The following is a 144,179-nucleotide window of genomic DNA, read 5'->3' as shown; positions in this document are numbered from 1 at the left end:
AAGGTGGGTGATGGGGAAGGGGACAGTGAGAGTGAAAGGAGGGGGAGGGTGGGGGGAGGAGAGAGGTAGTGTGGGGTGAAGGGGGGTGGTGGGGGGGAAGAGAGTGGGGGGTAGGGGGGACAGTGGGGGTGGGGGGGAGGGGGACGGTGAGAATGCAGGTGGGACGAGTGGGTGGAGGGGAGGGTGGGGTGGGAGGGGGTGAGGAGAGAGTGGGGGAGGCGGGGGAGGGTGAGGAGGGGTGGATGAGAGAGTGGGGCTGGGGAGGAGAGAGTGGTGGAATGGGGGGTGGAGGAGAGTGCGAGTGGGGGTGGGGGGGAGAGTGCTACTGGGGAGGAGGGTGGGGTGGGCAGGAGGGAAGAGTGCAGGTGGGGAGGAGGGGTGGGGGTAAAGGGACAGCAGGGGTGGGGGGAGGAGGGGGTGTTGGTGGGGGATGAGAGAGTGGGGGTGGGGGAGAAAGGGGACAGTGGGGGTCAGGGAAGATGGGAGAGTGGGGGGTAGGGAGAGGAGAGATAAGGGGGATTGAGTAGGGGGTTGAGGCTGCTACACCAATACAGGAGAGGCTTTGGGTCCAAGGCTCCTCGGTCACACCCTCTCCCCTTCCCTGTACCGCCTTTAATTGCGCTTCCCCTCCCCTGGGGGAGCACGGCACCACAGTGAAGGAGAAAGAAGATGGCCGCTGGCAGGACGGTGTCAGAGGTTCCCTCTCCCCTTTCCCTTCCTCACCCACCCTTCCCCTCTCCACCTCCCCTCCTCTCCCCCCCCCCCCCTCCCCCCCCCACCCCCATTGAGATTCTTTTTTTTTTAAGAGACAATGTAGGGACATACGGATTAGCGGGGGGGTCTCGAACCCTCGGTTGGGCTAACGAGTCACGAGATGCGGGAGCGCGAGGTATAGTTGTGTCTGGCGACCAGCTGGAGAGATGAGATTAGATTGTATTGGCTAGTTAAGTAGTGTGTGTCCAAAGTAAGCAGTTGCAGTTTGTTACGGTTACCTACGAATAAAGACCTTTGAACAATAACGCTCGTTTTGGACTCACTACATTGGTGACCCGAAAGCGAAGAACACGCAGAATGTCGCTAGTGGGAGCGAGCGCGGGCGAGGTTCACCTACCGCCGTTCTGGGCCCATCAGCCGAACCTGTGGTTTGTACAGGTGGAGTCGCAGTTCCATATTAAAAAGGTGGATAGCGAACTGGAGAAGCTCCACCACCTCGTGAGCTGTCTGCAGGCGGAGGTGGCGGCCAGGGTCAGTCAATATCTGACCAGTCCACCCCAAACGGAGCAGTACGTGGGGCTCAAGAGGCTCCTAATGAAGAAATTCGGCTGGAGCCAGAACCAGCGGGCTCTGAGGCTGCTCCATCTACCAGCGCTGGGGCAGCGGCTGCCGTCCGAGTTGATGACGGAAATGCTGACCTTGGTGGGCGACCATCAGCCGTGCATGATGTTCGAGGCGGCATTTCGGGAGAGGCTACCCCAGGACGTCAGGCTGGTGTTGGCCGACGTCTCGTTTGACGACCTGGAAACGTTCGCCGAGAAAGCCGACGTGCTCGTCAGGGAGCGGCACACCCGGGACGACTCGGTCAATCGTGTCTCGAGGCCCAGCGGCAGTCAGGGGAGCGGCCGGGAGAGCGACGGCTCGGCCGCTATTTCACAGTCTGCCAGGCAAGAGGGGGCTGCAGAACATGTTTATTGGTCGCAGGCACAACCAGCACGGCAGAATAAAAGCGGCTGGTGTTTCTTCCATTGGCGGTGGGGCAGTGACGCCCGAAGTTGCAGAGCCCAGTGTACGTTTCCGGGAAATGCCTGGGCCGGTCGAACGTAGAGGCAGTTTTGATTGGCCGTAATTGCCGCCTCTACGTGACGGACCAAGAGACCGGGATCGTGTTTCTGGTGGATACGGGAACGGTTGTGAGTATTGTGCCTCCCTACGGCTGTGAAGTTCAAGCGGGGGGGAAAGGGGCCGCCCCTTATTGCAGTGAATGGTAGCGCCATCCGCACTTACGGTAAGAGGACTATGTCCCTGTCCTTTGGGTCTAGGACCTACCGTTGGAATTTCATCGTGGCGGATGTGGGCCAGGCCATTTTGGGTGCAGACTTCCTATGGGCGTTTTCGTTGGTCGTAGACGTCCACGGTAGCGGCCTGCAGCCCTCGGCCTGTGTACGGCCCCGAAGTACGGGGCCTGCGGCCCCTCCAAGCGCCGCAACACCCAGTTCAGCGATCCAGGCCATCACGGCCCCCGGTCAGTTCGATGCGGTCCTAGCGGAGTTTCCGCAGCTCCTCGTTCAGCGGTTCGATGCACCTTCCGAGAAGCATGGGGTGGTGCATTTCATTCCGACCGAGGGCCCGCCGGTTTTTGCCCGGGCACGGCGCCTCCCACCCGACAAGCTGGCCATGGCTCGAGAGGAGTTCTTGAGCTTGGAGAGGCTGGGAATTGTGCGGCCTTCAAGTAGTCCGTGGGCCTCACCCTTGCACATGGTTTCCAAAGCATCTGGGGGGTGGAGACCATGTGGGGATTTCCGACGACTTAACGCGGCAACACGGCCGGACCGCTACCCGATTCCGCACATACAGGACTTCTCAGCTAGCCTGGAGGGGGCTACAATTTTTTCGAAGATCGATCTGGTGCGGGGGTATCATCAGATCCCGGTCCATCCGCCGGACATCCCAAAGATGGCTACCATTACTCCGTTCGGATTGTTTGAGTGGTTGCGCATGCCTTTCGGCCTTAAAAACGCAGCTCAGGCATTTCAGCGTCTCATGGACCGTGTGGGTCGAGGGTTGCCGTTCGTGTTCATTTACCTCGATGACATTTTGATTGCCAGCCGTTCGGTCCAGGAGCACTTAGTCCACCTCCGCACTATATTCCAGAGGCTGCAGGACCACGGCCTGATTCTGCACCCGGACAAATGCCAATTCGGCCTGTCGGTGGTAGATTTGTTGGGTCACCGGGTTACATCGGCCGGAGCCACCCCTTTGCCAGCTAAGGTGGAGGCGGTCCTCTCTTTTCCACGTCCTACTACCATCAAGGGATTGCAGGAATTCGTAGGCATGGTGAACTTTTATCACCGGTTCGTGCCTGCAGCAGCTCGGGTCATGCGCCCCCTCTTTCTATGCCTCGCGGGTAACCCCGCAGAGTTGGTATGGTCCGCATCTGCAGAGACGGCTTTTGTCGCGGTGCACCTGCGCTCCTCCGCCCCCACGGCGCTGACGGTGGACGCCTCAGACGTGGCGGTGGGGGGTTTTGGAGCAGCAGGTCGAAGGTCAATGGCAGCCCCTGCCGTTTTTCAGCCGGCAGCTCTCGCGAGCCGAGCTCAAATATAGTGCGTTTGATAGGGAGCTCCTGGCCCTCTATTTAGCAGTCCGCCACTTCCGCTATTTTTTGGAAGGCCGTTCTTTCGTGGCCTACATGGATCACAAACCTCTGACATTCGCTTTTGCTAAGGTTTCTGATCCGTGGTCGGCTCGCCAGCAGCGGCACCTCACCCTAATTTCGGAGTTTACCACCGATGTCCGTCATATTGCGGGTAGGCTTAATACTGTTGCTGATGCTCTGTCCCGGCCGGCCATTCCCTCCGTTGCCGTGGTAGGCGGACAGGTGGATTTCCAGGAGCTAGCGGAGGCTCAGCGCCTGGAAAAAACGGCCGAGGTGTACGCCTCCACAGCCTCGGGACTGCGTTTGGAGCAGGTGGCGTATGGCCCCACAGGTATCAAGTTGTGGTGTGACATTTCCCTTTCACGCCCTCGCCCGGTGGTGCCTGCCGCCCTGCGGCGTAAGGTTTCTGAGGCCATTCACGGCCTGGCACATCCGTCCATCCGGGCGACTTCGGCCATGGTGGCCGCCCGGTTTGTCTGGCACGGCCTGCGGAAGCAGGTGGTGGCCTGGGCACGGGCCTGTATTCCGTGCCAGACCTCCAAAGTTCATCGCCTTGTCCAGCCCCCATACCAGAGTTTCGAGGTTCCCCCAGTCCGTTTTTTCCACATCCACGTGGATTTGGTGGGTCCATTGCCTTATTCCCGGGGTTATACTCATCTGCTGACGGTGGTTGATCGGTTTACACGTTGGCCGGAGGCGCTCCTATTGTCGGACACCTCGGCGGCCTCCTGTGCACGGGCCCTGGCGTTGCATTGGGTGGCCCGTTTCGGCGTCCCGGCTATCATCACCACAGATCGGGGAGCCCAGTTCACCTCGTCCCTCTGGGCCGCGCTGGCACAGTTGTATGGGTCTCGTTTACAGCAGACCACCGCCTACCATCCCCAATCCAACGGGATGGTTGAGCGCTTCCATCGGCAGCTGAAGGCGTCCCTCTGTGCCCGACTGACCGGCCACGATTGGGCTGACCAGCTGCCTTGGGTCCTCCTCGGCATTCGTACGGCCACAAAGGCCGAGCTAGGCACATCCTCGGCCGAGCTCGTCTACGGTTCGCCCCTGCGGGTGCTGGGTGACATTCTCCCTTCCGCCCCCACTTTGCCACCACCCGTTACGTCGGTGTTGGGTTCCCTCCGGGCACGGGTAGGTTCTCTGGCTCCTGGCACGGAAGCACAGCGGTCCATGTCCCGTCGGACTTGCGGGACTGTGATTTTGTGTTCCTGCGGAAAGATTCCCACCGCCCCCCTCTTCAGCCGGATTATCAGGGCCCTTTTCAGGTACTGAAGAGAGGGGCTGTCACTTTTACCTTACAGGTGGGTAATCGCCAGGAACTCGTTTCCGTATCCCGGCTCAAGCCGGCCCATTTGGACAAGGACCTCCCTGTGTCGGTGGCCCAGCCGCCGCGCAGGGGCCGGCCTATGGCCGCCCCCTTGGGGCCGCCAGCGGCGCCTTGTTTGCCACCCCTCAGCCCCCTGCCGCCTATGGTTGGGCCCGGGCCCCTGTTCCCGGTCGAGCGCTCTCCGTCTCCTACGCCCTCCGCTTCCGGGGCCCCTCCATCGCCTCCGGCGGCGGCGACCTCCCCGTATCGGTTTCCCCCCTCCGTACGCGTTCTGGGAGGGAGGTCTGGGCACCCGTGAGGTACGGTTTTGAGGGTTCTGGGGGGGGTCATGTAGGGACATACGGATTAGCGGGGGGGTCTCGAACCCTCGGTTGGGCTAACGAGTCACGAGATGTGGGAGCGCGAGGTATAGTTGTGTCTGGCGACCAGCTGGAGAGATGAGATTAGATTGTATTGGCTAGTTAAGTAGTGTGTGTCCAAAGTAAGCAATTGCAGTTTGTTACGGTTACCTACGAATAAAGACCTTTGAACAATAACGCTCATTTTGGACTCACTACAACAATTTATTTTAAAGAAAAAACGCGATTGCCCCAGGTCGCAATGGGAACCGTACGAGGAACTTGTCAATGTGCTTACATATATTTTTACATCTATGTTAATGCATGTACAATATTTGTTCATTTCAATAAATAATAATCAAATGCAGACAGTTATTTAACAATATGTTAAAGATTAGTTACATTTATACAGTCTTACAGTTACAACCGGCCGTTTGAGGGCAACCATAATGCTGATGTGGCCTGAGGTGAAAATGAGTTTGACACCCCTGCCCTAGTGTGAAACACCTCATCCCGGGCGCAGATGCGGCATAGACTGAGGAATTGGGAATAGGGGATAGACTTTTTGCAGGAGACCGGGTGGGAAGAAGTGTAGTCCAGATAGCTGTGCGAGTCAGTGGGTTTATAGTAGATGTCAGTCACTAGTCTGTCTCCTGTGATGGAGATGGTGAGGTCCAGAAATGGGAGGGAGATGTGGGAGGAAACCGGAGCACCCGGAGAAAACCCACGCCGGTCACGGGGAGAACGTACAAACACTGTATAGACTGCAGCCATAGTCAGAATCGAACCCGGGTCTCTGGCGCTGTAAGGCGGCAACTCTACCTGCTGTGCCACTGTGCCGCCGAACCATCAAGGCAGGACATTCAGACAACTTGCTGGTAAAGTGGATTAATCTATTTGGCTTGGGGGTCTAGATTAGCTGGGGTATCTTGGTGACCATGGACATGCTGGACCTGTTTCTGTGCTCAATCGCTCAAATGGCGCATAGAGTGATAGAGTAACACAGCGTGGAAACAGGCCCTTTGGCACAACGTATCCAACATGCCCCATCTACACTGGTCCCATGCACCTGTCTAAATGTTTCTTAAATGTTGCGATAGTCCCAGCCTCAACTACCTCCTCTGGCAGCTCGTTCCATACACCCACCACCCTTTGTGTGAGAAAAATTACACCTCAGGTTCCCATTAAATCTTTCCCCCCTCCCTTGAAACCTATGTCCTCTGGTTATCGATTCCCCTACTCTGGGCAAAAGACTCCTTCCTGAACAGTGCCTCTTATTTCGCTTGGGCAACTTACAACTCAACGGTATGAATATTGACTTCTCTAACTTCAAGTAACCCTTACTTTCCCTCTCTCTACATCCCTCCACTATCCACTGATTGTGTGCCTCATTATCACCTTCCCCTCAGCTAACAATGAACCATTCTACATTTCCCTTCAGCTTTACCCCTTGGATCTCTCGTTTTCACTCCTTATCCTGCCTAGTCTCCCTCTCCCCTAACTCAGTCTGAAGAAGGGTCTCAACCCGAAACATCACCTATTAATTCTCTCCAGAGATGCTGCCTGCCCCGCTGAGTTACTCCAGCATTTAATGTTTTATCTTCAGATTTTGTTTAGTTTATAAGTTAGAGATGTAGTGCGGCCACATGCCCTTCGGCCTACCGAGTCTATGTCGACCAGCGATCCCCGCACATAACCCTATCCTACACTACCCTGGGGAGAAGTTACAATCTTACAAAGCCAAGTAACCTACAAACCTGCACGTCTTTGGAGTGTGGGAGGAAACCGGAGCACCCGGAGAAAAGGGAAGAACGTACAAACTCCGTACGGACAGCACCCGTAATCAGGATCGAACCCGGGTCTCTGGCGCTGTGAGGCAGTAACTCGACCACTACGCCACCATGTTGCCTTCTCAGATATACCAAACATAGATACAATCAGTGTAGACACAAGTGCAAGAGTTAGAGAACACAGGTACACACAGAGATGATGCTGATCGCTGTAAACTGGCAATCATTTGCTGGATTTGCAGTCACATGCACATCTCGGAATGTTGTCACTGACAAAACATTCCACCAGCTCCCATTGCCAGCTAAACCGGTTTGATATGGATCGTTATTTGAATATTTATGAAAGAATGGGTCGACTGGGCTTGTCTTCACTGGAATTTAGAAGGATGAGAGGGGATCTTATAGAAACACATTAAATTCTTAAAGGATTGGACAGGTTAGATGCAGGAAAAATATTCCTGATGTTGGGGGAGTCCAGAACCAGGGGTCACAGTTTAAGAATAAGGGGTCGGCCATTTAGGACTGAGATGAGAAAAATCTTTTCCACCCAGAGACTTGTGAATCTGTGGAATTCTCTGCCACAGATGTCAGTGGAGGCCAATTCAAGTCAACTTTATTTGTCACATACATATACAAGATGTGCAGTGAAATGAAAGTGGCCACGCCTGCGGATTGTGCAAAACAGAATAGAATTTTTTTTTTAACACAAAAAATAAATTAATACAGCAAATTAAATGAGTCCCTGGTGATATGAGAGTTAACAGTCCTGATGGCCTTAGGGAAGAAACTCCGTCTCATCCTCTCCGTTTTCACAGCGTGACAGCGGAGGCGTTTGCCTGACCGTAGCAGCTGGAACAGTCCGTTGCTGGGGTGGCAGGGGTCCCCCATAATGTTGCTGGCTCTGGATCTGCACCTCCTGATGTATAGGTCCTGCAGGGGGGCGAGTGTAGTTCCCATGGTGCGTTCAGCCGAATGCACTACTCTCCGCAGAGCCTTCCTGTCCTGGGCAGAGCTGTTCCCAAACCAGATTGTGATGTTTCCGGACAAGATGCTCTCTACAGCCCCAGAGTAGAAGCACTGAAGGATCCTCAGAGAGACTCTGAATTTCCTCAGCTGGCTAAGTTGGTAAAGGCGCTGCTTTGCCTTACTCACCAGTGTGGCAATGTGTGTTGTCCATGTCAGATCCTCTGTGATGTGGACTCCCAGGTATTTAAAGCTGCTCACCCTATCCACAGTAATCCCATTTATCTCCAGTGGCGTGTACGTCCTCGGACGTTGAGCCCTTCTAAAGTCCACAATCAGCTCCTTAGTTTTTGTGACATTCAAGAGGAGGCTGTTGTCCTGACACCAGAGTGCCAGATCAGCCACCTCCTCCCAGTAGGGTAGGCCTTCTCATCGTTGTCGGAGATCCGGCCCACCACCACAGTGTCATCAGCAAACTTGATGATGGAGTTGGAGCTGAACCTGGCCACACAGTCATGTGTGTACAGGGAGTACAGTAGGGGGCTAAGGACGCAACCCTGGGGGGATCCTGTGTTCAGGGTGAGGGGGTTAGATGTGTGTTCCCCCATCCTGACCACTTGGGGCCTGGCGATAAGAAAGTCCAGGACCCAGGCACACAGGGGAGTGTTAAGCCCCAGTTCCAGCAGCTACTTAGCAAGTCTGGTGGGGACTATTGTATTGAAAGCTGAACTAAAGTCAATGAACAGCATCCTCACATTAGCCCTCCTTCTGGCTGTCAAGATGTGAGAGAGCGGTGTGTAGAACCTGGGAGACCCCATCATCCGTGGACCTGTTCGGACGGTATGTGAACTGTAGTGGGTCCATATTGCGAGGGAGGAAGGCACAGATGTGGTTCTTGACTAGCCTCTCGAAGCATTTCATGACCACCGAGGTGAGGGCCACCAGTCGGTAGTCATTCAAACAAGCTGGAGAGGCATTCTTTGGCACCGGTACAATGATGTTTTCACTGGATGTTTTCAAGAGAGAGTTAGATTTAGCTCTTTGATCATATTGAATGGCGGTGCTGGCTCGAAGGGCTGAATGACCTACTCCTGCACCAAAGGGGGTGTCTGCTCCACTGTATTCCCCACTGCCACAGCATCCTCCCTGCCCCACCCTTCCCCGTCTGTGCAGCGTACCTAGAGAGATGTTGCAACTTGCAAGAAACATCAAACTTGCACAACATTATGTGACAGGTCGATCATTGTGGAACCCGTTCCAGGACTGCAATGTTGCTTTTATGTAACCAAGAGAAACTTTGGTTTAGAGTAAAAAAATATTTTCAAAACAGGTACTGTGCAAAGATTCTTCTGCCATTCTCAGAGGCTACACCTACATTCAATGTAACGTAACATGGTGTTTACACAATATTACCCCCCATCCTTGCCACTCTTGTGGCTGGCTCCCTAGGGTGAAATCCCTTCCCTTCTTTGAGGGGTCTTTGAGGGGGGGGGACACCACACCCTGCCCCCCCAACATTCTTTTAGGAAGGAGATGAGGAGAAATTTCTTTAGTCAGAGGGTGGTGAATCTGTGGAAGTCCATGTCACAGAAGGCTGTGGAGGCCAAGTCAGTGATAGATGTATTGTTAAGGCAGTGATAGATGTATTTTAGATTAGTACAGGTGTCAGAGGTTATATGTGTAGGAAATAAACTGCAGATGATGGTTCAAATCGAAGGTAGACACAAAATGCTGGAGTACCTCAGCGGGTCAGGCAGCATCTGTGGAGAACATGGATAGGTGATGTTTCACAAAATGCTGGAGTAACTCAGCGGGTCAGGCAGCATGTCGGGAGAGAAGGAATGTGTGACGTTTCGGATCGGGACCCTTAACGTCACCCATTCCTTCTCTCCTGAGATGCTGCCTGACCCGCTGAGTTACTCCAGCATTTTGTATCAGAGGTTATGGGGATAATGGGGTTAGGAGGGAGAGATAGACCACCCATGATTGAATGGCGGAGTGGACTTGATGGGCCGAATGGCCTAATTCTAGACCTATCACTTTTGCCCTCATGACCTTATAATGTCCAGCAGCGGAAGGGCTCTAGACTGTGGTCCTCCCCCACAGAGCCTTGGCGTTGGCTGCACTGAGCTTCAGTGCGCCCCTCAGCACGTCCAGTACTCCCGCAGTCTGCAGCGGGCCAGTCGGCAACATTCCCCCACCGACATCTCGCTCCGCTGGGAGGTCTACGAGGTTCAGGGTGCAGTGTTGTTACTGACAGAGTGCTTTCTGCATTCCTGTCGCGGGCAGAGAAAGCTGCCAAACCACTCGGCCCCATTGTGTGAAACACTCCCCACCTGCACCAGCGTTAGGAGCTCATTGTCTCATTCTGACCAGGCAGCAATCCCCCAGTGGCAGCCTCTGTTGCAATGGCTCAATGCTGCTTTCATTGCCACGTGCACACACAGTGAAATTACTTCCAGGCCTGAACACAAATGAGCAAAGCGTACAGAAATCATCCACTCAGCCCACAGACACTAGGTACCAGGGTTTGGCGCCATTTTCAAATTCCAGTCCACGCTCCAGGTCCCATCTCCGATCCAACGGAGTCCCAGGCTGCTGTGTGCCTCGCCTTTGCCTTCCTCCCCCCCACAGAGCAGCACTCCCTCACCCCCCCCCCACAATGCTGCCCCCCCCACAATGCTGCCCCCCCACAATGCTGCCCCCCCACAATGCTGCCCCCCCACAATGCTGCCCCTCCCACAGAGTGGCGCTCCCTCACCCCCCCACAATGCTGCCCCCCCACAATGCTGCCCCCCCACAATGCTGCCGCTCCCAGAGTGGCGCTCCCTCACCCCCCCACAATGCTGCCCCCCCCACAATGCTGCCCCCCCACAATGCTGCCCCCCCACAATGCTGCCCCTCCCACAGAGTGGCGCTCCCTCACCCCCCCACAATGCTGCCCCCCCACAATGCTGCCCCCCCCACAATGCTGCCCCCCCCACAATGCTGCCCCTCCCAGAGTGGCGCTCCCTCACCCCCCCACAATGTTGCCCCCCCACAATGCTGCCCTTCCCACAGAGTGGCCCCCTCGCCCCGCTTCTAGATTAGTGTGGGTGTCAGCGGTTATGGGGAGGCGGCAGGAGAATTATGTCATCGGGAATAGGAGTAGAATTAAGCCACTTGGCCCATGAAGTCCACTCCGCCATTCACCCTTGGCTGATCTATCTCTCCCTCCTAACCCCATTCTCCTGCCTTCTCTCCACATTGGGGTGGTCATGGAGTGCGGCTACTGATAGTATGATCCCTGTGGTCCCTGCCCACCCTCCAGTCAGTGGCCTTGGGTCAGGCTGGGCAGCATTACAGAGTTCCAGCGATCGGGAACACCAACCAGGCAGCTGGAATCAGAGACGCACCTCAAGGGAAGGTTTTGATTTGTTTAATTTCGAGATACAGCGCAGGAACAAGCCCTTCGGCCCACCGAGTCCGCACCGACCAGCGATCCCCGCACACTAACACCACCTACGCACACTAGGGACAATTTTACATTTATGCCAAGCCAATTAACCTACAAATCTGCATGTCTTTGGAGTGTTGGAAGAAACCGAAGATCTCGGTGAAAACACATGTGGTCACGGGGAGAACGTGCAAACTCCGTAAGGACGTAAACCATAATTGGGATCGAAGCGGGTGTCTGGGGCTGTGAGGCAGCAGCTTTACCGCTGCGCACCGTGCCACGGTGAAGCTAAACCTTCTGACAATCTCAGCTCATGGAAGAGTGGAAGCCCAGCCCACTGCATACAGGAGACCGCTTGGCCCATTGACCCTTCTACCCCATGTGACCAGTGGCTTGTCTCTAGGGGTTGCCAACTTCCTCACTCCTAAATACGGGACAAGGTGACGTCACCGCCCCACGCCCCACATGACCTCACCCAGCCAGCGGCCACGTGCTCCCGCTCCACCAATGGCGGCAGCCCGGACCGGGAGGTGGGTTGTGTAGGAAAAAAACTGCAGATGCTGGTTAAATCAAAGGTAGAAAGTGCCGGAGTAACTCAGTGGGTCAGGCAGCATCTCTGGAGAATATGGATAGGTGGCGTTTCACAGAGTGCTGGAGTAACTCAGCGGGTCAGGCAGCATCTGTGGAGAACATGGATAGGTGACGTTTCACAGAGTGCTGGAGTAACTCAGCGGGTCAGGCAGCATCTGTGGAGAACATGGATAGGTGACGTTTCACAGAGTGCTGGAGTAACTCAGCGGGTCAGGCAGCATCTCCGGAGAGAAGGAATGGGTGATGTTTCGGATGTTGCCCGACCCGCTGAGTTACTCCAGCTTTTTGTGTCTACCTGGGAGGCGGGTTGCTAGGCAACCTCCGTTAGGCGGTGCCGGGGCCTCCAGACCTACACTGTCCGCACCTACACTGTCCGCACTGCACTACACTGTCCGCACTGCACTACACTGTCCGCACTGCACTACACTGTCCGCACCTACACTGTCCGCACCGCACTACACTGTCCGCACTGCACTACACTGTCCGCACCTACACTGTCCGCACCTACACTGTCCGCACCTACACTGTCCGCACCGCACTACACTGTCCGCACTGCACTACACTGTCCACACTGCACTACACTGTCCGCACTGCACTACACTGTCCGCACCGCACCTACACTGTCCGCACCGCACCTACACTGTCCGCACCTACACTGTCCGCACCGCACCCACACTGTCCGCACTGCACCTACACTGTCCGCACTGCACCTACACTGTCCGCACCTACACTGTCCACACCGCACTAGACTGTCCACACCGCACTACACTGTCCACACCGCACTACACTGTCCGCACCTACACTGTCCACACTGCACTACACTGTCCGCACCTACACTGTCCGCACTGCACCTACACTGTCCGCACCGCACTACACTGTCCGCACTGCGCCTACACTGTCCACACTGCACCTACACTGTCCGCACCGCACTACACTGTCCGCACTGCGCCTACACTGTCCACACCGCACTACACTCTCTGCACCTACACTGTCCGCACAGCACTACACTGTCCGCACCGCACTACACTGTCCACACCGCACTACACTGTCCACACTGCACCTACACTGTCCACACTGCACCTACACTGTCCACACTGCACCTACACTGTCCACACTGCACCTACACTGTCCACACTGCACCTACACTGTCCACACTGCACCTACACTGTCCACACCGCACTACACTGTCCGCACTGCACCTACACTGTCCACACTGCACCTACACTGTCCACACCGCACTACACTGTCCACACTGCACCTACACTGTCCACACCGCACTACACTGTCCGCACTGCACCTACACTGTCCACACCGCACTAAACTGTCCACACTGCATCTACACTGTCCACACCGCACTACACTGTCCGCACCTACACTGTCCGCACCGCACTACACTGTCCACACCTACACTGTCCACACCCACACTGTCCACACCGCACTACACTGTCCGCACTGCACCTACACTGTCCACACTGCACTACACTGACCACACCCACACTGTCCACACCGCACTACACTGTCCACACCTACACTGTCCGCACCTACACTGTCCACACTGCACCTACACTGTCCACACCGCACTACACTGTCCGCACCTACACTGTCCACACCGCACCTACACTGTCCGCACCGCACCTACACTGTCCGCCCCTACACTGTCCGCACCGCACTACACTGTCCACACTGCACCTACACTGTCCACACCGCACTACACTGTCCGCACCTACACTGTCCACACCGCACCTACACTGTCCGCACCTACACTGTCCACACTGCACCTACACTGTCCACACCGCACCTACACTGCCCGCACCGCACTACATTGTCCACACCGCACTACATTGTCCACACCGCACTACACTGTCCACACCGCACCTACACTGTCCGCACTGCACTACACTGTCCACACCGCACTACACTGTCCACACCTACACTGTCCACACCGCACTACACTGTCCACACCGCACTACACTGTCCACACCGCACTACACTGTCCACACCTACACTGTCCACACCGCACTACACTGTCCACACCGCACTACACTATCCACACCGCACTACACTGTCCACACCGCACTACACTGTCCTCACCTACACTGTCCACACCGCACTACACTGGCCTCACCTACACTGTCCACACCGCACTACACTGTCCACACCTACACTGTCCACACCACACTACACTGTCCACACCGCACTACACTGTCCACACCGCACTACACTGTCCACACCGCACTACACTGTCCACACCGCACTACACTGTCCACACCGCACTACACTGTCCACACCGCACTACACTGTCCACACCGCACTACACTGTCCACACCGCACTACACTGTCCACACCTACACTGTCCGCACCTACACTGTCCACACCGCACTACACTGTCCACACCGCACTACACCGGTAGGCACAGATTTTAACCAGCATCTGCAGTTGTTTTCCAACCACACTGTCCAGGCCTGCAACTCCCCCCGGGCCCATTGAGGGACAAGGGCGATCCTGTACGGGACAAACCAATTTAGCTCAAAATATGTCCTGGCTAATACGGGACAGTTGGCAGCCCTACTGGTCTCTCCCTGGAGCCTGTTACACTGGAGGCCATTCTGCCCACAATTGGGTTCTAGTTTTTTGATATGTAGACTTGTCCACATCAGGTTGACAGTCGCCACCTTAGGCTCCCCCCATCGATCCCCACCTGCCCCACCCTCCTCATTCATTGAGCCTCTCTGCCCCCATCCACATCATCTGCCTCTCCCGCATGTGCTGTTCATGCTGATGAGAAGGCCCAGTTTGGGGCACCATGATTCAGGGAGAATGGGGGGGCCTTCGAGGGCAGAGAGGAGATGCTGGCGTTATGGCGCGGAGAAGGGGACTTGGGTCTGAGCGGAGAACATGAAGGGGAGTGAACATTTACCGATGATCATTGACAAAATGGCCAGGGTTACAGTTGAGTTTATTGTCACGTGTACCGAGGTACAGTGGAAAGCTTTTGTTGCGTGCTAACCAGTCAGCGGAAAGACAATACATGATTACAAACGAGGCATTTACAGTGCATAGGTACATAATAAGCGAATAACATTTCACGCAAGTTAAAACCAACAAAGTCTAATAAAAGATAGTCCGAGGGTCACCAATGAGGTCAGTAGCAAAACTAAAGAGATGACCGTGGACCACAGGAGACAGCAGGGGAGTGGACACCTCCCCATCCACATCGGTGATGCTGAGGTTGAAAGGGTCAGCAGCTTTAAGTTCCTCGGTGTGCACATCACTGAGGACCTTTCCTGGACACTGCACACGGACACAATAACAAAGAAGGCCCGTCAGCGGCTCTTTTTCCTGAGAAGACTGAGGAAGTTTGGCATGAACGCCAGCATCCTCACAAACTTCTACAGATGCACCATCGAGAGCCTGTTGACGGACTGCATTACAGTCTGGTACGGGAACTGTTCGCCCACAGCCACAAATCACTACAGAGAGTGGTGAAGACGGCACAGCACATCACTGGCAACTGTCTCCCGGCCATTCAGGACATTCTCTACCGGCGGTGCCTGTGGAAGGCACGCAGCATCATCAAGGACCACAGCCACCCAGCACACAGGCTGTTCTCCTTGTTACCATCAGGCAGACGATACAGGAGTATGGCTGCGTGTACCACCAGACTTGAGAACAGTTTCTACCATCAGGCCATCAGGCTTCTGAACGCATAAACACATTTCACATCATATATGTTGATTATTTTTAATATTGTCTTTTTACCTATTTTTAATATTGTCTTTTTACCTTACTAATGTCATTTTTTATCTTGTTTATCCTTGGAATATTACTGCTGAGGTGACCCGTTGTCTTGTCAAATACATTTCATTGTACCATTAACCCTGTGCAAACCTACATATGACAAATAACATTTATTATTATTATTATAGTTGTTCAGCACTGCTCTCTGGCTGTGGTAGGATGGTCCAGTTGCCTGATAACAGCTGGAAAGAAACTGTCCCTATATCTGGAGGTGTGCGTTTTCACAATTCTGTACCTTTTGCCCGATGGGAGAGGGGAGAAAAGGGAGTGGCCGGGGTACGACTCGTCCTTGATGATGCTTCTGGCCTTGCCGAGGCAGCGTGAGGTGCAGATGGAGGTGCTGGCCTTGTCGAGGCAGCGTGAGGTGTGGATGGAGGTGATGGGAGGCCTTTACACATGGAGGTGATGGGAGGCATTTACACATGGAGGTGATGGGAGGCCTATACACATGGAGGTGACATCATGTTTTGAAAGGACAGAGCTGGCAGATTTAACAAAAGGAGAGGTCTGAGAAGGAAGCATTACGTAAAGTAGAGAACGGGTGGGGGGGGGGAGTGGAACAAATTGGAGATTTCAATGAGCTGGCACAGATACCATGGGCCAAATGGCCTGCACCTGTCTCAGCCTCTAAACGTCATTGTTGGATGAACGAGGAGATTGGAGCCCAGATTCCGTGCTGGGAGAAGGGTTTGTGTGGGGAGAAGTTCACACCAACAATGTTATGCCGGGAGCCCTTCATGTGTTAACCAGGAAATATTATTGTTTCACCAGACATTTCAGGGCGGCACGGTGGCGCAGTGGGTAGAGCTGCTGCCTCACAGCGCCAGAGACCCGGGTTCGATCCTGACTACGGGTGCTGTCTGTACCGAGTTTGTACGTTCTCCCCGTGACCGCGTGAGTTTTCTCCGGGTGCTCCGGTTTCCTCCCACACTCCAAAGACAGGCAGGATTGTAGGTTAATTGACTTTGTCCATGGTGTGTAGGATCGTGCTAGTGTGTGGGGTGATTGCTGGTTGTCATGGGCTCGGCGGGCAGAAGGACCTGTTTCTGCACTGCTCACCCTCAGGCACTGGGTGCAGCTGGTAGACACAGAACGAGCGGTGGCTGGCCACAGGTTATTCCCCAGATTACTGGACTGGAAAAACAAGATTCCAGCCCTCACCTGCATGGAGTCACAAGATAACTATGCGGGTGCAATTTCACGCACGCGATGCAGTGAGATTGCAATGTGAGACTGGGGAGGGGACAGGTTCAGTAACCTCCTTGACAAAGATAATAATAATAATAATAATAATAATAATAATAATACATTTAATTTATATAGCGCTTTTCAGGAAACTCAGACGCTTTACAGAGCAAACAAGACATAAAAACAAACAAACAAAAGATTTGTCCAGACGGAAAAGCGGCGAACAAACAGCGCCAGCGTCCTCTCACGTCAGGGTCCGACAGTAAACAAACAGCGCCAGCGTCCTCTCACGTCAGGGTCCGACAGTAAACAAACAGCGCCAGCGTCCTCTCACGTCAGGGTCCGACAGTAAACAAACAGCGCCAGCGTCCTCTCACGTCAGGGTCCGACAGTAAACAAACAGCGCCAGCGTCCTCTCACGTCAGGGTCCGACAGTAAACAAACAGCGCCAGCGTCCTCTCACGTCAGGGTCCGACAGTAAACAAACAGCGCCAGCGTCCTCTCACGTCAGGGTCCGACAGTAAACAATAAAGAACACAAGACACACAATTACAATTGAACACAAACAACCATCACAGTGATTGCTCCAGGCACACCCTCACTGTGATGGAAGGCAAAGAAAAGTCTTATCTGCTCCTCATTCACAGGATAGAAGATGGGAATAAAATCAAAAAGTGCTGTACGGTAGATACTGATGGGTTACATCACGGCTTACTACAGTAAGTCAAGTGCCCAAGAATGAAGGACACTGAGAAGGTAGTGGACTCTGCCCGGTCCATCACAGGTAAGGACTCTCCAACCATCAAAGGGATCTACAAGAGGTACAGCCTCAAAAACACAGCTCTTGCCATCGTCCAGATCCAAGCAGCCCAGCTGACAAGCCGGCGGTCCAACATCCCAAACATGCACTCCTTCCACAATGATGCACTTTGGCTCTCAGGTGTAGCACTGTAGGCTGGTCCACAATCTCCCCTTCATCACCTCACACTGTCATTTTGTCATCTATTCTCACACAGCCACACTATTCCTTTTATTCTCCCATCCCCTTCCACTAGGGTTGCCAGCTATCTCACTCCCAAATACGAGGTGACGTCACCGCCCCGCGCCCCGCGCCCCACGTGACCTCACACAGCCAGCGGCCACGTGCTCCCTCTCCACCAATGGTGGCCGCCCGGGCCGGGAGGCGAACACGCTTCATTAGCCTTCACTGTCCCGGCCGACAGCGGCCCACGGGCCTAATACGGGACAAGGGCGGTCCCGTATGGGACAATCCAATTTATCCCAAAATACGGGATGTCCCGGCTAATACGGGACAGTTGCCGACCCCACCTTCCACCCATCTTTGCATCTGAAAGAATTCTCTTTGACAAGATTCGATGAAAGGCCATTGTCATAGATTCAGTCCTAGAGTCACAATCATAGAGTTATAAAGCGTGGAAACAGAGCCTTTGCCCAACTTGCCCGGCCCACCAACATGTCCCATCTGCACTAGTCCCACCTGCCCGCACTTGCCCATATCTCACTAAACCTGTCCGATCCACGTACTTTGCAAATGTCTCTTACCAATCATTGTACAGAAATATGAGCTCTGTTTCTCTCTCCACAGAAGCAGCCTGACCCACTGAGTATTTCCAGCATTTCCTGACTTATTATCTCTAGAACTGTTTCATTTTGTCTGTACCAGGATGACAGACCTAAATGTAATTGCCATCTGCTACGATGACCATTGCATGTTGCCTTGGAAAAGCTGCCAGTATAATCAAAGACGTCCTCTTTACATCACCGTCTACATCTCTTGTTTCCCTTTCCCCTTACTCTCAGTCTGAAGAAGGGTCTTGACCAGAAGCTACACCTATTCCTTTTCTCCACAGATGCTGTCTGACATGCTGAGCTACTCCAGCTTTTTGTGTCTATCTCCCCAAGTCATTCCTGCTTCTCCCCGCTCCCGTCAGGCAAAAGGTAGAAAGGTTTGAAAGAGCACACCACCAGACTCAGGATCTGCTTCCCCTCTGCTATCAGGCTTCTGAAATAGCTTGTGGAATTTCAAATCAAGGCTAGGGTTCCACCATAAGCCAGGGCACTGTCCGATTCACCTCAACCCCATTGCGGACATTGGACTTTGTCCCTGGAACTGGTGTGCTACAATGCTGAGAACTATATTCTGCACTCTGTATCTTCCCCTTTGCTCTACCTATTTTACGAGTTTGACTCGATTGTACTTATGTGTAGTATTATCCAATCTAATTTGTTAGCATGTAAAACTGAACTTTTCACTGTACCTCGGTACATGTGACAATAATGAACCCTAAACCTAAAGCCATGATGTTGAAGCTCAGGACATGAGAACTATCCCCCCTCAACAGAGAAGCTGAAACCGCCCTGGACTGACACCTGCTCCAACCCAGTTAACCTGTCCTGTTGAGTTGTTGACGGCAGTAAATGTTCCAATGAAGAATGCAGAACCTGCACAACCACTCCTGGTATCCATGTCACCTGTCACCTGGGTGTGGTCACATTATTTTGTGGCTTTGTGGTTTTTAGTGAAAATCAAATTCCAAGAATGCGGGCTGGCCTAATTGAGGAGCAGGAAAGGCAACATTTTTGGAGAGGGCAGCTCCTGCTGTTCACTGCAAGGGTGCAGCAATCAGCAGGTCAGACGCAAACTTAATGCAACGACAGTGAGAACACATTAAGCATCCGAGGAGCTTCGCAGGACACCAGTCCTGGGCAGCATGTTGGAGGAAAGATGGTGTCGGGCAGGAAAAGGTGCAGAGAAGATTCACGAGGATGTTTAGCTTACAGATACTGCGTGGAAACAGGCCCTTTGGCACTCCGAGTCCACGGCGACCAGCGATCCCCGCACACTAACACTATTCCCGCACACTTACACAATCCCCACATGCACTAACACTATCCCCACTCGCACTAACACTATCCCCACACACTAACACAATCCCCGCACACTAACACTATCCTACACACACTAACACAATCCCCGCACACTAACACAATCCCCGCACACTAACACAATCCCTGCACACTAACACAATCCCTGCACACACTAACACTATCCTACACACACTAACACAATCCCCACACACTAACACTATCCCCACACACTAACACTATCCTACACACACTAACACTATCCCCACTCGCACTAACACTATCCCCACACACTAACACTATCCCCACACACACTAACACAATCCCTGCACACACTAACACAATCCCTGCACACACTAACACAATCCCCGCACACTAACACTATCCCCACACACTAACACTATCCCTACACACACTAACACAATCCCTGCACACACTAACACAATCCCTGCACACACTAACACTATCCCCACACACACTAACACAATCCCTGCTCACACTAACACAATCCCTGCACACACTAACACTATCCCCACACACTAACACTATCCCCACACACTAACACTATCCCCACACACTAACACTATCCCCACACACTAACACTATCCCTACACACACTAACACTATCCCGACACACTAACACTATCCCTACACACACTAACACTATCCCCACACACTAACACTATCCCCACACACTAACACAATCCCTGCACACACTAACACTATCCCCACACACTAACACTATCCCCACACACTAACACTATCCTACACACACTAACACATTCCCTGCACACTAACACTATCCCCACACACTAACACTATCCTACACACACTAACACAATCCCCGCACACTAACACAATCCCTGCACACTAACACTATCCCCACACACACTAACACTATTCCCACACACTAACACTATCCCGCACTAACACTATCCCGCACTAACACTATCCCCACACACTAACACTATCCCCACACACTAACACTATCCCCACACTAACACAATCCCTGCACACTAACACTATCCCCACACACTAACACTATCCCACACACTAACACTATCCCGCACTAACATTATCCCGCACTAACACTATCCCCACACACTAACACTATCCCTACACACACTAACACTATCCCCCACACTAACACTATCCCCACACACTAACACTATCCCTACACACACTAACACTATCCCCACACATTAACACTATCCCTACACACACTAACACTATCCTACACACACTAACACATTCCCTGCACACTAATACTATCCCCTCACACTAACACTATCCTACACACACTAACACATTCCCTGCACATTAACACTATCCCCACACACTAACACGATCCCCACACTAACACTATCCCCACACACTAACACTATCCCCACACACTAACACTATCCCCACACACTAACACAATCCTACACAAACTAACACTATCCCCACACACTAACACTATCCTAGCCTCACCGATATCTTATACAACTACAACATGACCTCTCAACTTCTATACTCAATACTCTGACTGCTGAGGGCCAATGTGCCAAAAGCCTTTTTGACCACCTTATCTACCTGCGGCTTGACCTTCAAGGAACCATGCAACAGCACTCCTAGATCCCTCTGCTCGACAACACTACCCAGAGCCCTACCATTCTCTGTGTAGGTCTCAGTGTTAGACTTCCCTTAATGCAACACCTCACACTTCTCTGTATTAAATTCCGTCAACCATTCCTCTGCCCACCTGGCCAATCGATCCAGATCCTGCTGTAATCTTTCACAACCATCTTCACTATCTGCAAAACCACCCACTTTTGTATCATCAGCAAACTTGCTAATCTTGCCCTGTATGTTCTCATCCAAATCATTGATGTAGATGACAAACAGTGACGGGCCCAGCACCGAACCCTGTGGCACACCACTAGTCACAGGCCTCCAGTCCGAGAAGCAACCTTCCACCATCACCCTCTTCCCTAATCTCTGCCTTAAAAATATCCACTGACTTGGCCTCCACATCATTCTGTAGAATTCATTCCACAGATTCACCACCCTCTGACAAAAGAAAATCCTCCTCGTCTCCTTCCTAAAGGAACATCCTTTTATTCTGAGGCTGTGACCTCTGGTCCTAGACTCTCCCACTAGTGGAAACATCCTCCCCACATCCACCTTGTATAGGCCTTTCACTATTTGGTAAGTTTCAATGAGGTCCCCCCTCATCCTTCTAAACTCCAGCGAGTACAGGCCCAGTGCCGTCAAACAATCTTCATATGTGAACCTACTCACTGCTGGGATCATTCTTGTAAACCTCCTCTGGACCCTATCCAGAGCCAGCACAACCTTCCTCAGATCTGGGGCCCATTGTTCCCCCATTTAGTGATACAGGAAAATGGTTTGAGCCTAGGATAGCAACAGAGAAAGTGGGCTGAAGGGCCTGTATTCATGATGTACATCACCATGGCTGCATAGAGCTGAGATTTCTTTAGCCAAATGTTGGCAGGGTTGTGGTAGAGCATGTTATTTTAGTTGGCACATGTACACAGGTAGAGTGAAATTATTTCCAGCATATTGTGTCTATCTTCGGTTTAAACCATCATTTGCAGTTCCTTGATTAGTGCGGGTGTCAGAGGTTATGGGGAGAAGGCAGGAGAATGGGGTTAGGAGGAAGAGATAGATCAGCCATGATTGAATGGCGGAATAGACTTGATGGGCCAAATGGCCTCATTCAACTCCTGTCCCTTATGACTTTATGACCTTCCTACAGTTAAATTATTTTTATCAGTACAAATATCACTACACGTGTACATATTAGAAAAACATTTCAGATGCAAGACAAATGTACAGCAGTAGGAAAGAACTGCAGATATTGGTTTAAATCGAAGGTAGACACAAAATGCTGGAGTCACTCAGCGGGTCAGGCAGCAACTCTGGAGAGAAGGAATGGGTGACGTTTCGGGTCGAGTCTGAAGAAGGGTCTCGACCCGAAACGTTACCCATTTCTTCTCTCCAGAGATGCTGCCTGACCCGCTGAGTGACTCCAGCATTCTGTGTGTTCCTTCGAGTATACCGAGCGGCCACTTTGGTGCCATTTTCAAGACCCAGGGTCTGGGGCAGCGGGCGGGGGGTCTGGGGTGTGGGGAGGGGGGAGCGGGCGGTGGGGGGTCTGGGGGCGGGTGGAGGTGGAGAGCGCCGGACTCTGCGCTGACCGCACAGCTCGCTGCGCTGCGCTGCGCTGCGGACCATTATATCCGTGGCCTGGGCTGCGGGTTGTTTGCAGACCGGGGGGGCCGTGCACGGTTGTGGGATCGGACTGTGCGCTGGCAGGGGACAAGGGAAGGCATGTGGTTCCACGGGATGCAACAATGCCGGGGGTGTGAGCCAAGACGTCCTGGTTGCTGCTGATCATAAACCTGACCGGCTGCATTCTGCGGGCGCTACCGGGCCGCTCCCTGGGCGACGCTGTACTTATAGCCGGGATGTTGTGGTCCAGACACACTTCTTCTCTCTGAGGTTGAGTCGCGACGCTCCATCTCCATCTCTATCTCCAGACCGACCATGCAGTCCTACAGATCCACGTCCGATATCTCGGGGTCGCAGCGCAGGGGGGGCTCGGTGGTGCTCAGCTCCTCCCGTTCGAAGCGGATCAGCGTGGGGGGCGGCGGGGGGACGGGGGGCGGCAGCCTCAGCGGGGGGTCGAAGAGCCGCCGGGCCGCCAGCGTCTCCCAGACACGGGGCAGCCGCATCGCCTCCACCTATGGCCCCCACAAGGGCAGCACCATCGGGAACTTCTACTCGGCCACCCACTCCTCGGGGGGAACGTCGGCCTTCGCCATCAACGAGAAGCAGACCATGCAGAATCTCAACGAGCGCCTCGCCAACTACCTGCAAAAGGTGCACTCTCTGGAGAAGTCCAACAACCACCTGGAGCTGCAGATCAGGGAGTTCTACGACAAGAAGTCGCCCACCGAAGGCCGAGACTTGGGAGACTACTGGAAGACCATCAACAACCTCCGAGCCCAGGTGAGTGAATCCTCAGGTCAGGTGAGTGTATCTCTGTCCAGGTGAGTGTATCTCTGTCCAGGTGAGTGTATCTCTGTCCAGGTGAGTGTATCTCTGAGTCCATTTGAGTGGATCTCTGAGTCCAGGTGAGTGGATCTCTGTCCAGGTGAGTGGATCTCTGTCCAGGTGAGTGGATCTCTGTATCCAGGTGTGGGGAAAATGCTAGAGTCAGTTATTAAAGATGTGATAGCATCACATTTGGAAAGGGGTGAAATCATCGGACAAAGTCAGCATCGATTTATGAAAGGCAAATCATGCCTGACGAATCTTATAGAATTTTTCAAGGATGTAACTAGTAGAGTGGATAAGGGAGAACCAGTAGATGTGTTATATCTAGACTTTCAGAAGGCCTTCGACAAGGTCCCACATAGGAGATTGGGGTACAAACTTAAAGCACACGGTATTGGGGGTTCAGTGTTGAGGTGGATAGAGAATTGGTTGGCGGACAGGAAGCAAAGAGTAGGAATAAACGGGTCCTTTTCAGAATGGCCGGCAGTGACTAGTGGGGTATCGCAAGGCTCAGTGCTGGGACCCCAGTTATTTACAATATATATTATTGATTTGGACGAGGGAATTGAATGCAACATCTCTAAGTTTGCGGATGACACGAAGTGGGGTGGCAGTGTTAGCTGTGAGGAGGATGCTAGGAGGCTGCAGAGTGACTTGGATAGGTTAGGTGAGTGGGCAAATACATGGCAGACGTAATACAATGTGGATAAATGTGAGGTTATCCACTTTGGCGGCAAGAACAGGAAAGCAGAGTATTACCTGAATGGTGGCCAATTAGGAAAAGGGGAGATGCAACGTGACCTGGGTGTCATGGTGCACCAGTCATTGAAAGCAAGCGTGCAGGTGCAGCAGGCAGTGAAGAAAGCGAATGGTATGTTAGCATTCATAGCAAGAGGATTTGAGTATAGGAGCAGGGAGGTTCTACTGCAGTTGTAAAAGGCCTTGGTGAGACCGCACCTGGAGTATTGTGTACAGTTTTGGTCTCCTAATCTGAGGAAAGACATTCTAGCCTTAGGGGGAGTACAGAGAAGGTTCACCAGATTGATCCCTGGGATGGCAGGACTTTCATATGAAGAAAGACTGGATAGACTAGGCTTATACTCACTGGAATTTAGAAGACTGAGGGGGGATCTTATTGAAACATATAAAATTCTTAAGGGGTCGGAGAGGCTAGATGCGGGAAGATTGTTCCTGATGTTGGGGAAGTCCAGAACCAGGGGTCACAGCTTAAGGATAAGGGGAAATCTTTTAGGACCGAGATGAGAAAACATTTCTTCACACAGAGAGTGGTGAGTCTGTGGAATTCTCTGCCACAGAAGGTAGTTGAGGCCAGTTTATTGGCTATATTTAAGAGGGAGTTAGATGTGGCCCTTGTGGCTAATGGGATCAGGGGGTATGGAGAGAAGGCAGGTACAGGTTACTGAGCTGGATGATCAGCCATGATCATATTGAATGGCGGTGCAGGCTCGAAGGGCTGAATGGTCTACTCCTGCACCTATTTTCTATGTTTCTATGGATCTCTGTCCAGGTGAGTGGATCTCTGCCCAGCTGAGTGGATCTCTGTCCAGGTGAGTGGTTCTCTGCCCAGGTGAGTGGATCTCTGCCCAGGTGAGTGGGGATCTGTCCAGGTGAGTGGATCTCTGAGTCCAGGTGAGTGGATCTCTGAGTCCAGGTGAGTGGATCTCTGAGTCCCGGTGAGTGGATCACTGAGTCCAGGTGAGTGGATCTCTGTCCAGATGAGTGGCTCGCTGAGTCCAGGCGAGTGGATCTCTGTCCAGGTGAGTGAACCTCTGAGGATTTAGACCAACTCGTCACCTTTGCAACCATGGTATCATCAACCAAGGGACAGATAGGGTAGACAGTCAAAACTTTTCCTCGGGATGGAAATGTTAAAGCTCGAGGGCAGAGCTTGAAAGTGAAAGGGGCAAAATACATCAGGCAGGAAAAAAGAAAAAAAGCAACTCAAATGAGAATCATAGTGCAGATGAGGGTGGGATTGGGTGGGGGTGGGGGAGGCAGGTCTCTGTGATGGAACCTGGATACACAACTCTACAATTTCTTGTGGTCTCGGACAGAGCTGTTGCCAACCCAAGCTGTGATGCACCTGGACAGAGAGGTGTCTGCAGCATATCCAGTGTGGATGATCACTGATTTGTATCATTGATTATTTATCAGTGTGTGTTGTGGTAAATGTGACTGTAAAGCTCCAGCAAGCAAGAATTTCATTGTTCTGTTGCCATATGACAATTAAACACTTTTAACTCTCGATCACCTGTGCTCCCAATCACTAATCAAATGCTGCAACTCAGTCATGTAAGAACATGTGGTGTTTCCCACCCACACCCCTCCTCCCACCTCCGTCTCCCCCAGCCTCTTCTCCCCACATGTTCATAAGTGATAGGAGCAGAATTAGGCCATTGGGCCCATCAAGTCCACTTCCCCATTCAATCATGGCCGATCTATCTTTCCCTCTTAACCCCATTCTCCTGCTTTCTCCCCATAACCCCTGACACATGGGGTCTCCTCTCATGTCTTTACACAGCTTCCCTTTCACCCCCTCTTTGCCACCCCTTGACCCCTTCCTGCGGTGCCCTTCCCTCTGGGCACGTTCTCCTGAATTCTGAAGAAAGGTCTGAAGAAGGATGCAGGATGGAAGTGCAGACGCTGGTTTAAATCGAAGATAGACACAAAGTGCTGGAGTAACTCAGCGGCTCAGGCAGCATCTCTGGAGAGAAGGAATGGGTGACGTTTCGGGTCGAGACATTTCTTCAGTCTGAAGAAGGGTCCCACCTGAAACGTCACCTATCCCTGTTCCCCAGAGATGCTGCCTGAGCCGCTGAGTTACTCCAGCACTCTGTGAAACGTCACCTATCCATGTTCTCCACAGATGCTGCCTGACCCGCTGAGTTACTCCAGCACTCTGTGTTCTGCTGAATTTTCTGCTGCTTTATATTAAAGACACTTTGTTCAGTAATAAATGCCATTTCTTATTTTCCAGATCAATGCTGCTTCTCTGGCCAACGCCAAGGTCCTGCTGCAGATTGACAATGCAAAGCTGGCTGCGGATGACTTCAAAACCAAGTGAGCCACTCATATCAAGGCCCAACACCCTGTGCTCTGTCTCACCATCACAGCAAGGCCCAACATCATGTGCTCTGTCTCACTGTCACAGCAAGGCCCACACAAACACCCTGTGCTCTGTCTCACCATCACAGCAAGGCCCACACAAACACCCTGTGCTCTGTCTCACTGTCACAGCAAGGCCCACACAAACACCCTGTGCTCTGTCTCACTGTCACAGCAAGGCCCAACATCATGTGCTCTGTCTCACTGTCACAGCAAGGCCCACACAAACACCCTGTGCTCTGTCTCACCATCACAGCAAGGCCCAACATCATGTGCTCTGTCTCACTGTCACAGCAAGGCCCAACATCATGTGCTCTGTCTCACCATCACAGCAAGGCCCACACAAACACCGTGCGCTCTGTCTCACTGTCACAGCAAGGCCCAACATCATGTGCTCTGTCTCACTGTCACAGCAAGGCCCACACAAACACCCTGTGCTCTGTCTCACTGTCACAGCAAGGCCCACACAAACACCATGTGCTCTGTCTCACTGTCACAGCAAGGCCCACACAAACACCGTGCGCTCTGTCTCACCAACTCCTTTGCGGAAGGCTAACTATACAGGGGCTTGGGTTCTCACGTCTCAGTTTCAGTTCAGTTTATTGTCACCTGTACCGAGGTACAGTGAAAAGCTTTCTCGTTGCGTGTTATCCAGTCAGCGGAAAGACAATACATGAATACAATCGAGCCATTCACAGTGTACAGATACATGATAAGGGAAGAGCGTTTAATGCAAGGTAAAGCCAGCAAAGTCCAATCAAGGATAGTCCGAGGGTCACCAATGAGGTAGGTAGTAGTTCAGGGCTGCTCTCTGGTTGAGTAGGCTTAATTCTGCTCTAGAACTTATCAACTTACGAACATGAAAGGAGATTCATCAGGCTGCTGCCAGGACTGGAGGGCTTCAGAAGGATTTGATAGGCAAGGTTTATTCTCCCTGTAGGCCACCCTTCATCCTCCGCTCCGACCTCCCAGTGAGACTAAACCTTGCCTATCCAATCTTTCTCGAGGATTTTATGGGTTTTGGGAGTGTAGACAGGTGAGACAGAGTCTCAAGTGTAGACAGGTGAGACAGAGTCTCAAGTGTAGACAGGTGAGACAGAGTCTCAAGTGTAGACAGGTGAGACAGAGTCTCAAGTGTGCTGGATCACCGTCCACACCTTTGGTCGCCACATCACAGGAGAGGAGGTCGTGCAAAAGAAGGTGCCCTAGGAATTTATAAGGATTTTGCCAGGACTTGAGAATTGTATCTCTGGAGAAATATTGGATTGGCTTGGGTTGTTTCATTGAGATGCAAGTGAGGCTGAGGGGAGAATTGAGATGTAAAAAATTATTAGGGGCTTGGACAAAGAAAACAAAAAAGGAATATTTTCCTCAGAAACCCAGGAGCAGGGTGGTTGGTAGGTTTGGAGGGGAGATAAGAATCTCTGTCCACCTCATGCTTGTCGGCAGAACTAGGCCGGCTATTCTCCTTCAGCAAGTATGGGCATGTTGAGTTGAACGACCGACTGCTGAGTCTCCCTGATTCCATGATTTCAGTCGCACCGCCAAAGAATAAGATCTCGAACAAATGTGACCAGGTAGAATTTCAGTTCCTTTTCCCATTCAGATCACCTGCTCCCACCTACCAAACCATCACAGCTTGCGACCTGCGTCTCTCAGATGTCTACTCTTCTCATGTTGTTGATACACTTGGGTAAAAGCACAGCCAACACACTCGGAAACCCTGCTTGTCACATTCATTTCACCAGTGTACATTTCCATTATCCTACGCTCCGTGTCCAATTTTCCACCCAGTTATAATCCATTGCCAACTTAAGTCACAGGTTCAGTGCATTGTCCTTCAGTGCATTGTCCTTCAGTGCATTGTCCTTCAGTGCATTGTCCTTTACCTTGAACAACTGCTTCTTGCATCCCACCATCTTAATTCCGAAGGTCCACATTGGCACACAGACATGTCCTGGTTTGCCCATTCATGGCATCCTGTAAAAGCTCATCCCCACTCAATTAATCTGATAGATACGGTGGCCCAGAGTCATGTGGCCCAGAGTCATGTGGCCCAGAGTCATGTGGCCCAGAGTCATGTGGCCCAGAGTCATGTGGCCAGCATGTGGCCCAGAGTCATGTGGCCAGCATGTGGCCCAGAGTCATGTGGCCAGCATGTGGCCCAGAGTCATGTGGCCCAGAGTCATGTGGCCAGCATGTGGCCCAGAGTCATGTGGCCCAGAGTCATGTGGCCAGCATGTGGTGGAGAAGGGGAAGAATTACCAGTTGACCCTTGGATGTCAATTGGAATTGGCAGTTGCCACGTGGGGACCTTTAGTGCGGGTGTCAGGGGTTACGGGGAGAAGGCAGAATGGGGTTTGGAGGGAGAGAGAGATCAGCCACAATTGAGTGGCGGAGTAGACTTGATGGGCCAAATGGCCTGATTCTGCTCCTGTCACTTATGAACTTTGACAAGGCCCTGTGTGTCCCCACCTGCAGGTATGAGTCCGAGCTGGCCATCAGACGTGGCGTGGAGATGGACATCGCCGGCTTGCGCAAAGTCCTGGATGAACTGACCTTTGCCCGAAGTGATCTGAAATCACAGATCGAAGCATTGAAGGAAGAACTGATTTACATCAGGAAGAGCCATGAGGATGTGAGTAGCACACGATGGAAACGCTGAAGCTATTGGCAATGAAACGTCACGTCGTTGGCTTGTGGCGTCACGGAGCCGACTTGATTGTGTGACAAGGGCATCCTCACAGGGAGAAAGTGCAAACTCCACACAGACAGCACCCAAGGTCAGGGTGAAGTGCAGCTCCCTGGTGCTGTGAGGCAGCAGCTCCACCCACTGTGCCACTGTGCCTCAAACCAACCAATGGTTTTCTCCTTTGGAAAGTGCTGGAGTCGCTGTGCGAGTGGGTTTAATTGTAATTTCATGATGTCCAGATTCTCTCTCCTTGCTCCCACATCTCAACTACATTTCCAGTTGGCACGATCCATACCTTCCTCATGCCCTCACCTGGCAGTGTATTAACTCCACTGCCTTTCTGCCACTGAGCAAACTCCTTTGAGATGACATTCCCCATTCACCACTCCTTCCAATCTGTAAAAACTGGGCCAGATTTAATACCAATAGACAATAGGTGCAGGAGTTGGCCATTCGGTCCTTCGAGCAAACACCGCCATTCAATGTGATCATGGCTGATCATTCACAATCAGTACCCCATTCCTTCCTTCTCCCCATACCCCCTGACTCCGCTATCTTTAAGAGCTCTTCCCTTCCCTTGTAGAAAGGAGGATGAATATTCAAGGTCTGAATCTCGTTTTTCTCTCTTTGTCAGGAAATGAAGTCTCTCCGTAACCAGCTTCGTGGCACGGTCACTGTGGATGTGGACGCTGGTCCAACCAAGGACTTGACCAAAACCCTGGCCGATCTGAGAAGCAATTATGAACTAATGGCAGAGACTAACCAGCAGGAAGCTGAGACATGGTTCAAGGAACAGGTAATTGGAACAATGGCAGGGAGAAGACTGGCCGCTGATTGCAACGTGGAAATATGTTAAAAAATCCTTCTTGGTAAAGTTAGGAATAAAAATGGAGAGCTCAGCAGTCTATTGACATTTTACAACTCATAATTGGAGAGGTAGTGGTTTCACTAAAACCCAAACATAATGGGTTAGTTTATATTAAATCGTTCCACTCTCATCTTAAACCGATGTCCTCTGGTGCTTGATTTCCCTACCTTGGGTAAAGGACTCTGTGCATCTATCCTATCTATTCCCCTCATGATCTTAAACACCTCCATTGGATCACCTCATTCTCTTGTGCTCCAAAGAATAAAATTCATTGTGTTTTATTCCAGTCGACTCCTCTCAAACAGTCGATGAGCATCAACACCCATCAGGTCAACAAAGAGAAAGAAATGTTCAATGAACAGAAGCGCAAAATGCAGTCGGTGGAGATTGATATCAACACGCTCTTCAGTGTGGTGAGTGCTGTGCCAGCCATGTCCCTCAGCAGTTTATTCCGTCATACACCTGTCAATGTTACTCATTGTCAATGTTTGAATGCAGAAATCATCGCTGGAAGCCAACCTGGAGGACACGGAGGAGCAGTATGCTGACCAACTGCTGAACCTCCAGGACATCCTCAGCCAGCGGGAGGCAGAGCTGGCCCAGATCCAGATGGGCATCCAGAGGCAGAGCCAAGACTACACACAGCTCCTGGATGTCAAAACCAGGCTGGAGATGGAGATCGCCCAGTATCGCCGCCTCCTTGACGGAGAGGATGTCAGGTCAGACCATCATCCAAGCTCCAAACTACTTCTTCACCCAGAGACTTGTGAATCTGCGGAATTCTCTGCCACAGAAGGCAGTGGAGGCCAATCCACTGGGTGTATTCAAGAGAGAGTTAGATTTAGCTCTTGGGGCTAACAGAATCAAGAGATAAGGGGAGAAAGCAGGGACAGGGTACTGATTCTGGATGATCAGCCATGATCATATTGAATGGCGGTGTTGGCTCGAAGGCCGAATGGTCTGCTCCTGCACTTACCTTCTTACATTGGCCGATGCACAATTCCTCTCTTCTCCTCCCCTCGTGCTTCAATAACCTGGGCTCTGTAAATGTTAAAAATAATTTTGGTAAAAGGCAAAAAACCAGGCACCAAGTGAGCCTTTGCTACCCAGATTCATTGCTTGACCTACAGACCGGAGCAGTAGGCCACTCTGCCCCTCAATCCTGTACTGCATTCTGAAGAAGGGTCCCGACCCGAAACATCACCCATTCCTTTTCTCCAGAGATGCTGCCTGGCTCGCTGAGATACTCCAGCATTTTGTGTCTACCCTCCATTAATGGCCTGAGTTTAGACTTTTAGACCTTAGAGATACAGCATGGAAACAGGTCCTTCGGCCCACCTTGTCTGGGCTGACCAGTGACCACCCTGTCCATCAGCACTATCCTACACACTAGGGACAATTTACAGAAGCCAATTCACCTACAAACCTACACGTCTTCAGAATGTGGGAGGAAACCGGAGCACCTGGTGAAAACCCACGCAGTCACTGGGAAGATGTACAAACTCTATACAGACAGCATCCGTAGTTGGGATTGAACCCGGATCTCTGGCGTATGAGGCGGCAGCTCTATCACTGCGCCACCGTGCTGCCCAAATGATTGAATACAAACTGATTGGAACCTGAACACCTGGTCTCTGCTGTTACATCTCACTCCCTTAGAACAGACTTTACACCAGTACAGCACAGGGACACGTCCTAGCCCCAAGATGCCTGTGCCAAACATGATGTCAATTTACATGGCACCTCTGCCGGCACAGAATCACTTTCACTTGATGCTGTCTACAAAAAGTCCCATGACCAACTTCACACTGAGTCTCATGGCACTCCATTCCATCAGGAGCATCTCTGGAGAGGGTCCAGAGGAGGTTCACCAGAACGATCCTAGGAATGAGTGGGTTAACCTATGATGAGCGTTTGACGGCACTGGGCCTGTACTCGCTGGAGTTTAAAAGGATGAGGGGGGGCATCTTTCAAACTTACCGAATAGTGAATGGCCTGGATAGAATGGATGTAGAGATGGTTTCCACTAGTGGGAGAGTCTAGGACCAGAGGGCACAGCATCAGAATTAAAGGATGTCACTTTAGGAAGGAGATGAGGAGGAATTTCTTTAGCCTGAGGGTGGTAAATCTATGGAATTCATTGCCACAGACGGCTGTGGAGGATAAGAAAATGGGTATTTTTAAGGCAGAGATAGATAGATTCTTGATTGGTATGGGCGTCAGGTGTAATGGGGAGAAGTCAGGAGAATGGGGTTAGGAGTTATATCAGCTATGATTGAATGGCGGAGTGGACATGATGGGCCGAATGGCCTAATTCTGCTCCTATCACTTATGAACTTTTACCTCCATCTCTGTCCACCCAAGCTGCGTTTGAAGGACCAATCACTGAACTTCATACTTCACCGAATTTTATTTGATCATTGCTTTTTGTTTGTTGCCTAATTATTATTCTATATGTCTCCAACAGCTACTCAATGGAAATCAAAACTCAAGAAACAAAGCCAGGTATGCACTGAGTGACTGTCACGAATTGATGCGCTTGTTATAAACAGCAGGACCGCTGGACTGGGAATAGTTGCTCACGGGTGGCGTGGATGGATGGGTGGATTGGTGAATGGGTGGATGGGTGGATGGGTGGATGGGTGGATGGGTGAATGGGTGAATGGGTGGATGGGTGAATGGGTGGATGGGTAGATGGGTGGATGGTGGATGAGTGGATGGGTGAATGGGTGGATGGGTGGATGGGTGAATGGGTGGATGGGTGGATGGGTGAATGGGTGGATGGGTGAATGGGTGGATGGGTGGATGTGTGGATGGGTGGGGAGAAAAAACCCTCTGCAGTCTGGGGTAGACACAAAATGCTGGAGTAACTCAACGGGTCAGGCAGCATCTCGGAAGAGAAGGAATGGGTGATGTTTCGGGACTTTGTCTCGCCCCCTCCCCTGACATCAGTCTGAAGAAGGGTCTCGACCCGAAACGTCACCCGTTCCTTCTCTCCCAAGATGCTGCCTGACCCGCTGAGTTACTCCAGCATTTTGTGTCTACCTTTGATTTTAACCAGCAACTGCAGTTTTTTTCCTACACACCTCTCCAGTCTGGACTCGCTCTGTCCCCCACCTGCTGTGTATGTGTCCTTAGACCTCCCTCTGTTAAACAAAGAGAGCCACATGCTCCAACCCAGTTTGGCACTGAGGTGCAACTAGGGAGCAGCGATGTGCACACAAGTGCGGTGTTGGTTAATGATGGGTCAACGTTTAACTGGGTTCTCTGGGGTCTGATCCTACAACCAGTCCATCGGCAGTCCCTCCACCATCAGCAGACCCCCCACCATCAGCAGACCCCCCACCATCAGCAGACCCCCCACCATCAGCAGACCCCCCACCATCAGCAGACCCTCCACCATCAGCAGACCCCCCACCATCAGCAGACCCCCCACCATCAGCAGACCCCCCCACCAACAGCAGACCCCCCACCATCAACAGTCCCTCCACCATCAGCAGTCCCTCCACCAACAGCAGACCCCCCACCATCAGCAGACCCCCCACCATCAGCAGACCCCCCACCATCAACAGTCCCTCCACCATCAGCAGACCCTCCACCATCAGCTCCATCTCCAGCTCACTCAGGAAAGTTGCCAACATAATCACAGACTTGTTCTACCTACTCATTCCCTTTGCTTCCCACCCCCATCGGGCAGAAGATGGAGAGGCTTCAAAGTGTGCACTACCAGACTCAGGCACAGTTTCTTCACCACTGTTATTAAACTTATGAATTCCCTTTCCATAAGCCAGAGTTCTGTCCGATTGACATCTACCTCATTGTGGACATTGTCTCTGGAACTGATGCACAACAATAGACACAAAATGTTGTAGGAAGGAACTGCAGATGCTGGTTTAAACCAAAGATAGACCAAACCAAACAGCTGGAGTAACTCAGCGGGACAGGCAGCATCTCTGGAGAGAAGGAATGGGTGACATTTTGGGTCAAGACCCTTCTTCAGACTGAATCAGGGGAGAGGGAGATACAGAGATAAGGAAGAGTAGGGTGGAAGACACAAAATGTTGGAGTAATTGTTGAGAACTATATCTGATTTGATTGAATAGCATGCAAAACAAATCTTTTCACTGATCTCCCGGTTGCCGGACACTTTAATTCTCCTTCCCATTCCTGCACAGACCTTTCTGTCCTAGGTCTCCTCCATTGTCAGAGTGAGGCTAAACGCAAATTGGAGGAACAGCATCTGCCTGTCCCACAGATTCGATCCAGCTCCTTGTGTCTCTTTCCATTGTACCTCGATAAACGTGGCGGTAATAATGTTAATGACTGAGGGAGTAGGGGACACGTTCTATATTAATCATCACTGCGACTGTCTTGGGCTGTGCCCATTGGTCCCAAATTCAGATTCTGACCAAATTTCTTTATCAGAGAGTGGTGAGTCTGTGGAATTCTCTGTCACAGAAGGTAGTTGAGGCCAGTTCATTGGCTATATTTAAGAGGGAGTTAGATGTGGCCCTTATGGCTAAAGGGATCAGGGGGTATGGAGGAAGGCAGGTACAGGTTACTGAGCTGGATGATCAGCCATGATCATATTGAATGGCGGTGCAGGGTCGAAGGGCCGAATAGCCTACTCCTGCACCTATTTTCTATGTTTCTATGTTTCTAAACCAATTTAGCAGACGAGAGTTCTCAGATATCTGACACTCTATCTTCAGATTACATACTGTTCTTCATGGAGGCTCCTTAGTGTATTTAGTTTTGTTTAGTTTATTGTCACATGTACCAAGGTACTGTGAAAAGCTTTTGTTGCATCCTTACCACACAGTGTAAAGACAATACACGATTACAATCCAGCCGTCCACAGTGTACAGATACATGATAATGGGAATAACGTTTCGTGCAAGATAAAGTCCGATTAAAGATATTCCAAGGGTCTCCAATGAGTTGGATAGTAGCTCAGGACCGCTCTCTAGTTGTTGGCAGGATTGATCAGTTGGCAGGATTGATCAGTTGGCAGGATTGATCAGTTGGCAGGATTGATCAGTTGGCAGGATTGATCAGTTGCCTGATAACTGATGGGAAGAAACTGTCCCTGAATCTGGAAGTGTGCATTTTCACAGTTCTTTCACACAGTTTAGTTTAATTTAGTTTAGTTTGGAGATACAGCGTGGAAACTGCCCCGTATACAAAGTTTCTGCAGCCTTTCTAACATCACTACACTTCCAGAATATTTCATTGGCTGTGAAAGATGCTGTCGAGTTGTAATCCTTCCTGTTTGTTCATTGTTAATTCCTCCCATATTTGTTTCTTCAGCACCAGAGGTGGTGACGACCAAGAAGTATATAACCGTTACTGAGACGATGATTGATGGAAAGATTGTTGACAAGCAGGAGGAGATTCGTGTCACTAAACAATAAACAACCTCTCATCTGACCAAGAGGATATTAACTCCAGATATTGGTTTGCTCTTTAAATTTCTGGTGGTCTTCAATAAAGTAGTTTTTAATGATGCACTAAACAATTGTCTGGTTTATTGGTGTCAACACATTGTGATTATCAGTACGATTATCAAAGGGGAGGGGGTGCCGAGAACAAAGGGGGACCGGGGGGGGTTAGAACGAAGAGGGAGCATCAGGACTATATTGAATACTTTTGTAAATTTGTCAGTGCCTTATAGGTAACAACTCATTGCATGTCTTGCATATTAAGAGTCATAGAGTGATAGAGTGATACAGTGTGGAAACAGGCCCTTCATAGAGTCATAGTGATACAGTGTGGAAACAGGCCCTTCAATCCAACTTGCCCAGCTACATAGAAACATAGAAAATAGGTGCAGGAGTAGGCCATTCGGCCCTTCGAGCCTGCACCGCCATTCAATATGATCATGGCTGATCATCCAACTCAATATCCCGTACCTGCCTTCTCTCCATACCCCCTGATCCCTTTAGCCACAAGGGCCACATCTAACTCCCTCTTAAATATAGCCAATGAACTGGCCTCAACTACCTTCTGTGGCAGAGAATTCCACAGATTCACCACTCTCTGTGTGAAAAAAAACTTTCTCATCTCGTCTCGGTCCTAAAAGACTTCCCCCTTATCCTTAAACTGTGACCCTTTGTTCTGGACTTCCCCAACATCGGGAACAATCTTCCTGCATCTAGCCTGTCCAACCCCTTAAGAATTTTGTACGTTTCTATAAGATCCCCTCTCAATCTTCTACACTAGTCCCACCTGCCTGCGTTTGGTCCATATCCCTCCAAACCTGTCCTATCCTTGTAGCCAAACAAAGAATTTCAGTGTACCAAGTACACGTGGCAAATAAGTCAAGTCAAGTCAATTTTATTTGTATAGCACATTTAAAAACAACCCACGTTGACCAAAGTGCTGCACATCTGATTAGGAGAAAAAAAGAAACATACAGTGGCAGATAAGGTATCAATCAATCAATCAATCGTGAGCTGATGGCGGAATGAAAGGAATAACTGGATTGGTAGGGGGTACTGCTACAGTGAAAGTCTACTCAGGCTGCTGCAGCTCAGACTGAATGCATTGCCTCTTGTTATGAGTTGGGGCAAGGCTGCAGAGCTGTGTCTGAGCAGTTTCAGTTCAGGGGTTATGGAGGGAAGGGAGGACAATGGGGTTAGTTAGGAGAGAGAGATAGATCAGCCGTGATTGAAATGACTTGATGGGCCGAATGGCCTAATTCTGCTCCTGGGACATGAACCTATGGTCCCTGCCTCAACTACCTCCCCCGGCAGCTCGTTCCATCCACCCGCCGCCCTCAGTTGCCCAGTAAACGGTTGCGTGAAGCGCGGTGCGTGTGATGCGCGGTGCGGTGCGGTGCGGGTGATGTGCGAGGCGGTGCGTTGGTGCGGGAGGTTTGTGGGAGAAGCTCACACTGCGGCGATCGTGTACAGGAGGCGCACCCCCGACACTGGGCAGGGAGAGAGGGAGAGGGAGAGAGAGAGAGAGAGAGGGGGGGGAGAGAGGGAGAGAGAGAGGGGGAGAGAGAGGGAGAAGGTGAGAGGGAGAAGGAGAGAGGGAGAGGGGTAGAGGGCGCATCTTTACGCCGCAGCAGGCGGGCAGGGTGAGTGAGTGTGGCGGGGCGCGGGCAGTGCGGAGCCGCCGTGCCGTTGGCGAGGTTCAGGACGCCCGTCCCCGCGGGCACCGCCCGCCGCCCCGTCTCCGACTCCGACTCCCCGCTGGCCGCTACCGCTGTGGGCGCCGGCCCGGGGCGGCCGCGGGAGGATGACAGAGGCAGAGGGATGGAGGTGGCGCCGCTGCTCGCTCACATCAAGCAGAGGCAGAGCAGCGGCCGCGCCGCCAGCCAGCGCCAGGTAGGTCGGGCACCGCCTCCCCGGCCCTGGAACCCGGGGGGAAGCCTCATTGTAAGCCCCATCCCCCCTCCCCCCCCCCATCCCCCTTCCCCCCCAATCCCCATCCCCCCTCCCCCCATCCCCCCTCCCCTCCATCCCCCTCCCCTCCATCCCCCCTCCCCTCCATCCCCCCTCCCCTCCATCCCCCCCTCCCCTCCATCACCCCCTCCCCTCCATCACCCCCTCCCCTCCATCACCCCCTCCCCCCTCTCCCCTCCACCCCCCCCCTCCCCTCCATCCCCCCCATCCCCCCCTCCCCTCCATCCCCTCCCCCTCCTCCCTCCCCCCTCCCCTCCACCCCCCCTCCCCTTCCCTCCCTCCCCTCCATCCCCCCCTCCCCTCCATCCCCCCCTCCCCTCCATCCCCCACATCCCCTCTTTTTCTCCCCCCATCCCCTCCTCCCCCCCTCCCCCCTCTTTTTCTCCCCCCTCATCCCCTCCTCCCCCCCTCATCCCCTCCTCCCCCTCATCCCCTCCTCCCCCTCATCATCCCCTCCTCCCCCTCATCATCCCCTCCCCCCCCTTTTTCTCCCCCCCTCTTTTTCTCCCATCACCCCTCACCTCCATCCCAATCCCCTCCGTCCCATCCCCCCTCCGTCCCACCCCCCCTTCCTCCCTTCCCCCTTCCTCCCTCCGTCCCCTTCCCCCCTCCGTCCCACCCCCTTCCTCCCTCTCCCCCCCTTCCTCCCTCCCCCCCTTCCCCCCCTCCCTTCCTCCCTCCCCCTCCCCCCTTCCTCCCTCCCCCCTCCCCCCTTCCTCCCTCCCTCCTCCCCTCCCTCCCCTCCCTCCCCCCCCGGCCGGCCGATGCCCCACACGCTGACCAGTCGGATCTGCATCCATGCCCCGTGTGCAGGTGTGCGGTGCCGGCCGGGAGGCGGAGGATGAGCGGTGTCTGCAGAAGGCCCGGGCCGAGCTAGAGGATGCCCGGCGCCAGTGGCTCGGCGTCCAGCGGGAGACCCTCGTCGTGCGGGCACTGGTGAGAGCGGGGAGGGTGGGGGTAGGGACGGAGACTGTGTGTGTGGGGGGGGGGGAGACACTGTGGGGGGGGTGGGGGACACTGGGGGGGGGGGGGGATTGTGGGGGAGGGGGAAACACTGTGTGGGGGGGAACACTGTGTGGGGGGGACACATTGTGGGGGGGATTGTGGGGGAGGGGGAAACACTGTGGGGGGGACACTGTGGGGGGGGATTGTGGGGGGGATTGTGGGGGAGGGGGAAACACTGTGGGGGGGGAGGACACTTTGTGGGGGGGGTTGCGTTTAACGCCGCCTCACTATAGCGCGGCAGCGGGCCAGCCGCATCCTGCTCGCCCCCTGTCCCTGGCCGCTCGCCGGCAGGGCTAGTGGCGTGCTCGCCCCCTGTACCCGGGGAGAGGTGGTTGCGGGGAGCAGAGCCGCTGTCTGTGGAGTTTGCGCCCTCTAATTGTGAATGCGGAGGTTTCATCCGGTTGCCTCGAATCAAGACTGTTCGACTGTCATGTTAACCCACAGTGGAATAATGACATCCCGACTGGAACTAAAAATCCCCAAACACAGATTGTGTGTGAGTGTGTATATATATATATATATGTATCTCACACACACACACTCACTATATATAATTTATGTATTTTGGATTTTATTTATAGAAAAATATTGTCTTTTATTTATCTTATATATTTATATATACTCTCCTTATACATAATATACATAATACACACACAATCAATTAGTAGCCTTAAACCAAAGTGCAAAGTCGGCAGTGCAGCCAATGTCATTCCCTGTTAGATCACAGTTGCTGAGGTCAGTGTTGTGCGGTGTTCATGAGCCTGATGGTTGCTGGGAATAATCTGCTCCTGAACATGGACGTCACAGTTTTCAGGCTCCTGGTCCTTCTTCCCGATGGCAGGGGTGAGATGAGAGTGTGGCCAGGGTGGTGTGGGTCAGAAGGTGGAGCCGTGTGAACAAGTTGAGAAGCTCCTTCTCTGGTCCTGTTTCTATGCTCAGTGTTCTGGTGAGTCTCTGATGGCAGGTGTGTGTGTGTGTGCCAGCAACACTGACTGACACCTTGGCAGGTAACACAGCCTCCTCCCTATATTCACCATCCTTGTTCCCATCAGCAGCTGACACACGGCTATTCATCAATAGAGGCCCGATTCAATTTTGTAGGTACACACCCCAATATATGTTTTGTTTAAAACAAAAAGAAAATCATTTGTAAGATGAAAGGAGATTGTTAGTCATGGATCAAAAGCGTGTAAATTGTGAGCTGTCACACCCGCTGCCTGCTGGTGGTTTCGCACAGTCTGTACCGTCCTGGCCTTGAGCTGTCCACCTACATGCCCCAGTTGCCCTCTTGATCAAAAACAGACCGATTCATAGTCAGAGTCAGATGGCATGGAATCAGGCCCTTCAGCTCAACTTGTCCACACCAGCCAACATGTCCCATCTACACTAGGTTTTGGACACTAGTCGATGACTAAGAATCTCCTTTTATCTTACAGATTATCTTTTTGTTTTAAACAAAATGTAGACTGGTCCCACCTGCCTGTGTTTAGCCCATATCCCTCCAAACCTGTCCTATCCTGCCCGTAACGTCACCCATTCGTCCTCTCCAGAGATGCTGCCTGTCTTTGTGTCTATCTTCAGTGCAAACCAGCATCTGCAGTTCCTTCCTACACACTGTCTTATACATGTACCTGGCTAATTGTTTCTTAAACATTGCAAAAGTCCCTGCCTCAACTACCTTCTCTGGCAGCTTGTTCCACACACCCACCACCAGTAAAAAAGTTACACCTCGGGTTCCTATTAAATCGTTCCCCCTTCACCTTAAACCTACGTCCTCTGGCGCTTGATTCGTCTGCCCTGGGAAAGAGACTGTGGGTCAACAGATCAAGGAACATCCTTAAACAGAAACACAGGAACTGCAGATACTGCACTCTTGAGTAAAACATAGTGTCTGGAGGAACTCAGTGGGTCAGGCAGCATCTATAGAAATTAGACTTTAGAGATAAAACACAAAAGGGTTTTTTTCTGTTTATCAACTTCCAGAGTAACTTTTGAGTAGTTCGCTAGTTGCCAGGCTGGCATCCAGAGGTGGGTTGATTATTGGAGGAGGGGTTGCTTGTGGGGCACTGAGGGAGAGCTGGATGAAAGCATTGGCCCGAGGACATCAAATGTGTAAGAAGGAACGGCAGATGCTGGTTTAAACCGAAGACGGACAGAAAAAGCTGGAGTAGCTCAGCGGGACAGGCAGCATCTCTGGAGAGAAGGAATGGATGATGTTTCGGGTCCTCGGTCTCCTCCATTGTCAGAGTGAAGCAAAACCCAAATTGGAGGCACTGCATCTCATATTTCGCTTGGGCAGCTTACAACCCAGTGCTATGAATATTGATTTCTCTAACTTCAAGTAATGCCCGCATTCCCCCTCTCTCTCTATGTCCCCCCCACCGCCACCACCCCAGTCTCGCCAGCTTCTCGTTTTCAACCAACAAACAGCTAACAATGGCCTATCATCGTTACTGTTTTGCATTTCTTTTATTCATTGTTCTTTATCTCTCTACATCACCGCCTATGTCTCTCATTTCCCTTTCCCCTGACTAGTCTGAAGAAGGGACTTGACCCAAAATATCACCCATTCCTTCTCTCCAGAGATGCTGCCTGAGCTGCTGAGTTACTCCAGCATTTTGTGTCTACCCTAGCAGACTGCCCTGGTGGGCTTCCTGTCCTGGATTTCACCAGCTGGGGCCTGATGCAAGGGCCCACCCCCCGGGAACACATGCTCATCTCGTGCCCCTACACCACTAGGTGCCTGACTGTAGATGGTCACCTCAGGGCAGGGCACTTGCTCAGTCTTGAGTCCCCAAGAATGTTTCCTCTGTTTACACAGGGATTTCCTTTCCAGAGATTTACACAGACTGACAGTAACACAAAGCACAGTAAACTGCAGGGAATTAGAGATGCGTGCAACATTTAAAAATAATCACACGGGTCTCTAATCTGTCTATGAGCCAATGTCAAATAATCAGTAGGTTTGTGGAGGATGACTTTGTGGAATATCTTGGAAAGATGGGTCTGTATGTTGAAGAAACAATTTTTATGAGGCCTTCAGTTAGGTTGTAGAGTCACGGACACGGGCAGTCTCACCCAATATGGCCATACAGACCAAGGTGCCCCAATCTCACCTGTTTGCTTTGACCCATAGCCCTCCACAACTCTATAGGATCACCTCTTGGCTTCCTGCGATGACGAATGTGTTATCAGTTTAGAAGTCTGATGGTATTATGTTTTTTAAAACTTTTGTGGTTTGTATAACAAAGATTAGGACAGCAGTAGCGCAGCTGGAAGAGCCACTGCCTCATCGTGCCAAAGACCCGGCTTCCATCCAGACCTTGAGTGCTGTCCATGAGGAGTTTGCATGTTCTCTATGTTACCATGTGGGTTTTCTCCATGTGCTCCGGTTTCCTCCCACATCCCCCAGAAGTGCAAGTTTGTAGATTAAGTGGTTTCAGCAAATTGTCCTTAGTGTGCAGGAAGTGGATAAGAAATTGGGATAGCATTGAACTAATGTGAATGGGCGATCAATTGGTGGCATGGTGGTCAAAAGGGGCTGTTTCCATGCTGTATCTTTCAATCAATCAATCTATCAGTTATAAATACCGCTGATGTGGTAGATAGACATAAAATGCTGGAGAAACTCGGCAGGTCAGGGAGCATCTGCGGCGAAAAAGAATAGGTGACAATCTGGGAAAAAGTTTTGAGGAAAGTTTCTTATCCGAAACGTGCTCGCTTCTATTTTCTGCAGTGATGCTGCCTGACCTGTTGAGTTATTCCAGCACCTTGTGTCTATCTTTGGTATGAATCAGTGTCTGCTGTTCCTTCCCACACCACTGATGTGGTCATGGCTAATGTCAAGTATGTGCAAACAGTTTGACTGAAGATGGTTATCATAATAATAATAAGTTGTGTGACAAATATTTATCATATCACAGCGCAGCCCAGACCATCGCACAAACTAACATCCCTCCCACTGACTCCATCTACACCTCACGCTGCCTCGGCAAGGCCAGCAGCCCAGACCACCACACAAACCAACCTCCCTTCCATTGACTCCATCTACACCTCACGCTGCCTCGGCAAGGCCAGCAGCATCATCAAGGACCAATCGCACCCCGGTCACTCCCTCTTCTCCCCTCTCCCATCGGGCAAAAGGTATAGAAGTGTGAAAACGCACACCTCCAGATTCAGGGACAGTTTTTTTCCAGCTGTTATCGAACAACTGAATCATCCTACTGCAACTAGAGAACAGTACTGAACTACTGTCCTCTTCATTGATCACCCTCGGACTATCCTTGATTGGACTTTACTGGCTTTACCTTGCACTAAACATTATACCCTTATCATGTATCTGCACACTGTGAATGGCTCGATTGTAATCATGTATTGTCTATCCACTGGCGGCTGGTTAGCACGCAATAAAAACGTTATGGTGGTGAATCTATGGAACACTTGGCACTGACGGCCGTGGAGGCCAAGTCAATGGATGTTTTTTTACGGCAGAGATGACAGATATTGATTAGTAAGGGTGTCAGCAGTTATGGGGAGAAGGCAGGAGAATGGAGTTAGGAGAGAGAGATAGATCAGCCATGATTGAATGGCGGAGAGGACCAGATGGGCCGAATGGCCTAATTCTGCTCCTATCACTTATGACCTTATGACCTTTCCACTGTAGCTTGGTACACGTGACAGTAAACTAATGAACTGAATATGTGGGAAGGAACTGCAGATGCTGGTTTAAACACAGAAACAGAAAATAGGTGCAGGAGGAGGTCAAACTGTTTGCCACATTATGATCATGGCTGATCATCCACAATCAGTAACCCGTGCCTGCCTTCTCCCCATATCCCTTGATTCCACTAGCCCCTAGAGCTTGATCTAACTTTCTTTTAAATTCATCCAGTGAATTGGCCTCCACTGCCTTCTGTGGCAGAGAATTCCACAAATTCATAACTCTCCGGGAGAAAAAGTTTCTTCTCACTTCAGTTTTAAATGGCCTCCTCTTTATTCTTAGACTGTGGCTCCTGGTTCTGGACTCCCCCAACATTGGGAACATTGTTCCTGCCTCTAGCTTGTCCAATCCTTTTATAATTTCATATGTCTCAATAAGATTGACTCTCATCCTTCCAAACTCCAATGAATACAAGCCCAGTCTTTCCAATCTTTCCTGATATGACAGTCCCAGGGATTAATCTCGTGAACCTACGCTGCACTGCCTCAATAGCAAGGATGTCCTTCCTCAAATTAGGAGACCAAGACTGCACACAATACTCCAGGTGTGGTCTCACCAGGGCCCTGTATAACTGTGGAAGAACCTCTTTACTCCTATTATATATAACCTAAGATAGACACAAAATGCTGGAGTAACTCAGCGGGACAGGGAGCATCTCTGGAGAGAAGGTATGTTGACGTTTCTACCCTAGCAGACTGCCCTGGTGGGCTTCCTGTCCTGGATTTCACCAGCTGGGGCCTGATGCAAGGCCCCACCCCCCGGGAACACATGCTCATCTCATGCCCCTACACCACTAGGTGCCCTGACTGTAGATGGTCACCTCAGGACAGGGCACTTGCTCAGTCTTCAGTCCCCAAGAATGTTTCCTCTGTTTACACAGAGATTTCCTTTCCAGGGATTTACACAGACTGACAGTAACACAAAGCACAGTAAACTGCAGGGAATTAGAGATGCGTGCAACATTTTAAAATAATCACGCGGGTCTCTAACCTGTCTATGAGCCAATGTCAAATAATCAGTAGGTTTGTGGAGGATGAATTTGTGGAATATCTTGGAAAGATGGGTCTGTATGTTGAAGAAACAATTTTTATGAAGCCTTCAGATAGGTTGTAGATTCATGGACACGGGCAGTCTCACCCAATATGGCCATACAGACCAAGGTGCCCCAATCTCACCTGTTTGCTTTGACCCATAGCCCTCCACAACCTCCCTATCCATGTATCTATGTACCTGTCCAGGTGTCTTTTTAATGTTGTTATTCCACTTGGCTCATCTTTTGTGGGGGGGGTTTTGTGTTTGTGTATTTTGTGTTTTTATGACTGTTGGCAGATCAATTTCCCTCCTGGGACAAATAAAGTTATGCATATAGTTGTATCATATCGTATCTACTTTCTCTCGCAGCTCAATTCAAATGTCCACCATCTGTGTGAAAAATTGCCCCTCAGATTCCAGTCAAGCTCTCTAGTTGTTGCTTCCCAAACCCTGGGGGAAAAGACTGTACATTCACCCGATCTATTCCTCTCTTGATCTTGTACACCTCTATAGGATCACCTCTTGGCCTCCTGCGATGACAAATGTGTTATCAGTTTAGAAGTCTGATGGTATTACGTTTATTAAAACTTTTGTGGTTTGTATAACAAAGATTAGGGCAGCAGTAGCGCAGCTGGGAGAGCCACTGCCTCATCGTGCCAAAGACCCGGCTTCCATCCAGACCTTGAGTGCTGTCCATGAGGAGTTTGCATGTTCTCTATGTTACCATGTGGGTTTTCTCCATGTGCTCCGGTTTCCTCCCACATCCCCCAGAAGTGCAAGTTTGTAGATTAAGTGGTTTCAGCAAATTGTCCTTAGTGTGCAGGAAGTGGATGAGAAATTGGGATAACATTGAACTAATGTGAATATGGGCGATCAATGGTTGGCATGGTGGCATGGTGGTCAAAAGGGGCTGTTTCCATGCTGTATCTTTCAATCAATCAATCTATCAGTTATAAATACCGCTGATGTGGTAGATAGACATAAAATGCTGGAGAAACTCGGCAGGTCAGGGAGCATCTGTGGCGAAAAAGAATAGGTGACATTTTGGGAAAAGGTTTTGAGGAAAGGTTCTTATCCGAAACGTGCTCGCTTCTATTTTCTGCAGTGATGCTGCCTGACCTGTTGAGTTATTCCAGCACCTTGTGTCTATCTTTGGTATGAATCAGTGTCTGCTGTTCCTTCCCACACCACTGATGGTGGTCATGGCTAATGTCAAGTATGTGGCAAACAGTTTGACTGAAGATGGTTATCATAATAATAATAAGTCGTGTGACAAATATTTATCATATCACAGTGCAGCCCAGACCATCGCACAAACTAACATCCCTCCCACTGACTCCATCTACACCTCACGCTGCCTTGGCAAGGCCAGCAGCCCAGACCACCACACAAACCAACCTCCCTTCCATTGACTCCATCTACACCTCACGCTGCCTCGGCAAGGCCAGCAGCATCATCAAGGACCAATCGCACCCCGGTCACTCCCTCTTCTCCCCTCTCCCATCGGGCAAAAGGTATAGAAGTGTGAAAACGCACACCTCCAGATTCAGGGACAGTTTTTTTCCAGCTGTTATCGAACAACTGAATCATCCTACTGCAACTAAAGAACAGTACTGAACTAATGTCCTCTTCATTGATCACCCTCGGACTATCCTTGATTGGATTTTACTGGCTTTACCTTGCACTAAACATTATACCCTTATCATGTATCTGCACACTGTGAATGGCTCGATTGTAATCATGTATTGTCTATCCACTGGCGGCTGGTTAGCACGCAATAAAAACGTTATGGTGGTGAATCTGTGGAACTCTTGGCACAGACGGCCGTGGAGGCCAAGTCAATGGATGTTTTTTTACGGCAGAGATGACAGATATTGATTAGTAAGGGTGTCAGCAGTTATGGAGAGAAGGCAGGAGAATTGAGTTAGGAGAGAGAGATAGATCAGCCATGATTGAATGGCGGAGAGGACCAGATGGGCCGAATGGCCTAATTCTGCTCCTATCACCTATGGCCTTATGACCTTTCCACTGTAGCTTGGTACACGTGACAATAAACTAATGAACTGAATATGTGGGAAGGAACTGTAGATGCTGGTTTAAACACAGAAACAGAAAATAGGTGCAGGAGGAGGCCATTTGGCCCTTCGCGCCAGCACTGCCATTCATTATGATCATGGCTGATCACCAACAATCAGTAACCCGTGCCTGCCTTCTCCCCATATCCCTTGATTCCACTAGCCCCTAGAGCTTGATCTAACTATCTTTTAAAGTCATCCAGTGAATTGGCCTCCATTGCCTTCTGTGGCAGAGAATTCCACAAATTCACAACTCTCCGGGAGAAAAAGTACTTCTCACCTCAGTTTTAAATGGCCTCCCCTTTATTCTTAGACTGTGGCCCCTGGTTCTGGACTCCCCCAACATTGGGAACATTTTTACTGCCTCTAGCTTGTCCAGTCCTTTTGTAATGTCATATGTCTCAATAAGATTGCCTCTCATCCTTCCAAACTCCAGTGAATACAAGCCCAGTCTTTCCAATCTTTCCTCATATGACAGTCCCAGGGATTAATCTGATGAACCTACGCTGCACTGCCTCAATAGCAAGGATGTCCTTCCTCAAATTAGGAGACCAAAACTGCACACAATACTCTAGGTGTGGTCTCACCAGGGCCCTGTACAACTGCGGAAGAACCTCTTTACTCCTATTATATATAACCTAAGATAGACACAAAATGCTGGAGTAACTCAGCGGGACAGGCAGAATCTCTGGAGAGAAGGTATGTTGACGTTTCGGGTCGAGATGTCTGAAGAAGGGTCTCGACCCGAAACTTCACCCATTCCTTCTCTACAGAGATGCTACCTGTCCCGCTGAGTTACTCCAGCTTTGTGTGTCTAACTGAACTGAATGGTGGGGTCCTGTGTGGAAGGAAGTCCAGTTTTGTTGCTGAGTGGAGTGGTGATTGTGAGCGGTGCTGGTGTTGTTTTGCAGCAGAAGGGATTGGAGCAGTCCCTGCAGGCATCGGTGTGGAGACACGAACGGCAACGCAGGAGCCTGGCCAAGATGGTGGGACAACTGGAGCACGAGCTGAAGGAGGTCAGGGGAGACATTGAAGATCAGGTCTGGCAAAACCAACTGTTGCTCAACACCAAAGTGCGACTGGAAGGAGAAATCGGCAGGTACCGCAGCCTCCTGGACAAGGAGGAGGGAAGGTAAGCGATGGATCTGCTGTAGAAACGAGGAACTGCAGACAAGGACACAGAATGCAGGAGTAACTCAGCAGGTCAGGCAGCATCTCTGGGGAACATGGATAGGTGACGTTTCGCAGAGTGCTGGAGTAACTCAGCGGGTCAGGCAGCATCTCTGGAGAACATGGATAGGTGACCTTTTGGGTGGCCCTGGCGACTCTTATATATTGTGTAGGAAGGAACTGCAGGTGCTGGTTTAAACCGAAGATAGACTCAAAAGCAGGAATAGCTCAGCGGGTCAGGCAGCATCTCTGGAGAAAAAGAATGGATGACGTTTCTGGTCGGTCTGAAGAAAGGTCTTGGCCCGAAACATCACCCATTCCTTTTTTCCAGAGATGCTGCTTGTTGTCTCAGTCGACTATTTCTAGACACTTTATACTTAATCTAAGATGGTGCTTCTGCATAATAATACTATGCTGAACTGTATGCAAAAAGGATATTCACTGTACCTTGATGTGTGTGATTATAAAGAACCATTGGGATAGGGTCCCGACCTGTAACGTTACCTACCCATGTCCTCCAGAGATGCTGACTGACCCACTGAGTTACTCCAGCACTCTGTGAAACATCACTTAGCCATGTCCTCCAGAGATGTTACCTGACCCGCTGAGTTACTCCAGCACTCTGTGAAACGTCACCTATCCATGTTCTCCACAGATGCTGCCTGACCCGCTGAGTTACTCCAGCACTGGTAATTGTTATTGTTAAATGTAAGTCTGAATTTTCTGATGTTTATCGTTTTTATTAAGGTTTTAAAAAAAATCTTTCATCGTTTCTCCTGAAAAGCCTGATTGGTGCATCCATCACAAGTATTCCACACGCAGGATTAGATAGTTAATTGACTGTGGAAGTGTTAGATCCAAGCCTGAGCTTACTAGACTCAATGTCAAAATGGGGACATGGATGGTGATGTGTGGAACCTCACTTGATGGGCCGAATGGCCTGATTCTGATCCCATCACTTATGAACATGAACTTATGAACATTGGCCAGGTTATGCTGTCTTACCCTTAGGGAATGGTTAGGTCACAGCTCAGCCTCTTGTATCAGCTCTGCACCTTCAGTGCAGGTAGTAACACAGCAACATGGCAAAACAACATCTGACCAAAGCAATGAGATATTGGGACGGGTGAACAAAAGCTAGCTCAAAGACGTGCTCTTTGATTTTGCATCTTTGGGTCGGAGAAAGTGCAAGAGGTTTGGAGGGAATTCCAGCAACGAGCCGAGGCAACTGAAGACAATAAAACTAATGGAGGACAAATTAATTGCAGGATGAGCAAGAGGTCAGGACTGGGGAAGCAAGGAGATGGCAGAGCTTGTAGTGTTGGAGATCGCAGAGACTGAAGGGGACCATGGATGGATTAGAAGCCAAGGGCAAGAATTTTTGAGATGGGTGAACTGGAGCCAAAGTGGTGTGGTGGATCTGCAGTGTGGGGCTGGTTCAGGTAGCTCTACAGAGGCATGGAGCCAGTGGGAAAGGGTTGTGGTTCATGGATCATGTTACGCTCTGCCCAATGAGCAGGGAATACAATGGAATACTTTATTGTCACATGTGACAAGGCACATTGAAATTCTTTGCTTGCACACCCAAGGTATACAAATAGCGGCCACCTACGTCACTGACAGATTTACAAACTACCCAGGCCGGCTCTTCCTTTGTTCTCCCACATCCTCTCCCCCTCCTCCGCTCTGGGTCCCCCTTTGATCTCCCCCCCCCCCCCCCCCAACATGGCAGTCACCCCACTCCGTGTCCTCCATTGTTCATCCACCTCCCACCGCTCACGGTGGTTCCTCCGCGCCCTAATCGACCGCTGACCGTGGGTTGCCCGCGTAGCGTCACCGCCGCCAGGTTTCACAGCGACTGCAGGCCCTGCTGCACAAGAATAGTTACATAGAAAATAGGTGCATGAGTAGACCATTCAGCCCTTTCGGCCAGCATTGCCATTCAATATCATCATGGCTGATCATCCAGAATCAGTACCCCGTTCCTGCTTTTCCCCCATATCCCTTGATTCCCTTAGCCATCAGAGTTAAATTTATCTATCTCTTGAATACATCCAGTGAATCGGCCTCCACTGCCTTCTGTGGCAGAGAATTCCACAGATTCACAACTCTCTGGGTGAAAAACATTTTCCTCATCTCAGTCCTAAATGGCCGACCACTTATTCTTAAACTGTGACCCCTGGATCTGGACTCTGCCAACATCGGGAACATTTTTCCTGCATCTACCCTGTCCAATCCTCTAAATTTTTTAATATGTTTCTATAAGATCCCCTCTCGTCCTTCTAAATTCCAGTGAATGCAAGCCCAGTCGACCCATTCTTCCATCATATGTCAGTCCCGCCATCCCGGAAATTAACCTGGTGAACCTACGCTGCACTCCCTCAATAGCAACAATGCCCCTCCTCAAATTGGAGACCAACATTTTATATGTTTCTCTAAGAATTATATATGTTTCTATAAGACCCCCTCGTAGTTTGTCGATGTAGTTTGACCACATTTGCACTGGTTCTCCATTTCAGACTCTCCAGTGCAGCGGCTGTTGGCTCTGCATCATCGCTCAGCTCCTGCCGTCAGAAGCAAGTGACTCTCCCTTCTGGTGAGTACAACCTTTAGCAATTCCCTTTCTTTGCCTCGCTCCCTTCTTAAACGGTGGTGCTACGCTCACAACTTCCAGTCCTCTGGAACCACTCCCGACTCGTGATCCTTGAAAGATCACTACTAATGCCTCCACGATCTCCACAGCTACCTCTTTCAGAACCCTGGGGTGCTGTTCATCCAGTCCACGTAACCCACCTTCAGACCTTTCAGCTTCCCAAGCACCTTCTCCTTCGCAATCGTGACTGCTGTCATTTCGAAGGTATCACAAAATGCTGGAGTAACTCAGCAGGTCAGGCAGCATCTCAGGAGAGAAGGCATGGGTGACGTTTCGGGTTGAGACCCTTCTTCAGACTGCTGTCACTTCAGTCCCTGGACTCTCTTGAATAACAGGCATGTTTCTGGTATCTACATCTGTGGAGGCTGGCACACGAAACTTGTTCAGATCAGCCACCATTTCTTTGCAATAAACAAAACAATAATGATCCGTTGTTGTAGGACTGTATAAGACTCTATTAACCAGACCATTGCAGTGCAAGCTGATGTACATGGTGCAACCTTACACAAGATCCTCAATAGTTCATGGTGTGCAGGGTGGATCAGGAGCCTGATGGCTGATGTGATGAAGCTTCCACCACCTGACCAGTCCTTTGGGCCAAGTCGCAGCCCACGACACTTGCAGTAACAGGGGTAACTAGTTTAGAAGGATGAGGGGGGAATCTCATTGTTACCAAACCTGATTATGAAAGGCTTAGGTAGAGTGGATGTGGAGAGGATGTTTCCACTAGTGGGAGAGTCTAGGACCAGAGGGCACAGCTCAGAATAAAAGGACGTACCTTTAGAATGGAGGTGAGGAGCAATTTCTTAAGTGAGATGGCGGTGAATCTGTGCAACTCATTGCCAAAGGCAGCTGTGGAGGCCGTCTTTAGATATTTTAAAAGCGGTGATTGACACGTTCTTGATTAGTACGGGTGTCATAGGGCCCAGGGAGAAGGCAGGAGAATGAGGTAGAGAAGGAAAGATAGATCGACCATGATCGAATGGCGGAGGGGGTCGGGCACTGTTGGACACCATGTTGACAGACGTGGTCACAGATGACTACATTTTCTTCAGCAGTTCCTGCAGTTGAAGGTTCTCGTGAGCAGAGGGTTGAGATGGTGGCAACGCAGGAGATTCTTGGTCACAACACGGTGGCCAAGAGTTCAAAGGCTCGTGGCAAAATTCAGTAAGTACATTTATTTCATTCCTCATAGAGCACTAAATGAGCAAGGTTTGACAGTACCAGTCACTTTCATTCAACTACTGAGTATACCAGTTGGGAGGTTATATAAGATGTTATATAAGACGCATTTAGACTATTTTGTTCAGTTCTGGGCACCGTTATTTGGAATTTAGAAGGATGAGAGGGGATCCTATAGAAATAATTAAAATTATTAAGGGATTGGGCAGGTTAGATGCAGGAAAAATGTTCCCCATGTTGGGGGTGTCCAGAACCAGTGGTCACAATTTAAGAATAAGGGGTCGGCCATTTAGGACTGAGATGAGGAAAAACTTTTTCGCCCAGAGAGTTGTGAATCTGCGGAATTCTCTGCCACAGAAGGCAGTGGGGGTCAATTCACTTGATGTATTCAAGAGAGAGTTGGATATCGCTCAGGGCTAATGGAATCAAGAGATATGGGGAAACAAGCAGAAATGGGGTACTGATTTTGGATGATTAGCCATGATCATATTGAATGGCGGTGCTAGCTCGAAGGGCCGAATGGCCTACTCCTACAGCTATTTTCTATGTTTCTATGTTATATGAAAGATGTTGTCAAGTTGAAATGGGTTAAAAGAAGGATGTTGCCAGGACTCGAGGGTCTGAGCTCTAGGGAGAGGTTGAGTGGACTGGGACTCGATTCCTTATCAAGGATGAGGGATGATCTTGTAGAGGTGTATAAAATCATGAGAGGAATAGATCGGGTAGATGCACACAGTCTCTTGTCCAGAGTAGAGGAATTGAGGACTAGAGGACATAGGTTTACGGTGAGGGGGGAAAGATTTTATAGAAATTTGTGAGGTAACTTTTTCACACAAAGGGTGGTAGATGTATGTAGGGGGTAGTTGAGGCAGGGACTATCACAACATTTAAGAAACAGACAGATACATGGATAGGACAGGTTTAGAGGGATATGGGCCACATTCAGACAGGTGGGACTAGTGTAGCTGGGACATGTATGTCGGTGTGGGCAAGTTGGGCAGTTTCCCTGCTGTGTGACTGAGTGTAATGTATGAACTGGGGGCATCTCTGCTGACGGTACTTGTGGTGGTTTCAGGACGGAGAGAGTGGATGAGGTGATCAAAGAGTGGGAGTGTTCCTTCTTCAAAGACAACCCGCACCTCCGCAAGAAGTCGGCGTCGCTGCGCTTCGACCTGCATCTGGCGGCGACTGAGGAGGGTGGCTGCCGCGGCCAGCAGTCCGGCCTCCCCGACATCGAGCTGCGGCTGGTGATGAGGAAGTCCAGCAGCATCCCATCGCTCAAGTCCTAACACCAGCTCGCCGCCCGAGCTCCGCTCCGCTCTGCTCCGCCCCGCCTGGCGTCGATGCCCGGCACCAAATGCGGGCCAAAGGCTGGCTCTCTCCACACGTATCACATTTATCCATCAACGAGGGTGCAGGAAAACACAGGCGGTGGCAGGTTAATGGTCGAGGTGGCCGGTCTGGGCACCAACTGTTGGCCTTTAATGGGCCTGCTGTTGGATGGTCCGCAGCGACACACACACCGCGCTAGAGGAGCGGCCATGCTGCCGGGTCGCGACACCCCCAGCGGGTGGTCTGTTGCTCGGCGGCCCCGCTCTACAGCGACTGTGGGTCAAGCTGGCTTCCCCGCTGAAGGTCACTGTCTGGGCCTGCCACACTGTTAGCCGGTGACAGTCAGCAGCCAAGGAGGAAGGAGCTGGAATGATACAATGCAACTTATAACCAGACTCAATGTGATTATGCAAAGCCTAAATTAGCTGCAGATCCTCCAATCCCCGCTATCGCCACCAGCACTGAATGTCATCGATGATAGACGCAGAGTGCTGGAGTAACTCAGAGGGTCAGGCAGCATCTGTGGAGAACATGGATAGGTGACGTTTCACAGAGTGCTGGAGTAACTCAGTGGGTCAGGCAGCATCTGTGGAGAACATGGATAGGTGACGTTTCACAGAGTGCTGGAGTAACTCAGTGGGTCAGGCAGCATCTGTGGAGAACATGGATAGGTGCCTGCCCCGCTGAGTTACTCCAGCATTTTGTGTCGTTCTTGGTGGTTGTATCTCGACTGAAGGGTGTAGATTCAGCATGAGTTTGTCTAACTCTCATTCCCAGTCGAGTTCTCACAGGATTTTGTGGGTTGAGCGTGGATTGTGGATATTTGTGAAAAGTGAAACTGGCAGTGGAGATGTGAGGGGGCGAGAAGTGTAAGGGCATGAGAGAGGCAAGGTACATGAAGCCAGGTGGTGCAACACAGCACGAAAACGGGCCCTTCGGCCCACCTTGTCCGTACTGACCAAGATCACTGTGTAAGCCAGTCCTATTTCCCCAGGTTTAGCCCATATCCGTCTAAATACTTCATCACCAGTACCTACCCATCTAAATGTCTTGTAAATGTTGATATAGTACCAGCCACAGCTACCTCCTCTGGCAGCTTGTTCCAAACGCCCACCATCCATGTGCAAACGTTACCCCTCAGGTTCCTATTAAATCTTTCCCTTCTGTACTCTGGTCTTTGACTCTCCTACCCTGGGGAAAAGGCCCTGTCCAGTCACCCGATCTATTCCCCTCATGATCAAGGCACCTTCGGCCTCCTGCTCTCCAAGGTGTAAACGTCCTAGCCTGCCCAACTTGACCCCAGGCAATAGCAGAACAGGACCAGTTCCTTTTCCAAGCAAAACACAACATGCTTGAGGAACTCAGCGGGTCAGGCAGCATCTGTGGACAGTCTGAAGAATGGTCCTGAACTAAAATATCCTTTCACAGATGGTGCCCAACACGTTGAGGTGGAACACCGAGCAGCACAGGAACAGGCCCTTCGGCCCACAATGTCCATGCCAAACATGATTCCAAGTTAAACTCATCTCCTCTTCCTACACGTGATCCGTATCCCTCCATTTGCTGCATATCCATGTGCCTATCTCAAAGCCCCTTAAACACCACCATTCCTCCAGCACTGTATGAATGCTGCCTAAAATTGCTGCGCAACCCACCTCCCGGCCAGGGCGGCCACCATTGGTGGAGCGGGAGCACGTGGCCTCTGGCTGGGTGAGGTCACGTGGGGCGCGGGGCGGTGACGTCACCTTGTCCCTTATTTGGGAGTGAGGAAGTTGGCAACCCTAACCGTATCTATTCCCCTCATGATTATTAATGCCTACAAGACCACCATCTGCCTCCTACTCTCCAAGGTATAAAGGTCCTAGCCTGCCCAATGAGCCCAGGCAATGCTGCAGGGATATGCTCCGGTTCTGGGATGTGGTCCCTCGGGTGACCCAAGTCTGTCTTCCGGAATTCAGTAGGGACGTGGCAGCAATTATGTGGAACTCCGTCCACCCTCTCCCTCCCTGACTTGGGGGCATTTAGCCCATATCCCACTCTCAGTGAGCCTTCATCAGAAAACGCCGTTCAGTTAGAACCGTGCCGATCTCCATTGTCCCACCTCGGTCCCCTCATCCGAGATGAGATGCACCATAACTTCCAGCAAGCTTTTACTGAAGGGTTCTATTAGGTCTTGGCCTTCTGCTGGACGGTGAGGCTCCGTGCAGTGGCAGGTGACTGGGAACATGCTGCAAGACAAATGCAACACCAATATTCACATCTCTGGCCAGATGCCAACCTGGTGTATATTGATGATCTGTGATTTCCTCACACCCACGCAACAAAGTTGCAAAAGGTTAACTCTAATGGATTGCAGGAAACAGAGGCTCATTCTGGCATCCACAGCCCCACCCAATCGCACACTTACTGCTCAACGTGTAGGAACAAATCTCTCCACCTGACTTGGGCGTGGATCAGAAGACTTGCTTCCATTCTGCTTCTCTGGGTTCCAGGCATTCCCCAGCTTTCTTACTTTTATTCTCAAGGGATTAGCCTCCACCAAAAAAACAAGCATTTGATCATTATTATCAGTGTCACGGGGAGACCACAGGACTGTGTGCAATGTTTATGTAGCAGAGATCTGGGTTCCAGACTGACTTCAGTTAACACTTCCATTTAGATGGTGGTTTCAACATAACACAAAGAGTGTTTCACAGCCAAAACAAAGTGCTGGAGGAACTTTGCAGGTCAGGTAGCAACTGTGGAGGGAATAGACAGAAGACATTGCTGGTTGGGATGCTTCATACGGCGGAGTACACTTGATGGGCCGAATGGCCTAATTCTGCTCCGATCACTTATGACCTTAATATGGATTGTAGGGGGGGGGGGGGGGGGGGGAGAGAATATTCTGGGAAAGTGGAGGGAGCGGAACAAAGTCTGGTAAGTGATAGGTGGATACGTGATGGGGCGGGAGTTGATTAGCAGATAGATGGAGTAAATGCCAAAGGCTAAAGGTGAAAGAGAGACAAAATAGTATCAGATAAAGGGAGAAGTGGGAGTGAAATGTAAAGCCAGGGGCAGGAATAGGATGGAACAAAGTTTTTCAAAAAACTACCACGGAGCCAGGACATCAGGAGCTACCTGACCCGCTGAGTTACTCCAGCACTCTGTGAAACGTCACCTATCCATGTTCTCCAGAGATGCTGCCTGACCTGCTGAGTTACTCCAGCACTCTGTGAAACGTCACCTATCCATGTTCTCCAGAGATGCTGCCTGACCTGCTGAGTTACTCCAGCACTCTGTGAAACGTCACCTATCCATGTTCTCCAGAGATGCTGCCTGACCTGCTGAGTTACTTCAGCACTTTGTATCTATTTTTTAACAGGACATTTGAGTCAGGCCATTGGGTCTTGGATATTTGACAGAGGTGCAAGAAAGGATTCTTCAACAACAAGTTTGAACTAAACTTACAGTATGTTGTAGAAGGAACTCTGTATCTAACCCAAGCTGATCTTGTCTGAGGAATGTTTGCTGAGAAGGTATAGAGAAACCTGAGGTGGCATCAAATCTGTCTTGTCCGAGTACTGGGAGGAGTGGAAAAACTGCTTTTAACATGCTGGTTGATGTTCTTCGGAGTCTTTGTTGGGAATCTGGAGAGAAAACATGCTGGATAATGCCCTGGGAGTTTTCAATGAGACAGTGTCGAGAAAACTTACCCATCATCCAACTCATGCCGATCATTGTCCTGAAGGTGTTTGATGGGATGTTCGAGAGAACTATATTTTGTATCTGATGCATGCTCAGAATGTTTGATAGGAAAGTGTATATGTTTTCCAGCTGAGCACAAGTATTTGAGTACATGTATTGCTTTATTTACGGTGGCAAAAACCAGACAAATTGGTTACAAGAAAAACGATCACACTAACTGGAAAACCAGCGCATCGCGTGAGTTATTGGGACAAATGTCCATCTCAGTACAGCTCTCAGGTGGATGGTGATGCATAAAGGTTCAGTACGCCGTGAATTGGGGTGACCGCCTGTGTCCAGACTCGGAGTTCTCAGAATCTGCAACATGAATCTTTAATCCATCCTCAGTATCCTACTGCTGTGTGAACTTTTGCTGAAAGGTTTTGAGAGTTTCAGAATCTCTGGGACAGTGTAAGATAGAAATAACATTCAAATTCTTGCCATGCTTTTCCTTAAACATGTGCTTGCGATGGGTATATAAAACAAACCTGAATTCTATATTAATATTATATTGTAATGTCTTATTGCAAGATAAATTACAGCTGTTGAGATGTGGAATCTATATTTACTGATACAGTGTTGAATTACTGAATAAAACCTATTGTTTCTATGGCTTCTTGTGATCATTGAAGATGATGATGTTGAGAATTCCATGTCCATTTACATAATCCCAAGCCCGAAGTTGTGATGACGTGTTCTAACCTCACCTCAAACAGTCCTGTCAACAAGAGATTTGAATACTCATTCTTCATATAATCTTAATACAAATTCATGTCAGAGAAATCTTTACTTATATATAACTCATGCTGGATAATACGTGTAGGAAAGAACTGCAGATGCTGATTTAAAGGTAGACATGAAATGCTGGAGTTTCAAGGGTCTCGACCCGAAACGTCACCCATTCCTTCTCTCCAGAGATGCTGCCTGTCCCGCTGAGTTACTCCAGCATTTTGTGTCTGCCTTCATGCTGGATAATATTGGATAATGTTTTAAGTGAATTTGATAAGGGATAGACACTTGGTGTGGATGCTGGGAAAACATCACTACTTTCCCCTGAAATTATGCCATGGAATTTTGTAACCCACCTAAAGGGACAGAATGGCCTTGGTATAACATACCATTGAGAAGAGGGCTGCACTTGGTTCTCAATCTAGATCATTGCTGATCAAGTCTGGGGTGGGGTGTTGCATCCACAACCTTCTGATTCTGTGTTCAAATCACCGACCCATAAATTGAACCTATCTTTGTGTTGTAGAACTACAGTAGCTCTCAGTTACAATATAACTACAGATATCTTAGCTTTGCATTTTCAGTCCACTTCTTTGTAAGGGTTTTATTTGTTGCTGATGTTTACTTTATAAAACTCCCCATCAGAGGGAGCTGACACTGCAAATAGCCCACAATTTCCTTTTGAAGATTGTTTAGCTCTTATTTTGCCAATGATTCAGTTAGAACCTGTTCTGTGGGTGTATCTATTTAAATGTCAAACATAATTAATTAAACTCAGAATAACAAGGTAATTTTGATGACTGGTTGCATAGTACAAACTTCTTTGTCAGGAATGGGTGTGTATGGGAGAGAGAAAGAGTCATACAGAATGGAAACAGGCCCTACCTCCCAATTGACCATGCCAACCAAGATGCTCCATCTAAGTCCCACTAAGGTCTAGGTTTATTATTGTCACATGTATCGAGGTAAAGTGCAGCTTTGTTTTGCCCAATATTCAAACAGATCAAATATACCATACATATATACAATCAGTTTAAACTCAAGTACAATAGATAGAGCAAAAGGGAAGATATGAAATGGAAAATATAGTTCTCAGCATTGTAGCACACTGAAGTGCATCAGTTCCATAGACAAAATCCGAGGTCCTCTGCAGAGTAGAGGTGAATTGAATTGTACCCGAGTTTATAGAAGAGTCATTCAGAAGCTTTGTGATGCAGAGGATGCTGTTCCTGAGTCTGGTGGTGTGCTTTCAAGCTTCTGTATCTTCTGGCTGACAGGAGAAGGAATGACTGGGTGGGACAAGCAGAGGGATCTAGGAGCACAGGTGCATGGTTCCTTAAAGGTTGAGTCGCAGGTAAATAAGGTGATTGAAAAGGCTTTTGGCACTTTGGCCTTCATCAGTCAGAGTATTGAGTATAGAAGTTGGGAGATCATGTTGCAGTTGTATAAGACGTTGGTGAGACCGCATTTAGAATATTGTGTTCTGTTCTGGGCACCATGTTATAGGAAAGATATTGTCAAGGTTGAAGGGTTCAGAAAACATTTACGAGGATGTTGCCAGCACTAGAGGGTGTAAGCTACAGAGAGAGTAGGCTGGGTCTCTGTTCCTTGGAGCGTAGGAGGATGAGGGGTGATCTTATAGAGGTGTACAAAATCATGAGAGGAATAGATCAGGTAGATGCACAGAGTCTCTTGCCCAGAGTAGGGGAACCGAGGACCAGAGGACACAGGTTCAAGATGAAGGGGAAAAGGTTTAATAGGAATCGGAGGGGTAACTTTTTCACACAAAGGGTGGTGGGTGTATGGAACAAGCTACCAGAGGAGGTAGTTGAGGCTGGGACCATCCTATCATTTAAGAAACAATTAGACAGGTACATGGATAAGACAGGTTTGGAGGGATATGGACCAAGCGCAGGCAGATGGGACTAATGTAGCTGGGACAATGTTGGCCGGTGTGAGCAAGTTGGGCCAAAGGGCCTGTCTGCAAACTGTATCACTCTATGATTCCATGTTGATGCAAAGATGGGCACAAAGTGCTGGAGTAACTCAGTGGGTCAAGCAGCATCTCTGGAGAAAAGGTATGGGTGACATTTCGGGTCGGGACCCTTCTTCAAGGGTCTTTGATTATGTTGGCTGCTTTTCCGAGGCAGCATGACATTTAAATGGAGTCAGTGGTGGGATGTCTAATCGGTGTAATATATTGGGCTGCATCTACTGTTCTCTGCAGACCTTGCAATTTTGGGCAGTGCTGTACCCAAGTCCTCTACCACTTCCTTTAGCAGCTCATTTCATATAAGTACCATCCTTCATGTTCAAAGGTTGTTCCTCAGGTTCCTATTAAATCTTTCCTCTCTCACCTTAAACCTAAGCCCTTTGGTTCTTGATTATATCTTGGGAGAAACATGAAGAGAAAAAGAAAAGGGAAAATGAGAAGAGGACAGGGCTGGGATACAGAGTAGGAAGATTGGAGTGACGTGTTTAATTTAACATTTATGTGTCCACCATGTGGCTTGCTATGGCAGTATAATTGTCAAAGGCAGCATCAGATGGGAAAGTGCAACATAAGCTGTTTCACTTCATGCATTTCAAGAATTTGCTGATTATGTATTTGTAAAGGGCATTCATGAAAAAACAAGTTAAATACTTTGCAATGTTGAGACATGTAACATGCAAACCATTGCAGATATATTTCAAAATCAGAGATAGCACCTGCGACCTCTCCCCCACATGAACAAGGTGCCAATCCCTGCTTATGAGTCGCAAGGAACTGCAGATGCCGGTTTAAATCGAAGATAGACGCAAAATGCTGGAGTAACTGGTTATGGAATCCCTGCTTATGATTGACTTTAATGAATATGTAGCTTTTGTTCTCCAGTGGTAGTTCTGACCATGCTGATCAATGTTCATCAGAGAGAAATATCAGTGATTGGGGTTTCATTTACAGCCTTGATAACAGCTCACATGTAACTAGGCCATTTATGAGTGTGGTTACTGTGTGTGGATGTTCTCATCCAGCCTGCTCCCACAGGAGGGTCACCAGTTAGTGATCAACAGAAGAATAGGCAGATTTTATACTAACATTGTTCAAGGAGCTGAGCCCAATTGGCATATTATTCTTGGAACCCTAGATGAGATGCACTAACTCCATCCTCAAACCTGGACTATCCTGGACAAAAGGACACGGAGTGCTGGAGTAACTCAGCAGGTCATGCAGCATCTCTGGAGAACATGGATAGGTGAAGCTTCACAGAGTGCTGGTGTAACTCAGCGGGTCAGGCAGCATCTCTGGAGAACGTGGATAGGTGACGTTTCACAGAGTGCTGGAGTAACTCAGCGGGTCAGGCAGCATCTCTGGAGAACGTGGATAGGTGACATTTCAAAGTACTGGAGTAACAGCAGGTCAGACAGCATCTCTTGAGAACATGGATAGGTGACGTTTCAAAGTACTGGAGTAACTCAGCGGGCCAGGCAGCATCTCTGGAGAACATGGATAGGTGACGTTTCACAGAGTGCTGGAGTAACTCAACAGGGCAGGCAGCTTCTCTGGAGAACATGGGTTGGTGACGTTTCTGGTCCAGACCCTTTTTCAGACCTTCTGCGTGACCTGCTGAATTACTCCAACTTTGTGTCCTTTTGTGTTTTAAGCAGTATCTGCTGTTCCTTATTTCTACTGTCCAGGACAATGCAGGACAAAAAAAAAGCATTTATATCTTGCCTTTCATTTCACCTCCCAAAGTATTTTCGAGCCAATCAAATATTTTTCAAGTGTGTTTACAGTTGCATTGCAAAACCTATACCAGTCAAGTCCCACATGGAAAGCCCCCCAGTGATGTCAGGATAAATGCTCAGGGAACACCAGAACTCTCTGTTCTTCATCTCTAGTGTTGTGTTTTTCTCTTTCCACCCATGAAACCTGGCAAGGATGCATAACAACTCACCTGAAAGGTGGCACGTTTGGCAACACAGCATTCCTCGGTGCTGCAATGGGAGCACAAGCTAGATATTTTTGCACTCAATTCTCTGGGAATGGGATTTGAACGAAGGAATCCTTTGGTACCAAGAGGGCAGGCACCGGAATGATGGCGGACATGACAGTAAAGGGGAGCAGCAGGACTACAGCAGAGCATGTCTGACTTGGAGAAGCTCGGAAAAGATTGGAGAAACTTGGGTCTAGAGACCCAACGAGATTCAATCTGCTTCTTGTGTCGAGTAGAAGTGAAGTGTAAAATCAGTTGGTGAGTGTTTACATGCACACATCACCCAAAGCTGCTAATTCCGTTGCTGGGATCCATGTCTCTCCCCATACATGGCACCAGGTGCACTGCAGTGCTCTCGTTGGTCTGAAACACATTTTTGATAATGCTGCCGGAAAGGTGAAATTATCACAGCTGTCATAAGTGATAGGATCAGAGCTAGGCCATTCCGGTCATCGTCTACTCCACCATTTAATCATGGCTGATATATCGCTCCCTCCCAACCCCATTTTCCTGTTTTCTCCCCATAACCCTGACACCCGTGTTAAACAAGAATCTATCTCTGCCTTGAAAATACCCAATGACTCGGCTTCCACAGCCATCTGTGGCAATGAATTCCACAGTTTCACCGCCCTCTGACTAAAGACATCCCTCCTCATCTCTTTTCTAACGGTACGTCCTTTTATTCTGAGGCGATGCCCTCTGGTCCTAGACTCTCGTACTAGTGGAAACATCCTCTCCACATTCACTGGATCCAGGCCTTTCACTATTCAGTAGGTTTCAATGAGGTCCCCCCTCTCTACCGGCTGAGGGAGCAGCGGCCTCACCATGCCCTTCACTCATCCCAGGATAAAGTGATCACGGTGGCGCAGCGGTAGAGTTGCTGCCTTACAGCAAATGCAGCGCCGGAGACCCGGGTTTGATCCCGACTACAGGCGCTGTCTGTACGGAGTTTGTACGTTCTCCCCTTGACCTGCGTGGGTTTTCTCCGGGATCTTCGGTTTCCTCCCATATTCCAAAGACGTGCAGGTTTGTCGGTTAATTGGCTTGGTAAAATGTAAAAATTGTCCCTCGTGGGTGTAGGATAGTGATAGAAATTGTCCCTAGTGGGTAAAGAATACTTCCAGTATAGTCCCTGGTGGACTTCTCGGAAGTGATGGCCACAAGATCATAAGTGACAGGACTAGAATGAGGCCATGAGGCCCATCAAGTCTACTCCACCTCCATATGTTGGGGCATTGAGTGTAAGAGTCAGAAAGTCAAGGTGGCCAAGCCGCATTTGGAGTATTGCATGCAGTTCACACAAGGAGTGCCGCCACGTTGTACAATATATTTCTGAAGCAGAAACATTAATTAAGTCAGTTGTCGAATCTGAGCGCGGCAATCACAGAGCACGTTGGCGCCGCCGACCCACCCACACCAGTCTCACACAAGCCGCAGATTCCACACAAATATATTTATTGATTTAAAAAAAATCTCCCTCGCGGCGGCGGGCGGACCCCCCCGTACATCCCCTCCCTGCACCCCTGCATGCGGCGGCGGCGCGGGGGGATTTTTTTCCCGGCGGCGGGGCGGGTGTGGAATCTGGCGGCCGCGCTCGGCGGGCGGACAATAGGCGCCGACACTCTCCCCTCACGGCCGCCGCTCCGCCTGTAAGTACGCCCCCCCCCCCTCACGGGCGGCCTCCCCACCCCCCCCACCCCCCCCCCCCCTCACGGGCGGCCACCCCACCCCCCCCTCACGGCCTCTCCCCCCTCACCCCCCCTCACGGCCGCCGCTCCGCCTGTAAGTACGCCCCCCCCCCCCTCACGGGCGGCCACCCCACCCCCCCCCCCTCACGGGCGGCCACCCCACCCCCCCCCCCCCTCACGGGCGGCCACCCCACCCCCCCCCCCTCACGGGCGGCCTCCCCACCCCCCCCCCCCTCACGGGCGGCCTCCCCCCCCCCTCACGGGCGGCCACCCCACCCCCCCCCCCCTCACGGGCGGCCACCCCACCCCCCCCCCCCTCACGGGCGGCCACCCCACCCCCCCCCCCCCTCACGGGCGGCCTCCCCACCCCCCCCCCCTCACGGGCGGCCACCCCACCCCCCCCCCCTCACGGGCGGCCACCCTACCCCCCCTCACGGGCGGCCACCCCACCCCCCCCCTCACGGCCTCTCCCCCCTCACCCCCCCTCACGGCCGCCGCTCCGCCTGTAAGTACGCCCCCCCCCCCTCACGGGCGGCCTCCCCACCCCCCCCCCCCCCCCCCCCTCACGGGCAGCCTCCCCACCCCACCCCCCCCCCCCCCTCACGGGCAGCCTCCCCACCCCACCCCCCCCCCTCACGGGCAGCCTCCCCACCCCACCCCCCCCCCCTCACGGGCAGCCTCCCCACCCCACCCCCCCCCCCTCACGGCCTCTCCCCCCTCACCCCCCCTCACGGCCGCCGCTCCGCCTGTAAGTACGCCCCCCCCCCCTCACGGGCGGCCTCCCCACCCCCCCCCCCCCCCCCTCACGGGCAGCCTCCCCACCCCACCCCCCCCCCCCCTCACGGGCAGCCTCCCCACCCCACCCCCCCCCCTCACGGGCAGCCTCCCCACCCCACCCCCCCCCCCTCACGGGCAGCCTCCCCACCCCACCCCCCCCCCTCACGGGCAGCCTCCCCACCCCACCCCCCCCCCCTCACGTGCGGCCTCCCCACCCCCCCCCCCCTCACCCCCCCTCACGGCCGCCGCTCCGCCTGTAAGTACGCCCCCCCCCCCTCACGGGCGGCCTCCCCACCCCCCCCCCCCTCACGGGCGGCCTCCCCACCCCCCCCCCTCACGGACGGCCACCCCACCCCCCCCCCCCCCCCACCCCCCTCACGGCCTCCCCCCCCTCACGGCCGCCGCTCCGCCTGTAAGTACGCCCCCCCCCCCCTCACGGGCGGCCACCCCACCCCCCCCCTCACGGCCTCACCCCCCCCTCACGGCCGCCGCACCGCCTGTAAGTACGCCCCCCCCCCCTCACGGGCGGCCTCCCCACCCCCCCCCCCCTCACGGGCGGCCTCCCCCCCCCCCCCCCCCTCACGGGCGGCCACCCCACCCCCCCCCTCACGGCCTCACCCCCCCCTCACGGCCGCCGCTCCGCCTGTAAGTACGCCCCCCCCCCCTCACGGGCGGCCACCCCACCCCCCCCCCCTCACGGCCTCTCCCCCCTCCCCCCCCCCCCCCTCACGGCCTCTCCCCCCTCACGGCCTCTCCCCCCTCACCCCCCCTCACGGCCGCCGCTCCGCCTGTAAGTACGCCCCCCCCCTCACGGGCGGCCTCCCCACCCCCCCCCTCACGGCCTCCCCACCCCCCCCCCTCACGGCCTCCCCACCCCCCCCCTCACGGCCTCCCCACCCCCCCCCTCACGGCCTCCCCACCCCCCCCCCCCTCACGGCCTCCCCACCCCTCACGGCCTCCCCACCCCCCCCCCCTCACGGGCGGCCTCCCCAACCCCCCCCCTCACGGCCTCCCCACCCCCCCCTCACGGCCTCCCCAACCCCCCCTCACGGCCTCCCCACCCCCCCCCCCCTCACGGCCTCCCCAACCCCCCCCCCCCTCACGGCCTCTCCCCCTTCACCCCCCCTCACGGCCGCCGCTCCGCCTGTAAATACGCGCCCCCCCCTCACGGTCTCACCCCCTCACAGGCCGGCCTCCCCACCCCCGCCCCCCCTCACGGCCTCTCCCCCCTCACCCCCCCCCTCACGGCCGCCGCTCCGCCTGTAAGTACGCGCCCCCCCCCCCCCCTCACGGCCTCTCACCGCCTCCCCCCCTCACGGCCGCCGCTCCCCCCCCCCCTCACCCCTCACCCCCCCCTCACCCCTCACCCACCCCCCTCACCCCTCACCCCCCCCCCCCCTCACGCCCCCCCCTCCTCACCCCCCTCCCTCAACCCCCCCCTCACCCCCCTCCTCACGCCCCCCCCCCTCCTCACCCCCCTCCTCACGCCCCCCCTCCTCACCCCCCTCCTCACCCCCCTCCTCACGCCCCCCCCTCCTCACCCCCCTCCCTCAACCCCCTCCTCACCCCCCCTCCTCACGCCCCCCTCCTCACGCCCCCCCCTCCTCTCACCCCCCCTCCTCAACCCCCCCTCACCCCCCCTCCTCACCCCCCCTCCTCACCCCCCTCCTCACGCATCCCCTTCCTCACGCCCCCCCCCCTCCTCACCCCCCTCCTCACGCCCCCCCCTCCTCACGCCCCCCCCTCCTCACGCCCCCCCCTCCTCACCCCCCTCCCTCAACCCCCCCCCTCACCCCCCTCCTCACGCCCCTCCTCACGCCCCCCCCCCTCCTCACGCCCCCCCCCCCCCTGTAAGTCCACACCACGCGGCCGCCTCACGGCCTCCTCCCACCCTCACGGTCGCCTCCCCCCCTCACGGCCTCCTCCCCTCCGTAAGTCCCCTCACTCCCCGCTGGACAATAGACTCTGATGCTCCGCTCGCCGTCCGTCAGTCCGCTTCCCTCCGCCGCCGCGGCCTCCCCCGTGCCGCCTCTCCCGTGTTTGGGCCGGGCTGCAGCGCGGTCTCCCCCCGGCTGTCGTCCCCACCCCGGGGCCCGAACCCCAGGCTATGGTCCCCACCCCGGCCCCGGGACTGTGGTCCCCGCCCCGGGACTGTGGTCCCCACCCCGGCCGCAGCCACCGGTCGATCCCCAGCCCAGTGATCAGGGCAGATGGTACCGGCTGTGAGTGCCCACACCATCCAGGAAAGCTGTTGCTGCTTCGCCGTCAAACACTGATCTAAACTTTGCTTCATAAAGATAGAACATTTAAAATTAATCTTGGAGGCATGCGAACAATAAACTGAACACTTGCTGTTTTCAAGAGATTTGGGTTTACTGATATTTCCTACTTCTATTTCAGATTGCTTGTAAGAGATCGTTGGTGATCCTTGCCATCATGTCAAGTAAGATAAATTTATTATTATTTATTCCTAATATTACACTGAAATAACCATCACCACCAAAAGCTTCCCATCCTCACTCCTTTCAATCTTCCGAAAGACTGCTCCTTCTGCAACTTCTTGGTTCACTCCTCCCTTCCCATCCAAACCAGCCCTTCCCCAGGCAATTTCCTCTGCAACTGCTGGAGATGTAACACCTGTTCCTGTACCTCCACCCTTGTCTCTATCCAGGAACCCCAGCAGTTTTTCCAGAGATGTACATGGCCCTCCTCTACTGCATCCAGTGTAGCCTCCTGTACATTGGCAAGGCCAAACGTAGACTCGGTGACCGTTTTGTCGAACACATGCTTGGTATGCCGAGGTCTCCAGGATCTCCTGGTTACTAACCATTTTAATTACCATTTTGGCTGTGAGAAGCACCAAAGTTATGGTGTGCACAAACACACATACACTCGGACAAAGTTTTAGCAATATATATAGATATAGATAGATAAATAGATAGATGTCTTGAAATTGTTGAAGCAGCAATTAGAAAAACTTTGTAACTTATTGTCTGGTATGTGCTTTGGTGTAGTGGTTATTGAGCATCCGATGGGACTGTCTATGGGAGGCAAAGCTTAGGCAGTGAATCTTGTCATCCACGTTTCCCTCAATGAGAGATTGGTGCCAAACCCAAGTAATTCTCACTTGGCCATTTGTGTTGGGTCTAATAATTGATGGAGTAGACTGGTAGAGAACTTTACATTGTATTAAGGGTTCGGCTGACCAGTAGATGGGTTTACAAACATATTATTTGGAATCGGGTTTTGTACATGAAGCAGTTTATTTATTGGTGCCAACGTTATTTTGAGCTTGATGAGAGAGATTGAAGAGCTTGTCTTTTTAGTCTGACAGACACGCAAATGCAGTGTGGCGATGGGCTTGGATTAACATTATCAAATTAGCTGAATGAATGAAGTTAAAATGTGGGAGCAGCACGCAATCCTCATTTATACCAGATGGGATTACTCATTACAACTCAAAAGAAGGCCCATTAGCCCATGGAGTCCATGTCCCAATTAAGCATCCACAAGGCTTGCTAGAAATGAATTAGTTTTGCTGTTTGTTTAGTTTAGTTAGTTTATTGTCACATGTACCGAAATATAATGAAAAGCTTTTTGTTGCTGTTAACCAGTCAGTGGTTTAGTGCAAGATAAAGTCTGATTAAAGATAGACTGAGGGTCTCAAATGAGGTAGATAGTAGCTCAGGGCTGCTCTCTAGTTGTTAGTAGTATGGTTCAGTTGCTTGATAACAGCTGGGAGGAAACTGCTATTGAATGTAAGAATTACAAGGATAAATTGATAATTCACCCCCATGTTAGACACAAAATGCTGGAATAACTCAGCGGGACAGGCAGCATCTCTGTCCCACTGAGTTACTCCAGCATTTTGTGTCGATCTTCGGTTTAAACCAGCATCTGCATGCCCTGGTCTGACATTAGTTAATAATGTGGGTCATCTTTTATAACAGCAGTTTGTATTTGCCCCATAATCCTTTAATTCCAAAAAAAAAATCACTTTGTCTTGACAATTTAACAATTCAACAACACAATCTTCTTGGGTAGAGAATTCAAAGATTCTATAGGTAATGTAAATAATTTCTATGTCTGTCCTAAATTATTGTGATCCCTGGATCTAGATTCTCCAGCCAAGCAAAAACAGAATTCCCACATCCACCTTCTCGAGTCGCATGATAAATGTATGTTCCAATGAGATCACCCTTCTGTCTTCTATACTCGAGAAACTATAAGCTCAGTCTGTTTAGTTTCTTATTATAGGACATCACACGCCACCTCTGCCCCCTCACCCACCCCAAGAATCAATCTGGAGAACATTCCATGCACACCTGAAGAATGTATACCTGTAATAAGGTGGAGAGATTAGATCGGTACTCAGTTATCCAGTTGTGATCGCATCAGTAAGACGTCTTCTCCCTTTTGTAATAAAGACTAATACCCTTGCTTTGCCTAATTATTTGCTGTACCTGCACATTAACCTTTAAGTGGTTCGCATACAAAATCACCAAAATCCTCTTTAAAGAAAAAACAAACATCCTTTCAGAAATATTCTGCTTTTCATTTTCTTTGCCAAAGTGGGTGATTTACCATTTTCCACATTATATTCCAACTGTTGTTTCCTCGTCCATTCACTCAGCCTGGTTATACATACCAGAAGAACATAAAAACAACAGATATTAGATGTTTGAATTAAAAACAGAGAATGCTGGAAATAAGAGGCTGAAACAGCGTTGTGGAGAGAGTCGCAGAAGTGGCATTTTAGGTCTATGACATTTTTACTCCTTGTCGGGTTGTTGACCCGAATGAAGTATACATGTAGATGTCCAAACTGAGAGCAAGAGAAGGCAACTCAGTCCTCCAGCCTGCCCCACCATTTGATACCATCATGGTCAATCCTATTGTAACCCTGGCACATCCCTGCTTGCATCCAGTAGTCTTTCACACCTTTGCTCTTTCTGCCTTAAAAAATAGCAAAGGATGCTTGTATTATCCTTTGAGAAAGAGAATTCTGAAGACTTGCAACACTCTAACACAAGAGCAGGTCAGGTGTCTAATGTGGACAACCCCTTATTTTGTTTAAACAGTATTGTCCAACCTTTCCTCAAATTACATAATGCCCTTTCAATGTATTTCCACAAAATACTTCTGATCACTATGATAGGGGTGTACAATAGGTCTCCCAAAAGCCAATCGGAGTTAGAGAAACAGATACGCAGGCAGATCGTGGACACAAAAAGTAAAAACAATAGTTATTGCAGTGGGTGATTTGTAACTTCCCATTGACTTGGGAAGTTCTCGGGACATAGATGGTGCAGAACCTGTTACGTGTATCCAGGATGGTTTCTTGAAATAATATGTAGATAGTCTAACTAGGGATGTGGCATTACAAGACTTTGGCTTTACCAGACTATGTGATTTACCAGACCTATACTGGGAATTGAACCTGGCTAGGTGGTTAAAATTTCTCTGGTGGGGGGGTGGGGGTGATATTTTGGTAACAGTGACCATAATTCCCTAATTTTTATTATACTTATGGATAAGGAAAAACATTGCCCTGCGATGAAAGCAATTCATTGGAGGAAGCTAATTATAGTAGTATTAGGCAGGACCAAATAAATTAGATTGGGATTGGCTGAAGGGGGTAAATCCACATCTGACATGTGGGAATCTTTTAAAAACCAGATGGCTCAAATTCAGGACCAGCATGTTCCTGGGAGGATGAAAGGTGACGATGGCAAGGTTTGGGAACCTTGCGCCACCAGAGATACAGATAATGCACTTGCATGACACCAGTTGGATATAACATAATTGATCAACTGTGGAATACTATTTGTATTTAGGCAAAATTGGTTTTAATGCAATTTTAATTAGGGCACTAGAGAACCATTTAAAAGTAGCTTTGAAAATTGGAAAACAGAAGAGAGCTGTCTTCTGAGGGGGGGGGGGGGGGGAGACTTTCCATGTAATGTCCCTGCAATAATCAGATCCATTGTTCCATCAGAACACAGCTGCTACACTCACTGCCAGTGGCCATTGAAGTTGACAATCGCTTCTATTGACATGTGCAATGATACTCAGTTTTTAGCAGTAACAAAAATAAACCTATTAAAAATACCTATATTTTTGAAAATCCTGCAGTAAAAAAATAACATTGTGATTCTGAAATTCTCTAGCTCCTAACCTGCCACCATTGCCATAGTTATTTTTATAATACGATTTAATTTTATAACACGGAGTAATATATAAATTATTTGAATAACAAAATGTTGGTGGTCTGATTAGTAAGACTGCAGTTGACATGAAAATTGCTGGAGTTGTCGATGGTAAGGAAGTTGTCAAATGTTACAGCAGTACATAGATTGTTTGGAAATTTGGGCAGAGAAATACCAGATGCAATTTAGTCTAGAAAAGTGTGAGGTGATGCATTTGGAAGGTCAAATGCAAGTGGAAAGTATACAATAAATGGCAGCATGCTGAGGAGCATTGATGTACAGGCGGGTTTTGGGTTACAAGTCTATAGCTACCTGAAAGTGCCAATCCAAGCAATTAGTGTGGTCAGAAAGGCATAAGGCATGCTTGTCTTCATTGCTCAGAGTGTGAAGTATAAAAGTCAAGAAGTCATGTTGTGGTATGAAACTTTGCTTGGGCCACATTTGGAGTATTGTGTACAGTTCTGATGTACTATAGGAAATACATGGAAGGTTTGGAGCGGGTGCAGAAGAGGCTCACCGGCATATCATCTGGATTGGAGAGGTTGGACAAACTTGGATTGATTTCTCTGAAGCACCAAATGCTGAGGGGAGATCAGATAGAAGCATATAAAAATTATTAGCAGCATGGTTAGGTTAGATAGTAATTTTCCCTGGATGGAGTTGTTAAAAGTTAGAGGGCATAGCTTTAGGGTGAAAAAGAGTAAGTTTAAAGGAAAAGAATGTTGTCAAAGAATGGAACAAGATATAGATCAATTACAGATATGGATGGGGAAATATCATATGTACTTTAATCCATGCTAATGTTAGAGGTTGACTTTGGGAAGTCAAATGTAAGGGGGAAATACACAATAAAGGGCAGGAGCTTTAAGATCTTTGATGCAGAGGTATCTTGTGGTGCACGTCCGTATGTTCCTGAAAGTGGCAACACAAGTAGTTCACAAAGAAGTGTGACATACTTGCTGTATAAAAGTCAGGAAGTCAAGTTGCAATTGTATAAAACTTTGTCTGCGCCACATTAGGTATATTGTATGCAGTTCTGGTCGCCCCATAACAGGAAAGATTGGAAGCTTGGAGGATGTGCAGAAGATGTTCACTAGGATATTGGAGCCCAGATGCTGGAATCTGGAGCAACAAGCAACTTGCGGGACAAGCTCTGTTGTTTCGCGGAACACCTGGGCTTGGTCTGACAAGGCCTGCTGGCTCTCCTCTGCTATTTCCCCTTCTCATACTGACCTTTGTGCCCTGTGCCTCCTCCATTGCCAGAGTGAGACGCAAGCAAACAGGAGAATCAGCACCTCATATTCTGCCTAGGTAACTCAGCCATGATCACATTGAATGGCGGTGCTGGCTCGAAGGCCGGAATGGCCTACTCCTGCACCTATTGTCTATTAACCCAACAGCAATATGAACAAGAATTCTTCAATTTTAGGTACCCCGTTCCTGCTTTCTCCCCATACCCTTCATTCCATTAGCCCTAAGAGCTAAATCTAACTCTCCCTTGAAAACATCCAGTGAATTAGCCTCCATTGCCTTCTGCAGCAGAGAATTCCACAGATTCACAACTCTTTGGGTGAAAAAGTTTCTCCTCATTTCAGCCCTAAATGGCCTACCCCTTATTCTTAATCTGTGACTCCTGGTTCTGGACACCCCAAACATCGGGAACATTTTTCCTGCATCTAGCCTGTCCAATCCTCAAAGAATTTTATGTTTCTATAAGATGATACGAAGATAGGTGGAGGGGCAGGTAGTGTAGAGAAAACACGGACTCTGCAGAAGGACTTGGACAGGTTAGGAGAGTGGACAGAGAAGTGGCAGGTGAAATTCAGAAGAGCCAAGTGTGGAGTCATGCATTTTGGTGATAAAAATAAAGGCAATGATTATTTATTAAAGTGGGGGAGAATCCAGAAATCAGAGGTGTAAAAGGACTTGGGAGTGCTGGTGCAGCACTCTCAAAAAGTTAATTTGCAAGTCGTATCGGCAGTAAGGAAGGCAAATTCAATGCTGGCATTTATTTCAAGAGGGCTTGTATACAAACACAGGGATGTAATGCTGAGGCTCTATAAGGCGTTGGTCAGGCTGCATTTGGAGTATGTGAACAGTTTTGGGGCCCATATCAGAGGAAGAATGTGCTGGCTTCAGAGAGGGTCCAGAGGAGGTTTACAAGAATGATTCCAGGAATGAGTGGATTAATGTACGATAAGCGTTTGTCGGCACAGGGCCTGTACTCACTGGAGTTTAGAAGAATGAAGGGGGACCTCATTGAAACGTACAGAATAGTGAAAGGCCTGGATAGAGTGGATATGGAGAGGATGTTTCCACTTGTGGGAGAGTCTAGAACCAAAGGTCACAGCCTCAAAATTAAAGGGCGATCCTTTAGGAAGGACATGGGGAGGAATTTCTTTAGTCAGGGGGTGGTGAATCTGTGGAATTCTTTGTCACAGACGGCTGTGGAGGCCGTCAGTGGATATTTCTAAGGCAGAGATAGATAGATTTTTGACTAGGAAGGAACTGCAGACGCTGGTTTAAACCAAAGTTAGACACAAAAAGCTGGAGTAACTCAGTGGGACAGGCAGCATCTCTGGAGAGAAGGAATGGGTGACGTTTTGGGTCAAGGTGTCAGATTAGTACAGGTGTCAGGGGTTATGGGGAGAAGGCAGGAGAATGGAGTTAGGAGGGAGAGATAGATCAGCCATGGTTGAATAGCAGAGTAGACTCTATGGGCCGAATGGCCTAATTCTGCTCCTAGAACTTATGATCTCTCTCTCCTCTCTCTCTTTCCTTACCCCTCTCCCTCTTTGTCCCCTCTCCCTCTCTCCCTCCCTCTCCCCAGTTTTGTTTCCTGAATCAATGTGGTGTAGTTACTATTGCTTCATCCCAGGAATATTGATGGAAATTTAGTCCAGACTGATTGGATTAAAACCTTGCTCTCAGCAGATTGTTGGAATTTCCTCGCGACTGAGTTCAGTATTCAGCACAAATCGGCAACATTAAGAAACCATAAGGATGTTGTAGATTGAGACGAAAGTGATAATGACTACGGTGGTTTCAGATAAGAAATATATATGGCATATTCAACAGATGTTTGTGTCGATGTAACAGGAGTTGCTGAATATCTCATCATTTTTTAAAAACTATTTCTGGTAAGACATCAAGTTGTGGGATACTGTTCTGCAATTAGCTCTGAGTAATTGTGTGCCAGGCAATGAATGATGAATTACAGTCTATGTTACACCTGAAAACAAAACTAGATAAGGATGGGGCATTGTAGGCTGTGTATATTGCTCCGAGGTTAATGCAATACAAAGTAATTTTGGCATTTAATACTTACACAGCAGCATTTAGCCCTGAATTTACATTGGAGTGATTTGAATTTGCATGGAGTTTTGTGCTCCAGATAAAACACAGCTTATAGGGTCTTTGACCTGAAACAAGTTGTAAAGATAAACAAACCGAGTCTAAAGCTAACTTTTATGTGATTTTAGATAGGTGCGAAAAGCTGGAGTAACTCAGCAGGTCAGTCAGCATCTCTGGAGAAAAGGAATAGGTGATGTTTCAGGTTGCTCAGTCTGAAGAAAGGTCTCGACCCAAAACGTCACCTATTCCTTTTCTCCAAAGATGCTGTCTGTCCTGCTGAGTTACTCCAGCTTTTTGTGTCTATCTTAGGTTTAAACCAGCATCTGCAGTTCCTTCTGCAAAGGTTCTCTTGGACTGGGAGACTGTCAGAAACTGACATTTCCAGTTGGCTTTTTGATTACATTAAGATTGTGGTGGTGACCAGAACTTCTGCAAAAATGGTGAATAATGGTGGGAAGGATATTTATTTAAGTAATATTGCCACCTGGGGTGATGCTGGAGAGTGTATAGTACCCATAGAACTGCATCTCGGTGGTGCGAGATTTATGCACAAGGTGACACAATGGCACAGTTGTAGAGCTGCTGCCTCAGCGCGAGAGACTGAGCGGCCTGGAATGTGGCAACTTCAACAGCCTGACCGCGGGAGAAGACGGCAGGGGAAGAGAAAAGATATTCTGGCCTTCCATCACAGTGAGGAGGTGACTGGAGGAGACTCACTGTGATGGATGTTTCTTTTTTTTGTTTTGTGTTGGTTGTGATTGTGTGTGAAATTGCTTATTTTTTATTGCTCTATTGCTGGACTGTGGGTGACCTTTCATTTCACTGCACATCTTGTATGTGTATGTGACAAATAAACTTGACTTGATCTTGGACGCTGTATGTGTGGAGATTTCACGTTTCCCTGTGACCGTGTGGGATTCCTCCCAAATCCCAAAGACGTACGGGTTTGTGCAGGTTCATTGGCCTCTGTAAATTGCCCCTAGTGTGCAGGGAGTGGATGAGAAAGTGGGATAACATAGAACCAGTGTGAACGGGGTGATCAGTGGTCGACGTGGACGGAAGAGCCTTTTTCCATGCTGTATATTTCAATCAATCAATCAATCAAAATAATCAATTTGTATAAAAGCTAATATTTGAATATTATTTTGTTTCAGAAAGACCATCTTATGCACCACCCCCTGCCCCTGCGCCCACCACAGTAAGTCTTTATTTTTGTTACCAATTAAAATAAATATTGTTTGTTACACAAATCGTGTAGGAATTTGAACTGGTGAATACGGGTGATTTTTGGATAGGGAAGATTATTGCTCTGTAATATTGGTGTATTTAGGGTTGAGCAAGACCATAGCCAGAAGTGGCATAGTTGCAGATAGTTAACTGTTGCCATTTGGGAAATATTGAAGGGGGATTTTGATGTCTGGGGCAGCCTCACTGACAGCGCAGGGTGATCACCAATAGACAATAGACAATAGGTGCAGGAGGAGGTCATTCGGCCCTTCGAGCCAGCACCGCCATTCAATGTGATCATGGCTGATCATTCTCAATGTAACAAAGCACCTATTGGCCATGAAAAGTGGGTGGATGTACCTGTAAAGCGAGTGACTGTATCAGATCTATTAAATAACAATCAAATATAATCAACATCAAATAAAAGTAATTAGTATATGATTAATGAGGCTTATCTGATGGCTGATATAGGTTTTGCAACGTTATTTCAACATATTGTAAAACTGGACTAGTATGTATTATTTTAGCTCCTGCGTCCATGCTTGCCTTTGCAATTTTTTCTTGCTGGTGTTAAATACAATTGGAGCACCCTGTGGGTTTTATATACAGTCTGTCTGTAAGAAGCTGTGCTGAAAGTGATGATTGGGATAGTGTGGCAGGGCATGATTGTAAAAATTGGTAATAGATAGGGTATGTTATTTGTGTAGACAGTATTGTGGTGCCTGTTGACTGAGTAGTGAAACATTATCGTTAGATATTATAAAACAGCATGTGCCAGAAGATTGTTTTTTCTAAGAAAATGGAGATAAATTCAAGTATCATGTTCTGCTAAGTGGTGCATGACTATTGAGTTAATAAAACCAGGACTTCTAACAAACTGATAGAAGGTTTCATTTGAAATTTAAGGATAATTTTCTGTTTGATGCATAACTGCTATGTTGGATATCATTCTTAATTCCTATTCATGCTTGGTGATTTGTGTTAATGCTGTCAGAGGGGGCCTAACAGCACTAAGTTAGTCCATAAAATCTCTGAAACATAGAGCCTCTATCCACAACTCCCTGGATGACCTTCCGAGTATTGACCACAATCCACAAATGAATAAAGAGGATTACATTTAGCTATTGTTTAACCTGAGCTTTTAAGTTTGTCTTTGTTGATGAGCATTGTGTTGTACTTATGATATAATAACTGCTGGCTGCTTCTTCTAACCATTTTGATGTTTTGATCACCAAGGTTCCAGTCAATGAGGCTGGGGGAGAAGTGTTGCAAACTTGGTTAAATTTTCGCCATTTGTAGTGAATGAGTTTCCGTCCCGCGTATTTTACTTCTGCAACGGTACATTTGTGACAAAGTAATTTTAATTATCATGGAAAGTTTGAAATCAAAACCATTGGTGTGAGCAAGATATGTAAATTTTTAGCAAAATACAAAGACTGCTGAAGGAACACAGTGGGAATGGCAGCATGTGTGGAAGGAAATAGTCAACATTTCCAGTTGGGACTCTTCTCACGACTTATAGATTTATCCTTTAAGATGAATATCTGCATGGCACTGGAGTGATGCTAAAGAAAAAAAACAAAACTATATTTGCTACCACGAGTTAATAAGCTATTTGAAAATTATTTTCTATAGATTTTACAATCCTGTGTTGCAAAAGGTTGTTTTTGAGAAGGTCTAGGGATAATTGAATATTGCTCAAATTTTTTTGATTCAAGTGTTGCATTGTGTGTTAAACAAGAAATTAAATGGCGAATATCGTGACTAGGAAAGCATATGAAGAAGTTTCATTGATCTATAATATTAAAATTACTTATTGGCCTTTTGGAATTTTCTAAATATGATTGTAGAATAGCTCTGAATTAAAAAATGGAAGTGCTAGAAATTTGGAGTACGCTGAGGTATAAATGATTGGTTTAAAACAAATTTTACATTTGAGTGGGATCATCATAGAAACATAGAAAAGAGGTGCAGGAGTAGGCCATTCGGCCCTTCAAGCCAGCTGATCATCCAAAATGTTCCTGCTTTTTCCCCATACCTCTTAATTCCGTTAGCCCTAAGATCTATATCTAACTCCCTCTTGAATACATAAAAAACACTAACTAACTCCTTTCTCATGCATAAAGAAAAAATACATTGCAAGTTAATTTGAAATCCCAAAGCATAGTTTCTAAAAAGTCTTAAGACTATTAAGGATAATTCCCTGTACCACAACTGCTAGTTAATCGAAATCGTGTCCCCATTTCAGATCATGTTGTACAAGGGAGGTTAGGTGTGCCTAAAATAAAGATAAAATTAAAAAAGTTTTTCAAAGGGTTCAATAAACTACTGTACATGAAACAGAGGCATATGTAAATTACCATTGTCAAAATTCTACCCTGTAATTTGAATGAAAAATCTTCTTCTACAAGGAATACAAATAGTTTTCATATTCAAATGATTGATTTGTATGTTCCTAGCATTTCTTCTCTTACTGTTCCTCTCCCATCAGAAACTATGGCTCTTGTTCGTTGAACGATAACATTGAATCAGCATTTTAGTTCTAGTGACTTCATTTAATTTCTTGCATTTTTGGGTGAGCTGGCTGAGCAGGTGATTTGCTGACAATTGTCCATCGCAGTTTTTGCAACCAACTATTAAGTGAGGTGTGCGAGCATCCAAGGGTGATTCACCTTCTGTTATAATCTCTGTTTGCCCAGAGGGATGCCTGACCACTGCCCTATAGCACAGTTGTTATTCTCCGTGCGGAATTGTGCGGGGCATTCTCCATCCTACTAATGTGTGTCATGGTACAGTGAACACCCAACAGCAGGTGGGTGTGTCTGTTGTGAAGAGATGGGGGTTTGTTTTCTCCCAGAGGCTGTGGAAAAATGTTTGTCATCAAAGCCTGTTGTCAAAACTCATCACGCAGTTTGTGAGAGGAACAAAGTGTAAATGCTGCAACCCTGCTGTTATGTATGCTTCCTATTTTATCGTGTCTGTTGTGGATAACTAAATAATCCAATTCCATTTTCAATTCAAAGGGAAAATGGCTTTCTGTCACTTTTATTTCAATTAGCCATATGTTTAGTGGAATTAAAATTTCCAACAGATTGCAAGTAAATTAACTTGAGTTGGAAATACGATTAATATCCATTTTTACTGGTTGTTGTTCCGTACTCCAGCTGTTTAAATAGAATGGGGAGCAGAATAAAAGGGGAAGGTTTATCTCTGGAGTAGCTGCCAGATCTCTGGATCCTTGATCCAGGGATAAAAGTTTGAATTCCATTGTGCCAACTGGGCAATTTAAACTAAAATAATTATATAAATATGTCTATGATGGAGAAAAGCAAGCTAGTCTCAGTGGCGATAAGCGTGAAACCACCAGAAAGCTCTGAATCCTGTGATTCTTCATTGTCCCTCAGGGAAGAAATCTCTCCACTTTACGCGGTTTGGCATCTACTTGACACCAGACCTGCTAATGCGTTTAGCTCTCGCTGCCTCATCAGTACATAGGCAATTAATGATGGAAAATAAGTTGTGCTATTGCCATTGATGTGCACATCCCATGAATGAATAAAAGGGATTTTGTTCTGCTTGTGCAAACATAATAGCCTGGATTTTTCTTAGTGGTATTCCATTTAAAATGAAATCATTATTTTAATTGACATTAAAATAACATGGTGAGAAAACAGACTGATTTTTATTTATTTGCTTGAACATTGTTTTGTTTCCTAGTTTATATTAGTTTTTATTGGCTGTTTCGCCTCCTACCTTTAAGTACTTAAGTGTATTAAAGTGACTATTGCAATATTAATGGTCCATGTTTTGGAAATCCTAGCTCTTGTCCTCTGAAGCCAGTGTGTTGATGCAGAAAGGATCTAAGGAAGAGATGTGGCTATTTGTCCCATGCAGCTAGTGATCGATCTCTATGCAGTTACCTTTATACTTTTGTCGCTTTCTGCATAGATGTTGATAGCCAGTTCTCAGGCCGACATAATATAACAGCATAGACATCAGTCCAGTTGAATACTTTATTGAATGGTACTCACCTTTAAAAGCTTTTTTTGAAGTCTTAAGTTGACAAATGTCTAAGAGACATTTCTCATCCACCAACCTTATAGATTCTTCAAAATACTACAAATCAATTTATGGGGCATCAGCTTCTTGAAGCTTTATTGTGTGTTTATGACTTTCTCATAATTCCCTCAAGCAAATTTTATGATATTGGTGCCAAATTAATGGGTCTATTGTATCTGTCTGCAACCTTTTATAAGTTGGATATTACAACATGAGTTTCCATATAGTCTGAGAACGTTCCAGATGGCAGGGAACTAGTAAATGTAAGGGAACAGCTCGCCTTGCAAGAGGTACCCAGAAACTCATTTGAAAACCTGACGGAGTGCTGGCTTTTGATCCAGAGATCTAGATTACTAGGGGGTAGTAGTTGTGTTGTGGCTGCACAAAATCCCAAGTAGACCACACTGGGATGTTGGGCACCACTTTTTAATAAGCATGTATTGTGATTTAAAGGAATGCAACAATGATTTGCCAGAAATTGCACAAACTAGGACTATTTATCTGGGGATGCAGACTATTAAGGGAGAATTCAAAATATTGCAAAAAAAGTTAAAAGTAGATAGAGAAAACATATTCCTCAGGTAGGGAGGTTCATCAAAGTTAAAAAATCAAAACCAATAATGACGTTGGAAAGTACTTCAACATGCACAGGGAGCCAGGAGTTTGGAACTCTTATTTGGAAATACGTATGGATGCTTGGACAGTTGTTAATTTTAAACCAGAAATGAATGAGAAATGGGGATAAGATAGAGTTGTAAGTTATCTGTAGTTGGTAGAAGGGAACAGGTTGTGATGGGGTTAAATAGCCCCCCTTTCAATGTTCATACTTCCCTGACCGCCTCATCTGCCCCAATGCTCCATCTTCTTTTAAGTTTTTAAATAATCAAAAAACTACATTCATGTTTGGATCTATTTCTCCCCTATCCTTCCACCTACAATCCTTCCTCTAGCTTCACAATTCGCAACTCTTCAATCTTTTTATCTCACACCTTCTGTCTTTTCATCTCTGGCCTTTGTCCAACCATCTGCCTATCAAACCCCCCCACCAGTATCACCTATTACCTGACAGGCTTTGTACTGCTCATCCTCTCTCCCAGCAGTCTTCCCCCTTTACTCCCGTACAATCAGTCTGAAGAAGGGCCCTGACCTGAAAGATCATCTATTCACGTTCTCCAGAAATGCTGTCTGACCCGCTGGGTTACTCCAGTAGATTGTGTCTGTATCCATGTAATTATAGATTACTTTTATTTTATCTCTCTCTTTCACCTTGTGGTCAAGCTTTAGCTTGAGGAGTGAAGATTGATACCATATATTAATTGAATGTGCCTGCCAAAGCTAGTGATTCCTATTTAACAGATTTTGAACCTCGAAAATCTATGCTTTCGATCGCTCGCTCTCCCTCTCTCTTTTTTTCCCCTCCCCCCCCCCATTATTGTATCAAATTCTATGATTGCCTTTATCAGTAGCATTTTAACTGATTCAATTGCTGCATCTTGTCATTGCCTGTGTTTTATAAAATGCAAGAAGCCTTAAATTTAAACATATTTATTTACGTCCCAATTGTCTTTCTATACAGCCAGTCAGTCACCATGACATTTTCTTATCCTATTTCTTTCCTCCGACTTTGAAACTTTTAATTTCCAGATTATATTATCCTTCTAAATTTTCTAATTGCCTTCTACATTGTTCTCATCACCATTTTGTTGGATTAGACAGCAAGCCATCTTGCGTTTTCAAAATTGCTTGTCTTTCTTGTGAATTATCTCGCTAGGCATTAGTCCTCCCACTGTGGCAATATGCAGCAAATTAATGTTGTCCCCTGCCATCTTCCACCCCTGCGATTCCTTCTAATAAACTGAATTGGAAACAGCATCTGGTTTGTTTTTGAGGAAGAAAGAACTTTTATCTTTTGAAGTCTTGAGAAAGGAATTAAGTGCATTAACTCCATGAGAAGGAGGAATGAGAAGAAGACCATTTAGCTTGGTGTGTGCAAAGTTTTGGTTAATGTTGGCATTGCAACCTTGGTTTAATTTGTGCTAGGTTGAACAGCACTATTATTTTGAAATAGCTTTAACTGCACAGTATTTCAACATTTAAAAAAAGTTTCAATTTGTCTTGCTTATGGACAAAAATAATTGATTGAATTACACATGTTTCTTGAATTTGGAGTTTGTGGGATCAAACTTTGACTGCCCTGTTTGATATGATGTGCTCTATTATTTTTTCAAATTTGTTTATGAAATATCTAAAGGTTATTAACTTTAAAGTTAAGAATGATTAAACATTGTACAAAGCAAGTACTACATTGGTTAGTGTCAGTCAATACAGCATACATGAACAGTCAAGATTTGAAGTGTGCAAGTGGTGTGAACACCAACCCATCACTCTGTATATCAGATTTTTAAAACAGAAAAATACATGCATGACATGGTAATATGGCAGTGCTGTTGGCATGAGTTGAAAGGGCAGGAATTAAAAGTGCAGAATTATTTATGTGGGAAAGTAAAACTGCACCACACTTTCAATGTACAATAACTCTTATCTTATTATTTACTGCAATGTTACTCAACCAAATGGTGAAAGTGAACTATGCTAAGTGTAGGCTTGGGGAATGAAATTATTGCTTAGATTCCACAAATAGCAGTGCAGTTTATCAAAGCAATACCATTCATTTGTTAACTTGCAGCCTCAGATAGAGTACTAATAGCTGCATTTGAGGGAATAAGAAGAATTAGCATGAACTATATGACGTGCTGATAGTTAACACTGTTAACCTCAGGTTAGCTACACCTTGTGTAATTCCTGTACGTTGTGACATTTACTTATTGTTAAATGCAGAATGGCAAATGCTTTGAATTGAGATACTGCCAAATATTAAGGATGGATTTCCTTGACGTTTTGTGTTTGTTTCTGAAGGGGGCATAGATATCCAAAGATTTGGTGCAATCTTTCTCCACGGTGCAGTTATCATTAATTGTTGTAAACAAACTTAAATGTCATTTTATTCAAAATATATTAAGATTACATTGTGAGAAATCGGAAGATGAAATTTCCTTATTTCTTAACTGTTCAAAAGTCTGGAGGAAATTCTGGATTGTACATTGGTTGTTTATTTTTAATGAACTCCCAATGGGAACTATGTTGAATCCCCTCGCCAGTGTCACTCGGGTCTGTATCAGACTGTATTCCTTCTCATTTGAGGATATTTTATTAGATGTTTTCCTAACATATACAAATTACATTTGTTGATTTTATTTTCCTTTGGTAAAGATATTGTTTTATGATATTTTATGTTGAGTTTGACCATATACAGACGATGAAGCTAAATGATGAATGCTGCAATATCGTGGAAGTCTGAAGCAATTCATTCTGCATCTCATTTAATGTTTGTCTCTAAGTAGGGGGTACATCTCCTCCACATGGAAAATGAAGTATATTCTCCACCACTTCACATCTATCAGCTAAAAACCAGTAACCATTATCCATTTGCATTAACACCAGTTTCAAATTTTCTGATTGTAGCATCCTATCTGATCTACCTGATGTTCCCCCAAAAACACAGGTTTAACTGCTTGGCAGTTCCTCAGCTCATGTTATCAGTTGAGAACACAAAAAATGCTGGAAATACTCAGCAGGCCAGATCACATACGTGGAAAGAAAAACCGAGTCAACGTTTCAGGTCGGAGACCCTTCGTCAGATCCTTTGTCAGTTAATACCTTCCTTCATCACTGATACTGATTTCCACTTCTGGTTTGCTCACTGTGCACAGCATTATGTGGAAGCAAAATGGCTCGTCAACAAATGGAAAAGGGACATTTTCACAGGGGTCCAAAAGTTGGAATGTTTGTTGTAAATCCTTATAAGATGATCACAAGGAAATGTGCAATTATTTCCACCCCTGTATGTTCAGGACTGTGTGGGGATGACACCAGTTTCCCAAGTGTAGTGCCGCAGTCAGTGGAACTGCTTCTCCATGCTCAATCATGTTTGAATTCTTGCCACTTTTTTTGTATGCTGACCATTTCATTTCTGTGTTTCTTGTTTGAACTCATTCTCATTCGTGTTTTGTCTCATTTGTTTCCATCAGCAAATGCCCAGCACCCCAGGGTTTGTGGGATACAATCCATACAGTCATCTGGCCTACAACAACTACAGGCTGGGAGGGAACCCAGGCACCAACAGCCGGGCCACGGTAGGAGTATTAACTATTGCACTGCAACAAAACAAGGTTAGGTCGGGACGTTGTTTGTGCTGGGTCTGCGGATCTGGCGATTAGAAAACCAAGGAGGCAGCTGCTTTTACAATCTTTACGTTGCTTATTTGGGACCATTGACTCAGTAGGTTCAATTTGTCAGCTTTATTACCTACTGCAGGCTGAGAAACAACAAAACCTCAAGAATTAATACGGACACTAAGTGAATATTTGGACATTTTTTAATGTAAACTGATATTGTTGGAAACATTAAGAAACTTTGTCAGCATCTTTTCTGCAAAAACATTATAGTTTCTGTTGGGATCTTCCATATGAATCTTTTTATTTGTTAAAAGGACTTTAACTGAACTATTAACCTGAGTTTCAGTTGTTCATACATTGCTCTACGTTTGAATTTTATTTGGGTTTTGTGGCAGCACTTAAAAGAATTGAATGTGTTTCAAAATAAATATTGGAAATGTATAGTTAGGCGGTGACTAATTACTGCAGCAAAACAGACATCTGCTTTTATCCTGTGTGCACTGAACTTTGGTGACTTTTAAGTCTTGTTATTTCACCTTCAAAAACATTTTATATGATCCTTTGATCATTAGGATCCTTTATTACTATATTCCAAACTAGAGTTCAGAAAAGGTGCGTGTTTGCCAATGTTAATCTCCATGTTTTGCTTTTATTTTTCCCTCATGCTGGTCATCATCATGAGCTGAGGGAAATGTCATTGTTAAGAATGAAATTTCCAAGATTTGTATCTCACCGAGTGTTTAGCTCCAGGTTGGGTGTGACATAGACTAGATCCAAAAGCAATGCTTTTCTGAATCAAGTACAATATAGAACTAGCAACAGAAAACTGCCTGTTAGCATACACATCAAATCCTTATTGGGGGTAGCAGATAATATTTCCTCCTTCCATTTGTCCCGAAGCATTGAAAAACCACACGATGACTAATAAAAACATGAAAGAGACTAGATGTAATTGAATATTCACCACTGCATCTCCATCAAATGCTGTCACCAGTTATAGTCAAGTCAAGTCAAGTCAATTTATTTGTATAGCACATTTAAAAACAACCCACGTTGACCAAAGTGCTGCACATCTGACTAGGAAAAAAAAAGAAACATACAGTGGCAGGCAGCCAAACACAACGGCGCGGCCATCTTGAACAAAATGTTAATTCAATCACCCACAGTCCAACAACAAAAGCATTAAATAAGCATCAAAATTACACCCCCAAAAAACCCCCAAAAACACAGTCCAACAATAAAAGCACTAAACAGGCACCCAAATTACCCAACCCCAAAAACACAGTCCAACAATAAAAGCATTAAATAGGCATTCAAATCACACAACCCCAAAAACCCCCCAAAACACAGTCCAACAACACAATTACTTTGCAACAGGGTTAGATACGTAATATGTTGAGTCAGATCATTTTTGTCTTGGAGTACAGGTAGTTCTGCTACAATGTCATAGTTGTGTTCCTGAGCAACCTTACAATATAGAAAATCGTGATATAAAAACGATTGTGTCATTGGCTGGAAGGGGGTTGGAGGCGAGTGTTTCTGATGAAGCTTGAACGCATTTACTTGCTGTGAGCGTTTCCTCTGGACCCGCAACTGGAGGACATTGTCTCAGATGAAAGGATCAGTTACAACTAATTGAGATGCAAAAGAATTTCTTCTCTTGGAGAGTGGTGAACCTTGAAATTCTGAACCCAGACACCTCTGTATTTTGAGTCACTATGATTGTTGAAGATTGAGATAAACAGACGTTGAGAGTGCAGGGGAATTAAGGGTTATGGGGATTAAACAGGGAATGGCAAAATAGGCTTGTGAACCTGCATTGTCACCCCGACACCCATCGCATGAAAACAATTAATGTAATTGTTATCAAATCTAAATGCAACCAAGACCTGTCAATAGCAATTTATCGAAAGCACAACCCTGATTCGGATCCTGATTTCATTCAGCTATTTCTCATAGATTCAGTACCACACACATAGTATTGGTATTGTAATGTAAATGTAAAGCAGAGCATAAAATAAAAATACCACGGATGCTAAACCTTCTTACAAAAAGAGAAAGTGCCCGAGATACTCAGCACATCGAGCAGGATCTGTGCGTCTTTGCTGGATATATTAACTCAGTTTCTTTTGCCAGGTGTGGTGTATAATCTGCTGATTATTTTCAACACTTTCTGCGCTTTGTTGGTTAAGTGTGTTATATAGTTTTGATTCCTAGATGTACTCTCAACAAGGTTTGATTGCTCAGTGCAAGTTTCACTTCATGGCTAATGTATAAAATGAAAGAATATTCCTACAAAATATGAAACCAACAGTTCCAGAAGGAGAAATATAAATTGCATTGATCGCAGAGAGGTCATTCATTATATGCTTCATAATTTAAATTCAAAACTTTGTTAATTAGGCACTATATTTATTGGAGTTGGGCACTGATCCCAAATAGTTTAAAGTCTCTTAGAACCTTCTTGCCAAACTAAATCGACAAGCATGTAGATTAACATTTTGACCTCTGTTCTGTTAAAATGTATTTAATATTGAGCCTTTGCCAGGAACAACTCATTAAATCAAGGTATAAGCCAGAATAGATGGTTCTCCATGAGAGCTAATATGTCTGCAGGGTTTTCTACAAATATACTCTCCTCTAAAACTGGAACCGTAACCTAGTTAATATTTACTAAAGTCTTGCAGGTAAAAGACCAGAAAGTTAGCACCCAAAGAGCAGCAATTAGCCCACTTCTATCATTCAGTGAAGTCATACAAAATCTGTCATTAACTTCCTCTATTGTCCTTCAAATTTGAAAGCCAACTTTTGAATCATGAATGACCAAAGCTGCATCAAATAAATTTCACTGAAGCCAGATTAGAAGACAGATTTGGGTTGAAAAGGAAAAATGAGAAATGCTGGAAAACTAATCTGAAAACAGAAAAGAAAACCAAACAGGGCTTGTGGGGAGAGTGAAACCTGATCTTCTGAGCTATTCTACATTTTCTGTTTATCTTTAGAATAAATTAGAAAGCTTCCTGAAAGGTAGAAAACACTCCTATTTTTATGCAGCTAGGTGTGAAATTCACTTTATTATTTGTGCAAAAATTAATTATTTTTTAAATGTGACTTTTGTATTTGTAATGTTTTAAAGTGGTGATTAGAGGAACTCTTCCCTCTTACTCTGCAAATTTGGATAAAGATGTAGATTTATTCAGTTGCTATTCATCCATGGGGCGTCAAAGGAGTGATCATGCAAAAATACAAAATTCCATTAAAAATATGATGTAAACTAATTTGGGTTAGGAATAAAATCCAATGGCAAAATAAACATCGAGTCCGAGAAAATCAGAACACTTGATAGTTTGTCTTAACTTTCTGATTTTGATTTCACTGCAGTTTTCTAAATTTGCTCTGTTACATTCTGGTATGTTGCTTATTGTGCATTTCTACATGTTGCCCATTTGTTATATTTTAAGAGTTAAGCATTTATTCGAAAGTAAGTGTCATTTGAGAACTGATTCAGACCAGGGCAGATAATCCCCCTTCTTCGGGTCACTCGTTCCAAAAGATTATTTACAAAAACTGAAATAATTTGTCCATGGGATCACATAATAATAAGTAACCAGACTCTGCAAAAGATCTGTATTTTAATTAATTTTGTTGGATGTTTCAAAGCAACACAAAAATTGTGTAAAAGTAGCCCGTCTTACATTTCAAACTATTTTGAATTCCTGACTAGAGTAGTTGTTTCTTTAACAACTCATACTCAAGGTGTCCTGGTTCATTCATAGTTGACTGTGAGGAATCTTCAGTCTAAGGTGTCATTGTTAATTCTTGTTTACAGTTCCTGTAAATTCTTAAATAAAGCCACAGAAATTAAAACTTTTTTGAAACAAAATACTGGTGACTGTCGGCCTCTAGTGGTTACATCTTTTGTTCTCAGTGATAAACACGGCAACAATTTGCTTTATGCACTGCCTTTCACATTTGAAGGCACATAGTAGGAGTGCAGTCAATTGAAATTTGACAATATATTGTCAGATGGCAGAAGGAGGTCAAGGTTCAAACAGAGGGCCAGGGAAGAATTCTATAGCTTTCAGGACAAGCCAATGTTTCCTGCTCTGTTTAAACAAGACCAATTTAATTAAGAATGATCACACAATAAAAATTGAAATTGCACAGAAATGAGGGCTCTGGGATTGGAAGAATTTCCAAAGAAAAGAGAGGGTGATTTGTTAAATTGAGTACTGCAGCATGGAAACAGACCCTTTGGCTCAATTTGTCATGTTGATGTTTGGCCAATATCTCTGTAAACCTCTCCTATCCATGTACCCGCCCAAATACCTTTTAAATTTTATTATTGTACCTGCTTCAACCACTTCGTCTGGCAGCTCGTTTCATGTATGTACCACTCTGTTTTTTTTTAGAAGATGCCACAGGGTCCCTATTAAACCTTGCCCCTCTCACCGAAAACCTATGCACTCTTTTTCTTTATTTCCCCAATCCTGAGAAAAAATCTCTGTGCATTCACCCTATCAATTCTCCTCATATTTTTGTATACTACTATGACACAAAGCTGGGTGGCAGTGTAAACTGTGAAGAGGATGTTAGGAGGTTGCAGGGTGACCTGGACAGGTTGAATGAGTGGGCAGATGCGTGGCAGATGCAGTATAATATAGATAAATGTGAGGTTATCCACTTTGGCGGCAGAAACAAGGAGGCAGATTATTATCAATGGAGTTAGGTTAGGTAAGGGGAAGGTCCAGCGAGACCTGGGTGTCCTTGTACACCAGTCACTGAAAGTTGGCGTGCAGGTACAGCAGGCAGTGAAGAAAGCTAATGGAATGTTGGCCTTCATAACAAGAGGATCTGGAGGATTGTGTACAGTTTTGGTCTCCTAATTTGAGGAAGGACATCCTTGTAATTGAGGCAGTGCAGCATAGGTTCACGAGATTGATCCCTGGGATGGCGGGACTGACATATGAGGAAAGATTGAAAAGACTAGTCTTGTATTCACTGGAGTTTAGAAGGATGAGAGGGGATCTTATAGAAACATATAAAATTAAAAAAGGACTGGACAAACTAGATGCAGGAAAAATGTTCCCAAAGTTGGGCGAGTCCAGAACCAGGGGCCACAGTCTTAGAATAAAGGGGAGGCCATTTAAAACTGAGGTGAGAAAAAATGTTTTCACCCAGAGAGATGTGAATTTGTGGAATTCTCTGCCACAGAGGGCAGTGGAAGCCAATCACTGGATAGATTTAAGAGAGAGTTAGATAGAGCTCTAGGGGCTAGTGGAATCAAGGGATATGGGGAGAAGGCAGGCACGGGGTATTGATTGGGGACGATCAGCCATGATCACAATGAATGGCGGTGCTGGCTCGAAGGGCCGAATGGCCTCCTCCTGCACCTATTTTCTATGTTTAAAATTACCCCTTAGCCTCTTGCAATCCAAGGAATAAAGTCCTCGTCTGCCCAACCTGTCTGCCTAGCTCAGTCCCTCGAGTCCTGACGGCATTATTGTAAATCTTCTAGGCTTAATGGCATCCTTCCTGCACCAGGGTGACCAAAAGAAGATGACCTTGTTTCTCCTGAACAAAGTACTCCAAAAATGGTCACACCAACGTCTCACAACTGCAACAAAACATCCCAAATTCTAAAGTCAATACTCTCACTGATGAAAGCCAGTGGACTACAAGCTTGCCTCCCTGCCCTGTCTACACCCTTGTCTTGCCATTGTCAGGGAACTAAGTGCTTGAACTCCAGTCTCTTTGTTGTACAATACTTCACAGTAAAATTCCTACCCTATCTAGTTTCAAATGCAATACCTCGCATTTATCTGAATTAAACTCAATTTGTCATTTCTTGACCCAATTACTCAGCTGATCAATAGTTCCAATTGTTTTGAAAAGTTTTGAAATTGAGTAATTGCTCAGCTAAGATTCAGCGTGGGTTATTGAGCACATGGTTGATGGGTAAACTGACAGTACACTTTAGGTTCTGGGCAGTAAATTTTGGATCGGCTGGTCCATGGTGGATAGAAAGCTGTCGGATTGTCTATTGGAAAGGTCGGGATGGGAGGCTCTGCATTATTGATTAGGGTTTCAGCCGCAGATAAATTTAGAAAGGAGCAAAGTTGATACTCCCAGTGGTGTAGTTGGAGGCTTCTTTCAGTGTCAAATATAATTCCGAAGCTGCAGGTGTGATTTACTTATAATTTGCAGGAGAGGGATGCAGTCTCTAGCAAGGGGATAATTTATAGCAGACACCACAACCTAAACTGGAATTTTAATTTCATTTCTTGTCCATCTCAGGTCGCAAATCATTATACAAAGTAATATTACCCATTCTTTGCTCTGTAAGTTTTTTGTTTTTATTTATTCAAGGGATGTGGGCTTTGCAGGTGGAGCCAGCATTTAATTGCCCATGCCTGATTACCCTTGACACAGCGATAGTGAAACACCCTTGTGAACTGCTGCAATCCTTGCATTGTGGGTATACTTTTAAGCACTGAGTTTTATTGTGGTTTAGCTAGACCGAATCTTCCTGGATTCCCAATAATTTCTTTGGTCTCAGTGAAACACTGTCATCTTTGAGATGGTTTTGAAGGTAAATCTTGAGTTGTAGATTATACGTCTCGGGGTTCATGGCCGCAGATGGAGTGAAATGTGAACATCCCTTTTTATTGATTTCATGGATGTCATTTTTGGGATGCCTGAACACCTTCAAGGAAAAGGGGAGATGGAAATTTGGCGACTTGCAAAGAGAGCCACCAGGTCCAAGGCAGGCTGGATGGGTGGGCTTTGAGGAAATTAAACACAACCCAGAGCTTTTAAAATTTTGCAATCCTGAGAGTTATCATTTTGCCTGGATCAGAAGAACATAAGTTAAATTCATCATCCAGCCAAATAAGTTTAAATAATTGTCTATTTTACACAAGCTTGCATTAGACCTACCTACCTGCAGGCTTGGCTGCATTCGTGAGCATTACATTACCCGTGTCCCGGGGAGCCTCGCGGGCCTGATCCGCCCACCGGTCAACCGCGTCGCCGACAACCAGAACGACGACTGACGACCGGAACGCGTCCTGTTAGGCCAGGGGACTGCGGTGAAGCCAGGCGGCGAGGCGTGTCTGGGCCGAAGGAGCCTCCGCGGCAGCAGCGGGGGCCTCAGCGGCAACAGGGGCCTTGGACAGGTTGTGTGAGTGGGCGGATACATGGCAGATGCAGTTTAATGTAGATAAGTGTGAGGTTATTCACTTTGGAAGTAAGAATAGAAAGGCAGATTATTATCTGAATGGTGTCAAGTTAGGAAGAGGGGATGTTCAACGAGATCTGGGTGTCCTAGTGCATCAGTCACTGAAAGGAAGCATGCAGGTACAGCAGGCAGTGAAGAAAGCCAATGGAATATTGGCCTTCATAACAAGAGGAGTTGAGTATAGGAGCAAAGAGGTCCTTCTACAGTTGTACTGGGCCCTGGTGAGACCGCACCTGGAGTACTGTGTGCAGTTTTGGTCTCCAAATTTGAGGAAGGATATTCTTGCTATTGACGGCGTGCAGCGTAGGTTCACTAGGTTAATTCTCAGAATGGTGGGACTGTCGTATGTTGAAAGGCTGGAGCAATTAGGCTTGTATACACTGGAATTTAGAAGGATGAGGGGGGATCTTATTGAAACATATAAGATAATTAGGGGATTGGACACATTAGAGGCAGGAAACATGTTCCCAATGTTGGGGGAGTCCAGAACAAGGGGCCACAGTTTAAGAATAAGGGGTAGGCCATTTAGAACGGAGATGAGGAAGAACTTTTTCAGTCAGAGAGTGGTGAATGTGTGGAATTCTCTGCCTCAGAAGGCAGTGGAGGCCAGTTCGTTGGATGCTTTCAAGAGAGAGCTGGATAGAGCTCTTAAGGATAGCGGAGTGAGGGGGTATGGGGAGAAAGCAGAAACGGGGTACTGATTGAGAGTGATCAGCCATGATCGCATTGAATGGCGGTGCTGGCTCGAAGGGCTGAATGGCCTACTCCTGCACCTATTGTCTATTGAGCCTCGGCGGAAACGTGGGCCTCGGTGGTGGTGGGGTCTTGTGATCAATGAGCATGGGGGGGGGGGCGACTGGGGACCCGGCGTGGGGGGACAGCTGTGAGGGACGGTGGGAGAACAAAGGGAGACCTGGTTGGAGTGGGGGGGGGGGGGGGGACTCTAGCTTAGAATCTGCCCTGGGGATAAGTCTGTGCTTGTTTTTTTTTGTTCATTTGTTCTGGTGAAGGCGCTGTGCACATGGCAGGCAGCCAACAGTCGTTTGTCTTTTTCTTTTTGTTTTCACTTTTAATTTCAAGTTTTTATGTACCTTGCGTGCTGTGACTGTCGGCAGACCACTTTCCCTCCAGTGATGAATAAAGCTTTATATCGTATCTCTCATAGCGCCAAACTAAAATGTAAATCTTGCTTTAATGGAAATTTGAAGTGGTACATGAAAAGTTACCAACTGCAGCACCATTTCATTCAATATCATTTTCTGCTGCCAGAACAAATAACTAGTCTAAATGGGTTCAGTACTGAATACCTGAAATTTGAGATTGTGTTATGGTTAAAATGCCTGGATTTAAAGTAAATACCAGTAAGACATCTCAACAAACCTATAACTTCTTGAAAACAAATGTATTTACTTTCAAATGGAAATCCTTGAAATCATTGCAGTGATTTATTTTTCAAAATTTGGTCTCAAATACTAAAATGGGTAATCAGACTTCCCTGCTGGCTTTCATTTTGTACAGCCATAGTGACCAAAGTTAATTTAGAAGAGCTGCACATTCTTCATTGAAAGATCGTCATGTGTGAGAGAGAATGCTAAACTATTATTTTCCATAAGTGGAATACTCAGCATAATCATTATCCATTTCTTTGAACAGAAGAAGCAAGTGATTGTGTATTTTTAAATCTCAGTTTTGATATGAATCCTACAGTTGATCTCTTCATCTCAAAATCCATTGTGATGATAATTGCATCACAGTGATTAGTCTTGTTTATCTTTGGGTGGGGGGGTTCGGTTGCTGTTTCCATCACACCATTTATTCTGTAAGTATAACAATGATTTGCTGAGAAATACTCATGTGAACATTGACCTAAAATGTTCTCATGTGAACAAGTACCTAAAATATTGTCTGGTGCGAACTCTCGTCACCTAAACATTTCACAATGCCTTGCATTCAAACCTTCTAAACCAAGTGTAACTGGAATTATTAGGTGCTATTAACAAATGGAGTTTTATCATCGTGTTTTATTGTCTGCTTCCTTTCGATATAACAAAATACGTGACTTGTGTTTATAAACAGGATTCGTGTGGCCCCTCGGCCCCATTCCACAACGGAACCCCACGTGCATCCAGTATAATCGGCAGGGAGAAGGTGAGCATCAAACTGCACAATAGCATGAGTGAAGGAGCAATATTTGCAAGTCAGAAAGTCAGAGAGCATCTCAAAATTAACCATTCATACTTTTAGATCATTTCCATATGTGCAAGTCCAAGGATGAAATTGATTTGCACCGTGGTTAATGAAACTAAAGATGAGTGATATTGTAAACTACCTAGATGGAAACATTATGAGAAAAGGAATATTTTACATTCATTGTATTAAATGCATTGGGAAATACTGGCAAATGAATTTCAGTATAAATGACATTTATTCAGATTGACCCTACTAAAGTTCAAATGTTGAAAGGCTAGTGGCTTTGGAAGTCAATGTATAAGATCATTAAAATATCACAAGCATGTTCAAAAAACAATGTCAGAAGGGTAATGAATGGGCACCTTTATATTAAGAAGTGATGAAGCTGCTGGAGAAAACCTATGGTAAGATCACAACTGTGACCATTCCTGGGCACAAACATTCAAAGAACAACAAAAGTGAATGATGGTTTTGCTCAGCTGCACCATGACATTTCAGCATTAAAATTGACCATTCATTATCCTTTTTTTAACACTTTACAGTTTAGTTTATTGTCACCTGTACCGAGGTACAGTGAAAAGCATTTGTCGCAAGCTAGATGGCACTTGTCACTTTGTACTTGCCCATGTCATTTTAATAATATGTATGCTTGAACCATCAAAGTTGCTTCTTAATTGTGAAAGGGATTCGTTAGGAAGATGGGGTACAATGATAACTTCAGTATGAGAAATGTCCACAGGCACTTCATTTGGACAACTGAAAAATGAATCAGAAATATGGCAGCGAGCCATGTAATGAGCAATTAGTACAGGAAGTTGCTCAAAATACACGTATTCCCGGGGGAAGGGAGGGGAGAGACAGTAAATGGCAAACAGGTTATTGAGGAGCTCAATCTTTTTATTTAAAAGTATTGTAGCTTTGTCTCATTCTTCTGTTTCCTTTATGGCAGCACGGTGATGCAGCGGTAAAGTTGCTGCCTTACAGCTCCAGAGGTCCTGGGTTTGATCCTGACCATGGGTGCTGTCTCTGCGGAGGTTGGATGATTTTCACTGTACACGTGACAATTATCATCTGAACTAAGGCAGAATTTCTCCCAATATTTAAGAAATATCTAGTCAAGCATATGTATTTCCTTGGTTCAGAAAGTATAAACCAACTGCTGGGTTTGTAGAGCTGGGTACTCTGTGGTGGGCTGAAGGTCCTGTTTCTGTACTGTAAAGCCCTCTGACTCTATGATAGAGAGGCTAAGTGCGATGCCTATTGGAGAGGTGCTACGAGAAAGGTTATTTGGTAAATGGAGGAGAGAAATGCAGTGAATTCTAGCGGGAGAATGATCAGTTAAGATGGAAGTGACAATCTGTGAGGACGCAAAGTCACAGTGCACAGGTTTAAAAGGACAGTCATGAAAGTAACTTGAATATGTAGGAAGGGACTTTAAACTTTAGAAAGATTTGGACCCGAAACGTCACCTATTCCTTTTTTACAGGGACGCTGTCTGACCCGCTGAGTTACTCCAGCTTTTTGTGTCTATCTAAAGTAATTTGAATGGTTGAGGACAGGGATTCTAAGGAAGTAGAGGGGAGGATACAACGAAGTGTGAGGAAAAGATACTGGAGGAGAGGGAGGCACAGCAGTGTGTGATTTGATGTGAGTCCTGCAGCAACTGCCATTTGGACTGGGAAAGGATTTAAATGTACAACCAAAGGAAAAGGATTAGTTAACTAGGAAGCTATCGTCACTGTCAGGCCTTGATGCCATCCATAATAAACTGGTAGAGGTCAGGGGTTTTATTTGTGTGAAGAGATATTCTGAAATAAGATTTGGAGAAAGGATGAGCATTGGATGACGTGAATGGGACAGGGATGATTGTAGGATCAGCCCCGAGCAGATTTGTAGGTGACAAGATCAGCGGGCGATAGGATTGGGTGAATAAAGCTACTGCTTGGAAGAAAACAGCTTGTGTTTGTTCAGTGGGGGGCAAGAGAGGCATGGTTAGAGAGTATCGGTTTATCTGCAGTGTCGTACAGCCTGAGATGGTACTTGAAGGGTAAGAAGGTGAAGGAATGCGAAAGGTTTTGGGCCGGGCATCTAGGAGAAGAGAAATGAAAAGAGGCTCGGCAAGGAAAGAAGTAACAAAAACGATAAAAGTGATGGCACCTGGCGTGGAGAAGCAGTTAAAGTGCACCTGTAACTTTACACTGTGTTACACATGGTGCACTAAGAGTTTAGCATTCCTTGCCACAAGGGGAAAATGGCATTTAAAGAGAAACTAGATATACATGTGAGGAAGAAAAAAGTAAACTGATTTGCTAATGTGGAGGGATGAGGGTGAGTTTTGAAGAGACTTCTGCTGAACGTAGGCATTGGCATTTGTCACGCTTTCATCCAAGCTATCTGTGCACACAATGCCCGCGTGCAGACGCCAATAAATCCTTGCATATCTTCAATAGACAATAGGTGCAGGAGTAGGCCATTCAGCCCTTCGAGCCAGCACCACCATTCAATGTCATCATGGCTGATCATTCTCAATCAGTACCCCGTTCCTGCCTTCTCCCCATACCCCCTGACTCCACTATCCTTAAGAGCTCTATCTAGCTCTCTTGAATGCATTCAGAGAATTGGCCTCTACTGCCTTCTGAGGCAGAGAATTCCACAGATTCACAACTCTCTGACTGAAAACGTTTTTCTTCATCTCTGTTCTAAATGGCCTACCCTTATTCTTAAACTGAGGCCCCTGGTACTGGACTTCCCCAACATTGGGAACATGTTTCCTGCCTCTAACGTGTCCTACCCCTTAATAATCTTATATGTTTCGATAAGATCCCCTCTCATCCTTTTAAATTCCAGTGTATACAAACCTAGTCGCTCCAGTCTTTCAACATATGACAGTCCCGCCATTCCGGGAATTAACCTAGTAAACCTCTGCTGCATGCCCTCAATAGCAAGAATATCCTTCCTCAAATTTGGAGACCAAAACTGCACACAATACCCCTGGTGCGGTCTCACTAGGGCCCTGTACAACTGCAGAAGGACCTCTTTGCTCCTATACTCATCTCCTTTTGTTATGAAGACCAACATTCCATTGGCTTTCTTCACTGCCTACTGTACCTGCATGCTTCCTTTCAGTGACTGATGCACGAGGACCCAGATCTCGTTGTTCGTCCCCTTTTCCTAATTTGACACCGTTCAGATAATAATTTGCCGCCTTATTCTTACCACCAAAGTGGATAACCTCACACTTATCCACATTAAACTGCATCTGCCGTGCATCTGCCCACTCACACAACCTGTCCAAGTCACCCTGCAACCTCATAGCATCTTCCTCACAGTTCACACTACCACCCAGCTTTGTATCATCTGCAAATTTGCTAATGGTACTTTTAATCCCTTCATCCAAGTCAGCTGCAAGCAATCTGTGCACACAATGCCCGCATGCAGACGCTGATAAATTCTTGCATATCTTCAGCTGCAATGTCCTGCCATCATAAGGTCACAAGTAATAGGGGTAGAATTGGCCCATCGAGTCGACTCCTCCATTCAGTCATGGCTGATCTCTGTCTCCTAAAACCATTTTCCTGCCTTCTCCCCATAACCCTTGACACCCGTTCTGGTCAAGAATTTGTCTATCTCTGCTTTAAAAATATCCACTGACTTGCCCTCCTCTGTGGCAATGAATTCCACAGATTAACTACCCTCTGACTAAAGAAATTCCTCCTCACCTCATTTCTAAAAGAGTGCCGTTTAATTCTGAGGCCATAACCTCTGGTGGCAGCAGTGGAAGAGTTGACGGGGAATCCTGAGGAGCAACCAGCGTTGCTGTAGCTCTTACTGAAAATGTCATGTTTGGAGTATATTTAGGCACCCTGGAGAAACACTGATTGGCAAAATGTATATTCACTTTCATTCCAGCTCCTCAGTATGTGACAACATTTGAGCTTATAAGAGAGTCTGCTGTTTGGCTTCACGGTATCAGAACTGCTGCATGTATGCTCTAGTACTTGTCCCACTTTCACCTCTGTTTTCTGGCAAACTCAATTAGCTGAACTGGTTATTGGAATACAATGCCAATCAGCGCTTGCAATCACCAACTCCATAGAACAGGAGGAGGCCATTCAGTCCGAAGTATCTAGACATGCATTTTCTTATTCTGTTTACCTATCTTGTATCTATTTCTCTTAATATCCTGCAAACATGTGCAAAGTTATAGATTTATCTGCAGTAGATAGTTTCTTGCCAAATCTCTTTTTCCAACGCTCTTAACATCAATTTTTGGCGTGTGATTTTACTATACCTTACACAAGGGTGCAAAGGTTTTTGTTCGTTCTCTGCCCACATGTTTATGGTTCACTCAACTCCAGTCTGAATTGAGAAGGATTTATCTGGAAATTGCAGTCCTCATCAGCACTTGGTGGATTTTATGTTCCCATTGCCATAAAAGAGGTTCATTTCTACTCTGCTTTATTCCTACACACCAGAGTATTGCCTTTAAATTATAATTGCATAATAAATCTGAGATAAACGCACATGGAAGCTGATCTCATAGAACACTAGATTTTATTTGATGAAGACACAAGGAGCTAAAGATGCTGGAACCTTGAGTAAAATAGCGCTGGAATAACTCGGCGGGTCAGGCAGCATCTGTGGAGGGAATAGACAGATGGTGTTTCGGGTCACAATCCTTGTTCAGACCGTATAATGGGACAGAAAGCTGGTACAAACCTGGGGTTGGGAAAAAGCCTGACAAGTTATAGATGGAAGATGGACACTAAAAGCTGGAGTAACTCAGGAATGGGTGACATTTCGGGTCAAGACCCTTCTTCAGATCCCAAACGGCCTTCTACCTTCTCTAGACCTTTTTATTTCCAAACTGCCAGCACGACATCAACCGTCTCAACTTTTCCACTCCCCTTACCTTCTCTAACCTCATGAGTTACTCCAGCATTTTATGTCTATCTTCCATTTAAACAAGCATCTGCAGTTCCTTCCTACAAGTTATAGATGGATATGGGTGATTGGTAGTTGGATGATGTAAAGGTGACATTTAATTTCATGCTATTTTATGACCGTTTGATGTTGATCGCTTTTATTTCTCTTAAAGTGCAAGATGACAATGCTTATGTTTCCGTGCAGACATCGTCGGGCATTACTATTCCAAAGCCCCCAAAGCCTCCAGACAAGCCATTGATGCCCTACATGCGCTACAGCAGAAAGGTACGGTCGCTGCAGCATTATGTCATGCTTCACCTGCTGCACCAGCTAGCCCAGGGAGGGTGGCTGTCATACCAACTCCTTACAAATGAGTTCCCAGCAAGGAGTGGGATTGCTTTCTGGTCTGTACCTGTCTAGGCTGTCCTGTGTTATGTGTGTAACCCTGAGAAGTCTTGCAATAGTTGGAGGCTATAACACATTCCTAAAGGTAAATCATTTCTAAAGCATCTGAACCTCATCATTAACCTGCCTGGCTGACCACAAATCCAGTTTCCCATAGGTGCAGCTTCAAGAACTAACTTTAATAAAGGCTGTGATCTACTTCATTCTGTTGCTAATCTGTTTACTGGTATTTCACTTCGTTGAGTTACTGCGTCCGACTGTGATCGGCTGCATTTGCTCTCCTGGTATTCAGCCATTTATCCTGATGATATTTAGCCACCATTGTCATTTCATTGTGTCCGTGTTTGATTTCTGCTCCCGCACAATCTCAGATGTACTAACTCCTCCCAGTCACCTTCCACTCATGATCTCACCAAGAGCTGTAGCTTAATTTAAACTTTAAATATTTTAAAAAACTAATCTGTCTGATTTGTTGGAGTGGTAATCACAGGACTCCCTCTCTGATATCTAGTGAGTACTTGCGGGTGTTGATGGTACTATACCCAAAAGCTGTCCGGTTGACAGTGTGATAATTCTATTACTGTATTAGCTCTTTAAATAAGTCTCATTATTATGTTTTAGGTATGGGACCAGGTTAAGGCTTCCAATCCTGATCTGAAGCTGTGGGAAATAGGGAAAATCATTGGTGGAATGTGGCGGGATCTCACAGATGAGGAAAAGCAGGAATATCTGAATGACTATGAAGCAGAGAAGGTAAAACTGCAGGAACAGGATTTCTTTCAGTAATCAAGTTCCAATGACCATAAAATATGTCCAACTGTTAGTGTCAAACAATATAGGTGTGTTTCCCTTTTCCCTTTTTAATTGAGGATGGCATGTTCACTCTTGTTGGCTTAAGGAATATCAGCCAACTGATCCAGTCTGAAGAAGGGTCTCGACCTGAAACGTCACCCATTCCTTCTCTCCAGATACTGCCTGTCCCACTGAGTTACTCAAGCTGATTGTGTACATCTTTGATTTAAACCAACATCTTCAGTTATTTCCTACATGTGCCTGAATATTTTTTGCCATTTGGGTAGAGAGGTTATTTTAGAAAAGCAAATAATGCAGTTTGTCCCTGTATCTGTAGTTAAAAATATGAAGTTAGGGTAGAGCAGTCATGCTGAAATAGTGAATCCAAATGATGTCCTGAAGCACAAGGTACAAGGTATCACACCGACAGTGCCCTCCATAATGTTTGGGACAGACCCATCATTTATTTATTTGCCTCTGTACTCGACAATTTCAGATTTGTAATAGAAAAAATCACATGTGGTTTAATAACAGTCATATTTTAATGAAGGCCATTTTTATACATTTTGGTTTCACTATGTAGAAATTACAGCTGTGTTTATACATAGTCCCCCCATTTCAGGGCACCATAATGTTTGGGACACAGCAATGTCATGTAAATTCAAGTAGTCATGCATAACCTTTGCATGCAATGACTGCGATTTATGGACATCACCAGTTGCTGGGTGTCTTCTCTGGTGATGCTCTGCCAGGCCTGTATTGCAGCCATCTTTAGCTTATGCTTGTTTTGGGGGCTGGTCCCCTTCAGTTTTCTCTTCAGCATATAAATGGCATGCTCAATTGGGTTCAGATCGAGTGATTGATTTGACCACTCAAGAATTGACTATTTTTTAGCTTTGAAAAACTCCTTTGTTGCTTTAACAGTATGCTTGGGATCATTGTTATGCCATAAAATTAACAGACAGCCAATGAGTTTTGAGGCCTTTGTTTGAATTTGAGCAGATAGGACGGGTCTTTTCACTTCAGAATTCATTATGCTACTACCATCAGCAGTTATATCAGCAGTGAAGATAAGTGAGCCGGTACCTTCAGCAGCCATACATGCCCAGGCCATAACACCCCCACCACCGTGTTTCACAGATGAGATGGTATGCTTTGGATCTTGGGTAGTTTCTTCTCTCCTCCATACTTTGCTCTTGCCATCACTCTGATATAGGTTAATCTTCGTCTCATCTGTTCACAAGAACATTTTCCAGAACTGTGGTTGCTCTTTTAAGTACTTCTTGGCAAACTGTAACCTGGCCATCCTATTTTTGCGGCTAACCAGTGGTTTACATCTTGCAATGTAGCCTCTGTATTTCTGTTCATGAAGTCTTCTGCGGACAGTGGTCATTGACAAATCCACACCTGATTCCTGAAGAGTGTTTCTGATCTGTCGGACAGGTGTTTGGGAATTTTTCTTTATTATAGAAAGAATTCTTCTGTCATCAGCTGTGGAAGTCTTCCTTGGCCTGCCAGTCCCTTTGCGATTAGTAAGCTCACCAGTGCTCTCTTTCTTCTTAATGATGTTCCAAACAGTTGATTTTGGTAAGCCTAAGATTTGGCTGATATCTCTAACTGTTTTATTCTTGTATCTCAGTATAATAATGGCTTCTTTGACTTTCATTGCCACAACTTTGGTCCTCGTGTTGATAAACAGCAATAAAAGTTTCCAACGGTGATGGAACGACTGGAGGAAAGACTAGGTGCTGAGAGCTCTCTTATACCTGCATTAAGGAGGCATTTAAACACACCTGAGCAATTACAAACACCTGTGAAGCCATGTGTCCCAAACATTATGGTGCCCTGAAGTGGGGGGGGGGGGGGAACTATGTATAAACACAGCTGTAATTTCTACATTTTGGTGAAAACAAAATGTATAAAAATGGTCTGACAAAGTGCACTTTAACCACATGTGATTTTTTTTTCTATCACAAATCTCAAATTGTCGAGTACAGAGGCAAATAAATAAATGATGAGTCTTTGTCCCAAACATTATGGAGGGCACTGTATGATTCCCAACGTCATTAATTTTAGTCAGGCTATCCCAGAAACTACGGGGACAATTGGGAGAGTTGCTCATGACATTTGCTCACATTCTTGTCTCTCCTAGATAGGTAATCTTACAGAGAAAACCATTGGGAATTGATTGCTACATTTTGGTCATTCCCACCTATCAGTTCAGTTTAGTTTATTGACACGTGTACCGAGGTACAGTGTAAAGCTTTTGTTGTGTGCTAACCAGACAGCAGGAAGACAATACATGATTACAATCGATCCACTTAGTGTATAGATACATGATAAGGAAATTATGTTTAGTGAAAGGTAAAGCCAGCAAAGTCTGATCGAGGATAGTCTGAGGGCCACCAATGAGGTAGATAGTAGTTCAGGACTGCTCTCTGGTTGTGAGCATCTTCTTGCATCTCTACCTTTAGGTCGAGTATAATGAAGCCATGAAAGCATACCACAGCTCTCCTGCATATCTTGCCTACATCAATGCAAAGAGCCGGGCAGAAGCAGCTCTTGAGGAGGAGAGTCGACAGCGTCAGTCAAGGATAGAGAAGGGGGAACCTTACATGAGTATCCAACCAGCTGAGGACCCTGATGGTAAGTAGCAGCACAAATGCAGCCCATGTTTGCGACAGAGTGCACCTGGTGTAGAGTTAACTTCACCCATTTGAATTGTATGTGTAAAATTAAAGGTTAAGGCTATTTTCACTTCTGGTAACACGATCATCCCTTTCCAAACTCTGATACCATGCCGGATGACAGTGCGAGTTGTGTGAAGGGTGCAGGAAGACCTTCACGCTTGCCTTGTTTCTCCAAATAATCAGGAAGGCATAGGGTACAATGGCTGTTACTGCAAGAGCATTTCGATATAAAAGTCAAGAAGTATAACTAGTTATCTGTGAGTCCTCACCTGGAATATTGTGTTCATATCTGGTTTTCCTTCCTGAGGAAGGATATATGACACAGAAGGAATGTTTTGAAGATTTACCAGATTGATTCTTATAACGGGGGAGAGGTTGTTGGGGGTGGGAGAAATTGTCGTTGGGGACAGATTAACCTGAGTGGGTTGCTGCACTCCTGCTCTTTGAAGAATGAGAGCTGGTCTCATTGAAACATGCAGAATTCTTACAGGGTAGATGCAGAAATTTTGCTTCACTTGACTAAGATGTCTGGAACTGGACATTACGGTCATAGAATACGAGGCTGACTGGAGGACCAAGGTGAAAGGGGTATTTCTTCATCCAAAAGTTGGTGAACTCTCACCAACAGGCCCGTGCAGACTCGGTCTCTGAGTATAACGAGATATGGATTGAAAGAATATTGGATATAAGGGATCATGGCATGTGAAAGTTGTACTGAAATAAAAGATCAGTCACAATCTTATTTGTTGGTTAGGTAGACATGGTGGTGGGGGGGACTAGATAACCGCTGATGGTTTTGTTTCACACGCTGCTCAGTCTTCTCCCTCTCAATGAATCATCCCTGTGCTGTCCACCATTCAGTGTCTGAATGTGAAAGCAGGTCAAGTATTTTTGCTTGTCATTAAGGATTGTGCGTTGGTAATTTTGGAATATGCTTCATTAGTAAATTTGCCAAAGAAGTTAGTAATTGTTCCTCAAGGCATTCCTGATCACATTGAAGGCAGTTGGGGCATATGCTGTGCAAGGATTAAATTGATCTTATTTTGCTCCATTAACTTTTTATATAACATACCTGTAATGGATTCCCCACCCAATGGAAATGTTTCCTACCAGAGAATTGATGTAATTTATCTCATTAACTTTCTCAAACAGATGTCTTAAGAACAACTTATTCTAGGTGTTTCTTGGATCTGCTCTTGTTCCGAAATTAGGAATTTACTTGTTTGCACTTGTGCATAAAATCATGTTTATTTGCTTGGTCTTTTCAATTTTGTAGATGGCAATATAAATTGTAGTGACATGTTATTGGCAGCCACTCAGAGTTGTTGATTAATTGCCCCACCCTTTCCCAGGGCCTGTCCCTTTTGATGTATAACCTCAATTAGACAGATTCATGAATAGTTTTTCAGTCTGTACTGCATCTAAAGAAGGGTCTCGACCCAAAACGGCACCCATTCCTTCTCTCCAGAGGTGCTGCCTGTCCCGCTGAGTTACTCCAGCTTTTTCTGACTATCTTCTGCATCTAAATTTTTGTATCAGATGGTCTTTGCAAATAAGCAAAACATTGACAATTGAAGTGGCATCAGACCAAGTGCAGATTGAGAACAAAAAAGAAAAATCTTGCAGTTATTCAACACCTTAAAGATGGTGCAGAGCATGGTCACTCTTTGTATGCTCGTCCCAGAAGAGGATCTACTCTCATCCAGTACCTTTTCACTCTTCTAAATCTCTGTTCTAACTGTAAATCTGTCAGGGTTTCTAGCTCTACAAATAACATTATACTCTGCACACTAGTACTCTTTACACCACCTGTAGTACTTGTGTATGGTTCAATTGTACTTGTGTATAGTATGAGCTGACGATTGGATAGCACGCAAATAAAAGCTTTTCATTGTACCTGGGGTACATTTGACAATAATAAACCAATATCAGAAGTAAAACCTACCCTACTTCCAACCACGATAAAAATCTGAGGTTTCCACAACTACCAGTCTGCTTCTGGTCAGATTCTTTGCCTGCTGGTCAGATTCGTTCTTTAACCAATGTTCCTTACGTTGAGGGAGTGGCCAACTCTTAAAAAAAAAAAGTGCTATCCTTTTTACTTTCAGCCTTGCCGACACAGTGCTATGCTGTGAGCTGGTACTCAAGCTCAGAAAGCCTGCACTCAAAGCAGAGTCACCGACTGCAGAAATGGTCATGCAGACCACAGGGACCCTCTCACAATTCCCACAGCCTGCAAGTCAAGCAGCACATGGCACTAGGGTTGCCAACTTCCTCGCTCCAAATAAGGGACAAAGGTGACGTCACCGCCCGGGCTGGGAGGCCGCCATTGGTGGAGCGGGAGCACGTGGCTACTGGCCGGATGAGGTTACATGGGGCGTGGGGCGGTGGCATCACCCTTTGTCCCTTATTTAGGAGTGCGGAAGTTGGCAACCCTATTAATACGGGACAAGTGCGGTCCAGTACGGGACAAACAATTTAGACCAAAATACGGGATGTCCCAGCTAATACGGGACAGTTGACATCTAAAGCAGGGTCCACATGGCACTGAAATGCTTTCCATGCTCTTCATTTGGAAAGAGGCCCCTTATACTGTGATTGGATCTATATCTCGGACATGAATATAAAAAGTGAAACTACCCACTGAATGTCACCACTGCCACATTGTTCAACTGAAGGCCAGAGTTAACAGGTTCTCACAGACCTCACTCATCAACACCCTCAGATTCTGAGACTGCTAAACTCCAAGGACAGCTGTGAGGGGAAAAAATCAGTTGCCATTTGATATTTCCTCCTGATCTAGTTACTGGTGATAAATGTTACAGCATCATTTAACATATAACATATAACATATAACAACTACAGCATGGAAACAGGCCTGTCCGGCCCTACCAGTCCACGCCGACCATTCTCCCTGACCTAGTCTCATCTACCTGCACTCAGACCATAACCCTCCAATCCCCTCCTATCCATATACCTATCCAATTTTCTCTTAAATAATAAAATCGAGCCTGCCTCCACCACTTCCACCGGAAGTCCATTCCATACAGCCACAACCCTCTGAGTAAAGAAATTCCCCCTCATGTTACCCCTAAACCTTTGTCCCTCAATTCTGAAGCTATGTCCCCTTGTTGGAATCTTCCCCACTCTCAAAGGGAAAAGCCTACCCACGTCAACTCTGTCCGTCCCTCTCAAAATTTTAAAAACCTCTATCAAGTCCCCCCTCAACCTTCTACGCTCCAAAGAATAAAGACCCAACCTGTTCAACCTCTCTCTGTAGCCTAAGTGCTGAAACCCAGGCAACATTCTAGTAAATCTCCTCTGTACCCTCTCCATTTTGTCGACATCCTTCCTATAATTTGGCGACCAGAACTGCACACCATACTCCAGATTCGGCCTCACCAATGCCCTGTACAATTTCAACATTACATCCCAACTTCTATACTCGATGCTCTGATTTATAAAGGCAAGCATACCAAACGCCTTCTTCACCACCCTATCCACATGAGATTCCACCTTCAGGGAACAATGCACAGTTATTCCCAGATCCCTCTGTTCCACTGCATTCCTCAATTCCCTACCATTTACCCTGTACGTCCTATTTTGATTTGTCCTACCAAAATGCAGCACCTCACACTTATCAGCATTAAACTCCATCTGCCATCTTTCAGCCCACCCTTCCAAAAGGCCCAAGTCTCTCTGTAGACTTTGAAAATCTACCTCACTATCAACTACTCCACCTATTTTAGTATCATCTGCATATTTACTAATCCAATTTGCCACACCATCATCCAGATCATTAATGTAAATGACAAACAACAGTGGACCCAACACAGATCCTTGGGGTACTCCACTAGACACTGGCCTCCAACCTGACATACAATTGTCAACCGTTACCCTCTGGTATCTCCCATTCAGCCATTGTTGAATCCATCTTGCAACCTCACTATTAATACCCAACGATTTAACCTTCTTAATCAACCTTCCATGTGGAACCTTGTCAAATGCCTTACTGAAGTCCATATAGACAACATCCACAGCCTTGCCCTTATCAATTTCCCTGGTAACCTCTTCAAAAAATTCAAGAAGATTAGTCAAACATGACCTTCCAGGCACAAATCCATGTTGACTGTTTCTAATCAGGCCTTGATTATCCAAATAATTATATATATTGTCCCTAAGTATCTTTTCCATTAATTTTCCCACCACAGACGTCAAACTAATAGGTCTATAATTGCTAGGTTTACTTTTAGAACCTTTTTTAAACAACGGCACAACATGCGCAATGCGCCAATCTTCCGGCACCATCCCTGTTTCTAATGACGTTTGAAATATTTCCGTCATAGCCCCTGCTATTTCTGCACTAACTTCCCTCAATGTCCTAGGGAATATCCTATCAGGACCTGGAGACTTATCCACTTTTATATTCTTCAAAAGTGTCCGTACCTCCTCTTCTTTAATCCTCCTAATTTCCATCACTACTCTACTTGTTTCGCTTACCTCACATAATTCAATATCCTTCTCCTCGGTAAATACCGAAGAAAAGAAATTGTTTAATATCTCCCCCATTTCTTCCGGCTCAGCACATAGCTGTCCACTCTGACTCTCTAATGGACCAATTTTATCCCTCACTATCCTTTTGCTATTGACATATCTGTAGAACCCCTTGGGGTTTACTTTTACATTACTTGCCAAAGCAGCCTCATATCTTTTTTTCGCTTTTCTAATTTCCTTCTTAAGATTCCTTTTACATTCTTTATATTCCTCAAGAACCTCATTTACTCCCTGCCGCTTATATTTATTGTATATCTCCCTCTTTTTCCGAACCAAGTGTCCAATTTCCCTGGAAAACCACGGCTCTTTCAAATTATTATTCTTTCCTTTCCACCGAACAGGGACATAAAGACTCTGTACTCTCAAAATTTCACCTTTAAATATCCTCCATTTCTCTATTATATCCTTTTCATAAAACAAAAATTTCCATTTCACTCCTTTTAAATCCTTTCTCATCTCCTCAAAATTAGCCTTTCTCCAATCCAAAATCTCAACCCTTGGTCCAGATTTGACCTTCTCCATAATGATATTGAAACTAATGTTCAGTGCTGACGTGAAGCAATGCCTGGAATTGGTTCTGTCGTGTTCGCTGTTGTTTAATGGTGTAGACCACCTCCACACCTTGTAGATCACTGGGGTAGGGTAGCAATATGTCCTGGAAGGTAGAGAGGGAGGAGGGAACATGTGTGGCCCAGGAGGCAGGAACTCGGCTGGAATGGAAACAAGTAAATTGCTTAATTGAAACTAGTCTTTTGCTGTAAAGTAAATGGCAAAATCTTTGTTCAGCAATTATCTTTTGCGTTGATGTATGACATTATGTAGTTATTAATAGTTAATTGTATGCTTGTGGCTTTCTGTTAGTAGCAGTAGAGTGGTTGAAGTCTTGTAAATATAAAAGACTGATAGTTAATGTGTTGGGCTGAACCAGCTCTGTCTGGAAATGTAGATTTCCCCACGAGTTATTGATTTGTTTCTCTTCTTTGCATTTGCTGATTATCCCAACCGTCACAGATTATGATGATGGCTTTTCGATGAAGCACATCTCTGCGGCCCGCTTCCAGAGAAACCATCGCTTGATAAGTGAGATCCTGAGTGAGAGTGTGGTGCCGGACGTTCGTTCTGTGGTGACAACAGCACGGATGCAGGTTCTTAAACGGCAGGTGCAGTCCCTGATGGTTCACCAGGTGCGTGGTCACTCTACGGGATCATATGGTCCTTTACAATAGGAATTATTTTTACATTTCCAGATAGGCAGCTTCCACCAATATAATTCTGATGTCCAGTAGAAACTTGAAACAAAGTTTATTTCTTGTGTTTTTTGCACAAAATCTTTTGCATTTATCTTGTTTATCAGGCCGTCATTCCATCTAGACTGTACCAGTCTAAATACTGACTCTTCATATTCAAAGGCACTGCAATCACCAAGTTCCCCACCATCAATATCCTGGGGTATTTTTAATTAAGCAGAAACTGAACTGGGCCAGCCATGTTCTTACTGTGGCTACAAGCGGGGACCTTTCCACCATGTGCTTTGCACATTCGGCTCCAATCAATCACCCTAAATATTCCTTTACACTACCACTGCTGGATAATGGCTGCAGTGTGTCCAATGTACAAAATGAACTGCAATTAATTATTCAGGTGACATCAACCGTGCTGTTCAGCCCTGACCTATACCACCGAGGGCAAGGGAAGCAAATGCAGAGAATCACCATCTGCAGGGCTCGCCTAGTTGAACGACGTCATGACCTGAAAATATTTCACCATTCCTTCGTAGTCACTGGATCTAAATCCCAGCACTCCCTCTGCAACACAGTGGGAGCACCTCACAGGAAGAATATTCTATACACTGTAAGGCAAAAAGATGGCTCAGCATGACCTTCTGTCGAACATTTGGGGATAATGCGTCAATGCACACATCTGAGAATGAATGAGAAATAGCTTGTGGCCTTCTGAGTGTCATTGCCAGTGCAATGAACTGGCTGTGACAATGCAGCTGAGCCTTTATTACAGCTCATTTGGTGTTTTAGTGAGAAACCTTCCAGTGCGTTCAGAAGATGGAAATTATGTGGGAACTGTGTTTGAACACCATCTATCCAGCGAGTGCCTCTGGATGTGTTTAAACACCATCTATCCAGTGAGTGCCTCTGGATGTGTTTGAACACCATCTATCCAGCGAGTGCCTCTGGATGTGTTTGAACACCATCTATCCAGTGAGTGCCTCTGGATGTGTTTGAACACCATCTATCCAGTGAGTGCCTCTGGATGTGTTTGAACACCAACTATCCAGTGAGTGCCTCTAGATTCACCCTCCCTCCAACCACCATTATTCATGCATGACCCACGTTTGTTCTTTTTTTTTAATGCTGTGCCTGATTATGTTTTTATAACCACTAAGGTGTGTGACCAACCCAGGGAGCCTCTTCCCACGTAGCTGGTCTCAAACATAACTGGGATTTATGGTTCAGTGGGTGTATGGCTGTATGCTTCAACCAGCCCTCAGCTGGCCCTCATGTTTCCAACAATTTAAGGTTCAACTTCAGCTTGACTATTTGTAAAATCATTGTTGGTCGTATTTTCAGCAGTTCCAAACAAGAAAAATGCTGCCCAGTAGTCAGGCAACGTTTCTATGCAGTCCATAAATAATTGATGTTTGCATCTGCTTCCCCTCAGCGGAAGTTGGAAGCGGAGCTGCTTCAGATTGAGGATCGCCACCAAGACAAGAAACGGAAATTTCTTGAAACTACACAGCTGTTTAATAGTGAGCTGAAACGGGTAAGGATAATCCAGCGGTTTGCAGGTGAATTGTTCTCATAGACACATAGAGTCATACAGTGTGGAAATGGGCCCTTCGACCCCACATGCCAACATCGGTGGTCTGAAGGGCCTGTTTCCACACTGTATCTCTAAACTAAACTAAAACTAATCTTTTGCTCAACTGTCCCATTTTTTCCTTTATGTAGGTAGAGACCCTGGCATCCGCTCTCTCTCTCTCTCTGTCCCTCCCCCACCCGTCATTGTACTGGATTCAAAGTCGTCTTGTTAAGTATCATTGTCTGTAACCTAGCCTACATCTAACAATGGCCTGTTTCCTTTATCGTAATTACTTTTTTGCATATCTTTCATTCATTCATTCATTCATTCTATATCTCGCTATATCACCGCCTATTTCTCTCATTTCCCTTTCCCCTGGCTCTCAGTCTGAAGAAGGGTCTTGACCCAAAATGTCACCTATTCCTTTCCTCCAGAGATGCTGTCTGACCTGCTGAGTTACTCCAGCTTTTTGTGTCTATCTTCCATTATTTCCTTTGCCTGGTTCTGCCCAAAGTTGTTTGCCAACACTCTACTGAGGTTCCTGGGAGTTTACAGCATTAAAGACATCAGACAAATGCAGGTTATTGGGGACTAGTTATGCATTTAGTGTTAGCTTGCATACTGGGTTACGGTCAAATCTCCTTCTTCCTGCAGCTTTTTATTGGTCTCCCCTCTCCTTCCCTTGCCTAGTTAAGCAATTTGAAGGTGGAGGTTGACATGGAGAAAATCGCGGCTGAAATTGCGCAGGCCGAAGAACAGGCCCGCAAGCGGCAGGAGGAGAGGGAGAAGGAGGCCGAGCGTGTAGACCAGCACCAGAGCAACACTCCCGAGGAGCCCCCCAGTGGCAGTGAGGCCGAAGAGTCCAAAGTGGAGGAGCCCCCCATGGACATAGGTAACGGGCTGAATGGTTGCTGCAGATAATCGTGGTTTATTCCTTTTGTTAATACTTGTGATGCAACTTCACCAGCATTTATTCCCCTCTGTTCATAAGTGATAGCAGCAGAATTAGGCCATTCGGCCCATCAGGTCTACTCTGCCATTCAAGCATGGCTGATCCATCTCTCCCTCCTAACCCTATTCTCCTGCCTTCGCCCCATTACCCCTGACACCCTGTTGACTTTTTCAGCCTGAGAATTCCTGTAGTGGATGGACTCGCACAATGTTACTGGGAACAGAAACATCAGGGTTCTCATTGATTTGTGCCTCGTATCCTTGGATTATTGGGATTGGTCGTTAGCCACAGGCTACATAGCTTCTGCACTGCTCTTGGAGTAACGCTGTTTACATGGCTGATCTCTCCCAGTTCTGATAAAGAGTATCAGCCTGAACCATTAACTCTGCTTCTTTTTCAACGAAGCCCTGACCTGATGTTTTTATTTCTGATTTCTAACGTCTCCATTTTATAAAATATTTTCATCTGTTAAAGTTTCTTGGATGATGTAATGAGTAGAGTGGGCAAAGAAGCAGACTAGCCCCTGGTCTCGGCTCCTCTTCTCTCCACATCCATCTTGCCCCATCTCTTCTCTCCAAATGCCCTCTCTTCCTCTATCCCATTTCCTTCTCTGCATCAGCCCCCAAATCCTGCTATTCTAAGACACTCGTGCCCTCTCCCTGCTTCCTCTTCTCTCTGATTGAAGTACATAAAGCATAGAGCTGGGTCAGGTCATACGACTCCTCGAGCCTTTTCCCCATTCAATTTGACCATTGCTGAAGGAGTGTTGGTACAGCTCCACCTTTCTGCCGGTCCCGTGTGACCCAAGACTTCAAAACTGACAAGCATCTGCCGCTCTACCTTGAATGTGTTCAATGATTTGATCTCCATAGCTCTATGATGCAAGGAATTCTAAACATTCAAAATAAATTCCTCCTCACCTTCATTTTCAGTGGTAACTCCTTTACTTGAGATTCTTCCCCCACACTTCCCATTGTAGATTCCTACTCAAGGGAAAATAACCTCTTGCTTTCCAGCTCAAGCCCCTCAGAATCAGGAATATTTGAATGAAATCAACAAAAGGTTTTCACTGTACCTCAGTACACGTCACAATAATCAACTAAACTGAATCTCATTTTTCTCAATATTGGTTAGTTGAGCAGGGTTTACTCTTATCACTGGACTGTGCCAGTATATCTCAATGGCCTGAACCCTCACCATGCTGTACACTGGACTGTACCAGTATATCTCAATGGCCTGAACCCTCACCATGCTGTACACTGGACTGTACCAGTATATCCCTCAATGGCCTGAACCCTTCACTCTGCTGTACACTGGACTGTACCAGTATATCCCTCAATGGCCTGAACCCTCACCATGCTGTACACTGGACTGTACTAGTATAGACCTGAACCCTCACCATGCTGTACACTGGACTGTACCAGTATATCTCAATGGCCTGAACCCTCACCATGCTGTAAAAAGTTTGTGGCATCTTTCAGAAGTCATTTGCAAATCAAAATAGATTGATTTCCTATACACTACTCATTACAAAGCTGCTTTATAGGCCTATTATGCTGCAGCAAGTAAGAATTTTATTGTTCCGTGGTCGACACATATGACAATTAAATTCTCTTGTCTTGAACTCAAATTTATCACAGTTTCCCATTTGTAAAATCATGGTGACCATGCTGAAATGTGCTCATTTTCAAACAGCCAGCTACTGTGTCGTTGATCAGGAGTGCTGCATTTCCCACTGACAGGTGACGACCGTCTGCCCCTCCTTTCATCCTTTCTGTCTGTGACGCAGGACAGTAGAAGGGGGGTGGGTTGGTGTTAGGGAAGTTATCCCCCCTCTTTCCTCCCATGGCCCCACCACCTCATTTCCTCCCACACTTCAACTGACTTACATTCCTCCCTCCCTCTCTTTGCTCTCCTCTTACCGAGTGCACGTTCTTTAGATAGTTTATCACATGCGTGGACAGGTGATAATGACTGAGTCAGGTGAGCAGTGTTTTCGAAGGAATCCACACCCATTATCCAACTAAATCTGTGAACCACCATAACCCATTCCTTTTGAACCACTGCTCTATCCTATTCCAAAATATTACCCTTTTTTGGGTTTAAGAAACTCTAGTTTCCTAAACACAAGATGTATTCTACAATCTTTATCTTGCAGATGCATCTCTGTCCAGTTCTCTTTAAGGGTGGAATGTGCTGGGCTGCAGATATCGTTACTTCCAGGTTGTGGAATGCTGGTCATGCTTTCTGCAGTGATGGGCCTGTTTGAGATTGCATGACTTGATACTGTGAATATCTATTGATAAATGTTCAGCTATTTGCTGCTGGCAATTTCACTTCAGCTTGAAAGGGGATTTTTTTTTTTCTGCTCCATTTCTCTTGAATGCCTTGGAAAGAATTAAAATACTCTATATTTCCTTTGAATGATTCTCAGATGCCTTGAGAGGAAAGAAAAAATCCCCTGAGACAGGACCTGTTTTGCAAGCTTGATCTTGTCAGCTAGACTGCACTATGTTTCAACAACACCCCTGGATTAGTTTTGGTTCACAAATTTATTGAGTACAAATATTGCCCATGCAGAACACTCCTAATGGCATCTGTGCGAACAGTGCCTAAACTGGAAACGAGAACAGGCAGAAATGAACATAAGAGAAATGTACTCGTGAAACAAAGCCACTGCAATTCAATGGATTCAGGATGTCAACTGAATTAATTGAACGTTGAATTTTGTAAAAGTTGTAACTTAAATCGAGTTTCAATGTGAATTTCAAATTTAATTTGGAGTTGGTGTAGCAATACAATGCTGCACTGTACACACTGACAACTGATATAGGTAGAAGATCAATCTGAAGAAGGGTCTCGACCCGAAACGCACCATTCCCTCTCTCCTAGATGCTGCCTGACCTGCTGAGTTACTCCAGCATTTTGTGATACCACTGATATAGGTAGAGGTGACCTAGACACAAGGAACTGATATGCAGGTGCTGATTTACAAAAAAAGACAGTGTGCTGGAGTAACTCAGCGGGTCAGGCAGCATCTCTGGAGAACATGGATAGATGACGTTTCACTGAGTGCTGGAATAACTCAGCAGGTCAGGCAGCATCTGTGGAGAACATGGATAGGTGACGTTTCACAGAGTGCTGGATAACAGCGGGTCAGGCAGCATCTGTGGAGAACATGGACAGGTGATGTTTCAGATCGGAACCCTTCAGAATGATTATGGCGGGGGGTGGGGGATGGAGAAAGCTGGAAGAGAGGAGGGGCAGGACAAAGCCTTGTGGACCCAGGTGTTGGGGGGGGGGGGGGGGTGAGTGTTGAGAGGCACATGCATGGACAAAGGCCAGAAAAGACAAAATATGTGAGATAAAGAAAGAAGGTGAGAAATGCAAAGCAGAGGTGATTAGTTTAGCTTGTGTAGGAAGGAACTGCTAATGCTGGTTTACACAGATGATAGACACAAAACGCTGGCAAAACAGCTGGACCGGCAGCGTCTCTGAAGAGAAGGATGGGTGACGTTTCGGGTCTGAAGAAAGGTCTCCAACATTTACTCCTGTTGAGTTACTCCAGCATTTTGTGTCTATCTTTAGTTTAGCTTGTTGAATTGGAAAGATTTTGTTGACTTGGCCAGTGGTACTCGCTAGAGTTTAGAAGAACAAGGGCAAATCTCATTCAAATGTGCTGGAATTGGAAGGCTGTAGAAAAGATAATTTCCTCGGCTGAGGTGTCCAGAACCAGAGATCACAGTCTCAGGATAGTGGTGAGACAACGTTAAGAACCAGAGGACATGGGTTTAAGATGGGGGGAAACTGGTGGGCGAATGGAATGAGTTGCCGGAGGAGGTAGTTGAGCCAGGTAGTATCGCAACGTTTAAGAAACATTTGGAGAGGACACGTTTAGAAGGATATGGGCCAAACGCAGGCAGGTGGGACTAGTGTAAATGGGACATGTTGGTCAGTGTGGGTAAGATGGGTCAAAGGGCCTGTGTCCACACTTTTTCGCACTTGTGGAAAATGTCTTCACAGAGGGTAGTAACCCTGTGGAATTCCCTAGCACTGAAGTTTTGGAGGCCAAGTCTCTGAATATATTTAAGAAAGATAGATCTCTTGGCACAAAAAGGCATCAAGAAGTAAGGGAGAGAGCAGAAATATAATATTGAGAAAGAGAGGATCAGCACTTTGTGCACAATGAGTGATGCAGCAGACACAAATGCCAAAGTGCCTAACGCTGTTCCTGTTTTCCTACTTTTCTATGGGAGTAAATTAATAATCAAAGGAAGTTCAATAATGACTGCCGTTAATAGATGATCGGAAGCCAGGCAGAAGGCAGCCTGCTATCCTTCCAGGATTTCCACCACTCGGGGCACAGAAATTGTAGGACACAAACCTCCAACCACTTTTACACCTATTGTGGACAGAGCAAACTGCTCAGTGATAACAAACTTGTTCTCAGTTCAGAAGGTTGTGGTTGAAATGTGTTTGTTGTATTACTCACCTGGTGGCAACAGATCCAAATAAAGATAGAAAAATAGTGGCTTGGGTTTTCCCTGTGTTTGACTGGAGGACATTGTGACTAAACCCGGCATCATCCTCCTTTACAGATGAACCACGCAACGATGAAACATCAGAGACCCAGCAGAGTAGTGAAGAGAGCACGGCAACTCCAGAGGACAAAGAGGGGTGTCCGGACACAACGGACAGCAGTGTGGAGCAGGGTGCAAGTGAGAGCACCTCTGGGACAGAGAGTAACAGCGCGATGGCCGAGGAAAGCCTACCAGAGCCCCCCCTGGAGAGAGAGTAACAGCACGATGGCCGAGGAAAGCCTATCAGAGCCCCCCCGGAGAGAGAGTAACAGCGCGATGGCCGAGGAAAGCCTACCAGAGCCCCCCCTGGAGAGCGAAGAAAAGAAAGAATGATTTCAACAGATACAAACTTTTCATTCCAGTTAGTTGTAATACTTTATTAGAATTGTCCTTTTTTTAAATTCTATCTGTTTATGTTAGAAGGATTTAGTTTTTACACATGTAGAGATGCCAGCACAATGGATTCCTTCTGCACAACCATCAAGCCATCTCCCTTTTGAGATTGTGGTTCAAAGTGGTACGTACATTACAAAAGGGTGGAAGGAAATGTACAGAAACTTGGAACTACTGTGTGCTATGGTTAGACCAGGGTGCTTGTCTTTTGCTCCCCACAAAGCAATATTTATTTTCCTCTTAAATAACATGTATTTGAACCACACTTTCAAAAGCATCGATTGAACAGCTTTATTAATTGTCTCCTCTAGTTTTCTGTGATCTCTATGTATTTTTACTGTGTTTTTATATTTCCAAAGGTCAAAAGCATAGTTTTTCCAGTCAGAATGCCCACACCCCTCACGCTTCACTGTGCAAATGCTCTCTGGACCGCAGGTTTGCCACTTCCACTGTACAGATGCAGATTACATTCTGGCACTGTATATCTTCCTGGAATTGGTTTTGTGGCTATTGGGTCAGCACTTGCCCCTGAGGTGGCTATAAGTGTCAGAGTCTGGTCAGTGCTCTGTTGTTGCCATGTACCCTGTAATCTATTAAACTGGCCATGAGAGTTATTGAACTAGACAGGTTACTCATATAAAGCTGCAGGTTCCTGCCTCCCCAGCTGCTGAAGGGCAAATTAATTTCACAAATGTCATAATGTAAACAGAAAATATTGCTATTGCTCAGAATGTCAGGCAGCAGCTGGGGAGAGTAGCAAGCCATGTTTCCAGTGATAATCTTTCGTCAGTGTTTAATCTGAAATCTGTTTCTCCCATCAGAGATGCTGCCTGACAGCAGTTTCTGTTTTTATTTCATATTTTGAGAATCCACAGTATTTTGCTTTGTAATAATGTCACAAGATAGTCATAACCATGGAGCTGCTAAATGGTGTGGTTTGTAAAGGCCAGGGGTGGGGTTGAGGTTTCGTTGTGCCCCAGGATGATGGGACATTCAAGAGGGGCTCACGGCACAGGATGCTTCCCTCCAGTTGCCACCACTCAGTGTCTTGTACTGTGGCATACTGCATTACATTTTTTTTAACTTCCACACCATAATAAAGGCGAAGCTCAATATAATTGCTGTGGTGTGTGTTTTGTCATCCTGCCTTTAGTCACTGTATAATTCAGAGCTAGTCATTCATCTGTTGAGGAACTAACATCTCTGCATTGATGAAACCTCACATCCTGGCGTTGTCCGGAGAACAATTGTGGACAGTTATTACTTCTGTTCTCTTTTGATGGCACATGGCGTAAAAGTCATATCAGAACTTTATTGGACTTTGGTTAGGCAGCATTTGGAGTGTTGTGTGCAGTTCTGGTCACCCCATTGCAGGACGTTGTGCAGGCTTTGGCGGTTTACCAGAATGCTGCCTGGACTAGCGGGTATTCGCTATGAGGAGAGGTTGGACAAACTTGTTTGCTTTCTTTGGAGAATTGAAGGCTGAGGGGAGGCCTGATGGAATTATATAAAATTATGAGGGGCATAGATAGGGTAGACAGTCAGAACCTTTTTCCCGGGATTGAGCAGTCAAAGACTAGAGGATGAGAGGGGCAAAGTTTAAAGGTGTTGTGTGGAGTACGTTTTTTACATAGAGTGGTGGGTGTCTGGAATGTGCTGCCAGGAAGTGGAGGCAGAGACAGATGCAATAGTGGTGTTTAAGAGCCATTTAGATATCATAATCATAATCGTAATTTATTAGCCAAGTATGTTTTGCAACATACGAGGAATTTGGTTTGCCATTCAGTCATACCAAAAAAGCACCAAGGCACACAACTACATAAAAATGTAACATAAACATCCACCACAGTGGCTCCTCCACATTCCCACTGTGGTGGAAGGCAGTAAAGTCTTGCCTTTCCTCCCGCGGTTTTGGAGCTCGATAAGTCCCAAACAAGAGGCTGCCAACTCCACGATGTTCGGCCACAGTGTAAACAGAGATACGACACAGAAAAAGTTACATCTCTGTCAAGGAAAGAGATAAAACAAGTATCCACCACCCCCCCCACATAATACAAAAACTAAAGAAAAACTAAAACATACATTTTACAACAAACTAAAAACACAAAGAATGAAAAAGAGGAAGACAGACCATTGGCGAGGCAGCCATCGTGCGGCCCCCTGGTGGATCATGTGCAGACAGATGAGATTAGTTTACTGGCATCTGTTGGGATGCATATTGTGGGCTGAAGGGCCTGTTCCTCTGCTTTCTGTTCTACATTCAGCTCCTCGTTTTGTCTGTTTGGTTAAAAAGCAATTGTTTTGCAACTGGTTTAAGTGCCTGACCTAACAGTGGACATGTTTGCCAACATAGTGAGTTGCCTTTGATCAGTAATGTGAACCTTTCACTATCACACATGAACAAACAAGGAACATAGAACAGTACAGCACAGGAACAGGCCGTTGGCAAGGTGGTGCAGCGGTAGAGTTGTTGCCTTAAAGAGAATGCAGCACAAGAGACCCGGGTTCCATCCTGACTACGGGCACTGTCTTCGGAGTTTGTACGTTCTCCTCGTGACCTGTGTGGGTTTTCTCCGAGATCTTCGGTTTCCTCCCACGCTCCAAAGACATACAGGTTTGTAGGTTAATTGGCTTGGTAAATTGAAAAATTGTCCCTAGCGGGGGTAGGGTAGTGTTAGTGTGCGGGGACCGCTAGTCGGCACGGACCCAGTGGACTGAAAGGGCCTGTTTCCGCGCTGTATCACTAAACTAGACTAAATTAAGGCTCTTTGTCCCACAATGTCCGTGCCGAACACGATGCCAAGTGTAACTAGACTGCCTGCTTGGGATCCATATCCCTCCATTCTTTGCACCTCAATGTGCCTCTAAACGTCTCCTATGTACACCATGCATTTGAACATCATATGAGTACAGTTTTAGTCTTGCATTCGGTGCCTTACTGTTATGCAACTGCGAAGGTGTGGTTCAGCAGCCACCACCCATGTAAGAATGTGCCCCAACAAGGATTAGATTATCATGAGAAGGACTACACTAAAGTGTTGGTATGAGAAGATTTAAATCCGATAATGAGAGAATGTGTACAATTTTGATTCATTGCCCTTCCCTTCGCTCTCTACATATTTTCTAATGAGTTTCAGATAAGAAGTGACCGGGCAAAGAAAGAAGTAGTTGAAAAGGTTTTTGCATTAAGCCACAAACACAGAAATATAATTTCCAGAAGTCATCAACATTTTTTGATTATGCAAGCGGACAGGTGCATGTTTAGGAAAGGTTTGGAGGGATAGGGACCAAATGCGGGCAAATGGAACCATCCTAGATGCAGCATAGGTGGGCCTGTTCCAGTGCTTTATGACGCTATGGCTCTTTGTGCTTACACAACCAGTCAGAATTCTATGCATATCTGAAATAATCCAGATACATAGAAAATAGGTGCAGGGGTAGTCCATTCAGCCCTTCGACCGAGCACTGCCTTTCAATATGATCATGGCTGATCATCCAAAATCAGTACCCCATTCCTGCTTTTTCCACATATCCCTTGATTCCTTTAGCCCTGAGAGCTAAATCTAACTCTCTCTTGAAAATATCCAGTGAATTGGCCTCAACTGCCTTCTGTGACAGAGAATTCCACAGATACAGGATAAATGCAGGATTGTTAGTTGCTAATATTAAATGCTAATGGCAAGTTTGTAGGATTCAACACAAAACTGACAAAGATAATTAAAACTAGGAGGCTGCAGATCAAGTGCTAGTAATTGGATTAGCCATTGGTGGATATAATGGTTTGCATGGACATTGGTGAGTCAAAGCTATTTTATGTGCTGCGTGACTGAAAGAGGATTTGCAGGGCAATGGGGTCAGGGCAATGGACTAGCACTGGCTAGATTTTCCTTGCAGACACCCAGTAAGGATTCAGTGATCCAAAAGTTTGGTACCAGTGCTCTAAATGTTTTTGTGCTGGACAAACAAAGTCCATTCCTCAGAAAGGTATCTCCATTGTCGACAAAAGGATTTTTTAGTATGACTAGAAACTAGAAATAAAAAGTAGGTGCTGTGGATTAAGTTTTTCATAGTTGTTTCTAGGGTTTCTGGTTTTGTGTTTAGTCACAGTTGGAAAATTCACTGCTTTGCAGTAAATAGACTATTGACTGACGTCTATTACAAATCCACTGACTCCCACAACTATTTGACTACACTTCTTCCCACCCTGCTTCCTGCAAAGACTCTATCCCTACTCCCAATTCCTCCGTCTATGCTGCATTTGTGCCCAAGATGCCCATACCTGGACATCCGAGATGTCCTCATTTTTTGGGGAATATAGATCATCATAGATGAGGCCCTCACTCGTGTCTCCTCGGTACCCCACAGCTCTGCCCTTGCTCCCCCTTCCCCCTAGTCGCAACAGAGATAAAGTCCCCTTAGCCCTTACCTCCCACCCCATCAGACGACGCATACAACACATAATCCTCCGAAATTTCCGCCACCTCCAACAGGATCCCACCACTAGCCACATTTTCCCATCTCCACCCTTTCCACCTTCCACAGAGATCGTTCCCTTCGCAACTCCTGGTTAACTCATTCCTTCCCACCCAAACCACCCCCTCCTCAGGTACCTTCCCCTGCAACTGCAGGAGATGCCACACCTGTTCCTTTGCCTATCCTGAAAGGATTGTCAGGGTCCCTGGACAGGGTAGAGGGAGGAGGTAGAGGTTCACATGCAACTCCTCCAACCTCATCTACTGTATCAGTTCAAGATGTGGACTCTCATACATCGGCGAGACCAGACTGGGCGATCGTTTCAAGGAACACCTTCGCTCAGCCCACCTGAACCAACCTGATCTCCTGGTTGCTGGACACTTTAATTCCCACGTTGACCTTTCTGTCCTCGGTCTCCTCCATTGTCAGAGTGAGGCTAAATGCAAATTGGAGGAACAGCATCTCATATTTGGCTTGGGCAGCTTACAGCCCAGTAGTTTGAATATTGATTTCTCTCACTCCAGGTAGCCCCGGCATTCCCTCTCTCTCTATCCCTCCCCCAACCAAGCCGCACCAGCTTCTCGTTTTCACCAACAAACAGCTAGCAATGGCCTGTTTCCTTTATCATTGTTACTTCTTTGCATGTGTTTTATTCATTGTTCTTTATCTCTCCACATCATCGTCTATATCTCTCGTTTCCCTTATCCCTAACCAGTCTGAAGAAGGGTCTTGACCCGAAACGTCACCCATTCCTCTTCAGAGATGATGCCTCTCCCACTGAGTTACTCCAGCTTTTGGTGTCGATCTTCGATGTAAACCAGCATCAACAGTTCCTTCCTAAACTGAAAATTAAACATATGGCCGGTGAACATTAAGCCAAGGCATAATTCAATTGGGACGTTGTTCACTTATCTACTTTGATACAGAAATAGACCATTCAGCCATCTCCCTGTAGATCAATCCCCAAGGCACACTTCTCCCCTCTATTTCTTTATAACCTGTTCTCTCTCCCTTTGATGTTTTTTGCAATATTCCTGCATTAACTAAATTACAAAAAAACACAATTAACGCACCAACATATCTCTGGAACGGGGGAAGTCATCAGAGCTAGGGGAACTCTGGCAGTCTGAGAATGACATGCATAGAAACATAGAAAATAGGTGCAGGAGTAGGCCATTCGGCCCTTCGAGCCTGCACCGCCATTCAATATGATCATGGCTGATCATCCAGCTCAGTAACCTGTACCTGCCTTCTCTCCATACCCCCTGATCCCTTTAGCCACAAGGGCCACATCTAACTCCCTCTTAAATATAGCCAATGAACTGGCCTCAACTACCTTCTGTGGCAGAGAATTCCACAGACTCGCCACTCTCTGTGTGAAGAAATGTTTTCTCATCTCGGTCCTAAAAGACTTCCCCCTTATCCTTAAGCTGTGACCCCTGGTTCTGGACTTCCCCAACATCGGGAACAATCTTCCCGCATCTAGCCTCTCCAACCCCTTAAGAATTTTATATGTTTCAATAAGATCCCCCCTCAGTCTTCTAAATTCCAGCGAGTATAAGCCTAGTCTATCCAGTCTTTCTTCATATGAAAGTCCTGCCATCCCAGGGATCAATCTGGTGAACCTTCTCTGTACTCCCTCTAAGGCTAGAATGTCTCCTCAGATTAGGAGACCAAAACTGTACACAATACTCCAGGTGCGGTCTCACCAAGGCCCTGTACAACTGCAGCAGAACCTCCCTGCTCCTATACTCTAATCCTCTTGCTATGAATGCTAACATACCATTCGCTTTCTTCACTGCCTGCTGCACCTGCACGCTTGCTTTCAATGACTGGTGCACCATGACACCCAGGTCACGTTGCATCTCCCCTTTTCCTAATTGGCCACCATTCAGGTAATACTCTGCTTTCCTGTTCTTGCCGCCAAAGTGGATAATCTCACATTTATCCACATTATATTGCATCTGCCATGCATTTGCCCACTCTCCTAACCTATCCAAGTCACTCTGCAGCCTCCTAGCATCCTCCTCGCAGCTAACACTGCCACCCAGCTTCGTGTCATCCACAAACTTAGAGATATTGCATTCAATTCCCTCGTCCAAATCATTACTATATATTGTAAATAACTGGGGTCCCAGCACTGAGCTTTGCGGTACCCCACTAGTCACTGCCTGCCATTCCGAAAAGGACCCGTTTATTCCTACTCTTTGCTTCCTGTCCGCCAACCAATTCTCTATCCACCTCAACACTGAACCCCCAACACCGTGTGCTTTAAGTTTGTACCCCAATCTCCTATGTGGGACCTTGTCGAAGGCCGCCTGAATGTCCAGATATAACACATCGACTGGTTCTCCCTTATCCACTCTACTAGTTACATCCTCGAAAAATTCTGTAAGATTCGTCAGACATGATTTGCCTTTCATAAATCCATGCTGACTTTGTCCGATGATTTCACCACTTTCCAAATGTGATGCTATCATATCTTTAATAACTGACTCTAGCATTTTCCCCACTACCGATGTTAGGCTAACTGGTCTATAATCTAAAGAGCTACTCCAGAATCTAAAGAGTTTGAAAAATTATCACTAATGCATCCACTATTTCTGAGGCTACTTCCTTAAGCACTCTGGGATGAAGCCTATCTGGCCCTGGGGATTTATCGGCCTTTAATCCATTTAATTTGGATGGGGGAATGGGGTTAAATGTACGTTTTGATTTATTTTTAACTGTGTATATGTGGGGGGGTGGGGGGGAAACCTTTTTTTCCAATCTCCTCAACGGAGATGCGACCTTTATCGTGTCGTATCTCCGTTCTCGCTACGGCCTAACACCGTGGAGTCGGCGGCCTCCAGCTGGGATCGACCTTGAAGACTCCGGTCGCAGGGCCTGGACTTACCATCTCGGAGGCTTCGGCCGTGGGCCCTGCAGACCGCAACATCTGGAGTTCGCAGGTCCCTGGCTGGCGACCGGCTTTCGGGAGCTCCAGCCGTAGCAGATTCGACCGCCCCGGAAAGCGAGGTTTGAACGACCCGCTCGCAGGCCCTTCATCGCCCTGCGTGGCCTGGCCGCGGCACTTTCCATCGCCCGGTGGGGGCTCAGAACCTTCATCGGCCTGCTCGGCTCGGCCCTGGGACTTTCCATCGCCCGGTGGGGGCTTTAAAAGTCGGGAGCCTTGATCGCCTCGTGGCACCACGGGAGAAGAATGAGGAGGAGATAAGACTTTTCTTTGCCTTCCATCACAGTGAAGGTGTGCCTGGAGCAATCACTGTGATGGCTGTTTGTGTTAAAATTGTAATTGTGTGTCTTGTGTTCTTTATTGTCTACTGCCGGACCCTGACGTGAGAGGACGCTCACGCTATTTGTTCGCCGCTTCTCCGTCAGGATAGTTCGTCTGTTTGTTTTTATGTCATGACTGTTTTTGTAAAGCGTCTTTGAGCACTTGGAAAAGCGCTATATAAAATAAATGTTTATTATTATTATTATTATTATTAATTTACCTAACACCACTTCCCGACTAACCTGGATTTCCCTCAGTTCCTCCATCTCATTAGACCCCCGGTCCCCTGCTATTTCCGGCAGATTGTTTATGTCTTCCCTAGTGGAGACAGAACCAAAGTAGTTGTTCAATTGGTCTGCCATCTCCTTGTTCCCTATGATCAATTCACCTGTTTCCGACTGCAAGGGACCTACATTTGTCTTAACTAGTCTTTTTCTCTTCACATATCTATAAAAGCTTTTGCAGTCAGTTTTTATGCTCCCTGACAGTTTTCTCTCATAATCTATTTTCCCATTCCTAATTAAGCCGTTTGTCCTCCTCTGCTGGACTCTGAATTTCTCCCAGTCCTCTGGTATGATACTTTTTCTGGCTAATCTATATGCTTCATCTTTTGTTTTAATACTATCCTTGATTTCCCTTGTTAGCCATGGATGCACTACCTTTCCTGGTTTGTTCTTTTGCCAAACTGGGATGAACAATTGTTGTAGTTCATCCATGCAATCTTTAAATGCCTTCCATTGCATGTCCACCGTCAACCCTTTAAGTATAAATTGCCAGTCTATCTTGGACAATTCACGTCTCATACCCTCAAAGTTACCTTTCTTTAAGTTCAGAACACTTGTTTCTGAATTGACTGTCACTCTCCATCCTAATGAAGAACTCCACCATATTATGGTCACTTTTGCCCAAGGGGCCTCGCACAACAAGACTGCTAACTAACCCTTCCTCATTCCTCAATACCCAGTCTAGAATGGCCTGCAAACTGCAGACAGACTGCACCCACGATCAGGATTGAACTCGCATTAATCAAAACAAGTGCAGGGTCACCCAAGATGGAAATACTCATTAACACATTTTTGATAGGCAGCACGGTGGTGCAGTCAGTAAAGTTACTGCCTCTCAGCTCCAGCTGCTGTAACCTACAGTACCCTCTGTGTGGAGTTTGCATGTGATTCCCATGACTTTAGATTTTGTCCGGGTGACCTGGTTTCCTCACACATCCCAAAGTTGTGCGGGTTGGTCGGTTAAATAGCCACAGTGTAGATAGATGTGGGGAGTAAAATCCAGGAGGTGGCAAATATTGACAATGTGGTGAGAATAAAATGAAATTAGCAAAGGATTAGTGTAAATGGGTGCTTGATGGACAGCGTGGATTGGGTGCGGTGGAGAGTCTGTTTCTGTGAATCTTCAGTCTGGCTGCTAGAATGCTGACAGTCTGCACTTTTTTCTCTCTGTTGTCGCCACCTCACCCTTTTGAAAATCTCACGCAATGCTGAACAAAAACTGGTTCTTCAGAATGTTGAAATTTAGTCGAAGCTAAAGGGAGGCATTGCCATTTTAATTAATTTTGATAGCTGATGTCTATCAGAGCACATCTGAGAGAGAGAGAGAGAGAGAGAGAGAGAGAGAGAGAGAGAGAGAGAGAGAGAGAGAGAGAGAGAGAGAGAGAGAGAGAGAGAGAGAGAGAGAGAGAGAGAGAGAGAGAGAGAGAGAGAGAGAGAGAGAGAGAGAGAGAGAGAGAGAGAGAGAGAGAGAGAGAGAGAGAGAGAGAACGAGAGAGAGAACGAGAGAGAGAACGAGAGAGAGAGAGAGAGAACGAGCACACACACACACACACACACACACACACACACAGCTGGGCTACCCCTCACTGCTTCCAAACCTCCCCCCACCCGAGAGAGAGAGAGAGACCAGCTGGGCTACCCCTCACTGCTTCCAAACCTCCCCCCACCCACACTGGGAAGCAGACCTTACCCCCCCCCCCCCCCCATATGGGTATAGACCCTCACCATTGTCCCACTCTGGAGGACGATCGCTCACCCCTCCCCACCCTGGGGAGCAGGGCCTCCCCCTCCCCACACAGCCAGGTGTAGACACCACTGTCCCACACTGGGAAGCGATCCCTCACCTTTGTGCTGTGCTGGGGGACGCTCCCACTCTGGGGAACACACAGCCCTCTCCACAATTAGGAACATACCCCACACCGCTCTCTACACAGCGGAACACACCCCACACTGGGACCAGCCCCATGCTACTCTCCACACTGAGAAACACACCCCCATCTCACTCCACACTGGGACCAGCCCCACACTAGGACCAGCCCCACACTCCACACTGGGACCAGCCCCACACTCCACACGGACCAGCCCCACACTCCACACTTGGACCGGCCCCACTCTCCACACTGGGACCAGCCCCACACTCCACACGGACCAGCCCCACACTCCACACTGGGACCGGCCCCACTCTCCACACTGGGACCATCCCCACAGACCAATGGCGTCCATGTTTCCTGAATTAAAAAGAACTATGAGGCCTTAGGATAGAAAGTTAACAGCCCTCTCCACAGTTAGGAACATACCCCACACCCCTCTCTACACAGCGGAACACACCCCACACTGGGACCAACCCCATGCTACCCTCCACACTGAGAAACACATCCCCAGCCCACTCCACACTGGGACCAGCCTCACACTCCACACTGGGACCAGCCCCACATTCCACACTGGGACCAGCCCCACGCTCGACACTGGGACCAGCCCCACGCTCCTGAATTAAAAAGAACTATGAGGCCTTAGAATAAAAAGTTAATGGATGTAATGTATTCAATGTGGTTTGTGCAGCTACTTAGTAATATATGCTTAAGGGCCTGTCCCACTTAGGCAATTTTAAGGCGACTGCCGGCGACTAGCTTATTGCGGTCGCTGTCGCATGCTGTTCCCAGGTTTGATAGGTTCTCTTAAGATGCATTTAGAAGCACATAATATTAAAATAAGTAAAGTCATTTCAAAATTCCATAAAATGCTTGTGTTTAACAAATTTATTTACCGTCAGGACATTTGACAGGTAGATTGGAGGCGACAGTTTGACGGTCAGGTAAGCGTGGGAATTTTCGCAATGTTTTTGGCCTCAGCCATTACATTTAAAGTGGGCTCCAAACCCAGATATGCAACCCAGAAACCAGATATGTATCTCCCTTACATTTTCAAAGAATGCCCGCACACTTTTCACAAAAATCCACTTAACCACTTTTTAAATTATTTTTTTAATACAGCTATTAGTAAACTGGAAGTAAATCCAGTTTATTCCTTGTTACAGTGAAGCTTGGTTTTTAAGTAACCCAGACAAGGTGTTATAGTTCAAAACTCTCACGTATTTACTGACTTGTCAGTGATTTCAGTGAAAACCAGGACGCCGGAGAAGCATTGACAGCGTGGGAATTTTTGTGATGTTTCAGAAGACGCTGTAATCTTGACCGGACTCGGCATTATCGTGGTCATTGTCATCGGGTAAAAGAAAAGTTTGGCGATCTGCTACGACTTTGACAGTCGCCACATAAATCGCCTAAGTGGGACAGACCCTTTAAACATTTGCCACTGACAGTGTTGAGGGCAAGAATAAAGAAATGTTGTAATAAGTGAGGGTGGAGTAGGCCGCCAATGATGAATCATGATTCAATAGACAATTGAGTTGGACTACAAACAAGCTGCTTACATCGCCCGAAGAGAAGTGGTGACATTTATGGTGCCTACAACAAGTAACAAACTCTGACTCTGGATGGAGTGAGGCTTTGACCTTGCAGGTTATCCATTATAGACAATAGACAATAGGTGCAGGAGGAGGCCATTCGGCCCTTCGAGCCAGCACCACCATTCAATGTGATCATGGCTGATCATTCTCAATCAGTACCCCGTTCCTGCCATCTCCCCATACCCCCTGACTCCACTATCCTCAAGAGCTCTATCTAGCTCTCTCTTGAATGCATTCAGAGAATTGGCCTCCACTGCCTTCTGAGGCACAGAATTCCACAGATTTACAACTCTGACTGAAAAAGTTTCTCCTCATCTCCATTCTAAATGCCTACCCCTTATTCTTAAACTGTGGCCCCTGGTTCTGGACTCCCCCAACATTAGGAACATGTTTCCTGCCTCTAACGTGTCCAACCCCTTAATAATCTTATATGTTTCGATAAGATCCCCTCTCATCCTTCTAAATTCCAGTGTATATAAGCCTAGTCGCAACAGTCCTTCAACATACGACAGTCCCGCCATTCCGGGAATTAACCTAGTAAACCTACGTTGCACGCCCTCAATAGCAAGAATATCCTTCCTCAAATTTGGAGACCAAAACTGCTGCACACAGTACTCCAGGTGTGGTCTCACTAGGGCCCTGTACAACTGCAGAAGGACCTCTTTGCTCCTATACTCAACTCCTCTTGTTATGAAGCCCAACATTCCATTGGTTTTCTTCACTGCCTGCTGTACCTGCATGCTTCCTTTCAGTGACTGATGCACTAGGACACCCAGATCTCGTTGTACGTCCCTTTTTCCTAATTTGACACCATTTAGATAATAATCTGCCTTCCTATTCTAACCACCAAAGTGGATAACCTCACACTTATCCACATTAAACTGCATCTGCCATGCATCCACCCACTCACACAACCTGTCCAAGTCACCCTGCAACCTCATAGCATCTTCCTCACCATTCACACTGCCACCCAGCCCTTCATCCAAGTCATTAATGTATATCGTAAATAGCTGCGGTGCCAGCACCGAGCTATGCGGTACCCCACTAGTCACTGCCTGCCATTCTGAAAGGGACCCATTTATCCCCACTCTTTGCTTTCTGTCTGCCAACCAATTTTCTATCCATGTCAGTACCCTACCCCCAATACCATGTGCTCTAATTTTGCCCACTAAGCTCTTATGTGGGACCTTGTCGAAGGCTTTCTGAAAGTCAAGGTACACCACATCCACCGGCTCTCCCCTGTCAATTTTCCTAGTTACATCCTCAAAAAAACCCCCATTTATAACCATTGCACAGAGAGCTGCTGTTTGACGCCAGTCTGCAGAGCTGTCTGTTGGTTAAGGTCACCATTTGCATGCCATAGTACATCAGACATATGGTAGAGGGAAACCACGTGAGGATAGGAAGGAACTGCAGGTGCTTGTTTAAACTGAAAATAGACACAAAAAGCTGGAATAACTCAGCGCGACATGCAGTATCTCTGGACAGAAGGAATAGATGATGTTCCGGTCAGTCTGAAGAAGGGTCTTGACCCAAAACGTCACCTATTGCTTTTCTCCAGAGATGCTGCCTGACCCGCTGAGTTGCTCCAGCACTCTGTGAAATGTCACCTATCCGTGTTCCCCACAGATACTGCCTGACCCGCTGAGTTGCTCCGGCTTTTCCCACTTTCCCATCCACCCCCGACATACAAGGGGCTATTTCCAGCGGCCAATTGGGTGCTTCGGCTTGCTCCCACATTCCAAAGATGCACAGGTCTGTAGGTTAACTGGTTTTGGTGAAATTGTAAATTGTCCCTGGTGTGTAGACAAGTGCTAGAATGTGGGGAGATTGCCGGTCGGCCAGGAGTCGGTGGTAGGCAAGTGCTGGAGTGTGGAGTGGTTGCCGGTCGGCCAGGACTCGGTGGTAGGCAAGTGCTAGAGTGTGGGGTGATTGCCGGTCGGCCAGGACTCGGTGAGCTGAAGGACCTGTTTCCAGAATATGTGTCTAAAGTCTAAATTAACCTATAAACCTGCAGGTGTTTGGGATGTGGGACAAACTAGAGTACCCAGAGGAAACCCACACGGTCACTGGGACAACGTGCAAACTCCGCACAGACAGCGCCTGATGTCAAAATCCAACCCAGGTCTCTGGCGCTGTGCGGCAACAGCTCTACCTGCTGCACTACTGTGCTGCATAAGATTTCTCTCAGGAGTTGTCACAGTGAAGATCACTTCCACTGTAACTCTCTAAATAGTCATAATCATCACTGTGATCTGAGGAGCAACGTTATGGCCCCTGAGGGTGAGTGTTTGAGGCCCCTCAGTGACTTGCAGCGGCAGGCAGCGGAGAGACTCCACTGCAGTGACCGCATTTGAAGTTGCCTCCTTTCTCGCACACGGTTGTAACAGGCATTTTGAGGTCCCATGGTGGTGAACTGGAATAGCAATGGACAGTGTGGAATGAGCCGTGGTGAAGTTTCGATGAAAGTTTGTCTCCTCCATGTACTTATCCATTTCCCTCTTGGAGCCCACCATGGAACAATTTACATTCCATCTATGTGCTGTCTGTGTTTAGCTCTGTCCTCAACCTCTCTGCTAATGGGAGCAGGCTGCCTTCAGAAATAAAACAGGCTGGTATAGTTGACTTTCAACAAACACAATCATCTTCATTGGAGTGAGGTAGTCTGCAGCCAGTAAAGGCAAGATGTCGTGTAGTCACTGTGCTATAGAGGGCCCTTTGAAGGGCCCATCTCATCCAATGGGCCAACTAGGAAGTCCCATTTGCCTGTATTTGTTCCATATTACTTCTAAACCTTTCCTATCCATGTACCAAGTGTAGCTTGAACCATGTTCTTATTAGCCCTCTCCCTTTGATGTCTAGTTTGATGATTGTAGTTTTGTTTCCAGGACCCCTTCAGGTCCTCTCTGCTCATGTCTGGAGTTCAGCTCTCAGTTTGGAGCAAGGCAGTGAGGAGGTTGTGGAACTGAGCAGTCCGGGTGAATCTCAAACATGGAACCAGTGAGCAGCTTATGGATAAGGTCGGATTCACTGCCCGAGTGAGGCATGTTGGTGATTTCTGCGATGTTCTGCAGAATTAGCACTTCCTGCACAGAAGAGGAATCAAGCTGACACCAGGTTTTATTTTTAATCAAGACTTGTTCGAAGCCAAACCTCTTGTCAGACAATACAATTCAGAATGTGAAGGATTCTAAATATGTTCTCCAGACTTGGTTCTAAATGTGTTTTTAGTATTCTGTCAACAGTTTCTATGTTTCAGGAATAATTGTACTTGGCCTGATGCCATGAGAGTTTGCTGATTCTGAATTAATGCGATGCACATGAACTGTAATTGTGTATAACGTGTTCACTCACATGGAACTGGTTCTGCCATGGAAGGGTGGTGCACTGGACTGGTTCGGCAACTTGAACGAGTGCAACTTGAAACTGCGAAAAGTTGTGTACACTGCCCAGTCCCCCACTGGCTCCGACCTCCCCACTATTGAAGGGATTTACTGGAGTCACTGCCTCAAAAAGGCAGCCAACATCATCAGAGACCCACACCACCCTGGCCACACTCTCACTGACCCACACTACCCTGGCCACACTCACTGACCCACACCACCCTGGCCACACACTCACTGACCCACACCACCCTGGCCACACTCTCACTGACCCACACCACCCTGGCCACACACTCACTGACCCACACCACCCTGGCCACACACTCACTGACCCACACCACCCTGACCCACACCACCCTGACCCACACCACCCTGGCCACACTCTCACTGACCCACACCACCCTGACCCACACCACCCTGGCCACACTCTCACTGACCCACACCACCCTGACCCACACCACCCTGACCCACACCACCCTGGCCACACTCTCACTGACCCACACCACCCTGACCCACACCACCCTGACCCACACCACCCTGACCCACACCACCCTGGCCACACTCTCACTGACCCACACCACCCTGACCCACACCACCCTGACCCACACCACCCTGACCCACACCACCCTGGCCACACTCTCACTGACCCACACCACCCTGACCCACACCACCCTGACCCACACCACCCTGACCCACACCACCCTGGCCACACTCTCACTGACCCACACCACCCTGACCCACACCACCCTGGCCACACTCTCACTGACCCACACCACCCTGACCCACACCACCCTGGCCACACACTCATTTCACTGCTGCCATTGGGAAGAAGGTACAAGAGCCTGAAAACTGTAACGTCCAGGTTCAGAAGCAGCTTCTTCTCCACAACCACAAGACAATTAAACGCCACGACCTCCAAATAGGCTCTGAACTACATCGACTATTATTGCACTATTATTGTTTGTTTATGTGTATCTAAATGCACATATAGATCATATATATATGATATATTTTTGAGCATCTGTATAGATACACATAGTATGTTGTTTACTGTGTACTATCTTTACATATCGCGTTGTGCTTCTGCAAGTAAGAACATCGTTGTTCTATCTGGGTCATGACAATGAAACACTCTTGACACTGTTATTTTCAAACATTGTAACATGCACATAAAGCAACATCCTAATAACTTTCTGTAATTTGATGGATATATTTATACATTTTCAGGAACGTGGTTGAAGAAAACCTGATTCCTCGCTCAGCCGACAGCAGGCAACTGCTCACCCTTGCTCACTCCTCCATTGCTATGCTTGGTTTTATGTAAACTCACTCTTGTTCACACTCACTCTTGTTCACACTTGCAGACAGCATCCTCTCATTCCTCACATACTTTCATGTAGGTGTGCTCATTTACACTTTCTCACACACATTCCCAGACACGCACAAATGTTCCCCTCTCTCACTGACTCACACACATTATTCCCTCATGAGTCTCTATGCTGTAAACGGCTCAATTGTAATCATGTATTGTCTTTCCGCTGACTGGTTAGCACGCAGCAAGAACTTTTCCCTGTACCTCTGTACACGTGACAATGAACACACACACAATAAACAACGTTGCAACGTTACTCTTGTGCACACCTGCACATCCAACAAATATACTAACTTTCTCCCAGTCTAATGCACACACTCACCTATTCTCTCTCACACTCACACTCTTACACACGTGATACTCACACTCTCACACACATTCACACACTCACATACTCACACTCTCACATACTCACACTCACACACAAACGCTCACTCTCACATACTCACATTCACACTCTCACACAAACGCTCACACTCACATACTCACACTCTCACATACTCACTCACATTCACACGCTCACACTCTCACACAAACGCTCACACTCTCACATACTCACACTCACACACAAACGCTCACACTCTCACATACTCACACTCACATTCACACACTCACACTCACACACAAACGCTCACACTCTCACATACTCACACTCACATTCACACTCTCACACAAACGCTCACACACTCACACACTGTAGACAGTTAGATTGTAATCATGCAATGTCTTTCTGCCGACTGGATAGCACTCAACAACAAAAGCTTTTCACTGTACATTGGCACACGTGACAATAACCTAAAATGGGGTGAATGGAAATTCCTTACAGACAGCACCCGTGGTCGGGATCGAACCTGGGCCTCTGGCACTGTAAGCGCTGTAAGGCAGCAACTCTACCGCTGTGCCACCCTGCTGCCCAGTTGCCTGACAGTTTTCCTGGACAAAAATTCCAACATTGCCGGATAAATTCTATTTAATTTTTCAGATGCAAAGTAGGTTTAAAGTCTGAGTGGATTTGAAAAATCTAACCAGTTAAATACTCGATGTCATTAATCAAGTAGCAGGAGTACAAATTGACAAGCAAATTCTGAGCAATGTTCCAGTGTGAGCGAGTGATGGAATGTATTGTGGCCTCAGTCGCATCAACATGCACAGTGTTGGAGGATGTGGTGAAGTGTGGAGGTGGGGTTGTGGGGAGCAGGGAGGGGATGGAGAGGGCTCAATAAAGGTGGCATCCCACTCTTCCACACTGCACTGTTTCCTGTCTGTATTGTGTGTGTGTGTGTGTGTGTGTAAGAAGGAACTACAAATGTTGGTTTACACTGAAGATGGACACAAACTACTGGAGTAACTCGGCAGGTCAGGCACCATTTCTGGAGAGAATGAATGGGTGATGTTTCGGGTCGAGACCCTTCTTCGGTTGCATTTTATTAAGGTCCAGCCCTGGCAAGGCAACTCGCTGAAAAACCACATCTGCTCTGGAGTAAAGCACACATTGTTGGAACAACTCAACAGGTCAGGCAGCATTTGAGGAGTGAATGGACAGATGATGCTTTGGGACGGCATCAGTGTGAAGAAGGGTCCCGACCCTAAATGTCATCTGATATTTCCCTCCACAGATGCTGCTTGACCCATTGAGTTGCACAAGGACTTTGTGTTTTATTCAAGGTTCCAGCAACTGCATTTCCTTGTATCCCCTCCGTCACTGTCTGATATTCCTGGGAATCTCCAAGGGTAATTCCTGGAGCTGATGAGGGAAAGAGAGGGAAGGAACTACTTTGGCCATCTCCCTCAGGCCCTCACCACAGCCTCCTTCCCCCTCACTCTGACCACTCCCCCCATCCTCCCCAAGCAACATTTCACCAGCACTCCACTACTGCCACTTCACTGAATGTGACCTTAAAGGCCAGCCATGATGGGGCCAGTGTGTCACAGCCCAGGGCAGTGATACTTAGGGCCATAAGGAATAGTAGAATTAGGCCATTCGGCCCATCAAGTCTACTCCATTCAGTCATGGCTAATCTACCTCTCCCTCCTAACCCCATTCTCCTGCCTTCTCCCCATAACCTCTCACACCTGTACTAATCAAGAATCTATCTCTGCCTTAAAAATATTAACTGTCAGCCTTCTGTGGCAATGAATTCCACAGATTCGCCACCCTTGAGTTCAGGCCCTGTCAATACCAACATGCCCAGCCTGAAATAGTGAAAGACCTGGATACAGTGGATGTGGGGAGGATGTTTCCACAGGTGGGAGAGTCCAGGACCAGAGGCCACAGCCTCAGAATAAAAAGACGTACCTTTAGAAAGGAGATGAGGGGAATTTCTTTAGTGGGAGGGTGGTGAATCTGTGGAATTCATTGCCTCAGTTAGCTATGGAGGCCAAGTCAATGGATATTTTGAGGGTGAAGATTGATAGATTCTTGATTAGTGCGGGTGTCAGAAGTTATGGGGAGAAGGCAGGAGAATGGGGTTAGGAGGGTGAGATAGATCATCCATGATTCAATGGCGGAGTAGACTTTGATGGGCCGAATGGCCTAATTCACTTATGTCCTTATGAACTGTGTCAATTGCCAACTGTGTCTCTACCACCAACTGCATGCCAGTTGCCACCTCTCCACTCCATCTGACCTCAATCAGAATGATGCAAAGACGGATTGCAAGGCCAAGTCCAGCAGAAGCCCACCGTCCCACCAGTGCCCCATGGAACCCCGCTGGGTCAATGAGTGGTGAGCAGCCCATGGTGCAGTGAGGCAGGTGAGTGGCACAGGGGAGAGGGCATTCAGCTACCTCTGGTAACCACACGTTGCAAAGTTTAAGGTGCATTGCCATGGTGCTTGACTGGACACCTCCCTGGACTGATCGTGGAGATGTCGATGCCACCAAAGTACAAATATGGAGCAAGACTACCACCTGCCTTTAGGTAATGGAGTGACAAGTCTGAGACACATGAACCAACACAATGGTCTGCAGCTGAGCAGGTGCAAGGTGGAGCGTTTAGAAATTGGTGCCAGTTCATAAGTTCATTAGTTCATAAAAGTGATAGGAGCAGAATTAGGCCATTTGGCCCATCAAGTCTACTCTGCCATTCAATCATGGCTGATCTGTCTTGCCTTCTCCCCATAACTCCTGTTATCTTTTGTTTTGTTTAGTGGGAGGGTTTGGGCATTGCCACGCCACTATTTCTTTCCCATGACCCACTGCCCCTGAGAAGGTGGTGGTGATCTAGCTAGTTGGACAAGACAATCCCTCTGGTGAAGGCACTGCCAAAGTGGGTCAGGAGTTAAAGGATGTTCACCCAGTGATGATGGATGAATGGCGATATAATTCTCACTCAGAGTGGTTTGAGTTTGAGTTTAGTTCATTGTCTCATCTACCGAGGAACAAAGTAAAGTTTTTGTTGCGTGCTAACCCAGTTTCCTTCGGGTGCTCCAGTTGCCTCCCACACTCCAAAGACGGACGTTTGCATGTCAATTGGCTTAGTATGAATATAAATTGTCTGTAGTGTGTGTAGGGTAGTGTTAATGTGTGGGGATCGCTGGTCAGCGTGAACTCGGTGGGACGAAGGGCCAGTTTCCACGCTGTATCTCTAAACTAAACTGAACTAAAAACTCTCACCTTACACCCAAGTCATCTGGTTCTTGGTTCCCCTACCCTGCGAAAGGGAATCTGTGCATCAGCCTAACCATTCCCCTCAGGTCTGTGAGGGTCCGAGGGTCATGAACCCCAGGGTCCTGTGTCTCGCAGCTGTCGGGAATAGGGTTGCCAACTTCCTCACTCCCAAACACGGGACAAGGTGACGTCACCGCCCCGCGCCCCACGTGACCTCACACAGCTAGCGGCCATGTACACCCGGCCCGGGCGGCCGACATTGGTGGAACGGGAGCACGTGGCCGCTGGCTGGGCGAGGTCACGTGGGGCGCGGGGCGGTGACGTCACCCTTTGTCCCGTATTTGGGAGTGAGGAAGTTGGCAACCCTACTAATACGGGACAAGGGCAGTCCTGTACGGAACAGATTAATTTAGCCCAAAATACGGGATGTCCCGGCTAATACGGGATGTCCCGGCTAATACGGGACAGTTGGCAACGCTAGACGGGAAACATTGGATTGGCCTAAAGTAGTGAAAGGAGATGTGGAAATGGAAGGTCCAGTTTTCATCCATTCATTGAGGTAGTGTTGCCCTCTGCTGGAGAGAAGTGTCGCTGCAATCACTTCTATCCGAAGATAGACACAAGTAGCTGGAGTAACTCAGCGGGTCAGACAGCATCACTGGAGAGAAGGCATATGTGACCTTTCAGGTTGAAGAAGGCTCTCCACCCAAAACATCATCTATGCCTTTTGTCCGGAGATGCTGTCTGACCCACTGAGTTACTCCAGCTTTTTGTGTCTATCTTCGGTTTAAGCGGCACCTGCAGTTCCTTCCAACACTCTTCATTCCGTTCTATTTACCTGGCCGCCTTTCACCTGGCCCGGCACGGCACACCTGGGGCGTGTTGGTGGCCGAGAGCTGGCCAATACCATAGGCCGTGTCACCTTCACATGTTGAAAACTATCTATGACTTTTATACCTATTGAAGGATCTCAGTGGGTCAGGTGGCTACTGTGGAGGGAACCAACACATCACCTTTAGGGTCAGGGCCCTTCTTTAAACAAATGCTGCCTGACCTGTTGAGTTCCTCCAGCACTTTGTGCTTTGCTCAAGATTCCAGCATCTGCAGTTTCTTGTGTCATCCGTCATCGACATGGGTTCCGAGCGGGTTCTGCAATCTGAAATCTCTCTCTCTCTCTCTCTCTCTGTCTCTGTCTCTCTCTGTCTCTCTCTCTCTCTCTCTTATCTCTCTGTCTGTCTCTGGCTCTCTCTCTGTGTCTCTCTCTGTCTCTCTCTCTCTCTCTCTTATCTCTCTGTCTGTCTCTGGCTCTCTCTCTGTGTCTGTCTCTGTCTCTCTCTCTCTGTCTCTGTCTCTGTCTGTCTCTTTCTCTCTGCGTCTCTCTCTCTCTGTCTCTCTCTCTCTCTCTACCTCTCTGTCTCTCTCTCTGTCTCTCTATATCTCTCTGTCCCTCACTCTGTCTCTCTATGCCTCTCTCTCTCTCTCTCTCTCTCTCTGCCTCTCTCTCTCTCTCCCTCCCTCCCTCTCTCCCTCTCTCCCTCTCTCTCTCTCTCTCCCACCCTCCCTCCCCCCCTCTATCCCTCTATCTCTCTGTCACTGTCTGTCTCTGTATCTCTCTCTCTCCACAGGTGCTGCCGAACCTGCTGGGTGTTTCCAGCATTTTCTGTTATTATTTCAGATTTTCAACGCAGACATCTGAGACTGCAGAGAGTCAGGAGCAAGAGTTGAGTTTAGTTTATTGTCACATCTTTGGAGTTACAGCGAAAAGCTTTTGTTAAGAGACAATTCATGATTACAATTGAGCTGTCCACAGCTTACAGATACATGATAAAAGGAATAACGTGTATATAATATTTGGTGCAAGTAAAGTCGGATCAAAGGTAGCCAAGAGTCTCCAATGAGGCAGATGGGAGGTCAGGACCACTCTAGTTGTTGGTACGATGGTTCAGTTGCCTGATAACAGCTGGGAAGAAACTGTCCCTGAATCTGGAGGAGTGCATTTTCACACTTCTGTACCTTTGCCAGATGGGAGAGGGGAGAAGAGTTTTTGTGATGGGTTGTGTGATGGTTTGTTTGATGGTTTATTTGTTCGATCAGCTTCCTATCTTCATCCTGGTACCGAGACAACTCAGATGAAAGTTTCTGATGAGATTGTTGCCTAACCTGCTGAGTGTTTACAGCATTTTCTGTTATTATTTCAGATTTTCAACACATTGATTTTTGAGACCACAGAGAGAGTCAGGAGCAAGAGTTGAGTTGAGTTTATTGTCACGTGTTCTGAGGTACTAGAAGCAGGAGGCAAGGCAGGGGCAAGGCAGGGGCAAGGCAGGGGCAAGGCAGGGGCAAGGCAGGGGCAAGGCAGGGGCAAGGCAGGGGCAAGGCAGGGGCAAGGCAGGGGCAAGGTAGGGGCAAGGCAGGGGCAAGGCAGGGGCAAGGCAGGGGCAAGGCAGGGGCAAGGTAGGGGCAGGACCCAAGCCTGTCTCATCAGTTGCAACAACCCACACCAAAGCCAAACCATTCTCTCATTTGTTTAGTGAAATGTCACAGTTTTCTGTTCACTGATAAGAACTGGTGATTTTTTCAGAAACACCAGACTTTGGCATGAAATTCCCTGTAATGCGATGTTTAATGTTTAGCTTTAGCCCCCCACCCCGCCTCCAGAGTTTCGGTTGGAGCAGATGTAAGGAAAATGCTTTCTGCTGGTGAAAGGGTTAAGGTCAGACAGACAGCGTGCACTGTGTGTTGTGAATCTGTGAACATTTCCTTGCATGGGTGGGCACCAGAAACAGATGAGCTGCGAGTGATTGCAAAGATGGTTTGTGCAGGAAGGAACTGCAAATGCTGGTTTACACCGAAAGTAGACAAAGTGCTGGAGTAACTCAGCGGGACAGGCAGCATCTCTGGAGAGAAGGGATGGGTGACGTTTTGGGTCGAGGCCCTTCTTCAGATGGTTTGACCCTGAATGCCCGTTACCACCAGAAGGTTGCGACAGAGATCAAGTGTCTCTTTTCTAACTTTTTTTACTCTGTATCTAACATTTTCTTGGAAAGCTTGTTTTTGTGGCCTTAATGATCGTCATACAGTGTGGCCCTTCAGCCCAACTTGCCCATGCCAACCAACATGGCCCATCTACACTAGTCCCACCTGCCCACACTTGGCCCAAATGTCGCCATACCTGTCCTATCCATGTACCTGTCTAAATGTTCCTTAAAAGTTGCGATAGCACCTGCCTCTGGCTTCTCATTCCATACACCCACCGCCGTATGTGTAATAAAAATTACCCCTCAAGTTCTTGTTAAATCTTTCCCCCTCATCTTAAGCACTTAATACCCAGCAGAGACTCATTCACTGCCCCCCCCACTGAGACTCATTCACTGCCCCCCCCACTGAGACTCATTCACTGCCCACCCCACTGAGACTCATTCACTGCCCCCCCACTGAGACTCATTCACTGCCCCCCCACTGAGACTCATTCACTGCCCCCCCACTGAGACTCATTCACTGCCCCCCCCACTGAGACTCATTCACTGCCTCCCCACTGAGACTCATTCACTGCCCCCCCCCACTGAGACTCATTCACTGCCCCCCCCCACTGAGACTCATTCACTGCCCCCCCCACTGAGACTCATTCACTGCCCCCCCACTGAGACTCATTCACTGCCCCCCACTGAGACTCATTCACTGCCCCCCCCCACTGAGACTCATTCACTGCCCCCCCCCACTGAGACTCATTCACTGTCCCCCCACTGAGACTCATTCACTGTCCCCCCACTGAGACTCATTCACTGCCCCCCCCACTGAGACTCATTCACTGCCCCCCCACTGAGACTCATTCACTGCCCCCCCACTGAGACTCATTCACTGCCCCCCCCCCACTGAGACTCATTCACTGCCCCCCCCCACTGAGACTCATTCACTGTCCCCCCACTGAGACTCATTCACTGTCCCCCCACTGAGACTCATTCACTGCCCCCCCCACTGAGACTCATTCACTGTCCCCCCACTGAGACTCATTCACTGTCCCCCCACTGAGACTCATTCACTGCCCCCCCACTGAGACTCATTCACTGCCCCCCCACTGAGACTCATTCACTGCCCCCCCACTGAGACTCATTCACTGCCCCCCCCCACTGAGACTCATTCACTGCCCCCCCCACTGAGACTCATTCACTGTCCCCATCCACTGAGACTCATTCACTGCCCCCCCCCACTGAGACTCATTCACTGCCCCCCCCACTGAGACTCATTCACTGCCCCCCCACTGAGACTCATTCACTGTCCCCATCCACTGAGACTCATTCACTGCCCCCCCACTGAGACTCATTCACTGCCCCCCCACTGAGACTCATTCACTGCCCCCCCCACTGAGACTCATTCACTGCCCCCCCCCACTGAGACTCATTCACTGCCCCCCCCACTGAGACTCATTCACTGCCCCCTTCCACTGAGACTCATTCAGTCCCCTTCCACTGAGACTCATTCACTGCCCCCCCCCACTAAGACTCATTCACTGCCCCCCCCACTGAGACTCATTCAGTCCCCTTCCACTGAGACTCATTCACTGCCCCCCCACTGAGACTCATTCACTGTCCCCCCACTGAGACTCATTCACTATCCCCCACTGAGACTCATTCAGTCCCCTACCACTGAGACTCATTCACTGCCCCCCCCACTGAGACTCATTCACTGTCCCCCCACTGAGACTCATTCACTGCCCCCCCCACTGAGACTCATTCACTGCCCCCCCACTGAGACTCATTCACTGCCCCCCCACTGAGACTCATTCACTGCCCCCCCCCCACTGAGACTCATTCACTGCCCCCCCCCACTGAGACTCATTCACTGTCCCCCCACTGAGACTCATTCACTGTCCCCCCACTGAGACTCATTCACTGCCCCCCCCACTGAGACTCATTCACTGTCCCCCCACTGAGACTCATTCACTGTCCCCCCACTGAGACTCATTCACTGCCCCCCCACTGAGACTCATTCACTGCCCCCCCACTGAGACTCATTCACTGCCCCCCCCCACTGAGACTCATTCACTGCCCCCCCCCACTGAGACTCATTCACTGCCCCCCCCACTGAGACTCATTCACTGTCCCCATCCACTGAGACTCATTCACTGCCCCCCCCCCACTGAGACTCATTCACTGCCCCCCCCACTGAGACTCATTCACTGCCCCCCCCACTGAGACTCATTCACTGTCCCCATCCACTGAGACTCATTCACTGCCCCCCCACTGAGACTCATTCACTGCCCCCCCACTGAGACTCATTCACTGCCCCCCCCACTGAGACTCATTCACTGCCCCCCCCCCCACTGAGACTCATTCACTGCCCCCCCCACTGAGACTCATTCACTGCCCCCTTCCACTGAGACTCATTCAGTCCCCTTCCACTGAGACTCATTCACTGCCCCCCCCCCACTAAGACTCATTCACTGCCCCCCCCCACTGAGACTCATTCAGTCCCCTTCCACTGAGACTCATTCACTGCCCCCCCCCACTGAGACTCATTCACTGTCCCCCCACTGAGACTCATTCACTATCCCCCACTGAGACTCATTCAGTCCCCTACCACTGAGACTCATTCACTGCCCCCCCCCACTGAGACTCATTCACTGCCCCCCCCCACTGAGACTCATTCACTGCCCCCCCCACTGAGACTCATTCACTGTCCCCATCCACTGAGACTCATTCACTAGCCCCCCACTGAGACTCATTCACTAGCCCCCCACTGAGACTCATTCACTGTCCCCATCCACTGAGACTCATTCACTAGCCCCCCACTGAGACTCATTCAGTCCCCTACCACTGAGACTCATTCAGTCCCCTACCACTGAGACTCATTCAGTCCCCTACAACTGAGACTAATTCACTGCCCCCCTCCCCCCACTGAGACTCATTCAGTCCCCTTCCACTGAGACTCATTCACTGCCCCCTTCCACTGAGACTCTTTCACTGCCCCCACTGAGACTCATTCACTAGCCCCCCACTGAGACTCATTCACTGTCCCCATCCACTGAGACTCATTCACTAGCCCCCCACTGAGACTCTTTCACTGCCCCCCACTGAGACTCATTCACTAGCCCCCCACTGAGACTCATTCAGTCCCCTACCACTGAGACTAATTCAGTCCCCTACCACTGAGACTCATTCAGTCCCCTACAACTGAGACTAATTCACTGCCCCCCTCCCCCCACTGAGACTCATTCAGTCCCCTTCCACTGAGACTCATTCACTGCCCCCTTCCACTGAAACTCTTTCACTGCCCCCACTGAGACTCATTCACTAGCCCCCCACTGAGACTCATTCACTGTCCCCATCCACTGAGACTCATTCACTAGCCCCCCACTGAGACTCTTTCACTGCCCCCCACTGAGACTCATTCACTAGCCCCCCACTGAGACTCATTCAGTCCCCTACCACTGAGACTCATTCAGTCCCCCCCACTGAGACTCATTCAGTCCCCTACCACTGAGACTCATTCACTGCCCCCCCCCACTGAGACTCATTCAGTCCCCTCCCCCCCGAGATTCATTCACTATCCCCCTACAACTGAGACTAATTCACTGTCCCCATCCACTGAGACTCATTCAGTCCCCTACCACTGGAGCGGACACTGAACCTTCGCTCCTTGACCTTGTCCCACGGCGTTTGTTTGAGGAGCTGGTGGCTGAAGGAGATGAACGGTCTCAGCCAATCTCCTGTAGAGCCAGCAGCACTGGGGCGAAATCTGACCTCCACACAAAACGTCACCCATTCCTTCTCTCCAGAGATTCTGACCATCCCACTGAGTTACTCCAGCATTTTGCATTTGTCTTCACTGTAAACCAGCATCTGCAGTTCCTTCCTACACTGCACTGTTCTACGTTCTGAAATAGTGTTTGATCCAGCACCTTATCTAATAGTGGTGTCCCTCATCTCCAATAACTCATATTTCTCTAAATAACCACAATAAATTGGTCAAAAATTATTACCCTTGCGCAAAAGCTTAAGTTTGGCTGAATAACTTGAATTTCTCTATTCAATATTCAGAGCCCTGCAATAGTGTCTTTAATGTCACCATCTATCCACGTCTATCTGCCCCAATCTCCCAATGGCAAATGTTGTTCATTGGCCTGCAGTTTCCTGTTTTCTGTTTCAGTTTCGGTTCAGTTTATTGTCATGTGTACGGTGGTGCAGTGAAACGCTTTTGTTACGTGCAAACCAGCCAGTGGAAAGACACCTTTCCCTTTTGACTTTTCTTACCCTCTCTTTTGCAATTGAGGAATTACATTACTATCCTTCAATCTAATGGAATGCCCCAAAGACCAGGCATTTTGGAAAAGTAAAGCCAAAACATCAACTCTCCCACTAGAACCAGGGTTGGAGGCCATTGGGACCAGAAGACTTGTTCCACCATGTCAACAGTTTGCTCACTTCCATTGCCCTGGTGATTGTAATTCTTCTGAGGTCACGTATCTCCTGTTTACAGGTAGTTTGACAGTGTATCCACTATTGTGAAGATTGATGCAAAATACCACCAGATTCACCAACAACTTCCTCTGTTATCAGACTATTGAACAATCCTTTCTTAAGCTAAGGGTGCAGCCCAATCTCCCAACCTACCTCATTACTGCCCTTGCACTTTTTAAATCTGCACTTTCTCAGGAGCTGTAACACTATAACGCTGTAGTAACACATTCTGCATTCCTTCAGACTCAAGAAGGGTCACAACACAAAACATCAACTGCCCATTCCCTCCACAGATGCTGCCTGACCCACTGAGCTCCCCAGCACTATGTGTGTTGCTGTTGTGTTGTGTAAGGGATGATAGTACTCATGTACACCATGATTTAACTGGTTAGCATGCACGCTTTTTCACTGTATCTCGGTACAAATGACAATAATGAATCATCTCCTGCCGTCTCCCAGTTTTCCATTATTAATTCTCCAGACTCGCTTTCAGTGGGGCAGTGGTAGAGTTGCTGCCTTACAGCGCCAGATACCAGGGTTCGATCCTGACTACAGGTGCTGTCCGTATGGAGTTTGTACATTCTCCCTGTGACCCCATGGGTTTTATCGTGGAGCTCCGGTTTCCTTAATGTTCCAAAGACGTGCAGGTTTGTAGGTAAATTGGCTAGTCCCCAGGTAAATTATCCCTAGTGTGTGTAGGATAGTGTTAGTGTACAGGGTGATCGCTGGTCAATGCAGACTCGGTGGGCTGAAGGGCCTGTTTCCGTGCTGTATCTCTGAACTAAACCAGTGTCCGAGGATCAATGGTTGGAGTGGACGGTGGTCAGAATTGTTTCCCTACAGTATCTCTAAACTAAACAATGGGCCCACACTCAGTTTGTTAGCTCATAAAGGACCTTCTGTTGTAACTCTTCTCACTTCTCGCTGGCTTTTTCAGAGGCCCTTGACCTGAAACGTCACCCATTCCTTCTCTCCAGAGGTGCTACCTGTCCCGTTGAGTTACTCCAGCATTTTGTGTCTATTTTCGGTTTAAACCAGCATCTGCACTTCCTTCCAACACAGACTCTTAAGTCTTCCTCCTTTAACTCAATGCTCTGTCGGTTTTTTCCACTGTCCAGTCTCTGAGATATGCTTGTCTTTGTGCTGTTTGCCGTCTGTCAGTTTCTACTGTCACAGCACCGAGTGTTGGTCAGGGAGAGGTCACTGTGTGACAAGTCTACAGTTGTATTCACAGTGCTCCTCCTTCATTGTCACAGGATGTGGTGGAGGCAATGTTCCAATGAAGACCACATGGCTGATTACTCTCGTAGCTCAGGTAAATGCAGGTGATACCAACCACTTCCTATGGTGACATATTTAGGCCGCAGCTCAACTAAAGATTTGAGGATGCAAAATGCACACCCGCTGAAGGGCAACGTCAAGGGGGATGAAGTGTTTGCACCAACCGGCAAAAGGAGATGTTGCTGATGATTGTCCACAGAGACCGATTGTCCATGGAGACCGATTCTCCATGGAGGATGTAACTAGTAGAGTGGATAAGGGAGAACCAGTCGATGTGTTATATCTGGACTTTCAGAAGGCCTTCGACAAGGTCCCACATAGGAGATTGGGGTACAAACTTAAAGCACACGGTATTGGGGGTTCAGTGTTGAGGTGGATAGAGAATTGTTTGGCGGTCAGGAAGCAAAGAGTAGGAATAAACGGGTCCTTTTCAGAATGGCAGGCAGTGACTAGTGGGGTACCGCAAGGCTCAGTGCTCAGTTATTTACAATATATATTAATGATTTGGATGAGGGAATTGAATGCAACATCTCTAAGTTTGCAGATGACACGAAGCTGGGTGGCAGTGTTAGCTGCGAGGAGGATGCTAGGAGGCTGCAGAGTGACTTGGATAGATTAGGCGAGTGGGCAAATGCATGGCAGATGCAATATAATGTGGATAAATGTGAGGTTATCCACTTTGGCGGCAAGAACAAGAAAGCAGAGTATTACCTGAATGGTTGCCAATTAGGAAAAGGGGAGATGCAACGTGACCTGGGTGTCATGGTGCACCAGTCATTGAAAGCATAGACTGGGCTTATACTCGCTGGAATTTAGAAGACTGAGGGGGGATCTTATTGAAACATATAAAATTCTTAAGGGGTTGGAGAGGCGGGAAGATTGTTCCCGATGTTGGGGAAGTCCAGAACCAGGGGTCACAGCTTAAGGATAAGGGGGAAGTCTTTTAGGACCGAGATGAGAAAACATTTCTTCACACAGAGAGTGGTGAGTCTGTGGAATTCTCTGCCGCAGAAGGTAGTTGAGGCCAGTTCAT

General features: G+C 47.5%; 3 protein-coding genes across 11 annotated transcripts; all 3 read left to right on the top strand.

Moving 5' to 3' along the window:
- Positions 1 to 23,039: 23,039 nt before the first annotated feature.
- On the top strand, positions 23,040 to 35,951 carry LOC144607789 (keratin, type I cytoskeletal 19-like). The gene is made up of 8 exons (XM_078424864.1): positions 23,040 to 23,713; positions 26,760 to 26,842; positions 29,369 to 29,525; positions 30,214 to 30,375; positions 30,735 to 30,860; positions 30,946 to 31,166; positions 32,915 to 32,952; positions 35,758 to 35,951. Exons 1-8 carry the CDS (start codon positions 23,249 to 23,251, stop codon positions 35,859 to 35,861), a joined length of 1,356 nt encoding a protein of 451 aa, XP_078280990.1. The 5' UTR covers positions 23,040 to 23,248; the 3' UTR covers positions 35,862 to 35,951.
- Positions 35,952 to 37,418: 1,467 nt separating this feature from the next.
- Positions 37,419 to 57,346, top strand: krt222 (keratin 222). 2 transcript variants are annotated; one of them, XM_078424514.1, is made up of 6 exons: positions 37,419 to 37,781; positions 38,673 to 38,795; positions 47,603 to 47,823; positions 50,381 to 50,457; positions 51,570 to 51,681; positions 52,772 to 57,346. In XM_078424514.1, exons 1-6 carry the CDS (start codon positions 37,710 to 37,712, stop codon positions 52,983 to 52,985), a joined length of 819 nt encoding a protein of 272 aa, XP_078280640.1. In that variant the 5' UTR covers positions 37,419 to 37,709; the 3' UTR covers positions 52,986 to 57,346. The 2 variants fall into 2 exon arrangements, with proteins under 2 accessions (XP_078280640.1, XP_078280641.1); XM_078424515.1 differs by having other exon boundaries at positions 37,425 to 37,781; positions 51,573 to 51,681.
- Positions 57,347 to 62,926: 5,580 nt separating this feature from the next.
- Positions 62,927 to 115,648, top strand: smarce1 (SWI/SNF related BAF chromatin remodeling complex subunit E1). 8 transcript variants are annotated; one of them, XM_078424578.1, is made up of 12 exons: positions 62,928 to 63,109; positions 66,326 to 66,368; positions 74,643 to 74,686; positions 82,863 to 82,967; positions 92,326 to 92,397; positions 97,570 to 97,650; positions 98,392 to 98,523; positions 101,037 to 101,208; positions 106,818 to 106,990; positions 108,480 to 108,581; positions 109,311 to 109,512; positions 114,171 to 115,648. In XM_078424578.1, the coding sequence occupies exons 2-12, from the start codon at positions 66,362 to 66,364 to the stop codon at positions 114,368 to 114,370; spliced, it is 1,290 nt and encodes a 429-aa protein (XP_078280704.1). In that variant the 5' UTR covers positions 62,928 to 63,109; positions 66,326 to 66,361; the 3' UTR covers positions 114,371 to 115,648. The 8 variants fall into 8 exon arrangements, with proteins under 8 accessions (XP_078280708.1, XP_078280704.1, XP_078280711.1 ...); XM_078424580.1 differs by lacking the exon at positions 62,928 to 63,109 and adding an exon at positions 64,698 to 64,715; XM_078424579.1 differs by lacking the exon at positions 62,928 to 63,109 and adding an exon at positions 65,159 to 65,187.
- The last annotated feature ends 28,531 nt before the right edge of the window (positions 115,649 to 144,179 follow it).

This window comes from Rhinoraja longicauda, chromosome 29, assembly GCF_053455715.1.
Source record: "Rhinoraja longicauda isolate Sanriku21f chromosome 29, sRhiLon1.1, whole genome shotgun sequence".
Taxonomy (NCBI): domain Eukaryota; kingdom Metazoa; phylum Chordata; class Chondrichthyes; order Rajiformes; family Arhynchobatidae; genus Rhinoraja; species Rhinoraja longicauda.
This window is presented reverse-complemented; position numbering and strand designations above follow the sequence as displayed.

What these genes read in the sequence shown, in the direction of transcription:
- LOC144607789 (XM_078424864.1), top strand. Translation starts at nt 23,249, where the DNA reads ATGCAGTCCTACAGATCCACGTCCGATATCTCGGGGTCGCAGCGCAGG. An exon ending in GCGGATGACTTCAAAACCAA is followed by an intron (nt 26,843 to 29,368) that starts GTGAGCCACTCA and finishes CCCCACCTGCAG; the next exon opens with GTATGAGTCCGAGCTGGCCA. An exon ending in AGACATGGTTCAAGGAACAG is followed by an intron (nt 30,376 to 30,734) that starts GTAATTGGAACA and finishes GTTTTATTCCAG; the next exon opens with TCGACTCCTCTCAAACAGTC.
- krt222 (XM_078424514.1), top strand. Translation starts at nt 37,710, where the DNA reads ATGGAGGTGGCGCCGCTGCTCGCTCACATCAAGCAGAGGCAGAGCAGC. An exon ending in CTGGACAAGGAGGAGGGAAG is followed by an intron (nt 47,824 to 50,380) that starts GTAAGCGATGGA and finishes TCTCCATTTCAG; the next exon opens with ACTCTCCAGTGCAGCGGCTG. An exon ending in GCAAGTGACTCTCCCTTCTG is followed by an intron (nt 50,458 to 51,569) that starts GTGAGTACAACC and finishes CATTTTCTTCAG; the next exon opens with CAGTTCCTGCAGTTGAAGGT.
- smarce1 (XM_078424577.1), top strand. An exon ending in GTATAATCGGCAGGGAGAAG is followed by an intron (nt 92,398 to 97,569) that starts GTGAGCATCAAA and finishes GTTTCCGTGCAG; the next exon opens with ACATCGTCGGGCATTACTAT. An exon ending in GGAGCCCCCCATGGACATAG is followed by an intron (nt 109,513 to 114,170) that starts GTAACGGGCTGA and finishes CCTCCTTTACAG; the next exon opens with ATGAACCACGCAACGATGAA.